The sequence below is a fragment of the Trematomus bernacchii genome, unplaced genomic scaffold (assembly GCF_902827165.1).
Source record: "Trematomus bernacchii unplaced genomic scaffold, fTreBer1.1, whole genome shotgun sequence".
Classification (NCBI taxonomy): domain Eukaryota; kingdom Metazoa; phylum Chordata; class Actinopteri; order Perciformes; family Nototheniidae; genus Trematomus; species Trematomus bernacchii.
In genome coordinates, this window is record NW_022987513.1 from 358,364 (window position 1) to 502,542 (window position 144,179).

Consider the following 144,179-nt stretch of genomic DNA (forward strand, 5'->3'; position numbering starts at 1 on the left):
ATAGTTTTTGCATGCCAGAGATTTCACCAGTACCTATACGGCAGGGACACAATCACTGCAGAAACAGACCACAAACCACTGATCACCATCTTTAAGAAGCCCCTCATGAGTGCGCCTAAACGCCTTAAGGGCATGTTACTGCAGCTCCAGGGGTACAATTTGGATGTTGTTTACAAACCAGGCACGGAGATGTATGTCAGTGACACTCTAAGCAGGGCCACTCCACCATGTCGTGGTTCCGACACCCCCTATGTATGACAGGCGGTGTGTTCCATGGACAACTTTCAGGCGGAGGACTCAGAGCTGGATCAGGCACAGCATCTGGATGTTACTGACTTCAGGTTTCGCCAAATTGCCCAGCACACAGAGATGGACGATGTATTACAAGCTCTGACATCAGTAATCCTCAGGGGATGGCCTGATTTCAAAGAGGACACCCCCCTGTTGGTGCGAGAATACTGGCCCTTCAGGGATGAGCTCAACATGCAAAACAGTGTGCTATACAGAGGGCAGTGCGTTGTTATCCCTAAGGCCTTGAGGGCAGAGTTGTTAAGACGCATACACACCAGCCACATCGGGGGGAGGCATGTTACAGGCGCGCCAGGGATACGCTGTTCTGGCCAAATATGAGAACAGAGATAAAAGACTATGTGGCGAACTGCTCTGCATGCAATGAATATGCACGAGCCCAGCAGAAGGAATCATTGATGTCGCATGATATCCCAACACGTCCATGGCAAACAGTGAGTATGGATATCTTCTCTTACGCTGGCCAAGATTTCATCGTCCTAGTGGACCACTAATCAGACTTCTGGGAGATTGATCTTCTGCCGGATCTATCAGCTGACACTCATCACACGCTGTAAATCTCAATTTGCATGCTACGGACAGCCAGACAAAGTGATCACAGATAATGGCCCACAGTTTGCCTGTGAACAGTTCAGGAAGTTTGCAGCAAAGTGGGGATTTAACCATGTCACATCCTCATCCAGATATCCAAAATCAAACGGCAAAGCTGAGTCAGCTGTCAAGATAGTGAAATCACTCTGCAAGCGGGCAAAGTTGGATGGCACGGATAAATGGCAGGCCATTCTCCATTGGCGCAACACGCCCACAGAGGGGTTGGACAGCAGTCCAGCCCAACGCTTAATGTCACGAAGACTTCGCTGCCGGTTGCAGACAGCTGCCTTTCTGCAACCGTGGTTAGTGACTGGAGTGACGGAGAAGCTGCGGTTGAAACGCCGGCTTGCAAAATCCGCCTACGACATATCGGCAAGGGACTTACCAGAACTGAATGTTGGGGAACACATAAGGATGAGGCCTCTTCCAGGAGATCGCACAGGCCGTTGGCAACTGGGTCAATGCCTCCAGAAAGTCGCTCCTCGCTCATTCGTAGTGGAGGTGGACGGCACGCTCTACAGGAGAAACCGGGTGGATCTGCGGATTGTGGAGCGCTCAGCCCGGATGCGACAGCTGGTAGGGCCGGAGCAGAGCAGCCACAGGGACCGGGGCCATGTCAACGCAGAGAGGGCTGCAGGTGGAGCCAGAACCGACCCGGTCCAGGATGACACAGGTTTGGGGGAGCCTCCTCACTCTCCAGGGGTCCCGGCGCAAGTGCGGGGTTTGACACCAGGGAAGCCAGTGAGTACAGAGAGCCAAGCTGTATACTCGCGGTGTGGTCGCCTGTTACGGCCGCCGCAGAGACTGAACCTGTGATACAACTGGGAACATTGTCACTAATGGCGCAGTTCCACTACAGCGCGGAGCTCGCTTTAAGCGTGCCGTGCCGTGCCGTGCCCTTTTTTGGTTGCGCTTCCACTAGGCCTAGTTCCGGTCCGGCCCGGGGCCACTTTTTCACCTCTTTTCTGGCCCGAGAAAATTGTGGTTCTATCGAGGCCACACTAGCGGGCCAACAACTGGGCGGACTGCTGATTGGTCAGAGAGAATCGTCACAATTCTCGCGCGAGTTGATCATCCCTAGCGTCGCATATAATGCGACGCTTGCAGCATTTTTGAAAACAGAGAAGCTAGAAATGGCAAAAAAAAGCACACCGTGGTCCGTTGACGAGGTTACGACGTTCCTCCATCTGATAGCAGATGACAAAATACAGCGGGAGCTCGACGGCACAACTCGGAACCTCAAAGTTTTCCAGGAGGTCTCTGCACTGTTGTCCGTACGCGGATACGCAAGGACTTTCCAGCAGTGTAGGGACAAACTGAAGAAGCTGAAGAGTGAGTATCGAGCCGTCAAGGACCACAACGGCTGGAGTGGTTCAGATAGGAGAAGCTGGAAGTGGTTCGACCTGATGAACGATATTTATGGCCGCAGTGTTAATTTCGTCAACGAAAACTATGACGAAAAATGTTCGTCAACGACCTTTTTTACATGACTAAGACGAGACGATAACGAGCTAAAAATAGATTCTTGATAACGAAAATTTGACGAAATGTATATTTAGTTTTCGTTGACGAGACGAGACGGGACTAAGGTGTTAATGGTGGACTAGCGGACATTCAAAATGCAGCATATTTTCCCCCAATTGCCCGTCTTGTCTGTCAAAATGCATCTTACATTTCTAACTTGCAATATCATTATTTCCGCTCTCTTCACTCCAGAAGAGCGATCTCTCTCTGTCTCTCTGTGTGCGGGGCCTAACAGACACGCTGCAGCGGCACACAGAGATCTGCCGGGGACGGAGCGTTCGGAAGTATAGAGACACTACAAGGCTCGATGTGGACAAAGCTCGTTTGCCATGTTTTCGCGTTAGCGCGTTGACACGAGTAGAGTAGTCTGTCCAAACAGCCGGCCAAAAGGCGTCATATTCAGTCGGAGAAATGCACAATTTTCGACTTCCTTAACTCGTAGCTCTGTTGCCCCAATTACGAGTAACGTTATCACATCAGGTGTGCAGAGGTGGGAGAAGTACTCAGATCTTGTCGCTAAGTAAAAAAATACCATAGTGTAGGAAGAGTTCCTCAAGTCAAAGTATGATTATCAAAATATATTTAAAGTAGCGACAGTACAAGTAGTGATTGTGCAGATTGTTCCATTTCAGAATAATATATATGATATGTTTTATAATGATTGATCATTAAAGTGTTCTCAAAGCTGGTAAAGGTGCAGCTAGTTTGAATGATATATTATATATCTGTATACTGCAGGGTAGCTTGTGAATTTACTAAAGTCTGAGTTAACACTTGATTATATTTCACATCATTCATCCACATCTGTAAAGTAACTAAAGGTATTAAATACATGTAGTGGAGTAGAAGTACACCATTTAACTATGAACTGTAGTGGAGTAGAAGTACACAGTAGCAACACATTTAAATACTCCAGTAAAGTACAAGTACCTCAACATTTTACTCAAGTACAGTACAATATTTTAACATAATTATATATATTTAATTTATTTCACATTTTAAATAAAGCAATTAATTCGGTTAACAATTTGTTAGTTTTTTCCTTTAAAAAATAACAAAAAGTTAAAGTTAAAGTACCGGATCGATAAGCAGTATTGATAAGACTAGCAGTACCGTAGAAAACCTTAATGATACCCATCCCTAGATATTACACTAGTAAAGTGTTAAGAGAGTGAAATGTTGCTTTACGAATTTCAACACTTGATGCTGTCACCTTGATTACAATTTCAGATACCTGTATTTGCCTAACTGAATTGGTTTAAAGAGAGAAAACATTTTGACTAAAAGTTGACTAAAATGTAATTTTTCATCGACTAAAAGTAGACTAAAACGTTTTGAGTTTTCGTCGACTAAAACTAGACTAACACGTTTTGAGTTTTCGTCAACTAAAACTAGACTAAAACTATGAAGGATAGAAATGACTAAAATGTGACTAAAACTAATTACTAGGGCGTTAATAACGCGTTAACGCAAAAAAAAATTAACGCCACTAATTATTTTAACGCGATTAACGCATGTGTATTTTTTGCCCTCGGCCGCCGTAGTTTCAGAGCGCATCGAGTGTAAAATACCATCTACAAGCTGATGCTGACAGCCCCGCTCCTGTCGCCCGCTTGTGGCAGACCACACTTCCACGCTCACCGGCAGGCCCGGACTGGCCATCGGGAGAACCGGGAGGGAGTGTGTATGTGTGGCGCGACTCGCGCGAGCGAGGCACACCTTACGTGTTGTTGTTGTTGTTAGCATCTGGTGCTAGCTAGCTGCGCTAAAGGATATAAGGAGCTGTTTCAATGACATTTCGCCGACAACTGCGCCGAGCACTTGACTTTATGCAGGTAGCCAGACAGTGGGACATTGTACGAAAAGTCAGCACACTCAGCACGGATAGTGCGCGCAACATGAATGCAGCGTCCAGGCAGCTCCCATTCGAGCATATATGCCTTGAGCTGCACATAGCTCCAATGATCCATCACAGTGTCTCCACACACACACACACACACACACACACACACACACACACACACACACACACACACACACACACACACACACACACACACACACACACACACACACACACACACACACTGTATTGTATTATTGTATGAGAGAGGTTCCAGGTTGAATTGAGGCGAATATTTGTAATGTTCAGAGGTTGTTGTGTTTAATATTCATGAGAATATTTGTCATTGTTCAAATGATAATAAACAAACATATAAAGCATATTTGTCCACTCATATGTTGATAAGAGTATTAAAAACTTGAAAGATATCCCTCTAAGGTACATTTAGAACAGATAAAAAATGTGCAATTAATTTGCGATTAATCGCGATTAACTATGGACAATCATGCGATTAATCGCGATTAAATATTTTAATCGACTGACAGCCCTACTAATTACCATTTTCGTCTAAAGACTAAGACTAAGACTAAATCAAAAACAGCTGCCAAAATTAACACTGGGGCATACCCCCGTACCCCCCTAGAGGATGTGACGTCCATCCCCCATTCTATTGTGTATTCCTTGGATACTCTATTGATCTTTATATTTTCTACTGTACGATTCTCTGGCTGGGGCGCCAGCTAAAATCTCGCCTAGGGCAGCAAATTGTCTAGAGCCGGCCCTGACTATAATTATAGGTTAAAATATCCAACTGCAGCATACAAAGATGTGATAGACAGACTAATGCATCATAATCCAGTCATTTAATATATATGATTCTGAAATGGGCTATAACCCCCTATAAGTACTTTTGCCAATACTTTTTTACTTTTACTTTAGTAATATTTTGAATGCAGGACATTTACTTGTAACAGAGTATTTTTACAATTGGGTATTTCTAACCGTAGAAAGCTGGGTCGCTGTGCTGCGACGTGGGGACGGGCGTGAATGTCCCGGTGGTCCCCAGCAGGGAGGAGCGCTGCCCGGCCGCAGGCGAGGGCGCAGCGGCGGCGGACACGAAGTCCCCGGGAGGAAGGAGCGGTATCCCCGAGAGGCAGGAGCAGTATCCCCGGGAGGAAGGAGCCGTGGACAGGGGAGAGGCCAGATGGGGTCCACAAGTGCGCCACCCAGGCGCCGATGAAAGCGTGGGCGACGTCCGAAGCCGCCGTCGAGGCGAACCGTGAGCCGCGGTTAGAGGAGAGGCCAGACAGGGTCCCGAAGTGCGCCACCCAGGCGCCGATGAAAGCATGGGCGACGTCCGAAACCGCCGTCGAGGTGGTGAAACAGTGAGAGGGTCCACACGAGGCCGGCCTAGACATGGCTGAACCTCCTCTCAGGCACCGGAAAAAGCTCAAAAGGATCGTCCTGTCCACTACCGAAAACAGGTATGTGAAATTGTGAGAGGATCCACACGAGGTCGATCAGACATGATCGAACCTCCTCTCCGGCACCACAAAAAAAAGGGTTAACAGATGGATGTTAACAGATGGATGTCATTAGCCGTTAGCTGCTAGCCGTTAGCTGTTAGTCGTCGTCGTTAGCCGTTAGCTGCTAGCCGTTAGCTGTCAGTCGCCGCCGTTAGCCGCTGTCCGTTGTCGCCGGCCGTTAGCTGTAAGCCGTCAGTCGCTGTCGTCGGCCCCGGAGCCTCTGCTAGGCGGCGTGCCTCTACCAGGGAAGGTGCCGGTTCCATGAACAAGAAGTCGGGTTCTTCCGTACCTAGCAGGTCGTGCATCATCTCCATGTGGTCGGAAGGCTTGCTGTCTCCCAGTGCCGAAACGATGTGGAAATGGCATGCGTCGTCCTCGGCCATTCCGCGGACGGTGAACTGAGCCTCAGTCTGTGCGAATGATGCAGCCGCCTCCCAAAAACTCCGGCAGTTTGAGAAAAACGGCGTTATTTGCCATGTTCGGTTCAGTCTCGGATACTTCTGCGAGACTTATGTCAGGGTCACGAATGTAGTGCCGAGAGACGGGAGTCGGAGGTGGTGTATCGAAGGTACTAAGTTAGCTTTATTGAGCATCAGAAACACACATGTTATCAGCTTGAAGCCCGGGAAGAGAAGAAAGGAGGGCACACAGTAAGTACAGTTAACATATGTGTCCGTGCGGAACAATACCCCCAACCCACAGTTCCGTGGTGAATTATGTCAATCACCACAATACTGTGTTTTTAAGTGGCGATGGAGATTATTTGTTGACCCTGCTTTAAAGGATATTTTGCCTTTACAAATGGTGCGCTTTATCACGGCCTGGGTTTTGGTTGAAGTGCATCCAAATGCTGCTGCGTTTTCGCGTTTGGCTCATTTTCCATCCGAAAAACACGTCGTCTACCTGTCCTGTACCACTTGTTATGACTTATCTCTCTTGCGTATTCCGTTAAGACCCACCCCATCTCACTCCTCGTGCTGAAACGCCGGGTTACGTATTGTAACCCTTGTTATATTAACACAGGCGGAGCCCTCTACTGGACTCTATGGGTACTACCTTATCATGCAAGCATTCACCTACTGAGATTTCTATAGACGTAGCCGGCCCCGGGGCGGGCCTACCTGAATGCGTGCGCATCTCACTTCCTTATAAAAGGAGGCCTCGCCTCCTGACCACCATCCTACACCACTCTTCAGCGAGCGGTATAGGACAGACAGTGCCCCCAAGGTAGAGGGCTCCGCCTGTGTTAATATAACAAGGGTTACAATACGTAACCCGGCGTTATATCTCTCACAGGCTCCGCCCTCTACTGGACTCTATGGGTACAGTGGGCGGAGCCCCGATGTATGCACGCACTGTCGTCCAGCACACCGTTCCACCTCACTGTCCCTGACCGGCTTTAGACCTCACTCACCTCTCCCTCGGTTGTAACCGTGGAGAAGTCCGGGCTGCGGCCGATAGAGCACACCCTGACGCGCTTGCCTCGCAAAAAAGTGTGCTCAAAAATAGTGCTGAGGACTCCCCTACGTCTGCCCATAGGCAGACAGGGAAAGTCTGCAGCCCTGTATGGGTTCACTATGCACTCTCCCTCCTGAGTCCCTAAAGAGCACGGGGAGAACGCAAGTGCCCCCTATGTCCCCCCACTCAGCCACTGACCCTGTGCAGAGTGTGTAGGGACTATAGTATGGAGGGCTCTCCCCCTCCTGCCCCCAGGCAGGCGAGGGGAGCCCTTCAGCCCTGTAAGGGCCCAGAGCGCATTACATCACCCCGCGACCCTCCAGGGGTCCGGAGAAATGTAAGCGCATTTACGCCCGGGGAGGGGGTCAGATGCCCACTGACCCACAGCCCCCCCCCTCCTCACCAGTCCTGTGTTGCCCCAGCAAGCACAGACGTTGAGAAAGAGCCAGACATATCCAAGAGATAAAACTTTATGAAGGGGCCTGGCGTTGACCAAGACGCCGCCGTGCATATATCCTCCACACTCACACCGCTGAATAAGGCTGTTGATGCAGCCACAGCTTGTGTGGAGTGCGCACGGACCCCCATGGGACAGGCTCTCCCTGCCTGCTTGTAGGCGTGTGCAATGGCTTCGCAAAGCCAGCCTGCCAGGCGTTTCTTGGACAGAGCTTTTCCAGTCACCCCGCCCCCGAAGCACACAAACAGCTGTTCAGTGCGTCTCAGGGTAGCTGTGCGCTCTACATAATATGCTAATGCACGCACCGGGCAGAGGAGGTGTAATTTAGCTTCCCTAGCCCCACCATGGGGTGGAAGACTAAAACCCCCCAACTGAATAGCCCTCGACCTGAACTCACTCCTTAGGCTCTTGGGCACAAAGGAGGGGTTCGGTCTGAGTGTCGCCCCACTCTGGTCACCCCGAATCAGTAAACAGCTCGGGTGCACCGACAGAGCGGTTAACTCGGACACTCTTTTGGCTGACGTTAAGGCAAGTAGCAACGCTGTCTTCCATGACAGTGCTTTCAGGGAGGAAAGCTCAAGAGGCTCAAAAGGCTCCGTGACCAGAGCCTCGAGCACCAGCGGCAGGTCCCACTGTGGGGCGGAGGCGTGCACTACCGGGCGCAGCCTCCTGACCCCCTGTAAAAACCGCAACATCAGTGGATGAGAGAAGGCTGACCTGCCGTTGAATCCCTCATGACAGGACGAGATGGCTGCTGCATACACTTTCACTGTGGAATGAGCAAGCCCTCTGTCCACCAGTAACTGTAAGAAGGATAAAATAGAGCCCAACTCACAAGATAGGGGCTCTATTCCCTGCTCCTCACACCAATGCTGGAATCTCAGCCACTTTGGCCTGTAACAGGCTGTGGTGGATTCTGCTCTAGCTGCCTGGATAGACTGAATAACGCTGTCAGACAATCCACCCTGTCTCAGCCTGTCCCTCTCAGGAGCCAAGCCTGAAGAGGACGGCCCAGAGTGGGTAACGCCCCGATTGCACCTGCCTCTTGAGACATCGCCCCCCAGAACTGGGGGATCGCCCAGGGCTGGCCCACCTTCATCTGTGTCATTTATGAGTACCACGGAGCCCCGACGCGATCCGGTGCCACCAGAATGACTGCCAGACGTTCTCGCCTCCCTCTCCCCAGGAGAGGGAGAATGAGACGCAGCGGTGGAAAGGCGTATAGCAGCTTCCTTGGCCATGGCTCTTGTGCAAACGCGTCCACCCCCAAAGGCGGGTCGTCGCTCAGGGCCATGGAAAACCACAGGGCACAGTGGCTGTTGTGCCGGCTGGCGAACAGATCCACTTCCGCTCTCCCGAACTGGGCCCAGATCTGCTTCACCAACTCCGGGTGAAGCGTCCATTCGCAGGAACAGGCACACTACCGCCCGTAGCTCTAGGAGGTTGCTGTGTCGTGTTTCTGTTAGAGACCAGCGCCCACCTATAGCCCTCTTCAGGCAGGTCCCTCCCCATCCTGTTCTGGATGCGTCCGTGAACACTGTGATGTAGGAGGTTACCCACCCCAGTGGAGACCCCCTCCGGAGGCGCCCGGGAGACCCCCAGAACCGGAGGTTGCCCTCCACTGAGGGGGGGATGGTCACCAGCCGCCGTTTGTGCCTCTTGGGATCCAAACGCAGACTGGAAAACCACCTCTGCAGGCGGCGCATATGCAGTAACCCCAACGGGACCACAACGTGAGCAGCCGCCATGAGACCCAGAGTCTGCATGACAGTTAAAGCTGTCACTGTTGCCCCCTGTCGCAGCCTGTGCACCGCCCTGAGAAGGGACGCACGCCTGCTCTCTGACAGGGTGGCACGCAGCGCGTCTGCATCGAGCACCACTCCCAAATACAACGCCTGTTGGTGAGGTATGGGGGTGCTCTTTTCCCAATTGATCGCAAAGCCTAATTTGGTTAGGTGTGTGATCAATTGTGCTGTGCAAAACATTGCCTGTTCCCGGGACCCAGCCATGACTATGAGGTTGTCTATGTAAAAGAAAACTCTCATGCCCTGGGCGCGCAGCGGTTGAAGTGCTGTGGCCACACATTTGCTGAATGTGCGTGGGGATAGGGAGTAGCCGAACGGGAGTCTGTTGTACTCGTAGACTATCCCTTGAAAGGCAAAACGCAGATACTTCCTGTGCTCTGGCACAATCTCCACATGAAAGTATGCGTCTTTCAGGTCGATGGTGGTGAACCAATCGCCCGGCTGCACTAGCCCCATTAACTGTTTGATAGTTAACATGCGAAATTTCCTGCGGCAAATGTGAAGATTCAGGCTGTGCAAATCTAGAATAGGTCTGAATTCCCCTGTCTTCTTGGAAACCAGGAAGTACATGGAATAAAAACCCCTTTCTTTTTGCTGAGGATGCACAACAGACACTGCCTGTTTCTGCACGAAAGCCTGAATCTCTGTTGAGAGGAAACCCATCTCCTCCTGGGATGACAGAATTACCTCTTGCATGCCTCTGAATGGAGGTGGGACGCTGCAAAACTGGAGTGAATAACCCCGTTTCAGCGTCCTGTCCATCCACTCTGACAGTACACAGCTGAGTTTCCATTCCCCATAATATTGAGTTAATGGACAAGCCCTTAGCTGTGGGGCCGCAGCTATAAAGCTGTGATACTCTCTGGTGACCCGTTCCGCCGCAAAATCCCCCGTGAAAGGAAGATTTGCCCATGGAGGGTCGACACAGAAAGGGCCGATTATTTATTGAGGTCCCTGAACGCACCGTCGCACGCTCTTGTGTGAGCGCGCTCCACCATAACGCTGTTCTCATTACCATGGTAACCAGCATTAACCGGAGTTTTTATTGACGTAATGTGTTCACCTGAGGTCCCTGAACACACCACCATGGGCTCCTGAGCGCAGGCTCCGCCATAATGCAGCTCTGGTTGATCTCTCTCAACTGCGCATGCCCACTAGCTATCTCCTTTACAGGAGCAACAACCGGGGTAGCGAGTCGGGAATATGTACAGTCAACAATGTGTGTGAGTGCAGGATTGTGAAAACAAATGACACTCAGACTTGGATACAGATCACCTCTTTCTTTATTAGTTTTCCTAATAACAGGGACCTGGGCATTGAACAGGGAGGAGGTGGGATTCACCCTAGCGTCCTGGGTGGAGAGACCCGTTGAGACGCTTCCTCCCTCCGCCAGTCAGCTGCGTGTTGGTGGAGCTCCCCACCCGGCGGTTCTCTGCTGCTGCTGAGACTGCCGTGGCCGGGCAGCCCGACCCCGTGGTCCCACGGGGTTGGTCGAAGAAGCGGAGGGTGCTACCGACACGGGACACGGGACCTCCAAGGAGATCTGCTCGATCTTTTTTGGGCAGCGCGGTGAGTCCCAGCCACACATGACGAGATGCCACTGTGGCAAAGGACATCACCCGCCCGGCTGCGGTGGCCACTCCATGGATCAGATTATTCATCTGACCTATGCAGCGGTCCGGATAATCATCCCTGTCCTGAGACGGGAGAGCGGGGGCGTCTGCTCGAGGAGTAATCAAGGAGACGCCCAACACACCCAGATTATTGGCCGCAGCCGCCATCTGTGAACCGAGCCTGAACATTTTATCCAAATATTCCAAGGCTTCCCGGTCCCGCGGCAGCGGGGGCAGAGGTTTCTTCCCCTCTGCCCAACCAGCTGATCGTGGCAACAGATGGGCCGCCAGGCTCTCGTCGAGGGGGGGCACGCCAGAACACACCGTGTCTGATCGGCCCTGCACCCTGACAATGCCCGACATAGATGCTATGGCGGCCTTCGTCTTCAATGGACGCCGCCATGTCGCCTCCACACACTGCCAGATGTCTGGCAACGGGGGCGAGACGAAAGCCGGCTGCGCCGGAAGCACCGGGCCGTAAAACCCCTGCCTAAGGCGGCTTATAGGCATCGGTGGCAGCGGTGGGGGGAGCGGTAAGCCTACACGCTCCGCTGCCTGGGTCATCACCGCTGGGAAGTCCAGTCGCGCAGACCTGAGTGCTGGGCCCTCCTGGCTGTCAGAACCGGGGGTGTCGGACAAGGAGATGTCGTCATCCTCCTCCGCGAAGTCGACCACCCGGTCCCTCGGAAGGACGAATTCGAACGGCACATCCTCCAGGTCGTCCATGTCCACCACCTCGAGGTCCACATCCTCTTCCTCTCCGCGCACCTGCGGGCCGAACTTCCTTAAGAAGTGCTCCGCACGAAGCCGGCGGTTCAGCATCGGGATCGAACAGCAGGAAACGCAGGCCGGTGTCTGGCCCGCTCCCTGCTCGGCATGACCCTGCCCCAGGCACTGGAAGCATTGACGATGCGGGTCTGCTCCCGCAATCAGTCCAGGGCACGACGGGCAATTACGATGCTCCAGGAGTGGCTCCATTTTCAACAAAATATTCTCTTTCTACTTCCTTTCTCCCAATAGTACGTCTCGGACTCAGTGCTAGGCTATCACCTCCGCTCGCTGAAGAGTAAAGGATGGTGGTCAGGAGGCGAGGCCTCCTTTTATACGGAAGTGAGATGCGCACGCATTCAGGTAGGCCCGCCCCGGGGCCGGCTACGTCTATAGAAATCTCAGTAGGTGAATGCTTGCATGATAAGGTAGTACCCATAGAGTCCAGTAGAGGGCGGAGCCTGTGAGAGATATAACCTACCAATCAGAGTAGGGGCGGGTCTTCACAGAATACGTTTTGGGAACAAAATCAAGCTTTTTAAAGAGTGGGCCCACGCACAGCACCGGCCCACCGGGAAAACTCCCGGTATTCCCGATGGCCAGTCCGCCCCTGCACACATCTGTGGATAATCATGTATACAAAAATGGTTAAAGCAACCATCACTAAACGCCAGCAACATGTAAGAAATTAAAATCAATGTTTAATGACGTAATTTCGTTTAAACATACTGTAAGCTTAAAACTGTTTTATTCTGAAAATATTTCATTTCCGGTTAGCATTGGCTTGTGGCTAACGTTGTTGCTAAATTAATGTACAGTTTATTTTGAAAAGCTTTATTGAAAGGCGTCTCCGTTGACGTCACTTTCGGTTTCACGCTATCAATGATTACAGCCGTTAAAATGCATTAAATAAAAAGTCATGAATGAGTGTATGAGGAGAAAAGGCGTGTGGAGTTATACAATGAACACACAACGTCTAAATCCTCTGATTTACGCGATATCGGACACAGAAGAACACAAGGAGGGAGGTCCCCCTTTTCGTCAAGAGCCGCCATTGAGAGGAGGAGCCAGGGATCAGATATAGACAAGAGGTGAAGGAGCTTGCTCTCTCCCTCTCCTTCCCTAACAAACATGGCGCTGTGTTCCTGATTTGCTCTGTTTGTTTCAAAACCACGTTACTTCATTAAATTACCCATTTGAACCTTTGCGAGACTACATTGTCTCTTTTTAACTTCCTCCTGGACTCGAGAACAACGATCACGTTTCAACAAACACTGCATCTACTGCAAACAATAGCAATAGGTCAGATGGGGACATCACGTTACCCGCCGTCGTGGACACTAACTTACTCCCGCCTGACTCGCCGCCCCTGGAGCAGCAGTCTTCGTCGCCCGCAGGTGCCAGGAGACCTCGTCAAAACAGAGCCTGCCCAGGTATATCTAAACAAGTACCCAACTCGCCTGTACAGTGGGGTAAGGCGGTCATTTTGCAGCTCGTGGTATAAAAATAGACAATGGCTAGAATATGAATGTAAAAATAATGCCATATTCTGCCCTGCCTGTAGAAATGTTGGGTCAAAAATAATGCATACAATAGCACAGATGCCTTCACCACGAATGGCTAAAAAAATATCTCATATCCCAAGCTTATCAACAAGCTAATGTTGCAGCTGAAATGTTCTCCAGGTCACAAAGTCAACCTCACATGATGATGTGATACCAGTTTTCAAGCACAGTAAATATTCTCTTCCCAGAGTATATGATGGGACCAAGGTGATGATGTAGTACATGGTTTTAATAATACTTTTGCCTTTCAATGTTTGCCATTTCAAACCATGAGCTGGTTCAAATAATATTTGCCTTGATTTACAATATGTTCTCATTTGTTTTATCAGTACAGTTTTGAAGCTTTTGTGCTTTTCTTTGCCATAGTCCACTTTGGACTGGATGCAATATTTCAGGATTACACTTTGAACACACTTGAAATGTTCTCATTTGCTTGGTTTCAAAACATAACAAATGCCATAATCTGTTCATTGGGGACCATAACATCAATGCTATTTTTCATTGCTGTTGCCGGCCACTATTGCTCACGTAAACCTACTACTGCTGCACCCCCTGTTATCTCAGATGCACCCCAAGTCATTTTGTTCTGGAACCGGGCCTGATTTATTGTGCTCCCCTCAGAAAATAATGGTGCATTTCCACCATGGCGCGGAGCGCGGTTTAAGCGTGCCGTGTCGTGCCGGGCCCGTTTTTGGTTGCGCTTCCACTAGGCCTAGTTCCGGCCTGAGGCCACTTTTTCACCTTTTTTCTGGCCCGACAAAATCGTGGTTCTATCGAGGCCAACAAGCGGGCCAACAACCGGGCGGAATATGCTAAACTAGTGATGACTGCTGATTGGTCAGAGAGAATCGTCACAATTCTCGCGCGAGTTAATCCCTAGCGTCGCATATATTGGGACGCTTGCAGCATTTTTGAAAACAGAGAAGCTAAAAGAAGAAATGGCAAAGAAAAGCACACCGTGGTCGATTGACGAAGTTACGACGTTCCTCCATCTGATAGCAGATGATAAAATCCAGCGGGAGCTCGACGGCACAACTCACAACCTAAAAGTTTTTCAGGAGGTCTCTGCACTGTTGTCCGAACGTGGATTCTCAAGGACTTTCCAGCAGTGTAGGGAAAAACTGAAAAAGCTTAAGAGTGAGTATAGAGCCGTCAAGGACCACAACGGCCGGAGTGGTTCAGATAGGAAAAGCTGGAAGTGGTTCGACCTGCTGGACGCTATTTATGGCCATCGACCGGCCAACGTTGGGAGGGAGGGAGGCCTGGACTCTGCAACCGCGTTACTGGAGTCCCTGCATGGTAAGTCTTTGCTAACGCTCTGTTATTTGCTTGAAAGCGTTGTGTCCCTATCTGTTCTAAAGCTCACTTCTAACAAACAAGTCTATTTATCCTTACATTTATGTTCTACAACCCATGCTTTTATGGAGCCCCGAAGAGCTACATAGCTAGCTAAGGCAGATAGCATTAGCTAGAGCTATTGTTTGCTACCACCACATGTGCCATTGTTTACGTTCTGTTTTTCTTTTCTACAGTTGTTGTTGCTATTTAGTATTGTGCTGCAGTAGTTTGTGGAATTAACAAGTCATGTTGCTGTTCTAGATGATGCCATTGTCTCTAGTGAGGAGGAACAGTCCCGAACAACGGGTGATGGCAGTGTTCCGTCCTCAACATCGTCATCGAATCCGGAACGGACCCCAACTCGGCCACAGACACCAGCCGAAGAACCGACACCAACTCAACCACCAACGCCGAGTGCCATCACGACACCGCAGCGTGTGGTTCCAGGTAAGAAATAGGCATGGCAAAACGACTGGAATTGTGACTTTTTTTAAACTTTAGATCATCCATCGTCAGTAAGTAAAATAAGCTATACCACTGTGTGGAAGTGCTCTGTTACAAGTAAGTAACTAGCTAGTAAGCAGCTATTACAATTGTGTGTGACATCCTTTTATATACATATATTTATATTCATTATCAACAGGCTGGACATAATGTAATTCACTTTCATAATCATTGTAAACATCTAGGGCATAACTCGGCCCCCTCCTCTTCATCATCTACATCCTCCCCCTTGGTCAGATTCTACACCACTACAACCTGGACTTTCACTGCTACGCTGATGACACACAGATTTACCTCAGCACCAAATCCCCCCACAACCCCCCCCTCACCCACATCGAATCCTGTCTGACTGCTATAAAATCCTGGATGGCACACAACTTCCTCAAACTCAACAGCAATAAAACTGAACTCCTCCTCATTGGCTCCAAATCCACCCTCAGCAAAACCCCCAACCTGACACTCACCATCGATGGCACCCCTGTTTCCCCCTCCACCCAGGCACGCAACCTTGGCGTGATATTTGACCCCACCCTCTCCCTCGAGCCCCACATCCGCCAAGTTGTAAAAACCTCATTTTTCCACCTCCGCAATATCGCCAAACTCCGTCCCTCTCTCACCCGCCCTGCAGCTGAGCGACTCATTCACGCCTTCATCTCCTCCCGCCTGGACTATTGCAACGCACTCCTCTACGGCATCAGCACTACATCCCTCAATAGACTTCAGCGTGTCCAGAACGCAGCCGCCAGACTCCTCACCCACACCAAATCATGGCATCATATCACCCCGGTCCTCAAAGAACTTCACTGGCTCCCCGTTTCACACCGCATCCAACACAAACTCCTGGTACTCACCTACAAAGCCCTCCACCACCTGGCCCCCCCCCTACCTCACTGACCTCCTCATCCTCTACCAACCACCCCGGTCCCTCAGATCCACCTCAGCCGGTCTGCTTTCCATCCCCAAGGCCAAACTCCGGAGCTTTGGGGACAGAGCATTCTCTGTGGCAGCCCCGAAGCTCTGGAACTCCCTCCCCCAAGACCTCCGTGAGTCCGAGTCCCTCACCCTGTTCCAGTCCCGCCTCAAAACCCATCTCTTCAAATCTGTATACCCATAAGCCCCCCCCCCACCCCCCACTTCCTCCTGACTGCTTTCTGTTTTTTTTTTTTCTCTGTTTTGTTTTTGTTTTGTTGTTGTTTTGTTGCCTGTCCTTGTCTGTCTACCCTTCCCCAAATGTAAAGCGTCTTTGGGTCTTAGAAAAGCGCTATATAAATAGAATTTATTATTATTATTATAACTGTCTTTAGTTCATCCTTACTGTTGTTCTGCTTATACATTTTATTACATTACATGTTACTTGTTAGATGCTTTTATCCAAAGCGACTTACATACTCAATACTGTGGGCAATCCCCACAGGAGCAATTTGGGGTGAAGTGTCTTGCCCAGGGACACAACGACATGCTGACTGCAGTGGGGTTTGAACCTGTGACCCCTTGATCCTAACACCAAGGCTCTATCCACTGCGCCACACGCCTCCATTATTCTTATATCCTTGTGTGACCTGTACCTGTCCTGTGTTTTTCATTGTTATTGCTAATTCTTATTGCTATAATTATCTTATCATCATACAGGCAAGAGGAAACGAGGAGGAGACGAGCACCTAGCACAGCAGGAACGGCACCTGGAACGGAACCTGGCCCAGGTGGATCGGCACTGGCAGCTGACCATGGAGGCTACTACACGGGCAAGGGAGGAGGAAATAGCCTTGAGAAGGGAGGAGAATGCTCAAACTCAGGCATTTAACCTAGCCTTCCTGCGCACTCTTGGCCAGGTTCTAGGGGGCAGCCGACATGGCCCGTCTCTTCAGGAAGACGAACCACCTCTGTAATTTAATATTAATATTATTCAGTTTCATCTCTCTTGTTTTTGTTAATTTGCAAATGCAACATTAGTACTTTCTTGTTTATTTCTTATTTTTCCTTTTTTTTTTTAATAATGCCATGCCTTTTTATGCTGCTGCAACAAATATATATATTTTTTTATTTGTATTGTACAATGCCATGGCTTTTTTATGCTGCAACAAAAACACTTCCCAAATTGGGATTCAATAAAGTACTTCTCATCTTATCTCTTGTTGATAAATGCATCATCTGATTTCCTGCCATAATCTGATTAACAAACTGATTTTCGTGAGCATGTAAACAAAGTCACTGGGTTGCCACTCACACACACAAACAGTTTTGGAATCCAATCATAAACTGAAATGAAATGTACACGTTTAATTAAAGGGCTTTAAATCAGCAGAACAAAAACACTGAGAATTGTGTCGTAGACCAACGTTTAAAAAAAATTCAGATTCACATAATTTTGAGGCAGAAGTTATAGGCCTATATTTTTTCTAAATAATAATAAAAATAGGCTACTAATAACATTTATGTGGATCTTTAAAAAACAAAGGAAGCCTACAATATCATTCTCAAAAACAATTGTAAAAATAGCCCAATTAAGATCTAGAACTGAAGATATAAACATTATACATGCATTTATAAAGCAATAAGAAACACCATCAGTTAGGAAAAAGCCCATAAGATAAAAAGTTAATTTTAAGAAGAGATTTAAAGCAAGAAATTGAGTTTGCTAGCTTGAGGTCCTCTTCTAAAACATTATTTGGTAACTGACACATCATTACTTAAAGTCAAAGATTTCCTTTTATAAATAAACTGGAAGGGGTTATTTAGAAAAAAAACAGAAAGAGAAGGAGGATAAGAGATCATTTGTATTTATGTTTATAGTTTACTTTGATATTTGCTTAATTTATTAGAGAGATTTTCTTTTCATGATCTGATATTTTCTCAAATGTTCTTATTATGGGGCAGTACTTACTGGTGCTTGAAATTCAAATATTTACTAAATAGTCAATTCTGATTTTTTTGTTTAAATCATTTGAAAAACACATGTATGTGAAAGAGAAAAAAAGATTTATTTATGTTCAACACAATGTAGTAATAATAAAAACAATAAAAACAAAACAAAATGTCACTAGCCTTAAAGGTGGGGTAGGTAAGTTTGAGAAACCGGCTCGAGATACACTTTTTGTTATATTCCATGGAATGCTCTTAACATCCCGATAGCAATGAATATCTTAAGTGCTTTGACAAAAAATCCATAAAAAAATGTCATCTGTGGAAGCCGTAATACTGTAAAAAGTACGACCAATCATTTTAGCGGCCCGGCTAAAATAACTGGATGGCCTACCTGCCTGTCAGCCTTCCATCGGGGCACAAACTTATCTTGTGCCCTCATTGGTCATGTGCGCGTTCGTGTGTGTTGGAGGAGGGGCTCTGTAAGGAAGTGGCAGATTTTCTCCGGTTGTGTATTTTCAAATTCTAGCGATCTCGAGCCGGTTTCTCAAACTTACCTACCCCACCTTTAATGGCCCACAATCTTTCAATTTCGTGTTTATAATTACAAACACAAGAAATGTATATCAACTTACTGAACCATGATGTTATGAACCAAAACATTCAAGTTTCCTGTATACAATGAATATTTAGCTATTCAGCTAGCGCATCAACTGGCCCCAGCCTGGCCCCCCCAGTCAAATTGGTCTAGAACCGCCACTGCCTATCAGTAGTCTTTATATGACACGTTCAGGGAACCTCGGTTAACACTATGGACAAGGGACCAATAATATAGTGAAGGAGCCCCGCGCCCCCGAAGATGCATTCGGGAACCGTGAGCTTGGTGTAGCTGCCTATAAAGCATTTGACAGTACTGCCGACTGGTGTCATGGTTCTGCCACAGTGGCTGCCCCCTCCCCTTCTCGGGGACGCGCTTAGGCGCTGCAGACTCGTGACGCGCATCGTCTGATTGCATGGATGGGAGCAGCGAGAGGCACGCGGATGAAAGGTAACAGCTTTGAAACCATGTCCTCTCTCAGAGACGCTAAACTGCGGTATGACGCAGCGTCCAGCATCCGTGAGTCCGGCTTTTCGGCGGCATTTAGTCAAACACAGCCCTGAAGGACATTCGGATACACTAACAGCTCGCCAAGAGTACCGTTAACACCGCTATCCGGTACAGGACGCTAGCTACATGACCCCGTGTAGAGAGGCTGTCCTGGGTATGTAATGGTGTTATAGCAGCCTGTCAGTGTAACAGAGCCTCGGTAGTACGCTAAAGCATGAATGTTATTGAGGTTGCGACTGGAAGTGATATCTAGCGGTCACACAAGGTCCTGCTACTTCCTCTTAACTTTAAGTTACTAACAAAAGACTACGAGCACGTCGCTGTATTAAGTTGAATCCTGTGTAGGACACCTGATATTTGAAGGGTTGCTGACTGGAGACTTACACACAGCCAATGTCAGTAAGGACCAACTTTTATATTTCTTATTCTATTTCCTGAAATATACCAAGTACCAGAGTGTAGGAATACTTTGTTACAAGTAAAAGTCCTGCATTCAAAAACGTTACTCAATTAAAAGTACCAAAGTACAAACATCAAAATAAACTTAAAGTAACAAAAGTAATCATTATGCAGATTGGCCCATTTCAGAATAATATATATATTATATGTTTTGATTATAAGTATTGATGTGTCAATCAAGCTGGTTAATGTTGAACTGATTTTAATTACTTTATTCATTGCTAATTAGCATGTGAATTTACTCCAGGTGTAACTAAAGTCTTATTTTAGTTTTGATCATATAGTTTATTATTAATCTATATCTGCAAAGTAACTAAAGGTACTACATAAATCTAGTGGAGTAAAAATACACTATTTATCTCTGATTTGTAGTTAGGTAGAAGTACAAAATAGCATACAATTAAAAATAGAAAGGACAAGTACCTCAAAATTGTACTTAAAGGTCCCATGTCATGCTTTTCCGGTTATTACCCATCCCCTTGTGTGTTATGTAGCTTGTTATGCATGTAAACGGTCTGCAAAGTCACAAACCCTCAAAGTACACCCTGTAGCGAGTGAAACTCTAACACAGAAAATACCTGTCTATGCTGCCCCAGAACGCCTCGTTGGAGATTTCTCTTTTTCCATTGTTTTCTTCCTGGGTACAGTGACGTGCCCATACCCAAATGGACCCATTGGTCCAAATGGACCAATCCGTGGAGCCATTACGTTATGTCCGCGGAGCCGTTGGGTTAAGTCCGTGGATTGGTCCAAATGGACCAATCCACGGACTTCCTCACACACACACACTCAATCTTTTCTCAGCTGCAGCTCCGCCGTTTTCTCCTCCCTGAGACGGCGGGATGCGGCGAGGCTGTGAGTCGGTGTGTGAGCACACACACAAACTCCCAGCCAGGCTGCGGGTGTGTGTGTGTGTGTGTGTTTGTGTGTGTGTGTGTTCGGGCTGGGTTTTGCTGTGTCTCGCTGTCTCGCAGACGGCCACTGGGCTCATAGGGAGGGGGGTGGCAGGAGCTCCAACAAGCCGTTTAGGACAGAGAGTGAATACACATACTTTACAGAGATGCTGTATGAGAAACCAATGTGATTTTGGAAAATTGCACTATTTTAGTAGACCTCAACAATGGAATTATGATCAGTAGAAATGGCCATGACATGGGACCTTTAAGTACAGTACTTGAGTAAATGTACTTAATTACACGGAAAATACTGAGCCACTATGTGACCTCACACTGGGGGGGTGCTCTTAAGATCAAGGTGTACTGTTTAAATATACAGTAAAGACTCTACCTGCCCATTCATGTTCTGGGGCCTCATTTATAAAGGGATATACGCTCAAAAAATGGCGTACGCCAGTTTCTACGCAATGTTTGCAATTTATAAAATACTAACTTGACGGGAAAATGTGCGGTCCTCCACGCAAACTCTAACCCACTAAGCACACAAACGGGAGGGACGAGAAACTGCGACACCGTTGGCAGAAGGAAGAATGGAGAGAAATATGTGGAAATAATACCATAAATAAAATGTTACCTCTCATTTATCATATATGAAGAATTCATTTTCAAACATTGATTAAAGCCAATCTTAAAATGATTAAACAAACGCCTGTTTGCGACTCCTCAGTGCACACAAAAACACAACTTGGAGAAATAAATACGGATATGTTATTTAAAACCACCTCGAATATGTTGTGTTAATGTTATGAAATGTTTTCTCATAAATGATGCGGTAAGCAGGAGGACAGAATTACGTCTAAACTGACGCCGTTTTGCATTTCTATAGGTTGTAGATACGAGCATCGTTTTATATACTATCACGTTTAATCGTGTTTTATGCCGTTTGCCAAGACTTGATAAGTCGCTCGTAAAACACAGGAGGTATGGAAACTAAGAACACCATATGTGGTAAATTGTACAGCTAATATAACACAACACATTAGTTGTATTTCCTTTAACTGGTGGATTATGGATATATAGTTGCTGATCGACAGCTGGAACACAAACCACCAAATACAACAAAATAATTCAGATCCAGTCGTCATGACTCCACTCCGGAGGGATTCCCCGATCATTTCTTACAGTTTCTCATCAAGGGGGTGTCTCCTGTCCCCGGGACAAACACACTGCCTGAGGAAGGTTATGTGTATTTTTTTTGTCATTAACCTTTTTCAGACCACTTATTTATTTATTTTGGTGACGATCCGACCTCCATGCTGCTACTCTGGTTCAAACTGCATCCACCAAACAATATGATTTATCTCGACCTCCCCAAAATAACCAAAATCTGACACGGTGTGAGATGTCTTTTTTAGCTGTTCTGTCGTCATTTCCTGCGATCTTCTTCATGCAGTCAGTCAAAATGAATGAATGAATGGGCGTTTCTTTGACTATTTATAGGCAAATATGGGCGTTACGAGAAGCCCGCAAAAGCTGCGCCGCATTTCGAGTCGATTGTGATTTATAAAGGGAAACAGGCGTAGGAAGTGCCGGTACGCACTTCCCTCGCCGGTACGCAATGTTTTGTGAATCGGAAAATGTCAGAACATTTCTGTACCTATTTTTTTGCTTTGTACTACGTAAGCAACCTTCCCACGTGAATCCTACGCAAGGCGTTATAAATGAGGCCCCTGGTGTGTCAAATCAATATTTCATTTATTATCTTTTATCCGACTATTTAAAACAAATATATACATGTGCTAACTTAATATCTGTTTTTGTAAAATGAGCAGTCATTATTACTCCTGTAATTTATGATGTTGTTTTCCTTTTAGGTCGGTGTCAGGTTACATTCCTTGACCAGCAGTGTCGGACACACAAAGCCTCCAGCCTGCAACAAGAGCGCTGTCCAAAGACTTTCTCCTCATGGAATATATTTAATCAGTGCCGCTCAGACAATGCTACATCTACTGCAAACAAGTAGCTGATAGCCTCGACTTTTGCCAAGAACAGTCCAACAAGGGCAGCCGATAGCAGCGCAACGATCAGGTGGACTGTAATCTAGATGCCAGAGGACCAAGATTCAAGACAGCACTGAAGAAAAGACTCCTTTTCAAATTATTGTTTTTCCTCATTATCCCTTAAATTGAGCATCTTTGTTCTTCAAGTGCAATCATGGGGGCCACCGGCTACGGTTACTATCGTGCGACCATCTTCCCCTGCATGTTCATCGGCTATGCGCTGTTCTTCTTCAACAGGAAGACCTTCTCCTTTGTCATGCCCTCTGTAATGGAGGAGATACAACTGGACAAAGATGACCTAGGTGAGACTGAAGCAATAATATAATTATTTCTTTGTTTGTTTGGTGCAATCATCAGGTGTGTTATTAGGCGGTAGTTTGACAAAAACATTGTGCATTAGGGCCTAAATATGCTTTATTTAGCTTGCAAAATACACACAGTACATTAGCATGTACTGTACACACAGACAACACTGCTTACAGGCTTATTCATACACAGTTGTATTATTTCGCTGATGTCTTGAATTGTCACCTTTACCCCTCGTGCACCCTATGTGTTCTCCAATAATGGATGAAGGGATTTAATGAAGCTTCCCTTTCAAATCTATCTTGTGTTAACCAAAGATGTGCTCAAAAGTTTACTTTATTGGAAATAAGTAATTCGGCATGAAAAAATATAGCAAATTGACTAAACAAATCTTTCTTATCACCACACTTGACCTCAGTGAATAGCCTTTGCTAATAGCTTAAATGTTCAGGTGGAGAACAATAGAGAGTGTACTGAATATTGTAATATTAAACTGACCATTACTATCAAACACATTGTTGCTCTGCGCTAAATGCTAATATAATGAATGCTGACATGCTCACAGTCAGTTAAATCATAATTTCATTTAATTTCAAACCTTTATTTAACCAGATTGGTCCCATTGAGATCATAGATCTTTTTTTCAAGGGAGACCTGCAGCATATAGGTTGAAACATAAAACAATAAAGGACATCATACATTATATTTACAGGATACATTTACATAGTTATAGACATTTACAAGTACCCATAGTATCAACGAGCATTTCATTTAGCCTGGCTTTAAAAACATGCAGAGGAATGAGATTGCTCAGTTTCAATTCTTGCTGAAGATTGTTCCAAGCAAGTGGAGCTGCGCACATAAAAGCTGTCTTACCTAAGACAGTCCTTGCTCTTGGCACATCTAACAAGACTACATCATGCGATCTCAGACAATAGCTGCTTGCAACGCTTTGTGTTATCAGAGAGCAGATATAATACGGGAGTTTACCCAACAAAGCTTTATAAATAAACGTGTACCAATGACTGAGTAAGTGATGGCAAACCTGCCTTGGCATACAGGGTACAGTGATGTGTAAGTGCTTTACAATTTGTGACAAATCTCAGTGCGCTGTGATAGGCGGCATCTAACTTGTTCAGGCAATGGGCAGGTGCATTCATATACAACAAATCACCATAGTCCAGCACAGGTCAAAAGGTCACAGTGACTAGCCTTTTCCTGGCCTCAAGTGAGAAACAGGACTTGTTTCTGAAAAAGAAACCTAGCCTAACCCTCAGCTAGTGAACTAAATCATGAACTAAAGTTTAAAAGTTTGACCTGATAATAGTGCTTGAAATAGAGTCAGATTGTCTATACAGTATAAGCTATTACAATGAATCAATTGGGAGACATGAATCTCTGAAGTCCATTTCATAGTTATAGTAGAGATATCTCTCTCTACTACAAATGTCAACCTACTGGTGGTGCTATAGTTAAAGTCAGAGGATCAGAGTTGGTGAGATTCATCCTCTGCGAACCATGAGTGTCAAACCCCTCCTGGGAGGGAAGCAAAGGCCCCAGAGCTACAGCCCCTGTCTGTATGTGCTGTTTCTCGGTGCGTTGCTCTAACAGTAACTGTCATGGTTTCCCTGCAGGTCTGATCACCAGCAGCCAGACCATGGCCTACGCCATCAGTAAGTTCATCAGCGGCGTGCTGTCGGACCAGATCAGCGCCCGCTGGCTCTTCTCCATCGGCCTCTTCTTGGTGGGGGGCATCAATGTGGCCTTCTCCTGGTCCTCCACGGTCCCCATGTTCTCTCTGCTCTGGTTCATCAACGGCCTGGGCCAGGGTTGTGGCTGGCCCCCATGTGGGAAAGTGCTGCGCAAGGTAATATCATCCTGTGTGCCACGTAATGCAACACAGAGATATTCAGTATAATGTTCACTGCCAATGGTATTCCCACTCTTAATACTTCGTGATGCCTTAAATTACATTGAGCAGCTAGTGTAAGGGTGTTAAACAGGAGTGGGAACCACCTGCTGCGGCATTGCCCCCATTCCAAACCAACCCCTACACCCTCCCACACCGTGATGGAGTGAACTCCGTACTCGGTTGCACACTAAATGTCAATAATATCCTACTGCACACTTAATGTTAATAAAATTCTACTTTTAAATTGTGTTAGCTGTAACTTGGCACTTCATAGTGTTTATTAGTCAGAAAGTCTCCAGATTTTCCTCTTTCACGGTCAACTTGTATATGTGACCTGCTCCATCGAAATTAGTCGCATTGACCCGAAGACACATTTTGAGTTGTATACACTGTTGGAAAGAAGAGATTCCTAGCTTTCTAATGATATCAGGATTGTTTTTGTACACCAAATATTAAGCACAATATGTCACATTATATAATGACTGTCACCGAGTCATCATGTTGAGAAAAAGGCCTTTAAAGTTTCCTCTTCTCTGGAATCCATCGATCTGATTGATTATTAGCGGAGCAAATGATCAAAGTAGTACGGAGGGTAGATATTTTCGTTTGGATTACTGGTCTGGGGGAAGCTCGCGAGTGTGTGAGTGTATGTGTGTGTGTGTGTTTGTGTAATTTTGCGTTTGTGTGTATTGTTTGTTTCCCGGGGAAAACACTCACGATAAACACCGGCTGTTGTTATGCCTGCTGTGACATCAAGTTACTCCGTTCTCCGCTTGTAATTATGCCGTTACAAGCTCCAAAGTTGTATTTATCATCTGAATTTGCCGAAACAAGTTTAATATTCTGAAAGCCAAGACTTTGTTTAATTGAAATCAGATGAAAACATACTGTAACGGACCATGCCGTGTTATCTATGATTACTATACGCCTTACATTCATAATTTCAGCCGGAGGGAGGGGAAGCAGCGCTGCGGAACAGCAGAGTGGCAAGTGAGAGGTGCCTGTCATCTTCCCTGTACAAGCTTCAAAAATGTATTTATTGTGTGATTTTGGAAATAAAAGTTTCATATTCAGAAAGCCAAGACTTTGTTTATTTAAAATCAAACACCCGAACCCCGAAAAACTATTTTATTACGCAAATCCACGTTTATTTTGAAATGAGCCGTTGCGACTTCCGACTGATTTCGATAGAGCGGGTCACATTTTACTTCCACTAGTTCTGTTTTATTTTCTATCAATAAAGCATATCGTATCTTATCATACTCTCATCGAGGCCCCTCATCCAGACCCGGCGCCAGAACAAATCTACAGAGAGGGCATATGATTTTCATGGGAGGGCACACAAAATCGTCATGTGCCAGTGGCGGCGCCAGAGATTTTCTTTTGGGGGTGCTGTGGGGTAGCTTGACGTTTCATAGAGGGTGCTGCTGAAACATGTAGGGTTTCCCATTAATGTACCGGGCGCTACAGTTACATTTTACACACACACACACACACACACACACACACACACACACACACACACACACACACACACACACACACACACACACACACACACACACACACACACACACACACACACAGTGTACCCGCGACTGTTACAATGAAGGGTCGATAATCAGCTCACGGCATATAGGTGTAAGCAGGGGTTAAGTGCTATTTTGTGGGGGGTGGACCTAACCTCCTCTAGGGGGGTCCGGGGGCATGCTCCCCAGGGAAGATTATTTTTTTAATATTGAAGTTAAAAGCATCAATCTGGTGCACTTTGAGAGCAACATTAAGAGATCTATGGATACCTCTCTCAACACCCATATGAAACAGAACTGTAAACAGATTTTCTTTTTCTTTATGGATATTTTACAAATCACTCCCCTTTTAAACTGTATTCTTGTTTTACTGTCATATACAGGGACGTGCACAGACATTTTGGGGGGCGGGTGCTCAAGTGAGAAAAAGGGCACTTCCCATAATCATTTATAAAAACAATTTTTAAAACAAAAAGTTAAATATAGTTGCACATCTCTGACCAATTAATTTTAATACCCTCACACTCACGCAATTGTTTAATACTCAACAGAATTCTACAAAATAATCAGCTAACACAGAGACAATGGTCTTCTTTAGTATTCACAATGCACAAGAGCAGACAACAAACTAGTACAATTAATAGTTATAAAATGAGCAGCCAACAATCAAAATTATGAAGTTACTGTTTAAGGACATTACAGGCAAAAAGATTGTTTTTTCATGTACTTGTTATTTTGGTCTATTTTGCTTCCATGTTTTCTTTCACTCTAATGGAAATAAAACTTCCAAGAAACACATATAAATGGTGTTCGTTTTACTACCATGTCTGAATTCATCTATTACATTACATTACATTGCATTTCGCTGACGCTTTTATCCAAAGCGACTTACAATAAGTGCATTCGACCAAGAAGATACAAACTTGAAGAAAACAGAATCATATAAGTACATCAGGTTTCACAGAGCCAAAACATTTCAAGTGCTACTCAACTGGCTTTAGATAAGCCAGTCCTTTGTTAGTATATAAGTGCTTTGTTAGTAATTCTTTGTTAGTAATTATATCGCTCGAAGTGGAGTCGAAAGAGATGAGTTTTCAGTCTGTGCCGGAAGATGTGTAAGCTTTCTGCTGTCCTGATTTCAATGGGGAGCTCATTCCACCATTTTGGAGCCAGGATAGCAAACCGACGTGTTTTTGCTGATGGGAACTTGGGTCCCCCTCGCAGTGCTGGTGCAGCGAGCCGTTTGGCTGATGCAGAGCGGAGTGCACGTGCTGGGGTGTACAGTTTAACCATGTCCTGGATGTAGGAAGGGCCAGATCCATTCGCAGCATGGTACGCAAGTACCAGTGTCTTGAAGTGGATTCTAGCAGTTACGGACCGTCCACACAGCAGCGTTAAAAAATCTTGAAACGCTTCTGCCCATTCACTTTGAATGGGGTGACGTCATTTGCCTCACTTTTCGCCGAACTGCATTGTGGGCAGGCGAGCGGAGATTTTCAGGATTTTCAGGATTCAAAGTTGAGCAATGTTCAACTTTTGAAGCTGAGGTGGAAGCGTCAGCCAATCAAATCCCGTGTATGCAAATCTGACAGTTCAAGTGCTAGCCAATCAAACCGCGTGTATGCTGGGAGAGACATACCGCAGGTCATTTCCTTATATTCCAAAAAATGGAGGAGAAATTAGCGGTAGGGAATCACCCGGTGCTTTATGACCAGTCCCTATTTACCTACCGGGATATAAACCGGAGGAGCCAGGCATAGAGGGAGGTGGCAGAGACAGTGGTATGTTTTCGCCTGTTTGGGGAGTTTATATCCAGTTTACTTCAAACTTTTTTGCTTCGTATGTCGGGGGCGGGAGATTCATGTGATTGGTTGTTGGTGCCTTGCTCGCAAAAAATCCCCAAGCTTCAGATACGCCCACCTCCAAGATTTTTTTAACGCTGCTGTGTGGACGGTCCGTTACTGGAAGCCAGTGAAGGGAGCGGAGGAGCGGTGTGGTGTGGGAACATTTCGGAAGGTTGAAGACCAGACGAGCTGCTGCATTCTGGATGAGCTGCAGAGGTCGGATGGCACATGCAGGTAGACCAGCCAGGAGGGAGTTGCAGTAGTCTAGGCGTGAGATGACGAGAGTCTGGACCAGGACAGTTTGTTATCTAGGGTCACACCCAGATTCCTTGCAGTCTGAGTTGGGGAAACAATAGAGGTGCCGATGTTGATTGTTAGGTCAAGAGTGTGGGACAATCTTTTCCCGGAAGGAAAAGCAGTTCATTCTTGTCAAGGATGAGCTTGAGGTGGTGAGCAGACATCCACTGAGAGATGTGTTCTGGAAATCTTAGACCTAGTCAATACTGTGGAGATATACAATTAGAATGATCAATCAATAAAATGGTGGAAACAGAGTTGTCTTTCTGGTTCTTTATTTGAAGCTTCAAATAAGGCACAGGTCTCATGGAGTACAGAGTATTCTGGAAGAGTGCGCACAGGGGCAAGAGTGCGTATAGGTTTTATAGGATCTTGACAGTTCAACAACACTTCGTCACCTGTCACTGTGGCAGGGCTGGATGGATAGATAAGCTACGCCCGCTTTCCAGAGGAACAGAAACCATACATTGGCAATATAGTAAATCAGGAACTTAGCTAAAAACAGGAACTGGTTTAAGACAGATGGAAGTGTTGAAATTAGGAACACATTGTGGGTTAAAGACAGGTGCAAGTGAGGACAGCAGGAAGTCATTGTGAGGTCACGACAGATATAACCAAGAATTTAGGAACTCATTGTAAGACAAGGAACAAACACAGGAACTTGTTTGAGACACTGCTTCACCCTTTGCTCACGACACTGTGTCTCACCCCCAGACATCCTTAAGGCTAGTTATATGTTGAACAGAGGACATGAATTAAAATACATCATCATGGAACTACTGCATTTGGTTTTTACCATATTAGGTAACATATAAAGTTTGAACTACATATAGAGTTTTCCACTACATATAAGGTTTGCCACTACATTTGTCAGCTAGACAAGCAGAGATGCGTGCGACAACCTGGGTCTCTGAGCGGGGAAAGGACAGAATTAATTGGGTGTCGTCAGCGTAGCAGTGGTATGAAAAACCATGCGGGCTAATGACCGATCCGAGCGAGTTTGTGTACAAGGAGAAGAGGAGGGGACCAAGAACAGAGCCCTGAGGGACCCCTGTAGTTAATTGACAAGGGTCAGACTCGGACCCTCTCCAAGTTACCCTGTATGTACGGTCTTTGAGGTATGAGATGAGGAGGGAAAGTGCAGAGCCTGAAACTCCAAATTCTTGGAGAGTGCGAAGGAGGATCTGATGGTTCACCGTGTTGAATGCAGCAGACAGGTCCAAAAGGATGATGACAGAGGAGAGGGAGGCTGCTTTAGCCGTGTGCAGTTCCTCAGAGACAGCGAAGAGGGCAGTTTCTGTTGAGTGACCTGCCTTGAAACCAGACTGGTGCGGATCCAGAAGGTTGTTCTGATGGAGATAACAGGAGAGTTGTTTAAAGACAGCGCGTTCAAGTGTTTTGGACAGGAACGGGAGGAGAGAGACAGGCCTGTAGTTTATGACATCAGACGGGTTGAGAGTGGGTTTCTTTAGGAGAGGGTTTACTCTTGCCTCCTTGAGACTGTTTGGAAAGTGACCAGAAGTTAGAGAAGTGTTGATGAAATGGGAGAGAAACGGTAGAATATCAGGAGCGATAGTCTGAAGGAGGTTTGAGAGGATAGGGTCCAGAGGACAAGTGGTAGGACGGGCCGAGGTAATGAGGGTAAGAACCTCACTTGGAGAGAGAGGGGAAAAAGAGGTTAGTGTGTGGGTGAACGGTGGGTCTGGTGACCCAGTGGTGAGTAAAGGTGAGTCAGAAAAAGAAGAGCGAATATCATCAACCTTTTTTTTCAAAGTAGTTAACAAAGTCGCTTGACAGAAGGGAGGAGGGGGAAGGAGCTTTGGGGGGGTTCTAAGAGGGTGGAAAAGATGGAAAATAGTTTTTCGGGATTGGAATAGGAAGAATGGATCTTATCTTGAAAGAAAGTGCTTTTTGCCTGAAAGATCGAAGCAGAGAAAGAGGAGAGGAGAGCCTGATAGGTTAGGAGGTCGTCATGGTGTTTGGATTTCCACCATTTCCGCTCTGCTGCCCTAAGGATGGTTCTATTAGCACGCAGTGTGTCATTTAGCCAGGGAGCAGGAGGGGACTGACAAGCCTGCCGAGATGTGAGAGGACAGAGAGAGTCCAGAGAGGATGAAAGAGTAGAGAGGAGAGTTTCTGCAGCAGAGTTTGGAGGCAGGAGTTGGAACGAGTCAGACGAAGGGAGGGCTGAGAACACCGATGAGGTAAAGGTAGAGGGGGAGAGGGAACGAAGGTTACGGCGGACAGGTGCAGAATGAGAAGAGATTAGTTTGTTATGTTTGGAAAGGGGTAGAGAGAATTAAATGAAAATGCAAATAGATTTAAAGCTAATCTGCATATTTAAACATAACATTTCCGGGGAAAATACTGACTTGACGTAAGTAACTATCTGGGGAAGTTGTGAGGTGATGTGTTTTTTTGTTTTATCCTTTTCACCTGCAATGCCTTGGTAACTGCATGCAAATTAGCACATTTTAATTAGGCCTAGTTAACGCCTAATTTGCATATCAATGTGGTAGGGATGCCCCGATCGCCAATTTTGGGGCCGATCACCGGAATCAGTATCGGCCGATACCGATCGCCGATCCGATCGAGGGGGCGGGGCCTATGGGGATCTTCCATTTAAAGTGATGTTTAAAACTCAGTTAATGGGGCTCGTTCACTGGCGCTTCCACAAACAACAACCAACATAATTATTACATTCAAATGAAGTACATTATTCAAGTTTACATTAACTTTGGATAATAACACGGGAGAAATTAGCGGAAGCGCTCTCTTTTCCTCTCTCCCCCTCTCTCTCTCTCTCTCCTGACAGCCTGTCAGTATCTCATGCAGCTCACTGATCCAGTAATGAGTGACCCGACAGTGAAGAATAAATATATTTATAACTAGTTTAGCTTGTTCCAGAGGTAGATAAAATAGCTAAGTGTGTTAGGTCTAACTCTTAGTGTGTGTTCTGCTCCGCTCACCGGTCCGTCACAGCAGGCGGAACTGCAGGATTTCTGCTTCACACACGTTGCATACCGCTATTTTATTGTCATTTTCGGACACCTTAAAATACTGCCAGACCCGTGAAGCCATTTTTGCGAGCTTGTTTTGCAGCGCACATAGAAAAGTGTCATGTATTTTACGTCATGCGATCGGCTCTCGCGATCGGCATTTTTAGAGAGCACCGATCGATCGGCAGAGAGTGAGTATCGGCCGATATCGATCGGTGACCGATCGATCGGAGCATCCCTACAATGTGGCGATTGTGATGACGTTATTAGATACATATTTTACTGTATTCACTTTAAGTGTCTCCCCTTAAGTACAGTACATTAGCCTGTATGCCCATGATAAATTGCCTTAGCTAAACCTTGAGCTATCCATTAGCTAGTAGCCTACCTTAGTTAACTATATTTGTTATTGTCTTTTAGCTAATTAGCTGTAAACTCAAGGCACTGGCAGTTTAGTAATTTGTTCATCACCACTCACCTTCAAAATAAGCCAAGAAAAGCCGGCATAACATGGGACAGTAAAGTGGGAGGTGCTGCTACCTGTCTGTCTGAAGGGACTGCCGATGTCCGCACTGTTGTGCAGGAGACGTGGGGGGAGGGAGGGAGAGCTACGGAACTTCACATTCTAATCTCCCGACCTGATATTTTAACGTTGTATTCAATCAATATATTTTTGGAAAGGGAAACTGTGCGCAAAAAGCAGTAGATATATATTCATTTATAAAAGAATTAAAAAAGGGGAAAAAAAGGGCACTTTCTCTGAAGGAAGAAAAAGGGCAGGGGCTCAAGCCCACTTTGATGTCTGTGTGCACGTGCCTGCCTATAGTATTTCATACCTGTTTTTCATGTATTACTCTTATATTACTATCTGACATCACATACATCGTAGCATTAAAGTTCACAGTTATATATAATTTAAAAAATCAAAATAGTTAAAAAAAAAATTATAAAAGACCCGGCCCTCCCACGGCGCCGGGTCTGCCCTCATCGAGAATGTAAATACAGCGGCAAGATTTGGAATGAACTCTCCTCTCTTCGGCAGAAACAGAGTCCTAACTTTTCCTAACTGCCATTTAGAATCAACGTTAAAAATCCTTAGGCTGCCTTTACACGGGAACGTTTGCGTTTATGCACAGTATGCGTTTTCAAAAAAGTCTTCCGTTCACATGCATTCGTTTCATTTAACGTGTCTGTTCAAACGAGACCGCTGGAAACGCTGTAGTACATATGCCGGGACTGTAAGTGGCGCTGTACTTCCACACGAGACCGCTCGAAAGCGCTGGACACGCTGTTGTACATATGCTGGGACTGTAAGTGGCGCTGTACTTCCACACGAGACCGCTCGAAAGCGTTGGACACGCTGTTGTACATATGCTGGGACTGTAAGTGGCGCTGTAACTTCCGCCACAAAATACACCAAAAGCAGCGAAGAAGACCCCGGAGCACGGTTGCCATGGCTGCCCTTCTGTTTATGCCCCGCGGTGGATTTAGCAACATGTAGTAGTTCATGTAATTCTCCATGTCCACTTGTTGCTGATGGTTGTGGTAGAGGAGCTGTAGATTTTGCACTAACATCTGTAGCATGGTCGAGCTGTAGATGTTGTACTAACATCTGTAGCATTAGCAGTAGCACTAGCAGTAGCAGTAGCTACTGACAGTAGCTACTGACCATGCTACAGCAGTGAGCAGCAGAGGTGGGGAGAGGCGGGGCTATGGCTTCATCTATCGGGAAATGATCGTATAGAGGCGATTACACGGAGCCGTTTGACCCCCCAGAGCGTTTCGTTTGCAAATCTATCCACCTTGGAACCCGTTATCGTTTGTGGGGTCCGTTTCTATCGTTTTGTTACGGCCTCGTGTAAATAAAAGGGCTATACGCAAGAGAAACTATGCGGATACAACCCGTTTCGTTCTCGTGTAAAGGGGGTCTAAGTGGCATCCTTTTTTTTGGAAAGCTGTTTGACTTTTGCAACAGTTCCTGTAAATACACAGACCTATACAATCAAATGCAACAGCAACCGTTTTCTAGACACTAGTATATATTATCCTATACTATGTACCTTGAAGTTGTTGACATATCTATGACAATATAACATTCCCTTTTTTATTTTGCGCAGTTTAAGAGACAATGTTCGACAGCATTGTAGTGAGGTAGCGCAGCAGGTTAAGTAACCGGATTCAGACTCCCTGTTTGATGTTTTAATAATCCCTACTCCCCTGTCGTTGGTTTGGAACAGTAGTAAATGTGTGTTCCCATCTCCAATGAGGATTGGAGGTGGGTAGGGGGAGTGTGTAGGGGCTGGATTGGAATGGGGCCATATTGTCTGAGTTTCTTCTGAGAGAGAAGGCATCTGTCTGGTGCCTGTTGGAGGAATCATGTTCCTGCTGTCACACAGAGCTGACCTTTGAGCCGAGGAGATGCCAACCTCTACGGCATGTACAGAACACTGAATGTCCAACAGTGCTGGGTCTGTGAGATTGTTGAGGTTGTCTAACAATCTGCAAAACTCAATCACATATACCTTTTGGATCATAAAGGTCTGGTTAACGGTATGCATTAGAGGCTTTACAAACAAACCTTAAGGCTTTTCTTGCTTTGACGCCTTGAAGCTTGTAAGAAGCTGCCTTAAGAGTATCAGTGCTCAAAAGTGTGGGGAATAAATAGGCTTTGGCATGTGTTCAGCGTGCTCGAGGGGATCAGATTACAGGAGAAAGAGTATATATAGTAGATCCTTCCTTAAAGAAAAAGGGCTTTGAGCAAAAGGTCTCGTGACACTTACCATCTTTTAATAGCCGAACAGTTGCTGCAGCTCTGTAGCTCCTGTTCCACAGCTCAGGATCAACATGTTCTTTAAGAAACTTCTGGGCAGCCTAGTCACTTCTCACGTTCCTTAGTACTACTGTATGTTGTCCTCAATTCAATATAAAAGAAACATGAATGCTTAATCAGGATTTTTCTGACCATGCCCTTTGGCTTGCTTCAGGAAAGTTGAACATGGAAAGTAAAAACATGTACTCAATGCAGTATGACGTTTGTAGACATGCACATGAACGTACATGTCTTTCTTCTGTGTCTCCTCCATCAGTGGTTCGAGCCCTCCCAGTTTGGAACATGGTGGTCTGTGATGTCCTGCAGTATGAACCTGGCAGGAAGTCTGGGTCCCATCCTGGTCACAGTGCTGCTGCAGTACTACGACTGGAGGACCATCCTCACCATGTCGGGCATCGTGTGTGCCAGCTTCTCCTTCGTGTGCGTGCTGTTCGTAAAGAACGAGCCGAAGGATGTGGGCCTGCCCAGCATCCAGGCTGCAGCCAAGAAAGGAGCAAAGGCTGGAGGTGAGTCAAGAGCAGGAGCACTGAGGGGAGAGGGGAAAACGGTTCCTCTACATGTTTCATCCGAGGCATTAAACCTTCCTCTCTGGGGCCTTCAAGGTATTCAGAGAATACCCTGGAACACTCAGATAAAACAAACAAAAATATATATATATATATATATGTGGATACAATGTCCACATAATCTACGGGTAAGTAGGACTGACAGTAGTGTTACATAACAATCAGGAGTACACTCGTACAATCAGCAGTTAAAGAAGACTATACAATGATGCTAAAGACTTATCATTTCTTTAGGGAAAGAACAATTATCAAAATAATTATTGAATGCAAATGTTAGTTCCAACTGTCACCTCTAACCTGTTATCACTATCATGTGGACATAATGATCTACATTCCACCTGCCTGTGGATCAGTCAATACCCATTCTATACCAACTGCTCTCTAATTTCTCAAAAGTATGTCTTTGTGTTTTTTACATAATACTTATGAATTATCTTTTGTCCTTGCCATTTCATGTTTTCATGATTAGAGATTGTTGCAGAAGGCTGCACACTGCAACCACATTTTGGCACATAAAGCTGTGAACCAGACTGCAGTTTAATTTGAGCCTGAAGCAATATTTCAATGCAAGGTGATAATGATCACTGAGTAAACTGAGACTCTTAATTTGCTTAATTTTCAGTCAGACTGAGCCAAGAGTGATACAATGTTGAGACAGCAACACACATGCACATTTTCAAAAGATGTGTGCAGAGATCTGATGTAAGAACCACAGAACTTCATCCGTGAAAGTTGTCATATCAAGCTTCTGGAAGAAATTATGGAATTGGCATTTTCAACTATGAATATAGTGAACAGAAAGTGGCCTGCCCCTCAATGGCCCCAGCCTGGCCCCCCCCCCCCCCCCCCCCCCAGTAAAATTGGTCTAGAACTGCCACTGTATGGCATAGGCATTATCATAGCCAAAATTATCCAAAAATGAATAAAGAGCCAATAAGGTCAACCGTGGAACCCAAGAGATTAGACGACCATCACCAGACTCATTTTCCTGTGTACGAACAATTACATTTTAATTATTAGATCAGAGGTCACCAAGTTCAGGAGCCAAGAGGTCACAGAGGCTGAGAGGTTGCAGACAAATCTGGCACCCCCCCTGATATTATTGGCACCCCTTGAGGGGGGCTCCGGCCCCCAGGATTGGAGCCAATGCTCTAAAGCATTTTACTGCACATACTGTAAAGCTTACATTAGCAGACTTTTTTCACTCTCATAAGTGATGTAAAGTATAAGCAGTCAGATAGCACCTTCACAATGTAACAGGACGACACACTCAAGGTTCAAGGTTCTTTATTTTGTCATACGAACATAGCTACAGAGTAGTTATGCCGATGAAAATCTTAGGTCACAGGCTTCTCCAACAGTGCAACACAATAACACAGATAAACAGAATAATATAGTGCAAGTAAATAGTAAATACAAAAAGAAAAATAGTTTAAAAAAGTGAAATAGTGCAATAAGAGTCTATATGCAAGTTGAATGATATATTAGAGAAATAGATAAATAATTACTAAGTAGCAGATGAATGTTATGGATGTTGTTTCAACAGTTCTCTCTAGGTCGTCCTCAGACGAGCCCTCCATCGTCGCTTCCAGTCATCCCGGTTCTCCATACATCTGGCCAGTTCACCATCCGCTGCGATGTTCCTGCGGACTCCCGCCGCTGGAAGTATAGGATTTGGGATGACTTTGTTCTTCATGGTTGGCTTTACTATGCTGATTAAGGACTGGGGGGCGCAACTCCTCTCAGTCCTGGTTTTAGTTCAGAGTGTCCTTCTCCTAGATGGGTTGCCTTCCATGGCTATGAGCCCCATCTGCCCCTGCTATTTTGCCCATAGCTGGGGAGCAGTTTTAGGGAACGGTGCCTTGCTCAGGGACACCTCTGTAGCACTTGGTTGAACTGGTGACCTTCCAGTTGCCAAGCCAAGTCCCTATGGACTTCGCCACCACCGCCTTAGTTCAGGTGTTTAACAGTCTTATTGCCTGTGGTATGAAACTGTCTCTGAATCTGGTGGTTTTAGTCCGGATGCTGCGGTAACGCCTGCCAGACGGCAGCAGACAGAACAGTTTGTGGCTGGGGTGATGGGGGTCTTTTATAATCCGTAGTGATTTCTTCCTGAGGCACTGGGAGTAAAGGTCCTCCATGGATGGCAGCTCCGTCCTGGTGATGTGCTGTGCAGTTTTCACCACCCTCTGTAAAGCCTTACGATTGAGGTCGGTACAGCTGCCGTACCAGGCCGTGATGCAGCCAGTCAGGATACTCTCTATCGTGCACCTGTAGAAGTTGCAGAGTATCCTGGAGTCCATGTTGAACCTCCTCAGCCTGCGGAGGAAGAAGAGCCGCTGTCGAGCTTTGTTGGTGATGGTGATGGTGTGAAGAGTCCATGTCAGGTCCTAAGTGATGTGGACACCGAGGAACCTGAAGCTGCTGACTCTCTCCACCGTAGTCCCATTGATGGCGATGGGGGTGTGTCCCTCTCTCTGCTGCTTCCTGTAATCTACAATCAGCTCCTTTGTTTTGCTGACGTTGAGATGGAGGTTGTTATCCTGGCACCAAGATGTCAGGTTTTCGACCTCCTCTCTGTACGCCGTCTCGTCGCCGTCTGTGATCTGGCCGATGACGGTCGTTTCGTCAGCAAACTTCACGATGGTGTGACGGCCCCAGAGCCTGTGTGCAGGTGTGTTGCAGGTCCTGCGATGGGGTGGAGCTGAAGAGGCCAATCAGCGTGATCGGGGACACCTGGCCGGAGCCGAGGTGCTATTTAAGCCCAGCTGCCCGGAGTCACAGGGCGGTCCTGACTCTCTCCAAGCCGGCTGCAGAAGGACTCTCGCTCTGATCCTGATTGGTGTTGCTCTGGAATGATAATCAATAAAGTGCCGTGGTTTTTGGAACCTTTGAACATCTCTCTTTGTTTTCCTGTTGTGGCCAACGGGCCGGTCATAACAATGGTGTTGGAGCTGTGTATGGCCACGCAGTCGTGAGTGAACAGGGAGTAGAGGAGAGGGCTGAGCACGCAGCCTTGAGGGGCTCCGGTGTTGAGGATCAGGGTGGAGGATGTGATGTTTCCCACCCGCACTGCCTGGGGTCTGCCGTTCAGGATCCAGTCACAGAGGGCGCTGTTGAGCCCGAGGTCTCTGAGCTTGATGACCAGCTTGGAGGGCACAATGATATTGAAGGCTGAACTGTAATCAATGAACAGCATTCTCACATATGTGTTCCTCTGGTCCAGGTGTGAGAGGGCAGTGTGGATGGTGAGGGCTATGGCGTCGTCTGTGGACCTGTTTGCTCTGTAGGCAAACTGCAGGGGGTCCAGAGAGTCAGGGAGGGAGGAGGTGATGAATGAAATAATCCTCATCCTAATAACATCTGTGCACCAGTTGTTATTAGTCATTACACACACACCGCGTCCCTTACCTTTCCCGAGTTAGCAGTCCTGTCCTGGCGAAAAATAGTGAATCCATCAGGAACAATGGCGGAATCCGGGATAGCGGGGTTGAGCCAAGTCTCAGTGAGAATTAACACGTTACAGTTCTTAATGTCCCGTTGAAAAGCAATCCGACTTCTGAGTTCATCTAGCTTATTTTCAATGGATTGAACATTAGCCAGAAGAATACTCGGAAGAGGGGGTCGGTTTTCTCGTTTTCCTCAGTCTGACCAGCAGCCCGGCACGGGACCCCCGCTTTGTCTTCCTCCTGCGTCTCTCAGGTAGGACGGCAGGAGGCAGCCATGGCGAATCTCCATTGTCTGTCGGTGGGTTATTGTCCACAAAGTTTCTGATGTGAAGAAGTTCCTCTCTGCTATATTGTATAGCAGAGTTGGTGCGGTCGGCTTGCATGTTACGAACCATGTTAAAAGCAAAGTGATGGCTGTGCAGTAAAGAATGAGTAATTATAATAGTTTTATTAAGCACACATACAAGTGCACTTCCTGTATTACACTCATATTTCCCTTTGCATTGAATGTATCTGTCTGTTTGTGTACAGGAAACAGTGAGAGCACCCTGAAGGAGTTCCTCCTCTCCCCCTTCCTGTGGGTGCTGTCTCTGGGCTACCTGGTGGTGTTCGGGGTGAAGACGGCTGCCACTGACTGGGGAATGCTGTTCCTCATTCAGGAGAAGGGCCAGACGGTCCTCATGGGTATGTTGTTTTAATTGTCACAGATTTGTATTTCCTCCTGCTGGTGAATGGGGCTGACCCCCGGTGTTCCCCACAGGCAGCACCTACATGAGTGCCCTGGAGGTGGGGGGCTTTGTGGGCAGCCTGGCAGCGGGCTTCCTCTCCGACAGAGCTGTGTCTCGGGTGAGTGACAGCCATGGGATAGATTGGGCAAAAATGATTATTAACCGGAGTACAGTGTTAACAAAATGATCCTCTCTTTGACTTCAGCGAGGCTTGGGCACCCACGGAAACCCCCGCCACGGCCTGCTCCTCTTCATGATGAGCGGGATGTGTGTGTCCATGTACCTGTTCAGAGTCACCATCACACCTGAAATCCCCCAGGTAACTGCACCTTTAATTAATACTGTGCATGGAATAAACATGTGTGCCGTATTGAAACTTCACCAGAGATTATGGTCTGTCCTCAGGAGGCGCCTCTTTGGGTCCAAGTCATTCATCCTGTCTCTGTCCTCATTGGTGTATCAGAAAAAGAGGTATGTTAAAAAAAACTGGTGGAATTGAACTAAATGCATTTACTTTAGTACAAGTTTGACTTTATTTGAGTATTCTCACTTTATGTTACTTTATACTTTTATTCCATTAACTTTGGAGGCATATGTTGTTCTTTTTATTCCACTATATTTATTTTACAGCATTAGCTCATTACCTGTTTTTTATTATTCTTACAAAGTATAAATCAATGCAAATGATATGATTTATTATTACAGATCAAGCTACCCAACAGTATACAAAGTACTTTAATTAAACTCACTTTTACCGGAGGCAACATTAAAATGATTAACATTGGTTATTGCATCAATAAGTATAATCCAATTATTTATACATGATTTTAAAATTCCCTCTGGAGGGAACACAGGGAATTAAGCCTTTGCAGACCATTGACATGCACAGAAAGAAGAGGGAAAACCCCCAAAAACACAAGAGGGTATTAAGTGTATTTTTAATGCGAATACTTTTGTTCTTTAAAATATTTTTTATGCAGTACTTTTACATGTAACAGAGTATTTTTATACTGTAGTATTGCTACCTTTTCTAAAGTAAGAGATCTGAGTAATTCTTCCACCACCGCTCAAAATCACTGAGTGTTATGGGCCTTACAATTTGATGTACTGAATGTTATTAGGGAGGCTTTGGCACAGTGGACTAGTGCGTTGGTGTTGGGATCAGGGGAGCACAGGTTCAAACCCCACTGCAGTCAGCATGTCGTTGTGTCCCTGGGCAAGACACTTCACCCCAAATTGCTCCTGTGGGGATTGTCCACAGTATTGAGTATGTAAGTCGCTTTAGATAAAAGCGTCTAACAAGTGACATGTGATGTAATGTTATTAACACATTCAAGAACACTGATCCACGTTTTCTCTCTGTCACACACAGATCTGGATCCTGTTCCTCGGTGCTATGTTTGGATTTTCTTCCTACGGACCAATCGCCTTGTTTGGGGTGATAGCCAGTGAATGTGCTCCTCCGAATTTCTGTGGAACCTCTCACGCTGTTGTGGCTCTGATGGCTAATGGTAGGCTCCAGATTCACATGTGCATCATCACTGTAGTCTAATTCATCAGTCTAAACACACTTTGTTCTGTTGCAGTGGGGGCGTTCATGGCGGGGCTTCCCTTCAGCAGTATTGCCAAACAGCACAGCTGGGACATGGCCTTCTGGGTAGCCGAGGTGATAATGGCCTCTGCCACCATTGGCTTCTTCCTCGTACGCAACATGCGCACCAAAATGGGACGCATCGCAGAGAAAATGGACTAACGTGTTTTCCTGAAATGAGATGAAGGTTGATAACATGTTATGTGACAAACGGCCTGTGTTCTATCACTAAAGACAGCTCTTTTTACAGAATACTGCACATTAATACGTCAATTTGAACAAAAATACTGATCGCCATATTTTTTCTGATGAATTGGGTTGATGTAGATGCTCCGGTGGGGTGTAAGTCATTAAACTACTTTAGATAGAATGACATTACTTAAACTCAATGCCAGGCAGAAATATGTATTTCTTTACAGCCTGCAACATTAATTTTGGTGGGTTTTTTGCCTACTGAACTAAACTTATTCTCTGACACAAAAGGTCTGCCTTATGACTCCTAATGAACTTTAAAGGGTTTAAGTGTTTGTATTTTGGATGCACACTTAATATGAAAGGTTTAACTTCCATTATAAAAATAAAAACTCAACGTTTTTGATCACCATAATGATCAAAAAATGAAAGAGCCAAGAGGATCCCTGTCTCATATGTACAGATTTTCTTCTCCTGTTCAACCTCACAAAGAAAGTAGATGTCTTCCATTTAGTCATAGAGGCAGTACTCACATAGAGACCTTTCAGTTTAATGGCAGCTGTACACTCAAAAGAACCTGGACATAAAGTGTTGAGGCCTGTTGACATCAGGTGGATGCATGCTGCTCATTGCGTACTTGCCTTCAGTGCAGGTCACTTCTCTTGAACTTATTGAATGTTTTCTGATGGGCCTGTATGTTCTAGACTATTATCTGTCTAGGTATTTGCACACATGTGTCTAGGTCATTTTATCAATACTAAGTGTACTGATGATCATCATTTCACTGAAATGAAGTCATTGGAGAACATGTTATTTTTATACGCAGTGTAATGCTAGTTAATGCAGAATAACACTCGCCAGTTTTTGTGATGCTTTCAAGGATCACTCGAGGAGTTGTCTCACTGCCACTGTAGCTGTGTACAGATATAATATAATATTAACTTCCTCATCCAAAAAATCTGAGTTTTGTCAACTCAACAATTAATGTGATTGTACAATAAATGTTGTACAGTAAATGTCTAATTTGTTCGGTTTTTCTTCTGTAAACTGGCAAAACACATGAATAAACCTTCAATAAGCTGCTATTCCAACCCTATGACAATTGTTTTAATACTTTATATATTGAGACAGTTTAAAGTGGCTGTAAGTGTTCCTTTGTGTTCCTCTGGCTGTGAAAGCATCCGTCTTAATGCAGATTCTTCGTGATAGATTTGTAATCCAGTGAAACTTCTGCAGAGGGAGTTGCAGAAATCATGTGGGCATCTTCCAGTTTCATTGTTTTGAAGGTTTGTCTTTCTCTCCCGCTTGCTGCAGCTCAGCAGGGAAACACTGCGCTGCCTTCACTCTTTCACTTTGACTGAGAACACTGGGACCATTTCTTTGTCTCACTCAAACTCTATACTTGGGTTTTGTGGCAGTTGCTCCATTTTATACTTCAGTTAAATAAAAGTTAAATAAATATAAATACATATTTGTATAAACACAATAAGTTAATGTTAGCATGTAGGAAGATGAAAATAAATTAAAACAAAGATATTTTTTATAAACATAAGAAATTAAAGTTAGCATGTTACATGCTAACTTTAATTTCTTATGTTTATAAAAAATATCTTTGTTTTAATGTATTATGTTTAAAACATTAAAACAAGGATCTTTTTTATAAACATAAGAAACATAAAATGTCCCATAAAAGATCAAATGTAAATACTTTGATTAAATAAGAAGATACAAATTCAAAAATATATTGTAAATTGGCCAACAATAGATACAAAAAAGATGACAACATGTATATCAACACAAGATATTAAAGTAAGGGACTGTGATTTGTGTCTCCCTAAACTTTCATTTCTAACTTGCAAACAGAGAAGGGTCTTCTTATGGCTTCATCATTAGCTGGAGATAAAGTCAGTTGGAATGTAGCCATGTCACTAAGTAGTTTAATATGATGTGCTGGAGGTCTGTGAGAATACGCACAGCATGTGAACGCTTCGTCAGGAAGAACACAAAAGTGCAGTGAACTTCTTTTATTGCATCAGAGATACAAAAGATGCACAAGAATGTTTATTTCTCTAAATGTAATGAAGTCATGATCAGAGTTTGAGTAAAGCAGCGGCCCCAAGGGAAGCTGTCCATGGTGCTGAAAATAATCTGTCATTTGCCTTTTTTTTTGAAAGTTTGTAAAACTATTATTTAAAAAATGAAAGGGATATTTTTGTAATTGATTTTATAGCAGCTTTTTCAAAATCATACTTTGACTGTTATGCTTTTGTATAGCTTGTCTTAGCCTTCTAATCAAGTGAACCTGATCTTTGAACATGTCCTATCCAATTGAAAGTTTTTTAATTAAGATTTGACTCTTTATTTGCCAATAAATTAGATGTTATATGACCTCCAGTAAGGTCCCTTTCCCAAACGTACATACTAAAACTGTGATTATTTAGTGACTTTCCACTTATATATCACATTATTTGTGCTGAATCCTACGGCGAATGACATGGATTCTAGTATTTTTGAACAAAGCCTTATAGGCATGTTTTACTTCCATTTCAATGCTTTTTGAACAATGAGAAACCTTCAGTGTTTTATCAGCAACGTTAATAAATAAGCAACTTTTCAGAAGGAAACAGCGTAACAACTACCAACCAAGTTTTATTGGTTTGTTGATAACAATCAATACACAGGTACATCTATAAACAAATCAAAAGAAACAGCACACTATCTAAAACCCACATGAATATTGCTACTGCTGGTATGCATTTGACATCTCAAATAAATGTACAGTTTTTCTGTCGGCCTTAAGGAAGCCAGTCTCCAGTTTGCTCTGTATGGTTACACACCGCATAAACGTGGCTATGAAAACAAATTCCATTTTTACCATCCTTACAATGTATCGTTACACACTGCGTATAGAAAGATTGAAAACCCTTTTCACAGCAGCTATACAAATTTATTGCGATGCTATCACAGAACAGACACAACCAACACACGCGATGCACGTCTGATAAGGAGAGCTCCAGTACTAGGGATTTTAGCTTTATTGATCAAATTTATTAAGAAAACGGCATGAGTACAAGAGTTAACATATAGGAACAAAGCTTACAAACATTCTAAAACACTGTTCTTCATTAGAAACAATAAAACAATGAGTTTCCCTGTGACTTTGTCCACCCCCCCCAGCACAGATTACATACAGTCCCTTATAAAGCATATGGAATGTAATCTCTTCCCGTTGTTTCCCCAGCTCCTTAACGTCGTGCTCGCGTTTTGACGAACTTGACACCCGACCTGCACCCTCCCCTCCTTCACATTTAAAACTGAAATGAGATCCACTGACAGTAACAACAATGACCGCAATTTGTATGGCGATGCAAAATTGTGGGATGTGACGAAATTCCCGTCTCCAAATTGACTTTTTTCTTTCATTAAAAAAAAGTGTTCTCTACAATCAAACTACTAAAAAACCTGTATTTAGAAAATAGTTGATAAAAATATCCCCTGAATTGTACAAGAAAAGAGGTACAGGGAGCACTGGTAAAAGATGTGTTTGGAGAGATGCTATTCTGCTGCCTCATCTTTTTGTTCAGCTGCGTCTGTAGCCGGTGCCTGCAAGACAAAGTTGAGGGTCAAAGTTTAGTCACCAAGAATATGGGCTTTATTTTGCATGTTTATATATTCACATAAACATTACCTCCTCCTCGGCTTTCGCTTCTCCGTTCTCAGCGGGGGCCTCTGGTGCTTTCTCCTCAGGCTTGGCCTTCTCCACCTCCTTGGCTTTCTTAGGCTTAGCCAGTGCCTTCTGCAAACAGAAATATTAACATCATTAGTCTAACAGTCAACAATTGAGAGTCTAATAAGAAGTAATGAAAAAAGTTCTCACCTTTGGCTTAGGTTTGGCCTCTGCCTTTGCCGGTTCAGGTGTCTGCTAGGACCCAAAAAAATGATGGTCAGTTCTGAGAACAGACTTTAACAGCATGCATACTATGTGTGAGAGTCAGTACTTACATCTTTCAACCTGAGAGATCTCCTCTTGGGCTGCAGAAACAGTGAACAGAATAAACATGTCAGCTTATACCCACCACTGATGGGTTGTTACTGACCCCTGGTGGGAGCACAGACAACGACTAAAACACAAATACAGTATGATATAAAATGTTCTTACCGCTGAGTCTCCTCCTGTCTGTAAGAAAAAATAAAGAAAATGTGGTTAACGTTTGCATCTGAATGTGGCTATGGTGAGTACAAATGTTGCCGGGGAGTGGGCTTTAAGTATTAGTTATGTAACACGGGTGGGCGTTTCCAGACAAAAGATTGGCCTATGAATGCTCATCAAGCCTCATAAATTATTAAATTGAGTTATAACCGAGCACTGTGATTGGCTGCGATATGCCCTAAAATCTAGAACACAACATCACTTCCTAATCCGCACATTAACAGCCATAAGCATGATTACTAAGCAACATGCATCTGTCTGCACAATAATAAATAAATACAGCGTATAGCATTGTAACAATAACACAGCGTCATGTGCGCGAGCTCCCCCAGCTCCCGTCTACTGTAAAAGTCCAATGGGGGATGGGGGACTCCGCCTCCTCATCCATTCATAGGTAATAAATGGGATTTCCAGAATACCGTGTTAGAGAGCGTTCCCGCCATGGATTTGAACAGAGTCGCTGTGCAGAATCTACTGGAAGCCCAGCAACAGGAGCAGCGCTGTGCTGACGGAGGCTCGCCATTGCATAACCGACCATACACCGTGAAAACACGACGAACGTCTTTCAATATATGCAACATTAACTAACATTACGCTATTTTTATTGAAGGAAAACATTCTATAATCGTCAAATTGTATTAAAGTTGTGTTTTGTTCCGTAAACAAGTATTAGTGCCCACACAAACACAGTAAGCTACCATTAAAGCCCAGCGAAGAACATTCAATCCGCTTTCATAGAAACTTGAGTATCCAGCGTGACGACCCCCATAGGAAACAATCAATATGCCGCCAACTTTCTCTACAGAAAGCCGTCTATCGACAGAGAAACCTACACTGCAACAAGCTCAATGTATTTATAAAATGTTGCAACTGTGCAGAGACCATTGTGCGGGAAACCCCGACTCACGGAAAAGCTCTTGCACAAAGATAATCACTGCACGAGCGATAACAGACACAACCCGACTTGTAACATCAAAACAGAACAAGTCCAGCTGCAAGCTGCAACATTGTTTACGCTCACCCGGAAAACAACACGGACATTTGTAGCTACATTTTAACAACTGTGTCTGCAAGCTATCGAGCCCATTTGACAAACTGCAGCCGGGGGTAATAAATGCAGTATTACTGAATGCATGAAAGATGTCGGTCTACTCACTCTGCTCCTTTTAGGCATGGTTGGTTTGCGTGTGGTGATTTTAAGAAAGAAAAACGGCTAAATGTAAGTCAATACAGCTGAAAATACAGTTGCAGGCTATATTGTGGATAAAGCTGTACCAGTACAGTCTAATACAGCGCAGCGAGACGTTAATGTTCCATTGGAAGAAGAACTAGCTCAAACCGGATTGGATTCTCCCCCTCCCTCCCTATTCAAACCGTTATAGTTCCTGCATGATTGACGGTGATATACCCCGCCTCCGCTGCCCGGTGATTGGACAAGACAATGGTCAGCAACAAGATTTCAAATTTGTGCTCCTACCTGCTTGGGTGCGTGACACGTCAGTCAACAAACATGGAGAGCTACCATCTGCCGTAACGAGGCGAACTGTCATTGAATGTGTCTTCCTCTCGCGCACAGATACGTGTTTTCCAAAACATGCTTCTTTTTAAATGTTCAAGGATTGGCTCTCATAGCATCACATTAACGCCTTTAATGCGAGTCATATAAGAAAATGTGTTCTGTTTATTGGCAGGACATTGAGATATAACTGTGTATCCCCCCTGGCAGGTCTTTTGTATTTTGGCGTAGGAAAATGGCGACAAGATACGTGAGGATAGGCTACAGCTCCTGGCTTGTGTTGGCTCCTGTGTGTCACCGTCCAGTGTGCTATCCAGATTCCAGACATGGCTACCGCTTCTAGCATACTCACAGTGCTTCTTCCCACTTCCCTCCATCCCTGACCACTGTCTTATTATTGTTGTCCTGCCCAGAAAACAGACAATACTTGAAATACACATATGCTACACTTAATGATATAAATGACTGCCATTCCATACCCTTTATCCTGTGTACAAGATAATGACGTATTGAGGCGCATACTTTTATCAATAATTTATGTAAAGCTTTTATTTTTCATTTGGCTGGTCCTGAGGAAAAATATGTTTTTGTATAAGAGGCTTCCTTTCATTTTATCCCCAGAATTAACTCGAGCAAAGAGCTGTATTTTCAAGTAGGAAAAAAAGAGTCAACAATATACAATTTCCATAAGTGCCAATATTAAAATGTTTGGCATGTTAGTATGATTCAATTAATGATGCTTTGTAGTATAAAAGGCACAAAATGTGTGCCTTATATACTTATATATATACTCATTATTTAATAATAATTCCAACCAACAAAAATAACACAGGTTAATAGTCAAGTACAAATCATAAAACAATTATTTTCTTTGCTCCTTTAGAGAGTCGACTTTTTAATGATCCCTCCCTGCATTTAGGAGATTCCTACTTCCTGTTTAAGCAGGAAATTCATCACTATAAGATTAACTTTGACACAATCATCTATTTGCATTACAAATCAGGCCTAACCCAAACAACATTGAAACATGGACAGATGTACTGCTGCATGTTGATGTTGTTTCACTAGAAAATGCTATAAGTTACATTATATTTTCACAAGGGCATTCTTCTTTTTCGTCTTTTAGAAAGGTATTCCTAGACATTTCTACTCAGTTGTGATCAAATTTGTTTTTCTAACAAGCAAAATATTAAAACATATTTAGTAACAGCCACTGCCACTAATTGGTGGAGAAAGTAAGGTGATGGCCATTTATTTACAGGGACTTTCATTCAGTGATATTCCACTCAGGCTTAAATTCTTCTTTTATTGAATTATCCCCAGAGGGATTAATAACCCTTTTGAGGTGCTTTGCTTCCACTGGGACATTCAAACTCTTCCACCTGGTGTGAACATCGAACAGACCCGGCTCACAGTGGAACGCCACTTCCTGCAGGTATTGCATTCAGCAGCAGTTTGCAAACACACCAAATATAATTTGGTTTGGAGAATCCTTCCAACCCTTATCACACATGTATGTGACATTTCACTCACATGCTGATGCCTGCCAATATTCTTAAGGTAATGACACCAGGAGTTTACTTCATCTCACTGGGATTGTTGATGGTAAAAGACCAGGGTGGGGAACAACCAGCTTTACTAACATTTAACAGTTTGCTCATGATCATCGTTAAAGTACAAGACCCCATTTACACGGGAACGCAAACGCATACGAAACGCAAACGAACCGAATACGATATCAAAAAAGTCTTCCGTTCACACGAGACCGCTCGAAAGCGCTGGAGACGCTGTAGTACATATGCCGGGCCTGTAAGTGGCGCTGTACTTCCGCACGAGACCGCTCGAAAGCGCTGGAGATGCTGTAGTACATATGCCGGGCCTGTAAGTGGCGCTGTACTTCCGCACGAGACCGCTCAAAAGCGATGTAGTACATATGCCGGGCCTGTAAGTGGCGCTGTACTTCCGCCACAAAATACACCAAAAGCAGCGAAGAATACGCCCGAGCATGGTTGCCATGGTTGCCATGGTTGCCTTGTTGCCCTTCTGTTTATTCTCCGCGGTGGATTTAGCAACATGTAGTTCTCCATGTCCACTTGTTGCTGATGGTTGTGGTAGAGGAGCTGTAGATTTTGCACTAACATCTGTAGCATGGTCAGTAGCAGTAGCAGTAGCTACTGACAGTAGCTACTGACAGTAGCTACTGACCATGCTACAGCAACACACTCTCACTCCCTAAGCGTCCAGGAGCGACGCTTGGTCAGGGTCCCGTGGGGTCCAGTTGTGACGCGCCGAGGCTCCTTCAGCTTCATAAACGGACGCAAAGAGCTTTCTACTGATTGCAATGTATTCCCATCGGCGGCGGTATTTGACGCTTAGGGAAGCACGGCATTTGTTTGTGTCGGAGGCTGTTAAAGGTAATGTGAGCGTCCATTCCCATTGGATAACTGAGAATTGTACACCCGGAAGTAAGTATTCCCCTTACTGTCGATTGATTTGAAAGTGATATCTCCAGTGTTCGAATTACCCATTTGCTTTCGGGGGAGCCCTATTTTTCAGTGCTACTAAATATGTCACACGCACGCTCTGTTGACAGATTCGATCAATTGCTATAAAATCACTCTGCTACTACTACAGAAGGTGTCACTACGCCGGCGGCTGTGGCCGTTGTTGAAGCCTCTTCAGGCTCCGCATCGGCAGGCCTCTCCCTCGGTGTGGAGCTGTCAAACTCGACCCTAACGCCGCTTACAGCCGGCCAACTAAAAGTTGTTCCGTTCACGTTGTCATTTTTAGACTCCTTCGCTTCTTTGCTTGTGAATCCAAAAGCTGCAACGCTTGGCTGTTTTCGTTTTGCCATATTTTTTATTACAAAGCCAGAGTTAAAAAAATATCAATATGAACATTTCAAATACCGCGCCGGCATCGCCACCGTAACCATAGCAACGTAAAGAATGCAGCGCCGCCACGTACAGATGGCAATACCCAGAAATATTCACAAATATAAAACAAATATTCAGAAACTGTAATGAACAATAACTATTATTTATTTCAAGAACTGTTATTTACAGAAACTCAACATTTCTAATCTGTGTGACACAAATATGCACGATTGTTTTGGGCTCCCCCTATTTATCTCAAAGTCGGCCTTCAGGGGAGCTCCCTCCCTCTTTGGGGTCCCCCTGGCCCCCCCCCCCTATTTCGAACAGTGGATATCTCCACTACTCATCAACTCAAAAACACCAGATTATCCTTGTTAATTAAACGACATTGATAGGTTTTAGTGTGTGTACAATGCTTTGGTCACGTTTTCCCCTTCAATTCTGAGAAACAAGTCGTTTTCTATGAGTTTTGGATGGCCGAAGACATGACATTACCCACAATCCTCTGTAGCAACCATAGACTGTATACAAAAATTAAATAATACATTATTCCGAGTGTGCTTGCTTTTCTCTTTGAAAGTCATCACATAACGGCATTGTAATACACGTTGCGGCTGCATTAAATATGACATATCTGCCGTAGTTAACTCTATTTATAGAGCCCTGATGACAAGACTTCTAGACAAACAGGAACTGCCGCCAAAACTGAAAACTTGACGTGGATCTTAAATATATAAGCAATTAAACAACATCTTACATTTCTTTTCACACAATACGTCTCCTTGCAGTATTAACACTAATTCGGCTGACTTTTATATTTGATCCAATTGGTAGATAGGCTGTATTTACGCCATAACGGTGCACAGCTGATAGAAAGGGACACCTACTGGTTAAAGCACGTTATTGCATTTTATAATTTTATTATTAGATATTAATAGGATCCCTATAAAGTATATTCTTTACTCGTCGTTATTCTCTACTAATAGTTAATTAAAGACTGTATATAATGACTATTTTGCACATCCCATTCAAGATTTCAAGATTTTCTAAGGTTTATTGACATTAAAGACTGTATATAATGACTATTTTGCACATCCCTTTCAAGATTTCAAGATTTTCTAAGGTTTATTGACATATCATATTATACACAACTACGGTGTAGTTATGCAATGAATGAAAAACTTGGGTCGCAGGTTCCTCAACAGTGCATTTATGTGTGTACCTCCACCATTAAAGTGTCATATTCTGCACATTTCTTATACTATCTACATACATCTTATAAGAGTATAATACATATGTATAATATCAGTTAAAATAAGTGCTTAAACATAGTTAACATTGCAGGAAAGCAATATATTAGACGTTAAGTACTTTGTCAGGCTTAATATTTATCTGTCGATACAAATGTCACTGTGTGTGCTGTGTGCTCTGCATGTGTGACCATCAAAGAGGGTTTCATCCCTCCATATTCATCTTCTATACCCCCAAAGCTTTTTTCTTATTCAAAAGAAGACCTTAACCTAAAGTATTATTTAATGTTTAAATAAAGCCTTATTAGTTTGTCTGTTTTGCACATCCTCCTATTAATATCTAATAATAAAATGATAAAATGCAATAACGTGCTTTAACCAGGAGGTGTCCCTTTCTATCAGCTGTGCACCGTTATGGCGTAAATACAGCCTATCTACCAATTGGATCAAATATAAAAGTCAGCCGAATTAGTGTTGATACTGCAAGGAGACGTATTGTGTGAAAAGAAATGTAAGATGTTGTTTAATTGCTTATATATTTAAGATCCACGTCAAGTTTTCAGTTTTGGCGGCAGTTCCTGTTTGTCTAGAAGTCTTCTCATCAGGGCTCTATAAATAGAGTTAACTACGGCAGATATGTCATATTTAATGCAGCCGAAACGTGTATTACAATGCCGTTATGTGATGACTTTCAAAGAGAAAAGCAAGCACACTCGGAATAATGTATTATTTAATTGTTTTATACAGTCTATGGTTGCTACAGAGGATTGTGGGTAATGTAATGTCTTCAGCCATCCAAAACTCATAGAAAACGACTTGTTTCTCAGAATTGAAGGGGAAAACGTGACAAAAGCATTGTACACACACTAAAACCTATCAATGTCGTTTAATTAACAAGGATAATCTGGTGTTTTTGAGTTGATGAGTAGTGGAGATATCACTGTCAAATCAATCGACAGTAAGGGGAATACTTACTTCCGGGTGTACAATTCTCCGTTATCCAATGGGAATGGACGCTCACATTACCTTTAACAGCCTCCGACACAAACGAATGCCGTGCTTCCCTAAGCGTCAAATACCGCCACCGATGGGAATACATTGCAATCAGTTGAAAGCTCTTTGCATCCGTTTATGAAGCTGAAGGAGCCTCGGCGCGTCACAACTGGACGCCACGGGACCCTGACCAAGCGTCGCTCCTGGATGCTTAGGGAGTGAGAGTGTGTTGGCTACAGCAGTGAGCAGCAGAGGTGGGGAGAGGCGGGGCTATGGCTTCATCGTTATCAGAAAAATGATCGTATAGGACGTACACACGGAGCCGTTTGGCCCCCCAGAGCGTTCCGTCCACAGATCTACCTTGGGACCCGTTATAGTTTTAGGGGTCCGTTTCCGCGTTTCCGTTACGGCCTCGTGTGAACGAACGGGCTATACCAAAGAGAAAAGTAGCGGATACAACCGTTTTCGTTCCTGTGTAAACGGCACATAAACCTGTTCTGCTGGTTGTTACTAGTCTTTGACTCATTAACTTGGAAAAGGTGTCCCTCCCATCTTCCTTAGAATTTCGAGCGAAACAAAGCTGGAGTCCTCCACATTAGAATGCAATCTGAGCTGAGATATGACATGACATGATATTTATGGCACAGATTTAGTTTGTTTTACAAATGTGTGCTATGATACAGAAATGTTAGGAACGTTACACAGACACTTGGACTCAAAAGAAAGTTTGCTGTTCTAAAGGTCTTTACTTAAGACGAGGACTATATATACAAGAGGTAATGGGACACAGGTGGCAACAATCAAGGGAGGGGCTGACAATCACACAGGGAGGAAGACACACAAGGGCAGGAGAGCTCTGAAACGAGAGAGAAAGGTAAGTACCAAAATAAAACAGGAAGTGCAATGACAGGACTAGACAGGGGAACAAAGAGACTTGTTTAAACATAAATCTAACCTGGGCTTTGAATTAAACATGAAACAAATAACATGAACCTAATTAACTAACTTAACATGACATGAATAAATTACCAGACATGATGGAATGTTACAAGAAACACCCAGGCCCAGGTATACTACAACATAATTTATAATAAATATGAAGGGCCTTATAGTTGTAAGGAGCCCTTCCATCACAGATGAGATGACAAACAGTGGTGTTAAGTAACTAAGTAGAGTTACTCAAGTACTGTACTTAAGTACACATTTGTAGGACTACAGTTCAGATTTCAATTGTGTATCCACTACATTTATTTAATACCTTTAGTTACTTCACAGATGTGGATGAATGATGTGAAATATAATCAAGTGTTAAATCAGACTTTAGTTCCACCTGGAGTAAATTCACAAGCTACCCTGCAGTATACAAAGTCATTCAAACTAGCTGCACCTTTACCAGCTTTGAGAACACTTTAATGATCAATCATTATAAAACATATCATATATATTATTCTGAAATGGACCAATCTGCACAATGACTACTTTTACTTTTGGTACTTTAAGTACATTGATGCTAATACTTTTCTACTTTTACTTGAATAACATTTTTATTGCAGGACTTTTTCTTGTAGCAGAGTATTGCTACACTTTGTTACTGCAACTTTTACTTCAGTACAATATCTGAGTACTTCTTCCACCTCTGATGACAAAACAGACAACATGTACACAGAGAGCGGTTATAACGCAAAGTGACCTCAGTTGGAATTGTCTCAGGAAACTGGAACAGAGACATTGGCATAATCCCCAGGGAAAGGTGACAGGCTGAAGGTAAAGGTGACCTCATCCAAAGCCTCTTTAACAGAAGGCAACGTTTTCATGTATCTTCTTCACAAACACACTTTACAATTTATAAATAGAAGCTGCTTAAGTCTTATAGACCAGGAACAGAGAAGTTGTGTGTCTTTACTACGCCCTGTGAAGCAACCATGGGTCAAGGTGGTGTAATATGTATCTTTTGCTGCAGGCAGATAGATCCTTCTCTCTTACTAAGTGGATTTCTCCCATGCAGTGAATGCAACCTTCCCATATGGAGCAGCAGGTAAAGCCAGATTACACCGGTTTGTGTAAGGGGGGGCTACAGAACCAGAGAATAGTCCACAGCATAAACCACACCAATTTATACAGAAACTATGCTAGCATTTTTTTTAATGAACGGAGTACATGTAATTTAAAGATGATACTTGTATTCCACTACAAATTCCAATTTAAAACTATTATTATCATTTGCACAACAGCTACAGCGTAGTTTTGGCTATTCAATCTTAAGCCAGAGGCTCCTCCAACAATGCAACATACAGTATACTTGAGAAATTAAAAGAAATAAAGATAGTACAAGAATAAATATTTAAAAAATTGCATTTTAGTTGCATTCTCTTGCAACTAAAATGCAGGAAATACAAATGTAAAATAGAAGGAGATAAAAGACCAAAATAACATTAAATATTGAGTTTTGCAATAAAGTATACAAAATATGTAGACTATTAATGATAATAGCCTGCTACCTCCCTCTTTATTTTTGGGGGGTTGTGTACAAGAGTCAAACACAAGTGTCACATGCAGTTATTAAAAATAAAATAAGGAATGTGTTGTAGTCTAAGAAGGAGAGAAAATGTCATGTAATGTAGGAGAAGGAGGAGGTGAGCCTAATAAGCTCAGTAACGATAAACCTCCGTCGGCTTTGACCATTGATTAACAAGCAGCTCTCAAAACGAAAACAAATCCCACAAAGACAATTAACTATGCTCCGAAGACTTGCCTTGTTTTGTGTGAAATATGTAGCATTGTGGGGCCATATCTTACTCTCTGAGAAAATGGGGGTAAGTCAATGGAACTAATCTGAGATTGCAAACAATAAAATGAAATAAAAGGATGCCCCAGAAGCCATGGAGGCGAACAAAGACGAGCATCCATGATGAGTTATGGCCCATGATCTCTGACACGCAGCTCTGGGAGCAGACGGGGCCCTCTGAATGACTCCCATTACGGGCCCTATGCAGGGGACCAGAGGGACGACTGCTGCTGACCCTCCCCCACCATCTACTTCCTGTTTTTCATGGTTGTCTGTTCGCTTCTGCCTATACAATACCAGCTGTGTCTGGAGACATTCCAGCTCCTACTGCTGCCCTCCTGAGGAACAGAGCACGACAGATACATGCAGCCATCTTCTCTGAGCGCCATGTGAGATCTGCTTTAGAAACACTTCAGCTGTCTGTTCTCCAGCTTCAGTGTGCGCTCATTGTTACTCTTATTCACGCATTGCACTTAAAACATATTAAATGCAAACTAATCAAGTAAGAAACCTCAAACCATACAAATCATGTGATATAAATTGTGTATGAGTCACGGTGCAATTATGAACACATAACACAGAGCATGTTGGTTGCTACATACTTTAAATGTACAACAATCATCAGAAGAATATATTTATCCATGGGAAACTGGGTTTCATGACTTCATTTTAGAACAAAAATAAATACAACATAAATCAAAAATAATAGAATTAAAATATTTAGATAAAGACAAGACATTAAAATAAGTTTGCAATAAAAATAGAAATAAAATAAATAATATTTATATAAACATCAGAATTTAAAGTAAAATGTCCAAAAATAATTGAATAAAATAAAATACAAATATTTATACAAACATAACAAATTAAATAAAAAAAAGTTTACTTTGTACTACGATTTAAAGCATTATTATTCAAATACATAAAGTGGTGTATTAGTATTAATAAGATATTATGGATGTTTTTGTATTGAAACATGCAATTAATGCCATGTTGAAATCATTCGTAATGTATTAAGTAGTTGCTTTGCATTTGAATCAATTTCTGTCCAATAAAAACACATTTGGCACCTTATGGTAAACATGACAAAAATATAAAGTGATTTTAAAATGCCCGCAAATACAAAGCACAGCATGATCCTACAGTGACCTCTAGTGGTTGAGATGAAAAACATCACCCAGTCAGAACCAGCTGCCATTGAGAATGTAATCTTCAGTTTATTATTATTTAACACCTTTGACCATTTCTTCACTAAAATGGTGTTGGGAACTTTTGTTTTCTAAATATTCAGGATTTCTAATTAATGACACTGTAAAACATGACTAACCCTTAATCACTTGTTTATCATTTTAGAATAATAGCACACAACAGAATGAGCTGGAAAATGTGGAAGAATAAAGTGAACATTGCATCAGACTTAAGACTAAATGCACCATGGAATAAAGCTGTGTTGAGTGCATCCTGCCAGCAGGTGAAAGCCTCAGCCTCACTCACACACACACACACACACACACACACACACCACACACACACACACACACACACACACACACACACACACACACACACACACACACACACACACACACACAGCACTGAACTACAGGTGTGGTGAGGTGATAAGGGCTGGACCTTACTCCCTGTGTGAGAGCTTTACAGTTGGGTGGAGTCCTGCTGCTCACCTGCTGTTTCAGGAAATGACGCTTTGATGCAAACACTCACCGGGAGCTCGTCGTCGGTAAGTTGTTTTAACTGAAAATGCTTTTACTTCTGAGGAATATTTAGTTATGAAGGCAGGTAATTCATCTACTGAGACGATTGCTTTAATACCAACACTAGCAAAGTATGGAAGGCTATAAAGGAGTGACGACAATGTTATCTGTCAGGTTTTGTATTGAGTAAGTTACAACAACATAGGAAATAAAACTGGCTAATTCTTTATTTAGGGATTATCATTTTTGCCTGAAAGAGGATACTTGTAGATTTCATTCAAGCACAGTTTTTCAAATAATGTTGAACTTTGAAAGTCATTTTCTCCAAGCTGGTCATTGAGTATATTATTGTAATTTTCTTGGTGCCTCTGCTCTGATTTAGAGAAATGATGGCTGAGTTTAGGCCATTTATTTTAGGTTATCTTCCCAATATATATGTATTTTGCCATCTATTAATGTAGTTGTAAAATCATCATGTCCTTCTGTCACTTTCTCTGGCATTCGCCGCTGAAGTTTTAATTGAATTGCCTTCCAGTTTTCAGTTTAGTTCATTCCAACCAAGATATGTGAATTATTATTTATAGCTTTTTCTCAATTGTATAGGACTCTGGACCTCAGGAACAACAACAACATGAGCGCTTCCTGGAGATCACAGCCCAACCTCCTCCTCGTCTGTTTATTACTGTCTGCAACCGGAGGTCAGAACTCATTTTTTAAGTCTATACAAATCTCCTGAGCTGGACAGAATTGATCAATATTCTACCGAAATAAAGCTTATTTTCCACATGGGATTTATGAAAATTCAGTCATTTAATAGCACAATTTACTGGCATTTGAATAGACATGAAAGGTAAACGGTCTTACAGAAGGGCTATATTAAACTGCATTGATCCCTGTGGGGAAATTCAATTGCTTGAATCTCTTGTATCGACTCCTGATGAGAATGAATTAAATGAAATTTCAGAAAATTGAACTGAACCGTTGATTTGAATGAAATGTATTATGTCAACATATTTCACCTCACTATATTAGGTTAGTTGAAATCAATACAAATGAGTGGAACCTAATCTTTTTTATTTATAACTTAATATAATTGCTTTCAACTAACCTGGTACAGTTTTGTAAAATCTGTTGCCATAATACATTTCATTCAAGTTAATGTTTCATTTTTTTCAGTGTACTGGTTTTGAATTACATTGCAAACAAGTCTTAAAAGCTCTTTATCACCAGAGTCGCACTCTCTGAACACCACAGCACGTCTAACATGTTTGCTGAGGGTTTCTAATAGTGATTAATCATTACCCTTAATACTGCCTTGAACAAAGAAAGCTAAAGCAAACCAGACTGTTTGAAATCTAATCAGACATTCTCATCAAAATGTCAACACAGAGAAAATGGCATTCTGCTTACTCACAAACGATTCAAGAAAACATCCAGACACATTCTTAAACTCTATGTCAGCATGTGTAATCTGAGCCCACATTAAAGATGTGTTTGAGTATCAGTCCACTTACAGAACTTTTCCTTTGTGATATTTATTTACTCTGAGCAAACTTAAGCACAGTTTTGAACAAAGAGTGTTATGTGCCATACTATGCAGCCTTCCTTTGTCCTGAAGGACGAGCTCAAACAGAGTTGCTGAACAGATTTAAATCAGTGACACTATTACGACATATTTCTCTCTTTTGCTTCTCACATTGCATGCATAACCAATGAATGTGAGCACCTGCAATGTGCTGCACACAAAACCTGTAGTAGCATACAGAAATTCAACTCGGGCAACTTTTTTTACTTTTTATGGGGAGGGCTCAATCAAATTATTATATATTTATGGATAGGGATATGTAGTGTTCAAAATATCAGAACACATTTTTTTTGAGAGCCTATTGAAACTGCATATCTTTGGTATAAACCAAAAAAACAATAAGGCAATAATCCTGTTGTTTAAAGGTCCCCTATTATACTGTTTTTCATCAAAGTCTCAGATATATAAATATATATATACAAAACATGCCATGCCTCATACCCCTCTATTTCAGCCTTGTTACAAAAATGCTGATTCTGGGACTTTAGATACAAATGCTGTAGGAGGAGATTCAGGTGATAAGGTGGGGGGTGTTTCCTTGGTTGGTGATTGGCTAATGGTTATACAAGCCAAAAGAACTTTATGACATCATAAAGTGGCCAAAATCTGATCAGCTCATTTTCAGACAGGTTTTTATATAAATGGATCAGGACAAAAAGTGAGAGAATATTTGTTCCTGAAACTTTCAGAATCTCTTTACACAGAGGGGACACATATTTATGTTTATTACATGGCTTAGTTGAATACTCGATTCTGATTGGTCAATTCAGAACACGTGACACGTTGTTAATCCAGTACAGACAGACCGCTGTCAAGGACTTATTGACCGTTGTTAAGGACGCTCACATCTGCACAAAGAAGTCCGGTCGATTTAATTGTATACAGAACTGGGACAAGAAAACAGCGGAGAAGTAACGGGGCAGAAACCCTCCTTTTTACGCAACGGTCCAGACATAGACATCAAACGGCAAAACATATTCAGTTGCCAGTTACTTTGGCATGAGGGCAGGGATATCTAGATACCTAGGTAGATAGGTTTGACATAATGAATTGTGCTACTTTTAAAGAAAGCAACAATGTTTTCAAATCTGTAATCAAAAAGGTCCGCAAAAACGCTATCGAAGCAGTTCCTGCCTTTGCTACGTAGTTCAAACAGTAACAACGGACTATTTTTCTTAGCGGATGCATGTCATTTTAAATCAACAATTTTTTAAATCAATAAAAACATTTTCTAAATCTATAAAAGCATTTCAATTAATAATGGGAGTCATATCGTTACTTTGTTGAGAATGTGGCCTTGTAATAAGCGGGATAATGTGCAGCGACTTGGTCATTCTGGGGAAAAGAACACTCCTGTTCAGGAGCCCGACGCGAAGCGGAGGGATCTTGATCAGCATGCTTGATCAGCTTGAAGGGTGTTCTTTTCCCCATAATGACCGCCTCGCTGCACATTATCCCTTACATAAAAGACATGAAAAAGTGGATTTTGCAGAATAGGTGACCTTTAAATAAACCTTGCAATCTAAACTTGAATTTTTATTCTGTCAATTCAATCAAATAAAAGGCGGCATAAATAATTGAGTTAAACTAACATGAATGTATTTATTGTACATAGGAATTCTATCAATGAAAATCAATGCAATGGTAGACAGACTTCAGTCATCACAACACACATGACGATGTTCAGTTGAACAAATATGTCCAGTCTTTATACAATTCCAGCTTGACCCCTGTGCCATAGACTAAAGATACAGTATTTGGTCTCTCATAGATTTGACTCAAAGCAATCCTCTCTTTTTTCAGCTGTGTCAGGACAGTTCCAGCTGGAGCCGCTGAATGCCACAGTGCTCCACGGTTCTGCTGTGCGATTCAACGCCACCGTGCAAGGAGCATGGAAGGGCATGACCTGGACTGTGGGAGGCCATCTGGTAACCACTGTCATCGGTGACATCATCTCCTCCTCAGAGCAGTTCTCTGCCAGATTCTGCTCCAGCGGTGACCCCAGCTGTGTGGAGTTCACCATCGAGAACGTGACCCGCAGGGAGGGGGGGGCCGTCACCTGCTCTGTGCAGGGGAACTACGGCTCAAAGACGGCACAGCTCTACGTACAAGGTAGGGCCATTAAGATGTCCGGCTGCAGTTATATAAGTTCATTACAGGGTTCCATTGAATACTCTATTCTGATTTGGACATTCAGCGGTCTGCTCTTTTTCGTTAGCAGACCGCTGCTGAGGATGCTCTGGTGAAGGGATTTCCTCACTGAAGATGTGCAGTCATATCAGTCTGCAGAAAGAAGTCTATATATAACATCAGCTGTGGCTAAATAAAACACATTTGTATACCCTTTCTCCATCAGAAAAAAACTTTGGAATGCTTTTTGAATATTCATGCATGATAATTATTTATCATTCACCATATAAACGTCCCCATTCGCTACCATTGTGGTGTAAGTCGGTTAGAAAAGACCCATATCAACCTGTTACAGTAGCATAAGCTGTTTATTAGCTTTTTTTGATGGAGTATCAGGTGTAATAAATACACAAACAAGTTGTCATATAAGACAATCAGGAGCTAAATCATCGTGAAAAATACACTATTTATCAATAAACTGGTAAGACAATATATTACCACTATGGATGCATCCAGGCACAAGCATTTGCCTCTGATTTATAGTGGAATACCATTAGACACTTCTCAAACTTAGCAACACTTTGAAAAAGAGTATAAAGTTGTTGGAGAAGTCGTGCTTGTGATTCAATCTGTTTTAGTAAGTATAAGAGCAAATTGTTCACAGCTCCGAGGCAGTCTGCCATTTTAACTATTGTGTGTAATATTTACGCTGGCTTGCTTGAAATGTAGCAACAAGACATCACAATGTTGCTCTTTTGGGGCTCTGATTGGTGGAAAAGCAAACTGGAACGAGGTGTTTCGCAAATTGAACCAACTGCGAACCAACACCAACCCCAGCATGAAACAAGAAAGGAGCTTATTTGAGTGAAAAAGGGGTAATCCCATAGACTGTACAGGGGTAATACACAGCAGTACTGTAATATTTGATTCACTATTGTGGTGACTCCAGCTAAATGCGGCTGAACTTGTTCATACTGGAACTAAATTGTACTTGCTCTTAGATCTTTGCCTTGGCTCCAAGTTAAAACAAGGATTGATCTTAAAATTCTACCACTTGTATACGAGGCTCAAAATCTCCTTGCACCTCTAGTTCATAAAAACATCCTAATAAGATAGAGACCAGCAAGAACTCTCAGGTCCAAAGTCAGAGGTCCTTTAACCATCGATCTTGCTCCAGCTGCAATTTGTCCATTGGTCTTTGAAGGATAAGTAAATGCTAAATGCAGGGTGGCTTAGCGCTAGACTTCTTTTAGCCAGCCATCTTTCTCAGTAGAAGGGACACATATTTTTCATACCAACAGAAACGATTACACAATTTAAAAACGTTTAATGCATAACTGGCTGAAACAAAACCAAACATACATACATACATCATACCAATGCAAACATGTCACGTGTGTGAGAAAACTTGTGTGTGTAAGTAAGTGTTGTATATTCTACACGTTTTTATTATAATATTTAATTTCCATGTAAATGTATTAATTACATGTATCTCTCAGAGAGTGGTACCGTGAACATCATGGGAGGAAATGTGACGGTGACGCAGGACGAGCAGGTGGAGTTCCAGTGTGTATCGTCCAAATGGTTCCCCATACCTACTGTCAGCTGGACCTGGAACTCTGAGGCTGTGAACAGCAGCCTGTACAACACCACCAGCATGGCTGACGGGGATTTCTTCAACTGCACCAGTGTCCTGAAGTTCCAGGCAGTCAGAGACACCCAGATAGAGTGCTGGGCGACTGTGGAGACACTAGCCAGCCCACAATCCAGCTCCGTCTACTTGGTGGTTGGTAAGATCCGCCACACTCTCTTGCAAAAAAGCCTCCTCTCAGCTGTTCTGAAGTTGGACAAGTCCAATAGTTTTGTTGCTTAGTTAGTTTTCCTCAAAACAAGAGTATGGAGTTAAAAGGTAGTTTTTTGGTTGCCTAGTGGTATTATCAATAAAACCAAGTCTAATTTTACACTATAGAGTGGAGCTTTGGAACTTTTTAGGCCTACCCGGAGGTTACCATCGCAAGGGCTCCCTCAACCAAAAAAACAATCAGATTTTTTCATTGCATTTTGGAACATTACAGACAATATGCTCTGTGGCAAGCACACATTAAAGATACTTACTTGCTTCAGCAGGATAATCTCCACATATTAACACAACATTTAGTAAACGTAAGTAAAAAGCTAATGTTTGGCGTCACCACCACTAAGCTAAAGGTGGCTAATGTTTGTGTGATGGCACTTAGTAGTCTCATTTAGTCACTTGTTAGCAGCCACTGTTTTAAGACACCTAAAATCTTCAGTGGGTTATTGACTGACATAATGTTATGCCTTAGAACAAACCGTGGTAATCTCTTAAACTTGTGTTAACCATAGACCTTATTTCAGGCATCTAACCAAAAACATGTTCAAAAACAGGTGACTCCAAGATGAGGGAACAGGAAGTGGTATAATGCTAACTCATTCCAGCATTATGCACTCATTCCTGGACCACTCTATGAGGCTTTACAGAGGCACAGTTGTGCTTTGAAATAAATGCTAACATGCTCACAGTGACAATGTCAGTGTAGTATGCTAATAATTGCTAACTATGGGCCGCCTTATAGCTCACCTGGTAGAGCTGGCGGTCCATGTAAAGGGACTCAGTTCCCATGCGGAGGACCCAGGTTCAAATCCGGCCTGGGACCATGTACGCATGTCATCCCCTCTGTCTCCTCCTTTCAACACTGTCATCTCCAATAAAGGCTAATCTGGCCCAAAAAAAAAAAAAAAATGGCTAACTCCAACAGAGTACAGCTGAGGCTGACGGGAATATCATTAGTTTTGATGGTATTCCAAAAACGAATGATATATTTTACCTAAAGATGATGGTAGATATAAGGATGAGTTGATGTCTTTATTACCTCTCAGTTGCAATAATGTACACTTCTTAATCCATGATTTAGGAATGTTTGAGAACCTGCAAAAAGACCATCTCTACTCCTGAACATATAACCTATGTAACTGAAGAATAATCTGATAAAACCAGATCTTAATTGAATAAAAAACAATACCTGATAGAATTACACTAAAAGCAATATCCATTAGTGTACAGCTTCCAACATGGATAACATGCTGTCTACGATGGAGGAGCAGCACAAGTCATAGGGTATGCATCCATTTCCATTAAGCCCATTTGGAAGAGATTTTTACAGTGTGGTAGATTAAGGAGACGCCTCAGTGTCTGACTGCAAGGTGCAAACCTGCATACTGCCCATTTGAGATATGTTAGACTTAATTATCACATCAGCCTCCTCCATTCAGGCTCTAAATACTGTATGATGTAATAATCCTTCACCACAATTCTCCCATCCAAACAAAAGGTATTGGAGAAAATGGAAATGTATGTGCACAATTAGTCTGTGCTTTCAGTGTGTGTGTCCTCATAAAGGGAATGTTTTGCCTCTCATTTTGGATGTGTTCAGTATTATCAATTTGACACATTAATTTGACAATTAAATGTCTTAAGTCTTTGAGTGTCTTCTCTAACAGTTCCAAAGCCTACGGACTGGACCGTGCTGATAGCTGTGGTCGTGTCCATTGGATCTTTTGCTCTGCTGGTTTTGCTCATCATTGGAATCATCTTCTGCTACAAAAGGAGGAAAGAAAAAAGTAAGGCATCATTATATTGGTAAAAAATGATATTGGTATAAAGCTCCACAATACAGTATGTCCGAAATCACTAAAGAAGTCAAACCTATAGTCTTCAGCAAACATTATCACATTAACTTTAAGTAATTTGTTGTTGACAATCCTCTGCAGAAACCAAATACGAAGATGAAATGAGGTAAGATGGATATTTTGTCACTACTCTTAACAACAGCATGTTATTGTTGTATCACAGCATCTACATGTGTCTGAATCCTCTGTTATCAATCATGTATGTGCAGCAGAAGAGTGAGGACTCAGAGCCAGATCAGTACTGTCCATGGAGCGGGACAGAATCAGGGCCAGGAGAACACAGGATATGTGTCGGAGGGTCAAACAAGTAAGACCCAAACTTGCATGCACACAAACACACACAAGCTTGATACCTATTTGATACCTGCCCCACCAAGCTACAGTATAATCTACCCGTGAGAAATGAAGTCTGTCCTGTCTCTCTTCTCCGTTCACAGGTGTCGCTCCCACTGAACTCACTGACAGCGGCTTTTTCCCGGCAAATGGCTCCACTTTTTCTGAAGTAAGGTTTTTGAGATATTGTTCAGAGGTACACAGTGTTAAGCATTAGGAGCAGCTTAATGTTGGCATGTGGTGGTTAGGTCATGCGGACGGAATAATAAGACACCCCTTATAAACTTTTCTCACTGAACTGAGTTCCGTTTTGACTTCCGTGCTTGGGCTAGTGTTGGTTAGTAGTTGGTTTAACTTGCAACCTTTGTGAGAATCAGTTTTCTTTTCCACCGACAAGAGCTCAATACACTGAAACAACTGAAATGTTGATTTTAATTAAATATAATGTCAACAGACACAACTGTATTAGTTGAAAGCAAGTTTAAATAATAAAAAATAAATGTTCAACTTAATAATGTTGCTTTCAACTAACCTAATACAGTTATGGGAAATGTGTTGACTTAATACATTTAATTAAAGTCAACGGTTCAGTTTTTTCAGTGTAGGTGCAGTTCAAGATGTCATAGTTAACGTTGCTGCCATTCCCAGCAACCCAAGCCCACATTTTGTCTTGCGATAGAAACTGCGTCAGATCCTATACTAACAAAGCCGGCAAGAACGTATTTTTGAATTCCTGTGCAGATTGTCGTGGCTAATGGACGATAGCTGGGGGGGTTTGGGCTTGTGTTTCACCATGCACCATACAGTATACTGTGTCCTAGTGGCAGCTGCTGCTTAAAGTATGCTATTGCATATTACCCCATAAATTATGTTTTTCTCAGTTTTAATTGACAATGTTTGGTAAAATATCACCAAAGGATTGAACAATAATATATTTCTGTTTGTTGTATTACATGGATGATGTTAGCCAGTCTGACGAATCAGTAAAATACATTTAGAGTTATTTTTGGCTAAGTTTAGAAGAAGAATGCGGTCACACATTGTTTAAAACAGTAGATACTTGTTGCCATCATTGTGTGATAGCCGTTTATATATATATATATACAGTATATATATACATTTTTGGGGCCGGCAAGCGCTGCTGGCTATCAGATGACTGCTTTAAAACCTGGGCCCGGATCTGCCTCGGAGGAATATGCCTATCATACAGATATTATGTTTAAGAGAAAGAGAGTTATAGCTGGAAATCTTTGCTATCTTTAAGAAGCAAATTACTTTAATAACTAATCTTGCTTTTGGTTTTTAGATGCCTGATGTTGTGAACAGTACCCACACAGGAAATGCTTACATCACTGTGGAGAAACCCGCCTTCAGGAAGCACAGACATGTCACCATTGTGTGAGGACAAGAAGACGACGAGGAGGGCAGCAAATGTTAAAGGTCTCCTATCATGCAAAATGCACTGTCAGAAATAAAACCCTCTCTCTTTTCCTCCGTGCGCAAATCTCTAAAAACGGGGGTTCAAAGGAGCTGATCCAGATTTGCTGCCGATATGACGTAATATCGGAAATGTGGACTGGCTTTACGCCCACGGCCCTATCAGAAACGCCCCATCAGAAACAATGCACAACGTTTTGGAAGTAATAAGGTCTTTGTTTACATTAGCAAGCATCGCTAACACTCAGAGCTAACCTGTACTGGAGAGAGTATGTGTAAAGAAGCCGGATATAAAAAGGAACTCGCCTTGTGGTAAACCCGCAAGAGAAAAAGCATTTGAGCTCCATACTGTTTCAGAAATAATCCTTGATGTGGTTTGGAACATGATATGGCGTTTAATCACGGCCGCATTTAGCTGACTGTCTGCGGTAGAATTCTCTCGCATGAGCAGGCATAAGCTCCCTCCTCTCTCTTTTTTCTTTTTTTAACCTTTATACGCAGAATCAGCACTTTAGTAACAGGGCTGAAATAGAGGGATATGAGGCATGGCTAGAATGGGTGATCTATTTGGTATTTTTGAGCAAAACACTTCATAGACATGTTTTTGTATATATTTGTATATATCTGAGACCTATAATATATGCCTAAAAATAGCATGATAGGTGACCTTTATGCAGTTCTGGAACACACTGTTGCAGAAAGGAGTGAGGAAGGACCGGCTCCTTCTGGGTGTGTGCTGGAGTAAAGACCATCACATCAACACCTGGAGCAGGTGTAAACTATGTTTATTCTAGTTTATACTGAGCAATATATTTTACTGATGTGTTACATAATTCAAACTGAATGAGCCGTACATGTCTTAAAATGCAATCCTCCTTATAGGTTATACTCTTCTGATCAGTGGTCTGTTTTAAAGATTGGTGAACTAATTAAACAAGCAATAAACCCTTTTACATACAGAATAAACATCCTGATTAAAGGCAGTTGAGGAGTGTGAGAGAATTGATAATACATACATCTAAAGGTAGTCTTCCTGTCTGAACTGATGAACATTATTTTATGTAATATTATATATATTTTTAATTCATAGTTCAATTTTCTTCAGCCACATTTGGGTTTCGATACCCAGCTAAATTTGCGAGAAATTCATGTGATTTATAAATACTGTATATTCAAAATGCTTATTATTATTATTATTATGTTGCTGGAATAAAGACTATTTTTCTATTCATAAAGGCTGATTTGTATCCCTTATTACTGTTTTTGCAGTTTCCCAATGTGGGGATTCATTTGAAGAATCAGTTATGTCCTTAAAGAAGAGCTAGTCTTTCCTGAAACCTGTGAAATGCTGGGTCTTTAAGCAGCAAGACGTAGAAGCGCCATCTGGAGGGCATTTTATGCAGTTGAAATTGAAAGGATTGATATATCTGTAATATCTATTTCAGGAGAATGAATTATGTAGTTCTGAGGAATATGTTTATAATAACATTATTTCTATTTGATTTAATTTTGCAGCCTGTCCTAAATGTATTCCATTTGCCACCCCTTGTGGAGGTGCATCCTGTTCTGTGAGCATGTGAGTTAGACTGGGGAGAATGAACATCTCATATTTACCTGACCGAGATGCAAGGGCTTGGTTGAACATAAGAGTCTGTGTTGTTAGGAGCATGGGCTTTAGGAGCAGGAAAGATAGAGGGTGTGTGTGTAATACAATTGCAACACTTGCACTAACATCTATTTAAAGAGACGTGACCAACCCTGTGACTAATTCAGTTAGTAAGTAGAATGAGAAACAGCTGTGATGGCCGAGTGGTTAAGGCGTTGGACTCGAAATCCAATGGGATATTCCCGCGCAGGTTCAAATCCTGCTCACAGCGGTTGAAGTTTAATAATTAACACATTGCTGGAATTTGCTTTGATAAAACTGCATATGTTTATGAGAGGAAGGGTGCAAGGTCGCCATCTGTCCTTGAGCGAGGCTTCTCTCTTTACGCTGTATAGCTGCCCACTGATGTTAATACTAGAGAAGTCTAGAGTCTAGATATCTCGGTGTTTGTAATCAGTGACAATTGATTCTATGGATGGCTGTGGCTCATGGTGGTAAAGTGCTGGTCTGCAAATCAGGGGAAAAACGTTCATACCATCTCCTGCAGTCATCACACCAAGCCATCTAGATAACCCCACATCTCTCCCCTAGGCATGTCTACACTTTTTAGGCTTATGTAAGTCAGTTAGGATATAAACGTCAGCTAAATAACATGTAATTTGATCTATTGCAAAAATCAATGATTGTGATAAGAATGAAATATTACAATATTAAACTGGTCAAATCGACTCATCCCCCCACCTTTCGAGGTGCTCAACCTTGTGGATCTTGCACTACTACCAAGACTCCTCTATACACTGACGTAACTGCAAACAAGTCAATGAAAACCTAAATAAAGCAAAATAGGAGATTTTCTGTCAATAAAGCCTGGATATTTACGAGCCAGTAAACAAGGCAAGTCGACAAGCTCCACAATGAAAACACCTGGACAAGGATGAAATTGTACAACACAAAGCCTTTCAGTTTCTTGTTGTGTACGTTTTTGGACGTGGTCAAACCTTTTTTTGAGTCTGCATTGATGTCCATTCATCTAAAAAGCCTTCATTAGCCAAGGTAGCCAAGTGGACCACTGCTAGCCGGAGGTGGCGTATCTACATATCTACAACTGCACTGGAACACTGTATGTGCTCTGGCTGTGTTTAAAGAATGGCAAAGAAAATGTGAACAGTAACAGGACAGAAACCCTCGATCAGTGCTGCTGTCATTTCAAATTAAATTGCTATTGCCACAGGTCAAGCTGTTTCTAGAACGGACAATCTTTCTTGATGGAAAATCAATCATTTAGAAATCACCCTGTTTTGTCAAATGACAAGTTATAAGCAGGCTTCAGCATCGGGGACATGATCACCCTGTCAGGGTTCATTTCACTGCACAATAAGAAACATATAGCATAAAAAATTATATTATGTAGACTGTATTTTCCGGACTATAAGTCGAAATGTTTTTACCTATCTGGCTGGTCCTGCGACTCATACTCCGAAGCGACTTATATATTGAATTCTGTCTGACTGCGTTCAAACTCCGGCCAATAGATGGCACTGTACACAATCCTGACAACTGAAAACTGCTGTACCACCGAAGAAGAAAGAAGTCACGGCAACTGGGTTATGGCTAGAAAGGATCCGTTTTGTGTAAAACTCTCGCGAGAGTTTGCAAGTCACATGGCTGAATGTTTACGTTTGGCAGGCAGCCTTTCAGTTACGATCGTTAACATCAGTGGGCCACAGCAAATGATGGTGAGAAGCTAAACTATCTATTAATTATGTCAATTACAGGGAGTGTGATTGTTGAAATAGTGTGTTAGCGGTCTTGCTGTTCAAAGAAGAATGACAACACTGTAGATCACCAACACTATGGTTTATTTTTTATTCACAGGCAAGTCAACGTTGTCGCAGTAAAAGTCCCAAGATAGCTCCTGGTGCAATAACATGTTCCCTTTCAGTGTTTTACTATTATGTCTGATGTTTCTCTATTAATATTATTAATGTGTATGTTGCATGTTACTGCTGTAGATGTGTTTCCGAGCCGCTCCGATTACAACGAGAGTTACAACGAGAACGTGACGTCATATTTACACAAGACGGATCCTTTCTAGCCATAACCTGGCAACTGGGAGGATGCGTCACGTAACTTTCCAGGATGTTGTGGGATGGATGGACACAGCATGGGCTTCAGTGACGACCGACACCATCCTGTGGGGATTCAGAAAGGTCTAATCGGAGCTGATTCTGATGGAGAGTCTGAGGACAGCCCGGAGCAGGACACGCTGCTTCATCGACACCTCTGTGTCGCTGTCAAACACTTCCACCGGAGTTGGCGGAACTGTTTAACAGCGACACAGAGGATGAAGACTTCAGTGGATAAATGCGACTTATACACCGAAGCGACTTATATATGTTTTTTTTCTCTTAACGACACGTTTTTTGATAAGAGCGACTTATACTCAGGTGCGCCTTATAGTCAATATATATATGGTAATTTTAGGGGTGTTTTTTTTTTGGGTCAACCTCTGCATCAGGAACATGCATTAATCAGCTGAATATCAGCTGAATATCCATCAGCGCATCTACCACTGCAAGTGTGTTGCTTTTAACATATTCACTTTATCATTTACTATTTAAAATATTTAGTTATGTTTATTATTTCTTAACATATCATATTTTAAATCAAATTGTGTAATTGTAAATAAAGCAAGTTATCTGTCCTAAGTTTCCCTATCTCTAACAAATATTTAGTTTACACTAAAATCCTCGAGCCCTACCTAGTGGTCAATTTCTTCTGATAAATGTCTTGTTTTCAATTTGGGATTGTTTCATTATTTTACTTGCATTTTCATGATCCCTCATACCCTGACAACATAAACTGAAGACAAGCCAAACAAGTAGCAGGTGGTTGAAAATATGGAGGCTGGTGCCGGTGGGCCTCATTGTAGAGCTGGAGAAAAGGATATAAGGGTGTGAGTAGAGGAGAGCGAGCGGCCCACTCTATAAAAGCAGGAGCAGAGAGAGAGGACTGCAGCTCAGTCTCACTTCACTGAGAGCCAGACACACAGCGCAGCCATGAGCGAGGTAGGTGCTCTTCTTCTTCATCATGGTATTCCTCTGTCTCAGACCTGTCCAACTGAATCTGAAGACATGTGTGACACTGCTGGATGAATTAGCTTTTAAATGTTGTGCTTTGTCATAACAATCTGAACTTTCTGCATGAAAGGCATGCTGGTTTAATAAGTGTAATATCGCATGACCAGTGATTGGAGTAATAGTTTCTTTGATATTTTTTGTGCAAATGGACAGTGAATTCAAATCTGACTGTGAGTCATTACAACTTGTATGTGGATCTCAGAGAGGGCGGTTAGATTCTCATCATGTCAGAGAGAGAAATTACAAAGGATCGCAGCACGAATCTTTTCACTGGAAACACATCATGTCAGTGAATTATTCAAAGCTTGCTGCTAGACTTACTCACAGTGTGTACGGAGAGCGCTGCCTCCAATCAAAACTGTAACCATCACACTCAAATATCCTTTGAATCAACTACTGTAAGAAAGAAAATGTTTACTTATTTCTTCTCCAAATAGATTTCGATATGTCATAGGAGAGAGACAGTTCCTTCGTATATATTGCGTAAAAAAAAGTGACCCATGGTAGACATTGTATCTATCTAAGAACTGCATCGTCTGCAATTGTTGATGTGTAAAATGGACTGCATTTATATTGTGCCTTTCTAGTCTTTGAGCTTTCAAAGCACTTTTAAACGACATGTCTATTCATCCAATCACACACATGCTGTATCGCACATTCACTAACCCTAACCCTAATCCATACAAAGTGCTCATCTTCTAATCAATGATTATTATGTGTTTCCACTGCACTATTTCTTAACGCTCTTAATGTCTTTTATTTTTGTAAAGCACTTTGAATTGCCTTGTGTTGAAAGGTGCAATATAAATAAACGTGCCTTGCCTTGCCTAATGCACACTCAGCGATGTCATTTCGGCATCAATTCTTGATACTTTTTCCAAAAGTCAGAAACATAAAACAAAGACATTATATCATTTCGGACACATTGATAAAGTGTAATGTTTGAATAAATCATTGTGTACCGGAAAAAGTAATGCTCCAGGGTCTGCAGGGACCCAGTTAGTAGGATAATCTGCAACAGCCCTCAGTTACATATGATTCACAAGTGAAATATATTTGTAAGTAAGTTCTTTCTCTGTGTGTACTGTAAACTGCTATGGACACCAGCTGCTATTTAAAACCCTATGAATCCTTTAATGCAGACTTGTCATGTCTCTGTCACACATGATACAGTCATGATGTTGACTACCCTCCAGCATTCTACCGTCAGAGAAGTATGCGAGAGAAGGGTCATGAATAAGAAATTACATGTAGACAAAATGAAGGAACTTCAGTCACACTCCTGTCTGCCACAGAACCGTGTAAAGGGCCAAGGCCGAGGAGAGTATGTTGTTCTGGATGAATAATTCAATGGAAATCAATGACAACCTCCCTCTACTTTTAAATTCCACTGCTCAGACTGACACAATGGTACCTCAGTGCTCATCAGCACGAGGAGTCTGCATTTCTATTCAATCAATCTGTTGAGTTTGGAGTGTTTTCTAGATAAAAGAGTCATCTTTCCTTATTACCACAACCTGCCTTCAAAGCCTGAGCAATGATTTAGTGTCTGTGTCATATGATATAACATGTAATATCATTTAGCAGCTTTTACTCTGTACAGACACTTTAACATCAATCGTCTCTGGCCAGTGCTGTCTGTATATTATTTAAAATCCCTTCAACAAAAGCCCACAGTTGCACTGTAACTGTATTAAACAACCCACTCAATCCAAACGCATCCAGCCAGACATCACATATTAAAATGCACATTTACAGTTGCTATTGTACAAATCAATATTAATGCCAAATAAGTGGTCAAATTGTGCTAGATGTGAGGAAACGAGGCCAAAACTGAGTCCATAAACATCAAGCAGTTCCTGTGGTGAAAGTAACTTGACTGGGTAGTCTGTCGCCATAGTGATGAACATTTAATCATTTCCAGCTTCTCTCTCTAGCAAATGATGACCACATGGAGACTGAAATCCTCTTTTTGAAGTTGTGTGCTCATATGATTTACAGAAACATATTATGTTATCATTCATAATCATGTACTCTTACCAAAAGTAATCCATAAAGCCTGGATTTTAGATAATTGACCTCGAGCAGGAAGAAATATAAAAACAAATCCCCTCTTATTCTTGTTTGTTTCCATGATTCCTTCTCATTCTTTTGGTACCTGTTCTGATTCCTTCTGACATGCACAGATTGTTGTGCATTGAAATGCTCTGCAAAGGCTAACTTCACTGTGTTGCCTCCAGAGGGAGGTTCTCCACACTCCCCCTTTCTGCCTGAAACGCCTCCATTGGACTCCTTTGTTTACTTATGTAACATGATGACATCACTATGTCATGGTCGCACTTTACATTGTACGTGATTGACTAAGTGGCCGGACATCTCTAAATGGTTTACCAATCCCAACAGAGCCGGCCAGCTAACCAATCACAGCAGACTGGGCTCTGGTTTCAGACAGAGGGTGAAAAGAGGTGCTGCAGCACAGGCAGTATGAGAAACATAAAGAGCTTTTTGAACATAAAGCATGGAGACATGTCACAGGAGAGACACTACATACTAATATGAACCTGGAAATGAACATTATAGGGCCTCTTACAGACTTGATCACCTGCAAACCATTATTCAACAACAAAGAATTTAGTTAGTAACATTTTAATCATCTTTTTTGGCCAGCAGTCAGGACCCGGCTGTGAGGACGTCTCTGTCGGTCTGTGTGAACAGCACTGCAGCACATTCTGATTTTAAAGTAATAACGTTCAGTTTTGAGAAGTTGTGGCACTTATTCACAGTAAAATTAATTCCACACTACACTGCTACACACAGCTACAATGTTCAAGCTAACTGCATGCTCAAAATGTACGCATGTGCCAGTTATTAAAAGAATTACTACGTTTACAGCACATTTTAATAATACAACAAAAACAAAACAAAGTCCTGGCCCAGCCGAATGCTGGACCCTGGCTTGCGTTATGTTAATGATAATTCAAATTTTAAATTGTAACACATTTCCAATATTAAATATGACATCCCCTTTTTTCATTTTAGAATGACTTCACATTGAAACAATAGCTATTGAAACCATCAGAAAAACAATGTTCATGTGTACCTGGGTTTAGAGTCCCATTTAGGGTTACATTTCCTTCACCCTCTTAGTCTTCTGAATAAAATCACTTTATAAAAGTGCATATTGAGGATACCCGTCCTTCAATCAGAGTGGGTTCTTGCTGTGTTCACCTGAAGCACTTTAATTACTGTGAGAGTGGGGGCTCTGTTTGGCAAACACACTTGTTTCATCACCCAAAGTGGAGTAGAGGCTTTTTTATTAAATTAACGAGATAGAAGTTGCTGATCGATGTAAAAAGGACAAATGCTGAGCGGGGGGAAAGTGGTCAGGGATGGATTTCCTTAAAACCCTCTTTTGCTGACTGCGACTCGACCAATGTGATGAATAGATAGAAAACGTCTCTTAATTTGAACATTGGTCCTTTAGAGAGAAAGAAGATGCTTTCGTGGTGCCAATACTCGCTGTAACTGCTAATCCTGGCTGCTGTAGGTTGCAAATGTGTAACCATGGAAAGTACCCAAATCTTTTACTTATGTGAAAGTAATAATGCCACTGGGTAGGAATACTCTATTACAGGTAAAAGTCTGGCATTCAAAATGTAACCTAAATAAAAGTATAAGCTTTATCATATTTTCAATGTACCAAAAATAAAGTTATCATTATGCAGAATACCGTTTTCAGAATAATATTATATCACTGTTTCTAATGAATGATCCTTTATTGTCAAACCAATGACAATGTTGCAGCTGATGGAGGTGGAGATATGTTTTAATTACTATTGGTACTTTAAGGTAACTTTGTACTTACATAATTTATTTTCCAAAGTGCAATATTGTCCTCCAAATTGTAGTGGAGTAGGTCTAGGAAGTAGCATTAAGTAGAAATACTGAAGTAAAGTACCTCAAAAATGTCCTTTAGGATCTTATAAACCATAAGAGCAGGGTTGGTGGTGGTCAGTGTTAGGGAGATTGTTCAGCGTCTGTTATATTATTGACTGAATTCAAATCACTGGTAAACACTTACACAGTGTATATACAGTATGTAGGGTTTTAACTGTGAAAGGTTACAAGAAAGGAATCAATAAGGTTAAAAGGAATAATAAAGTTTGCCGTGTTTCGTTCGGCCTACGGACCTTTATTGTTGTATGCAATCCTTGTCCACACTACTGTATGGTATCAATGTGTCCGTACGGCATAACATGATTGTTTGGTGCTTTGTTTTTCTTTTTCTGGGATAGTTTCAATGTGGACAGACCATTTATACAATATACTAATGTAAAACAGGTCAAATGGTTGTAGCAACAAGTGCTTAAGGCAATCTTTATATTTAAAACGCCCGGAACTAGTGTAATAGGTTATTTGTTGACAAATTGCCTACAATCCAATGCCAGTGATGAGGAGATGCCCTTCACAGTCCCGCTATAAAGCATTTCAAGTTGGAATTATTGGCGTCTTAAGCCACAAGAACCTCCTCCCTGAACTAAAAAGTTGACTTTAATTAAATGTATTATGTCAAGAGATTTCACATAATTGTACAAGGTCATTTGAAAGCAATAATATTAAGTTGAAGCTAATCTTTTGTATTTCAACTTAATATTATTGCTTTTAACTAACCTAATACAGTTATGTGAAATCTCTTGACATAATACATTTAAATAAAGTCAACTTTTACGTTTTTTCAGTGTGTGAAAACAAGCTATATAATCGTTTCCTCTGTGGAATGCCTTTTGATTCCTGTTCACGCCAAGCCTCGTTGAGTATTTCTATTTGTGTTCATGCTGCACACCTTATAGTGTATGATGTATTTTGTTCCATGTTTACTCATAGTTCTGACGGTGTGACTAAGGCATAGAAGAAGCAAATAAGACGTGTCCAAACAGTAAACGCCCTGTTTAAAGAACAGACCAAACAGAGAAAGGAGCTACACTTGACAAAGTCATCTTGCATGTTGGCCAACTGCTCTCATGGCTGATGTCACTTTGCATTGCATCAAAAGTTGAGCCTGGTTAAAAAAAAATGTGCTGACAGACTAGCTCTATTCAAATGTATGAGGGCTGCCTTTTTCAGTCCGGAATTTGCCTTTATGTTTGACCTAGGGTTTTGTTTAAACAAATGTTTAAGATCAGCTACAACGCAACATCAGTTTCTGTTCAACTCCAAAACTGTTAAGGTTCGGCAAAAGGTAGGATCCAAATGCAGATTAAAAGGGAAGCGGGTTTCAAAACAAAAGTGAGCTTTAATAAAAAAGCTGATGAACGTAAATAACATGGCATGAAACACATAGGTAACACGAGGAAGATACAATACCAAAAACGATCGTGACCAACATGGAGGGAGACGGGAAAAACAAACAATGAACCGACAAGGCACACAGGGGAAGACAAGACTAAATACAGAGAGGGGTAATCACAAGACAAGACACAGCTGGGGTAAGGGAGGCAGAAACACAAGGGCAACAGGTGAACACAATCAGACAATCAGACACACCAGGGAAACTAACGACAGGAAGGCAAACACAGGAAGAAGGAACAGAGAAGACACAAGGAGGAAAACATTTCAAAACAAAAGGTGGAAAATGAAAACATAAATACAAAACCGTAACAGAACCCCCCCTCAAGGGACGGATTCCAGACGTCCCAAGAAAACCCCAAAAACTCTAGAAGGGTGGGCGGAGGGGGCCCGGAGGAGGGACGCACAACCAGGACCAAAAGGGTGGGTGGAGGGGGTCCGGAGGACGGGCCCGGAAGGGGACCCGGGCGGACAGCCCGGGGGCAAGGCAGAGTCCAAAAAGGGGCGAAGGCCACAGCGGGCGAACTCAGGGGCCCGGGCATGAGAGCGAAGGCAGCGGCCGGAAGAGTCAGGAGGCCGGGCCCGAGGGCGAAGACCACGGCTGGGGAACCCAAGGGGCCGGGCTCGAGGGCGAAGGCAGCGGCCGGAAGAGTCAGGAGGCCGGGCAGGAAGGCGCCGACGGGACAGCTCCGGAGGCCGGGCAGGAAGGTGCTGATGGGACAACTCCGGAGGACGGGCAGGAAGGCCATGACGGGACAGCTCCGGAGGACGGGCAGGAAGGCGCCGACGGGACAGCTCCGGAGGCCGGGCAGGAAGGCGCTGACGGGACAGCTCCGGAGGCCGGGCAGGAAGGCGCTGACGGGACAACTCCGGAGGACGGGCAGGACCCAGTATCGGCCGGACAGGAACCGGAGCCGACGGGACAGGCGTAGACGGGATCCTGAACATGACATGGGCTGGTGTCAATGGGACCCCAGATGGAGCAAGGGCTGGTGTCGACTGGACCCCCAACGGAACAGGACACAGAGTTGGCAGGACCCCCGGTGGAACAGGTGTCGGCGGGACCTCCAACAGGACAGGACACAGAGTTGGCAGGACCCCCGGCGGGACAGGTGTCGGCGGGACCCCCAACAGGACGGGATATGGTGTAGGCAGGAAATCTGGCGGAGCAGGTGTCGGCGGGACCCCCAACAGGACAGGATCTGGTGTTGGCAGGAAACCCGGCGGAGCAGTAGTCGGCGGGACCCCCAACGGGACAGGACATGGGGTTGGCAGGACCCACAGCGGAACAGGTGTCGGTAGGACCCCCAACGATACTGGACGTGGAGTTGGCAGGACCCTCAGCGGGACCTCCAACGGCACAGGACATAGGGTTGGCAGGACCCCCGGCAGAAGAGTAGTCGGCGGGACCCCCAATGGGACAGGACATGGAGTTGGCAAGACCCCCGGCAGGAGAGTAGTCGGCGGGACCTCCAACAGCACAGGACATAGGGTTGGCAGGACCCCCGGCAGAAGAGTAGTCGGCGGGACCTCCAACGGCACAGGACATAGGGTTGGCAGGACCCCCGGCAGAAGAGTAGTCGGCGGGACCCCCAATGGGACAGGACATGGAGTTGGCAAGACCCCTGGCAGGAGAGTAGTCGGCGGGACCTCCAACGGCACAGGACATAGGGTTGGCAGGACCCCCGGCAGAAGAGTAGTCTGCGGGACCTCCAACGGGACAGGACATAGGGTTGGCAGGACCCCCGGCAGAAGAGTAGTCGGCGGGACCTCCAACGGTACAGGACATGGGGTAGGCGTCGGCCGTAGAGCCAACAGGACACGGGGGGCTGGCGTCGGCCGGAGAGCCAACAGGAGACGAGGTGCTGGAGTCGGCCGGACCACCGACAGGACACGAGGGGCTGGAGTGGGCCGAACCACTGACAAAACACGGGGGGCTGGCGTCGGCCGGGGAGCCAGTACTGGAGCCGAAACTGAAGCCGGAACCATGGCTGCTGGGGCCGGAACTGGGGCTGGAACCATAGCTGCTGGGGACAGAACTGGGGCCGGAACCATGGCTGCTGGGGACAGAACTGGGGCCGGAACCATGGCTGCTGGGGACAGAACTGGGGCCGGAACCATGGCTGCTGGGGCCAGAACTGGGGCTGGAACCATGGCTGTGTGGGCCGGTTCTGGAGCCGGAACCATGGCTGCTGGGCACGGAACCGGAACACGGAACCATGGTTGTGTGGGATGGTACTGGAGCACGGTACCATGACTGTGTGGGCCGGCACTGGAACACGGAAACATGACTGTCAGGTCCGGTTCTGGAGCAGTGACCATGGCTGCTGGGCACGGAACAGAAGCCTGGACCCTGGCTGTGTGAGCCAGGTAATGGAGCACGGAAGCATGGCTGTGTGGGCCGGTACTGGTGCACGGATCCATGGCTGTGTGGGCCGGTACTGGATTACGAGCTGGCTTCCTGACCTTGCGTTTCTTTGAGGTCTTTTGGAGGCTCCGTGGACCTCCAAACGCCAGGCGGGATCCCAAAAAAGGGTCAGAGAATGGAGACTGGCACTCGGGGCTACGCGAAAAAACTCTGAGCCATTCAGGCAACGAGCTCCTCAGCCATGGCATGTTAGACACCTCCATTTGTGCCTTCTTGAGGATAGCCTCTTTGTCCCTTCTTGACGAGGTTCCACTCCACTCGGCATAATAACATTGAAGGGAAAAGTCTAGATCGAACAGATCTAACTCAAAATCTTCAATATCCACTGGGTCCATATTTGGTCGGTTCATTCTGTTAAGGTTCGGCAAAAGGTAGGACTCAAATACAGATTAAAAGGGAAGCGGGTTTCAAAACAAAAGTGAGTTTTAATAAAAAAGCTGATGAACGCAAATAACATGGCATGAAACACATAGGTAACACGAGGAAGATACAATACCAAAAACGATCGTGACCAACATGGAGGGAGACAGGAAAAACAAACAATGAACCGACAAGGCACACAGGGGAAGACAAGACTAAATACAGAGAGGGGTAATCACAAGACAAGACACAGCTGGGGTAAGGGAGGCAGAAACACAAGGGCAACAGGTGAACACAATCAGACAATCAGACACACCAGGGAAACTAACGACAGGAAGGCAAACACAGGAAGAAGGAACAGAGAAGACACAAGGAGGAAAACATTTCAAAACAAAAGATGGAAAATGAAAACATAAATACAAAACCGTAACAAAAACAGGCTTTGGGGAGTAACGGACAGAGATGGGGTCGTTACTAAAAAAAAGTAATATATTACATATTACATATTACTTTAAAAAAAAGTAATATATTACACTACTTCGTTACTCTCTACATAAAGTAACTCGTTACTTTACTCGTTACTTTACTCGCAGGGCCGGCCCGCCCCTCCCTACAGGCAGATCACGCAGACTGCTAAAGTTTCAAATGTTCTCTTTAGTTCAGTTTCCATTGTCGCATAAGACTGATCCAGATAGCTCTGACCATGGCTGTCCTCTGTCTCCTGCTATCTGTATTTTGCGCAGTATATCTCTGAACGATGCGATGGTGATTCCACTGTGCAAATGGGCAACATTTCCTCTACTATGAAGGATGCTACAAGCCTGTCCATCTCTGCTTTGGTTACCGGTCCTCCAAATTCTAATTTGTGCTGCTTCGGAGTCGGCGGCGGCGCACTCACAACATCCTCACTCTGGGTTTGGGGGTCCTTAGCTATTAGCTTCACCTTAGCATGTGTTCTTTGCAGGTGTTTGTTGAGGTTTGACGTGGTGTTTACAGCAGTGGATAACAGCTTCTGGTCTGGACACAGTTTGCACCTCACCGTCACATTCCTGTCTATTCTTCGGACGAACTCAAAATAATGGGCATACCTCCACCCCTCGAAAGTTATCGCTGACTCAGCCATGTTTATGCAGCACTGCACGTGGAGATGTGGACGCGAAAGTCGCGCAGATTACGTACATATAAACCTGCAGCGGAAACCCCTCTTGTCTGTCAGTGTGATTATGACTGATTTTATAAAAGTAACGAAGTAACGCGTGTCGGGGCAATGCTAGTAACTGTAGTGTGATTACTGAATTATAAAAGTAACGCGTTACACTACTCCGTTACCGACAAAAGTAATATATTACACCCAACTCTGGTAACGGATAACATGTAACATGATTACATAATCAGGAGGATAGAAACAAAAGTAACTGTATTCCCTTACAGTTACATTAAGATAGACGTATTCAGATTAATGTTACACTTAAAAAAAATTGGGATCACTTGCAGGATTACGATGTATCAATAAATATCAATAGGCGCGTTCACACCGGAGTACTTTTCCCACAATAGTTCATCAGAACTACGATATATTTGCGTTCACACCAAAAAGCCCCAGGAACTAAAGTAGTTCAAATTAGTTCATCTGACCCGCTTTTCAGTCCCTGCTAGAGAGCAGGGACTGTTGTGGGAGAAAATAGTTCATACGTCTGATTGGCCCGTTTGACTCTGAATTTTTTTTTGTAAGCAGCCATTGTATTTGCTCGCTTCGGGCAGCGCACCCGAAGAGATTACTTTTGTGAAAGCAGTTATTATAGCAACACTAAATAAATCATCGGAGCAGTGGACTGATGAGGATGTGTCGGCGCTTCTGCAATTTACTCGGAGGACGCGAAGCGCCGCATTCAGAAGCTTCTACTGAATGCAGTTTCCATGGCTCAGCAAAGTTAGCAGACCTGGCAAAGTCATGTCGGGACGACTACGAAGGTAAAATAAAATACATGCACTGCACTGTTTTAATCTGCACAATACTGGTCTTAGATGCACTTTTATTTGCTCAGTAGATCGAGCTAGCCATGCTAGAACTTGCTATCATAGGTCCAAGCTGGCTAACAACATCTAGCTAGCTAGCTATTCTCAGCCGTGCCCGCTATGAACACGTTTTGACTTGTGAATAAGTGTGCAATGTTCTGTAATTTGCTTCACTAACTCATGGCACTAATCGTGTGTTTCAGGCGAGGTGTTTCTCTCTGGATTAGAAACTAGTTTTCCCCTCCGGGATAAAACGATAATATAACGTTAGCAATTAGCATGCTAGCTGGACATAATGCTACCTCTAACAATACATTGTAGTTGCTATAATTTCAAGTAATTTGCAACATTCATTCTACATGTTAATGGTAAAAGCTTAAACAGTTGATTACCTGCATGCCACAAAGACTGATGTTCTAATATTTTTGCACATTTAAGTAGAAATGTAATTGAAATTCTATTTATTTTTCCTTTTTTTTATTGATTGTTATAATTGTACTCAGCCATGTTATGTTAGATGTCAATCCACTTACACTGTAACTACTCTGGCCTTGAAAGAAGGTTACACATCTAACTGATGTCCACTAATCCCTATAAAACAAAGTTCAAGCATACATTAAGCACAAAACAATAAATAAGGGCACTTTGATATTTATTTTTTATTTGATATTATTTGATCCTATCTTATCTTCTACTTTACACCTGCATTTTGTACACTGTCCCTGCCTGCACCATGTCCAATGTTGGACAATGTTGTCTCGTTGTTGCGATTAAACTGATCTTGTATCTTGCTTATTTCACCTTAGGAAAGCGGGCACGGGATGACAGCTTCCTTAACACCATCATGGCGATGGACTGCCGTGCCATGGTCAGCAAGGAGAATGAGGACCTGCGTGCCAAGGAGATGCACGACGAACGGCTGCTGCATTCACACAAGGCCCAGGAATCGGACGACCAGCTGCTCATGGTGATGCAGCGCCATGCTGACTCGGCGGCGCGCCAGGTGGAGGTGTCGGCGCGCCAGGTGGAGCAACAAAATACCTTTCAGGCTGGGCTTCTGGCAGTGCAAAGCGAGCTGATTAAATCCAACAGGCCTTCAATAAAAAAATAAAGAAAAACTTGTCGTTGTTGATAAACTGTACAATGACTTGTTGGGAGGCGTGTGGTGCAGTGGTCTGGTGCGTTGGTGTTCGGATCAGGGGAGCACAGGTTCAAACCCCACTGCAGTCAGCATGTCGTTGTGTCCCTGGGCAAGACACTTCACCCCAAATTGCCTACACCTGGGACAGTTCATTTTGTATTATTGTGATTATATATATGCCACTGTTATTAATACTGACACTTCACTTTGCACTAAGGTGTGTCTGCTGCTGAGCCTATCTATTGTTATTATATATATATATATATATGTTTTGATACTACTGACACTTTATTTGATATTGAAAATGTTAACTTCTATTTACATGCATACGACACACCTGGGACAGCGTGATGCTGTTATTGATATTGTCTTGAGTGTGCAATAAAAGAGAACCTACATGGCGATTAAACGGAGCCTGTATCTTACATTTTTCATTACATTTCATGTAACTAAGCTTGCTTATTTCTCCTCTGACACTTTATCTTTACAGTGACCTGTGTAGCATCCTATACATCACATGTAAGTGATTATTCTGATACCATCATGTTTCATCGGTTATAAACTGGCGAAGCTTTATTTATTGTGGCTTTCAAAAAGATAATTTCATTGTATTTCAAAATGGCGTCCAACAAAAGCACTATTTATTTATAGAAAGAGAAATGGTTAAGTTTGTTATTACCAGTGTTGTGAGTTCAATATTTTTAATTAATTATAGTAAGGGAACATCTTAGGAGTTAGTGTAGTGAGTTTCAGAGCAGTGTAATAATTATTTGACCTAAAACTAAATGTTTTTATGAACATGACATGGGGATTTGCTAACTTTTGATTTCCCCCATTTTACATGACACAAATGGAGGCCACTATGGGCCACAACTAACACGTAGGTTTCTGTAGGGTTCATGGCAGACGGATGCAGTTGCTCTCAGGAGGATATATAATAAAGGTGTGTTAGCTGCTGAGCCTATTTAGTGTGCATACGACACACCTGGCACAGTTTATTCATTTCACACATAGCGTAGCGCGTGCATGTCGTCGTCCAATCCTTTTGTCAATCCTTCTTAACCGCCTTCGCTTCCGAATCAGCATTGCTATTGCATTTGACTGGTCGACGATCTGTATTTGTGTTTGCTTAAATAACTCAGACGAAGCTCATGTCTGAGGTCGGAAGGTAAACAGACGCCTCATACAGCAGGTGGGCGCGGCAGTATGCGCGGGAGGTTTTTCTTCTTCTTTTTCTCTCAGTTTTTTGGCGGATTGCAACTTTAAGGTGCATACCGCCACCTACTGTACTCGCCGTGAAGTTGGCCTGCCAGTAAACCCAAAGCAGAAGAAGAAGAAGTGACGTCAGCGGTTCATTTGCCTAATCCACCCCCAGGAACTCATTTTGGTGTGAACGCGATCTGCTTTAGTTCATCAGAACTAAAAGAGCTCTCATGAACTTAAGTTCTCATGAACTATTGTGGGAAAAGTACATGGTGTGAACGCGCCTAATATATGGGCGTACTGCTTGAATTTTCTTTTTGGTTTTCATTTAGACTACTTTCATTCTTCTTTATTTAAATATATGTTTTTAATGCAGTAGGTGGACACCTGATTTATTAAAACAAAAATACTGTTTGCTTTTAATTCATATATTAAACTAAAACACTTATTGTAACCTCTAATATTCTGTAGGTCTAGCCTAAATTTGGATCCTAAATATGTTGGTTTCTTCTTTCCTAAGTTTACATTGTCTGTCATCTTATTGATATTTATTTTCTCTTTTATTTCTTTGCATTATTTGGGTGTTCAGGTAATCCAAAAGGCTTAGGGTTAGTACATTACTTTTATATTGTGATATTTAGATGTGATTTTCTTTTACAGGTAACTAGTAATTGTAACAGATTACATTGTTTTAGTAACCCTCCCAACCCTGCTCCAAGAGCTGTTGAAGGACTGTTTCTAGTTTAACTTGTGTTTTAACAGAAAAGTCAGTTTAGGCCCAGTATAGTCCTCCATCGTGTCTTCATGTTGTTCATCTTATCTTTGCTCAGCTCACTCTTCCTCCTCCATGTTGTCTTCATGTTTCCAGTCTGCTGTGGGAAGCTGGCAGGAGATGCTGAGGGTTATTGTCTGTGACCTAGTTTTTCTGTCTCCTCACTAAATTGTTAATAGATCCTGAGTGCCGCATGGAGGCTCTCTGTGGAGCCCGAGCTGCCATAAGAACCAAAAATAGCCCCCCCCACACACGGGGAAGGTCATTTATTTATTTCAACAATTCCCTCCATGTCCACACAAACCCTGTTTCAAAAACATACATGGGCACCAATACAACTTGAGTCTGACAGCTGCTGAATGATTTGTATGAATGCATTCTGCACCAAAAGCAATCGCAGTATCACTGTTTCTCTTCTTATATACATTCTTAAATAAGTAAACAGCATTTTTATTTTGTATTTAATTAATTTAACCCAAAAAGCATTTCCTCTAATTGTATTTATTTTAATTTAAAAAATCACTGAGATGTGGAATGTATTCTGTCAGGTTTTAGTGTGTTATTAAGTATGTTATAGTGACAAATATAGTCTTTAGGACAGATACTGATATTTTGGACAAAACATGCTACAATCAACCTCACAGGCAAGTCTGCGTGCTCAGAAGGTAGTCTCCTAGATAAACAATAAAACAGCAGAACATTGGCCCAATGTTCAGTTTAAAGTTGGGTCACAAAAGGCCGTTACAGATCCATCCTGACTCCGGTTTCAGTTGTTGAAGTGGATCTGTTCTTGCTGACCGTCAATTAGAAAGAGTTTTTTCTATTGTTGAAATGACATGTTTGAGCAAAATCCTAAAACATTTAAATATAAAGTGAGTCTACTGTATATCCAACAACTCACGTTTTAAATGTTTATTAGCAGCCCCATATTTGAGTTTGTTGTCTAGGCTACGGCCTCATCACTCCCCCGAATATTTTGACATAGAACATTGAGGTGTGATGTTTAACTAACTCTCCCCCGGAGCCTACAGGTGGATGCTGGGAGGGGCAGAAACAGCAGCAGCGTGGCAGACGAGGGAGAGGTGGTAAATCGTGCAGCTTAAATAGAGCGCCAGATTTAGCAGAAAGTGTCTGGTTGGTTGTATAAGGGGGTGAGACATGTCACGTGTAGATCACTGGTGCTTGAGTGTCTGAACTAGCTGGCAGGCTTCGCTCCATTAAATGAAGTAATTTTTTGTTAAAACTGAACAAGTAGTAGTAGTAGTATTCGTTTATTTGTCCCCGAGGGGAAAATGGGTTGCAGCACATCACAAAGGCATTTAAAAAGATAAGACAATACGTCACTGACAACAACATATATGACACAGATTAAAACGAACAGACATAAGAAAAACAGATATCAGCAGACATGACAAGGGGCCTAGGCCCTCATTTGCGAAAGGGGGGAGGGTTACAGGGCCAGACCAGCTGGGTAAACAGTGCGTCCTAGCCATCATTGATTCAGGAGTTTGATGGCTTGTGGGACGAAAGACAGCCTAGATCTGTTCTTTTTGAACAGAGGGGCACGATATCTCCGCCCGGATGGCAACGTACTTTCAAAGTAAGAGGCAAGTGGGTGCCTCAGGTCACTCACAATATTGTGTGCCAATTTAAAACTCTGTCCTTGTATAAGCATTCTATATTAGCAAATGAGATTCCTGTCAATTTACTGGACAATATTATGGCCCTCCTGACTGACTTTTTCTGTGCCTCAGTGGCGTTGCCGAACCAGCAGATATTACGAAGGAGAGCACACTTTCAATAAAAGCATGATAAAACATCTTAACCATTCTGTTGCCGACATTAAAAGACAATCATTTACGTAAAAAAAACATTCTTTGTTGAGACTTGGCATTTACTTTCTCAGACCAAACATCCCATCTGAGCTTGTGGTCAAGCACGACACCAAGATATTTGTACTCAGTAACACATTGAATGGGCTCGCTATTTAAAAGAGTAGGGTTGGGCGATTGTACTATTCTCAAATCAATTTCCATCTCCTTTGTTTTTGAGGTGTTTCGAAGCAGGTTTGACTTCTCACACCAGTTAAAGGGCCCATGACATGGCCATTTCTACTGATCATAATTCCATTGTTGAGGTCTACTAGAATAGATTTACATTGTGCAATTTTCCAAACTCACATTGGTTTTCTCATACAGCAGCTCTGTATAGTATGTGTATTCACTGAATTTCACTCTCTGTCTTAAATGCCTTGTTGGAGCTCCTGCCCCCCCCCTCCCTGTGCAACACACTCTCACTCCATAAACGTCCAGGAGCGACGCTTGGTCAGGGTCCCGAGGCGTGCAGTTGGGACGCTCCTAGGCTCCTTCAGCTTCATAAAGGGACGCAAATAGCTTTCAACTGATTGCAATGTATTCCCATCTGCGGCGGTATTTGACGCTCATGGAAGCACGGCATTCGTTTGTGTCGGCGGCATTTAAAGGCAATGTGAGCGTCCATTCCCATTGGATAACGGAGAATTGTACACCCGGAAGTAAGTATTCCCCTTACTGTCGATTGATTTGACAGTGATATCTGCACTACTCATCAACTCAAAAACACCAGATTATCCTTGTTAATTACACAACATTGATTGGTTTAAATTGTGTGCAATGCTTTTGTATTTTTCCCCTTCGATTCGGAGAAACAAATATTTTTTTGGAGTTTAGGATGGCAGAAGACACTACACTACCCAGAATCCCCAGCTATCGTTTAGGACTACACCATGTGCTCTGTTTGTGAAACCCCGTGATTAGTTCTCAAGCTCTGTGATTGGTTGACCTCCAACTGCATTCCATATGAAAAAAAACGTTTCGTAAAAGATCAAATCATACTTTATTCAGCAGTGCTTGCTTTACTCTTTGAAAGTCATCACATGAATGCATTGTAATAAATGGTTCGGCTGCATTACATATTACACATCTGTCGTAGTTCTTTATTTATCTACAGAGATCGGGCCTCAGAATAGACCGGAAACTATTCTTTTACCGTTCTGTTTTAGTTTCACAATAAAGTTAGTAGTAATAATTTGTTTTGATATTATTGTTTTTTATTAACTACTAGTAAATGTTAAGACCATCTTTTCTGTGTTGCTGTGGGTTTTTTCCATCGCTTTTGTGTTACAAATATCAAAACAATAACAGAATATATCCGTCGTAAACTAAACCGGAAACAGCAGTATATTTTATTTTGTTAACACTGTAAACACCTCCTTCTGGTTAAAGCACGTTATTACACGTTTAGAGTAATTGCAATGCAGGTAGATTGTGTTGCTTTTTAATGACTGTTTAAAAAGGCCTTTTTCTTAATGTCTTTCATTTTTGTAAAGCACTTTTGAATGTGTTATATTTTATGAAAACATTTAAATATTAAGAGTATATACAAAATAGGAGGAAAGTAGAAGGGCAATGATAGAAATATAGAATAGAAAATATCAAGAAGATACTGTAAATGGTATCTAGAATAAAACAGTTTAGTGCCGGATGTACAAAGATATTAATAGGAGGATGTGCAAAACAGACAAACTAATTAGGCTTTATTTAAACATTAAATAATACTTTAGGTTAAGGTCTTCTTTTAAATACATGTAAGCAAAAAGCTTTGGGGGTATCTATATTAAGCCTGACAAAGTACTTAACGTTTAATATATTGCATGGTTTGTTTTGGGACTTGACAATCAACTTTCCTGCAATGTTAACTATGTTGAAGCACTTATTTTAACCAATATTATAAATATTTATTATACTCTTATAAGATGTATGCAGATAGAATAAGAAATGTGCAGAATATGACAGTTTAATGGTGGAGGTACACACATATTGATAGATCTCTTGTTGAGGAACCTATGACCCAAGTTTGTCATCATTGCATAACTACACCGTAGTGGTGTATATGATATTTCAATAAACCTTTGAAAATCTTGAAATCTTGAAAGGGATGTGCAAAATAGCCATTATATACAGTTTTTGATGAACAATTAGAGAATAACGAGTAATGAATATGCTTTATAGGGATCTGCAGATACATTTTTTGTCTTCTCAAGCACCCACTATCAAATATCTCGCCTGATTGTTTGCACTTGACAATCACCTTCACTGAATTTTACTCAGGTGTAACTAAAGTCTGATTTAAGGGTTGTTTATATTTCACATCTTTAATCCAAATCTGTAAAGTAACTAAAATAAATGTAGTAAAAATACCAGGTTAACCTTAAAGAAAGCCCTCAGGATTATAAAAGACCCCCATCACCCCAGCCACAAACTGTTCTGTCTGCTGCCGTCTGGCAGGCGGTACTGCAGCATCCGGACTAAAACCACCAGACTCAGGGACAGCTTCATCCCACAGGCCAGAAGACTATTAAACACCTGAACTTTGAAACAACATCCATAACATTCATCTGGCTGCTACTTAGAAATTATTTGTATAAATATATCATATTCAAATCACTTGTATATAGACTCTTATTGCACTATTTCACTTTTTACTATTTTACTATTTTTCTTTTTGTATTTACTTGCACTATTTTTTCTGTGTATCTGTCTTATTGTGTTGCACTGTTGGAGGAGCCTGTGACCTAAGGGGGGGGGGGTAGGACACGTTCGAGTCTTGATTTGGATAGTGTGCCGTCGATGGGTTTCATTCCATATCAAAGTGCTGTTTGATGGGGTGTAAACTTCGCGCACTGCCACTCCAACATCCAATCACAGAGCTTGAGAACTAATCACGGAGTTTGTCAAACAGAGCACATGGTGTAGTCCTAAACGATAGCTGGGGATTCTGGGTAGTGTAGTGTCTTCTGCCATCCTAAACTCCGAAAAAATATTTGTTTCTCCGAATCGAAGGGGAAAAATACAAAAGCATTGCACACAATTTAAACCAATCAATGTTGTGTAATTAACAAGGATAATCTGGTGTTTTTGAGTTGATGAGTAGTGCAGATATCACTGTCAAATCAATCGACAGTAAGGAGAATAGTTACTTCCGGGTGTACAATTCTCCGTTATCCAATGGGAATGGACGCTCACATTGCCTTTAAATGCCGCCGACACAAACGAATGCCGTGCTTCCATGAGCGTCAAATCCCGCCGCAGATGGGAATACATTGCAATCAGTTGAAAGCTATTTGCGTCCCTTTATGAAGCTGAAGGAGCCTAGGAGCGTCCCAACTGCACGCCTCGGGACCCTGACCAAGCGTCGCTCCTGGACGCTTATGGAGTGAGAGTGTGTTGCCCTGTGAGCCCAGTGTGCTCTGATTGGTCAGCTCGCAGCTGCGAGGAGCTGACAGTGTGAGCTGGCTTACTGGTGTGGTTTCCTGCTTGCTGCGAGACAGTGAGACATCGCGAATGGACGCGGGAAGGGGACGGGGACGGGGGGTGCTGAGAGGGCAGCAGCCCCATCTCCACTAGCACCCGCATCCCCCCCCCGCACCCCCAAACGCGGCAAACCTACAGTGTAAGCACGCCACAGTTTTGCCGCACTGCGAGGCTCCACTATCACCCCCCCCCCCCCCCCCCCCCCCCCAGCGCGTCACATTTTCGCCGCTAAAAGAGTGTGTGTGTGTGAGGAGCTCCACGGATTGGTCCATTTGGACCAATGGGTCCATTTGGGTCGTCGTTACGTCACTTAGTACCAGGAAGAAAAAGAGAAATCTCCAACGAGGCGTTCTGGGGCAGCATAGACAGGTATTTTCTGTGTTAGAGTTTTACTCGCTACAGGGTGTACTTTGAGGGTTTGTGACTTTGCAGACCGTTTACATGCATACAAACCGGTAATAACCGGAAAAGCATGACATGGGACCTTTAATAAAGAAGTCAAGGACAGACCCATGCTCCTCTTCCTCATCAAATAGGAGGCTGACCAGGGCCGTATCATCTGTATACTTAAAGGGCCCATGTCATGGCCATTTCCAGTGATCATAATTCCATTGTTGAGGTATACTAGAATAGATTTATATTGTGAAATTTTCCAAACTCACGTTGGTTTCTCATACAGCATCTCTGTAAACTACGTGTATTCACTGAATTTCACTCTCTGCCTTTAACGGCTCGTTGTAGCTCCCAAAGCTCCAGCCCCCACCCTCCCTGTGAGCACAGTGTGCTCTGATTGGTCGGGACGTTGTGAATCGCGCTGAGCTCCGTGGAGGTGTTGTTTCCTTGTTAGCGAAACACAGCGAAACACAGCCAAACTCATCCTGAGCACACACAAACTCACAGCCGAAGTAAAAACATTAAGTGTGGCTTGATATTGAGTAAGAAAAAGGTTGATAAACGCTGTGAGAATGGATCTGCAGAGAGAATTTCGCCGCGATCCCACCTGTCTGTTATCAGCCTGCAGCCAGGGAGGAGAAATCAGCTGAGCTGCCTGCTCCCTGCACACAGATGTGTGTGTGAGGAAGTCCGTGGATTGGTCAATTTGGACCAATCAGCGGGGGGCTTAACGTAACGGCTCCACGGATTGGTCCATTTCGTTCCGGGTACGGCATGACATCATGCCGTACCCGGAACGAAATGGAAGAATCAAATGGACAATGACGTATCTCCAACGAGGCATTTTGGGGAGGTATTTTCTGTGTTAGAGTTTTACTCGCAACAGAGTGTACTTTGAGGGTTTTGACTCTGCACACCGTTTACATGCATAAAAACCTTCATAACACACAAGGGGACGGGTAATAACCGGAAAAGCATGACATGGGCCCTTTAATAAAGTGCCTGTTGGGAAAAGTGCTAATGCAGGAGTTGGTGTATAAAATAAATAAAAGAGAGGATAAGACACATCCCTGGGGTGTGCCTATCCAGGTAGTTATTGTGTCAGAAAGTGCCATGCCTATTTTGACCTGCTGAGTTCTACAGCTGAGGAAGTCAACGATCCAGGAGATCAGACCAGGTTCAAGTGAGAATTCTTCAGTTAAAATATTTGCTAAAATACTTGGCTTGATGGTGTTAAAAGCCGATGAGAAGTCAGCAAATAGGATCTTTACATGGGCTTTTGGCGTCTCGAGGTGAGTGTGCAGAAGATGCAGGAGGGTTGCGATAGCATCTTCCACCCCTCTAGAGGCCTGATATGCAAATTGCATGGGATCTAAGAGGTGATGCGTTTTTTAGATGAAATACCTCTTAACTAAACGCTTAAAGCATTTCATAACCAGTGAAGTAAGTGCTATAGCCTATAGGCCGAAAGTCATTGGGCTAACTGGGCCTGGGGATTTTATGCACTGGAATAATTGAGGATGTTTTCCAAAGAGAAGGGACTGTTTGCAGATTAAGGGAGGACCTAAAAAATGTCTGTGAACACAGGTGCAAGTTGTTCTGCACAGTGTTTTAAAACAGCTCCTTCAATATTATCGGGGCCAGGGCTTTTTCGTGTATTACACTTCCTGAAGAGATGGATGACTTCTGACTCCTCAACCCAACCTCCTCAATAGTCATACTAGAGGGGAGGGGGGGAGGATGGAGGGGAATGACAGTGTCAGCCTCTATACTGTTGCTACTCTCAAACCGGCAGAAGAAGGTGTTCAAATGATTTGACGTCTCCCTTCCCTCACCACTGATCAAGACAGGAGACGGTGTTCCCCTGCCCTTATGTGGAGCATTCGTCATGTTTTTAATTCCCTGCCATGCTTCTCTGGGATTACCAGAGGCCAGAGCTACCTCCAACTTCTCCTTATAGCTATACTTGTCTAACTCTCCTAGCAGACTCATCCTGGTTTTTAAAAGCTTTTTTCTTCAGAATAATCAGCTTCTTTAAACTGTGAGACACCCAGGGCTTGTCATTAGAATATATTTTGAAAGACTTATCACAGAATCTACACAAAAATTAAATATAACTAGACACTGTCCCAACCCGTTCATTAATATCGGGGGTATCGAATGTTTCCCACTGTGTGCAGTCAAAGCATCCCTGCAGAGCCATACAAGTGGTGTGCTTCATGTTTATCTTAAGCTTGTGTGCTGAAATGATCTAAAACGGACCCTCATCAGACAGGAATGATTCTGCAGACACTGAAAACATTTTGAAAAAAATGTGCTAATGTGTGGATCCCACTATGCAACAGTAGTTACATAAGCTCTGACTGTATCCAGGCAGAAAAAGAAAAGGAAAAGTCTGAGAGAGAGGGAGGTGATGATGAAGAGGATTTAAGTACCGTAGAGCACAGAAAGGAAAAAAGGAAATCCCAACACAGCATACCACGGACATAAAGCACACATTCAATCAAAGTGCAATGAGGAAGATGTTGACATCCTCAACTGTACACGCTGATATGGAACTTGATTTAGAATAGAGAAGGCTAATCGAAGCTAAAAACAGTAGAGACAATCAAAGGAAAATGGAGTCAAAAGACAGAAAGGAGCATCATTAAGTTGATGAAATATGTCTACATTTCTATATATTTAACTCTCTCTTTCAACTGATCCAAAACTATCTCAGAAACGTTATTGCTGCCCTGCTCATGAACGTCTACATGCTTGCTTGTGTCCTGGTGGGCGGAGGTGTGAATTCAAGGAACCAACTAGATGGGACATTGACTCACTTTGAGTTCTGTGTGTAAAAAGGAATTCTGATAACCATGCAGCCAGACTACTTGTTCTTCCTCCGGCTCTCACGTTGGCACATTCGGGGTTTCTTATGACTTAGTCTTAGTTTGCTTCGTTCCCTCTTTAGGTTAAAGGATTGGCACATGGTATACGCTGTGAATATGAATTAGTGAAATGCAAAGTGCTCTAAATTAAATCACACCCTCAACCCTTATCTGTATGAATTTTACTTGTGCGTTGATAACATTAATTCAAAAGAAAAAACAGCATGTTCTGTGAATAATTGGAATGTTAAGAACTGAATGATGTAATCCCTGTGAGTGCTTCTTGTCAGCAGAAAGATGAATTATCGATGTTCAGACAGAGCCAGCTCATATTCAGTATGACTTCTTCAGATAATCTCTTGTCGAGAACATGAGAAGTGTATTTAATTGTTTTGTGTTATCATCAAAGATCTATAATTTTTATATTTTACTTACTGCAAATGAGCATTTTCTGCTTTAAAGATTTAAAGATAAATGCGATGCTCATATTTTTTTTAATTTTTTCCTTGCAGAGGCAGGCATCTGGACCAAAGTCTGGGAACAGCAAAGCATCTGCTAGCCAAGGTATGCTATCATGTTAAGACTCATTTACATATACCAGTATAGCTCATTAAACTAGTTTTTCCCTTTTGAGCGAATAGAAAGTGTGATTTTCAATTATCATCAGGCTACAAACAAATCCTAAACCCCCAAGTTTTAATTGTAAAATACTATGAACTTTCTCATTGTATTAGTAGAGTATAGTAAAGTATTAGAGTATACTGTATGTAAAATAAAGAATAATGTATAGAGTTTGCATTTTATTGTTGAAAATAATCAATAATCAAATGTTGTACTTGTCATTCACATTCCATTTAGACAGAATCAATTCAAGAAGAAAAAAAATCCAACACAACACTCCTGCAAATATTTTCGATTAGAAGCGTTTCGTTAGCAAATAAATGGACTCCGTCCAGCAAAAAATTCTATGGGGCTTTTATTTTGAAATAGAAACAAGAAGTGTTGTTTTTTTGAGTCAGTGACGTCCTATGCCGCTCGCTGAAGAGGGTGTAGGATGACAGTCAGGAGGCGTGGCCGCCTTATATACGGTGGGCTTGCGTGCACATTCAGGTAGGCCCGCCCGGAGGGGCCGGCTACGTTTATAAATATCTCAGTAGGTGAATGCTCGCATAGTATGGTTAAGAGGTAGTACCCATAGAGTCCAGTAGAGGGCTCCGCCTGTGCTTATATAACTAGGGTTACAATACGTAACCCCCCGTTATCATGAACAAACATTTATCATGGGGTGTCGTGTTACTGAGATTTCTACTTTAAACTATGCAAGCTGTAAATGTATTTTTTGTGAAAGTGAGTTTTCATTGGCATGTAATACAATTCACTGAGGAGCCATTGAATGTAATCTGCTCTACTTCTTGAATTCTTCTCCTAACACAATCAGTGCAGCAGGTTAATAGCAGCTCATTCAGGCTAAAAAGCTCCATCGGCCCTTAGCACATAAAACAACCCTATGTGCACTGCTATACAAAATAAAAGTGTGGTCGCCCATAATCAGCTTATTAGAAGCAGCTGGAAAAGTGAGAGAGAATGAATAAATGTAAAGAGGGAACTAACGCTTAGCTTCATTTCACATTAATTTCTTAACTTCACTTTTTGTGGTGAGGTTGCTTTATATTCTCCAGACTGGGACATCATCAGTCTGTGTCCATATACTATGAACCACCCTATCATCCTTCAAACAAGCCCTCAAAACCCACCTCTTCAAAATGGCTTTTCCCTTGGAACCCCCACCCTCCATGTCATAAATCCGCCAATCTGAATGTTAAATTGTCTGTTTGTCTTTTACGACTGTGTTTGTTAATTGTGACTTTTGTAAAGCTTTAAAAGCGCTACATAAATTAAATGTATTATTATTATTAATAGTATTACGTTGCTATCTCACAGGAAACAATTTGAACATGATCTTTCACAAACTCCATTATTGACTGCGCCAAATTAATTCTAGCAGAAGCTGTGATATGCCAGGCTTATAAAGTATTCCTCTCTCTGTGGTGGTTAAGGGCATCCATCCAGTGCAGAGTGAGAGCTTCTGCAATCATGAATATGAATTTGTTTTGTGTCATTGAAGGGCTCCAAGTTGAACAAAAGGTTCCCTCTAAAGGTAAAGTGTGTTTCTGCTGCAGCAGCAGGACACCTCTGTCCTGCATGTCCACTGTGTTGCTCCAATAAACACCCCCCCGACACGTTGAGCAGTCAGCACCAGTCCTCACTGTTCACTCACTCTGTGGGCACTTCAGCACAGAGAATGTGTTTTTTTTTGTTTTGTGATTTTGACATTTTTAATCTCATTTTATTTTACCCGAGTCTACCCTCTATTTTAAATACACTTTAGACTTAATATCTTAAAATGGTATTCTAATATGGTAAAAGTATAGTTGTATTGTAATATAGTTGTTTTGACCCCGACAAGGACAACAAATAAATGATGAAATATAAAACAACATTTCAGCAAAAGGTATATATATATAGGTATATAGGTTCTGATATCTAATGATATCAGAAGCTCTACGTGGCACAAAGTCCCGTAGAAATGCTCTTAGGAGCATATTGCTGTTCTTCAGCGTTGGTGGGGATGTCCGTGTGCAAAACCAACAAATTCGTTTTTTCATCTTTGAAGTCTTACCTATTGTTAACCTGCAAAAAAGTAAGTTATATTCTGGAATATAGACAGCAGTGTTTTCAGCTAAAGGCTAAGAAATGCTAACCTGCTAAAGTTGTTCATTTTCACCTTCTTTGTTTAGTGTGTTAGCATGCTAACATTTCAACCCAGTCTCAAGGCATTTCGTGTTATAGTCACGACATTTAATCTATTGATTCGTGTTCACCAACACGATTTTCCCCTTTTTTTCGTGTCACACAGAACGATTTTAAAAGCAATGTATATCTATTGGTAGTGTGTTTCGTGCCTGCAACACGTCTTTTTGTCTGGTCGGGTCTTGGAAGACCGGAAGCTGTGTGGTTCATAAAAACATGTTCTTACTCAATATCAAGCCACGATTATTGCTTTTATTTTAAATCGTATAATGTCGGACTTTTTTTGCCGTCCGCGAGGAAAATAAATGGGGCTCAGAGCCTCAGAATACTGAAATCTGTATTTTTTAAATATTTTTTTCCTTCTAATTTGTTATTCTTTTCTAAATAACACACTGTTATTTACTCAATAACACACAATTATCCTTGTTTTTATTTATTTGTTTAATTCTATAATCTCTGGCTTTTTGGCCGTCCGTCAGGAACTGAATTTCAAAATAAAGTCACCGGAACCAGACGTAGGCCTATATGGGACATTTCGAGCATCATTGCGATACACACCCACTGAACTGATTACCCAAGATCCTCAGCTATGGTTGAAGCTCGGTGATTGGATGTTTTAGCCGCAATGCACGTTGGGATATGGTGTTAATGCGATATGAAATCCCAAAAACATTTCGGAGTTTAGGATGGCCGAAGACACTACACTACCCATAATCCTCAGCTATCGTTTGGGACTACAGTCCCGTTGCTTGACAAACCCCATGATTAATCTTCAAGCTCTGTGATTGGATGTTGGAGTGGCAGTGTGCCAAGGTTACGCCGAGTGTCAGACAGCTCTTTGAAATGGAATGAAACCCACGGCAGACTTTCCAAAACTGGACTCGAACGGGTCCAGCCCCCCCCCAGAACTACACATGCTGGCTATTGTGTTTCGCAACATGTTCTATGGCACGTCTCTACTGGGAATTGTAGTTTTAAAAGACGTTTTTCCCACAATTAGAAGTTGCCAGTATTAAACTGTGTACATCCCTGGAGGTTTAGGGGATAGGAAACACATTGGTGTTATCAAATGTAAAACATATAATTAACCTCTTAAGCACGGCGGTCCCCCCATTGGACCCCTCCCACCGTTTTTTTTTCGAGATAATGTCTCAGGGCTTCTTAACATTTATGAAACTATTAATGTGTAGCACCAGATTAACGGGAAGAATCTCAGCTAACTGAAGATATTAACCATTTTTACCAAAACAAAACACAAGCGTCTAAATGACCCCTGAGCGAAAAAATTCTAACGCACTGCGGCACACAATTCAAGATAAAAATACCCTTATTACTTATCTTAGCTGCACATACAATATAGCCGATTAAAGCTGAGACTCCACTGATTATTTAGGTATAGTATCATCACTGAGCGATCCGTACTTGCGACAGGGGAAGCAAACACAGACATCACAACATGTACCTTTACGGAGCTTTTACGGCAGATCGTCTCACCGTAGCTGTCAATTAGGTCAAAAGACGTGTTCAATGGCATTAAAACGAAAAAAAAAATGCTACAACTGTTGATCCATAGGTTGATAATGTACCTGTGCCTTTGAAGAAATTATTTATAATCCATAATTCCATTTTTTATGTAAAAATCGGAGCGGAAAAGTTAGCTGCTAATGGTAGCCACCAGAGTGTATGCAGCTTCCGGTTTTGGTAACGCGTCACTCTCACTCCTTATTTGTTAACGTTTTGGTGTGTATATAACTTTCCCTCGATTCCATTGGCTCTAGCGGTTATAAAGAGATTTCATTCATCAAAATCGAGCAAGGGGGGCCAGAGATAGGTCAAATCCACCCAAATGACCCCAGAAGTGGGGGTTTTTGGCTAAATCTCTCTAAAAAGGTCAAATTTCACTTGTTTTGCATCAATCTTGATACAGGGTACTTATTATCTGTTGTACTTTGGATTCCTAAAGCTTTTAGTCAACTAACCCATCATCCAAGGGTAGTTTTCACTATAAGTAAAAAAGAATATTTGGACGGACACTATAATTTACAGTTTTTTACTATGTAAAATCTGAATTTTCTTTAAAATAAAAAACATCTATATTGATTCTGACTTTTCTACATCCAACTCACAGGTTTATCATTACTTTGAGAATAAAGATTATTAATTTAACCCTTTTAGAAGGGAAGATATGGTCATTTGTTCTGGGAATGTCATTTTCGAGCCTGAGACCTGAAAAACAGGCTCAGGGCTTAAGAGGTTAATAAATGGGTGAAAATCGCCTGTGTCCATAATGGGCAGCATTAATATATACCCACCTGACAGCTCATTGTTACTTTGTTCTACTCCACTACAATTCAGTGGTTAACCTGGTATTTTTACTCCACTACATTTATTTTAGTTACTTTGCAGATTCTGATTAATGATGTGAAATATAAACAACCCTTAAATCAGACTTTAGTTACACCTGAGTAAAATTCAGGGAAGGTGATTGTCAAATGCCAACAATCAGGCGAGATGTTTGATAGTTGGTGCTTGAGAAGACTAAACATTTATCTGCAGATCCCTATAAAGTATATTCATTACTCGTTAATTAAAAACTGTATATAATGGCTATTTTGCACATCCCTTTAAGTACTTTGTCAGGCTTAATATTTATCTGTAGATACACCCAAAGCTTTTTTCTTATTTAAAAGAAGACCTTAACCTAAAGCATTCTTTAATGTTTAAATAAAGGTTAATTAGTTTTTCTGTTTTGCACATTCTCCTATTAATATCTTTGTACATCCGGCACTAAGCTGTTTTATTGTAGAGATCACTTACAGTATCTTCTTGATTTTTTATATTCTATATTTCTATCATTGACCTTCTACTTTCACCCTATTTTGTAGGTAAATATAACATATTCAACAAAAAAATGCAATAACGTGCTTTAGACACTAGGCGGTGCGGGTTAAAAAACTGTCAAGTTTACAGTGTTAACACAATAAATTATACTTTCCAGTATAAGTTTACAGCTTAGTTCATGACGGATGTATTTTGTTATCCACACATATACTTTTTTGATATTTGAACCTACACCTGCAACAGTCAAAGACAGGCAACTGTTGAGGAGGTGGAAAGGTCTGAAGATGTTACAAATAAGGTACACAATGCCATAATAACTTTGTATTATTAGTGTAGGACACTTGTGTATGTATAACATTTGAAGATGTGTAGTTTTATTCATGTTTTCACATAATTTTACAGGATATTGCTATATTATTTCACATGTTTTACTTCTACACATTAATATCTGATTTGTAAAACATCACAGACAGAAAGGTATATCCGTCATTTAATGGTAAGCTATTGAAATTGTGATTCCATAGATGTGTCTCCCATCACCCAAAACCCCTGACTATTCTCTCAACTCAGTATTTACATTCTTTAATTCAAAGAAAATCAGTAATATCTTTAAAAACTACAAGTCCTTTTCTATCAGCTGTGCACCGTTATGGTGTAAATATAACCTATCTACCAATTGGATCAAATATAAAAGTCAGCCGAATTAATGTTGATACTGCAAGGAGACGTATTGTGTGAAAAGAAATCTAAGATGTTGTTTAATTGCTGATATATTTATGATCCACATCACGTATTCAGTTTCGGTGGCAGTTCTTCCAGTTTGTCCAGAAGTCTTCTAATCAGGGCTCTGTAAATAAAGAACTACGGCAGATGTGTAATATTTAATGCAGCCGAACCGTGTATTACAATGCCGTTATGTGATGACTTTCAAAGAGAAAAGCAAGCACACTCGGATTAAAGTATTCTTTTGTTTTTTGTAAATGTTTTTCAGATTTCATATCGCATAAACACCATATCCCAACGTGCATTGCGGCTAAAACATCCAATCACCGAGCTTCAACCATAGCTGAGGATCTTGGGTATTCAGTTCAGTGGGTGTGTATCAAGCCCCCAGGAAGAGCGCCGGACTCAAATACACAAATATTCGTTGTGTCCAAACGGCGGTACTACAATTTCTGTATCACTCCGTGACGTCACTGGACCCAGAAAGACTTTTCCCCATTGACTAACATTGGGAAAGAGACTTTCCCAGTATGAACTATTTTATATCCCTTATTAGAATCATTCGGTCCTTAAAGTTGTAAAATGCACTAAAAGCCGAATCTAGATTTATTTTCTCTCTCCATTCATTCTACTGAGCTGAGAGTGGGAGCTCGGGGGGCGGGGCTTAAGGGGTGCATGCTCTGTGAGTGCACATACGGGCCGTTTCTCAATGTCGAGTATACCTGCTGCAGAGCCACTATTTCAAGTACTACGTCATAGAATGGCGCAGAATGCTGGGCATTTAACATGCATTTAAACAGTCCTTCGGCGCCACTCAATGACGTAGTATACTTGAAATAGTGGCTCTGCAGCAGGTTTACTCGACATTCTGCTCTGACAGCTAGGCATGATGGGTAATCTGTGACGTTTCGCTCTCTCAAAAGTTGGGCCATTTTGTCCTCATGCGCCAATGAGCAGCTCTCATAGGAAAGAACGAGACCCCGCCTCCGACGCTGTATCCAGTTCTTATTATACATCCATGGTGTGTATCGCAATGATGCTCGAAATGTCCCTTATAGGCCTACGTCTGTTTCCGGTGACTTTATTTTGAAATTCAGTTCCTGAGGAACGGCAAAAAAGCCAGAGATTATAGAATTAAACAAATAAATAAAAACAAAGATAATAATAAGGATAAGGATAATTGAGTAAATAACAGTGTGTTATTTAGAAAATAATAGAAAATTAGAAGGAAAAAAAGATTTTAAAAAATACAGATTTCAGTATTCTGAGGCTCAGAGCCCCATTTATTTTCCTCGCGGACGGCAAAAAAAGTCAGACATTATACGATTTAAAATAAAAACAATAATCGTGGCTTGATATTGAGTAAGAACATGTTTTTATGAACCACACAACTTCCGGTCTTCCAAGACCCAACCGGAAAAAAGGGGAAAATCGTGTTGGTGAACATGAATCAATAGATTAAATGTCGTGACTATAACACGAAATGCCGTGAGACTGGGTTGAACATTTGCTATAGTAAGCCCTTAACAAAGTGTCCTTCAAACAAGCAGTTTGACCATATGTCTGCTAGTGATACTGTAAAGAGATGATTACTTTCTACCTGTCTCTATCAGACTGTGGAGAGCTGTTAGCCTGTTTTCGTCTGAGATGAATGATCTATTTTCTTGGCATGTATTTAAAACTTTTTGACAAGTTAAGTCTATCTAAAAATAATTTCCGTTTTAGGCTTCCCTTTCCAGAGTTTACCCTCCATTTCAAATACCTCAAGTTTCATTATGGGATATTGACAAGATTCGGAAGAGAACAAAACAAATGCTGTAATATAGAAAGCCGTTCCTTGAGCTACGTGCTAAGAAAAATGCTTACCTGCTAAAGTTGATAATTTTAATGTGTTAGCATGCTAACAGTGGCACAACACATGAAGTAGCCTTTAACAGGATATGAAAAGCCTTGAGTAGGCTCAAATATGCTCTCTTCTAAGAATGTTAATAGTTTGAGGTTTAGAAATCTCCCTTCTGGAGATCAGAATGCTAATGCCACATATCATCCTGCAATCTTCTCACCCCCACCTCTCCTCCGCACAGATGAGAAGAACAAGAAGAACCTCCCCCAGGACTTTGACATCGACATGGATAACCCGGAGACGGAGAAGGCCGCTGTAGCCATCCAGTCTCAGTTCAGGAAGTTCCAGAAAAAGAAGCAGGATGTGAAGTGAGGACGCTGTCAGCTGCGTCTCCCTGCATGTCACGAACTGCACCGTCATTAAGTGAAGAGGAAGGGGGGGTGGGATTCTTGAAGTTGGAGGTCTGGGATTGGGGTGGTCTGAGGATAGTGTATTTGTGAATGTCTCTGTGTAAATATTAACTTATCATGACTATTATATGCAAAAACAAACAAACGCTGGATGTGCATTTCAGTATTTCCCCACACAGGTAAACCGTACAAGCGCACACACTTGCATGCAAGCTTGCGCACATACAGAAATTGTAAAAACTGTAGAGATGTGCAAGTTGATTCACTTACTACCAACTTGTTATGGTTAGCAGATGTGACTGCGATTGTCCATTATACTGTACACAGTTTGTAAAGCATGTGCAGTACATCACATTAAAATGGATTTGTAACCATATTGCAATATTTTATTGTATTTTGGATTATTTCTGAACTGCTAAACTACATTTGTAATTATCATACACATGTGTTTTACACATGTGTATGATAATTACAAATGTTGTGCAATATTCCGAAATCTAATGGAATAATCCCATTGTTTTTTTTGTCGATGGAGCCCTTGTGATGTGACTTCTGGGTCGGCTAACAAAAGTACATCATCCCTGCTCAACTCAATAAATTGGGCCAAGTGCTTCTATGTCATGTCAAAAAAGCTGGTTGGATATTTAATTCTAATTGAACCTTTTCACTCTTTGGTGTAAACAGACTTCTACCACACTGATTTTTGGAAGCCAATATTGTCATTTTTACTCCTTACTCCTTTTAAACTACATTTAGCTGACAGCTTCATTCAGATTGTTAGCTAATACAATTATAAATCACCCAATAGATACACTTTGATTGAATTATTATAATATACTATTCCCCAGACTACATTAGTCCATCAATAATCATAATACGGTATGTTATTATATGTACAATTTCGAAATAGGTTATTACACCTTACTAGTACTTTTACTTTTGGTAATTTAGGTATATGATGATATCCTTGGCTTCTTTTACTTAATTAAGATGAATTTACTGAAGCAAAAGCAGCAATACTACATTGTAAATAAACTCAGTCCTGCATTACAAATCTTACTGTAGTAAAAGTACAAAAGTATTAGAATAAAAAAATACTTTATGTATCAAAAGTACAAGTTATTGTGCATTATGGCACTTTTCAAAATTACAATTAAATTACTGGATTATTGATGCATTAATGTGTTCCTCACAGCTGGTAAAGGTGGAGCTAGTTTTTATTATTTGATATACTGCTGATGGAAATCTTAACCTATAATTACATGTTAATGGTTATTTATTCATTTTTGTTATGTTTATTTTGCATAAACAAAAAATAAGAATATGTAAAGTAACTCAAGCTGTCAGCTAAATGTATGAGTAAAAATTACAAAATCAGCTTCCAAAATTTACCAAAAACTAAAATACTTATGTGAACTACAAGCACCGCAAAATACAACACTTGAGTAAATATACTAAATTATATTCTACCTCTTACATTTTAACAATTAGGTTTTGTTACTTTTACTTTTTACTTGATATTTAGTACTTCTTACACCTCTGGCTGTAACCTGTACAGAGAGGCCGTTTCTAAATTGCTCTTTTCAAACAGCAGTCTGATCAAAGTTAATGTAAGAGGATGGATAAGTAGGAAAGGAAACTGCTGCCTGCAGGCTCGGAGGCTGCAGATTCACAGAAGATGAGCAACATTACAACATTTCATTGCTGACTTCCTTTTGGTGCTGAAACAAGGCGAGGGTCGGGGGTGTTCGCTCGGTCTCCCCACCGCTACAGTCACTCATGTCAAACCCGTGGAGGACACTTTGGGGAACAGCCATTTTATTAACCAAATTTGAACTTTGTGTTAGTTTCTCTTTATTTCAGTGCCACCATGGTGAACACTCATGTTAAAAATAAAAAGTGACATTTTCTTTCCGTTAAAATGTATAATCATAATGAAGACAGTTAATCATAGAAACTCATCATAGAAACTGACATAATGACCTCACAGCATTTTGGATCAAACTCCCTTCAGACTAACTCAAAGAAACAGAGAGAACAGAAACGGGCCAGGGTAGACAGGAACAAAAACAGATTCTTACGTATATCCACTTTTTTTCTTCTTTTTTTTCAGATATTTCCCATAGACATTATAGGTTTGGTTTGAAGGGGGATTCTGCTGGATTGTCTCACGTTTTTTTTTTTCCCTGTAGAGGAGCATCACTGCAATGCAGCGACAGTAAATCTACTGAGGAGAGTGAGAGCCATGAAGACTCTACCTAGTGCACTGAGAGTAAGGGGATCTATCTGGACACACTTGAGTCGGGGTGTTGTGAAGTGCAAACCATTAGTTCTCTAAACCCTCCCTATTCTAGCTAACATCATTTACCACCAAACAAGCAGTGGTAAACTACACCTGAATACATAGCTGGAGTGTGTCCGGCCCTGTAAGTATACTCACAACATAGTTATTTTCATCATTACAGTACAGTATAGATCAATAGTTTTCATATACTTTTCATATCTTTTTTCATATTGCACCATCAGAGAATGGGACACAGAGAAAGATCAACAGAGACTCCATTTCCTAATTAAAACGAGATATGTGCAAACATGACTAAGGACTTTATTAACCAAATCAATTATTCCCTGTAATATCCACAAATAAAAGTGATTTCTCTTTTATATATATATTTATAGTAATAAGAATAATAAATCTTCACATTGGATCATTTCATAGTGTGACAAAATGCTGACTGGGCCGTCCAGCCACGATCGTAATCCTCATTGTCTTTTAGTTGGTCAGTCCCCATGCATCCATAGGAAATAGATTTTTTTTTTTATTCAAAAAAAGTAACAATTTGAGAGCAGCTGAAAAGTTTGGACTGGTGTCAATTGCTTTCATTCAAAGATTTCTCCCGAGTTTGGTTCAGTGTTTCAGAAGGATATTCCATAGGAAAAAAATGACTCCAAATCGTCATCTTCCACTCCAGGAAAAAAAAAGATGTCCGGGTTTTTATGAAACTGTGTGTTAATGTTAAGAATAGATCATTTGGTTATCGATAATTAATGATCATTAATAGCTGACAACTAACAATTAATAATCACTGATTAATTATAAAGAATTAACAATACTCAAGAATAAATAATGCTCCCTCAATTAGTTTGGCAAAACTCCGGCTGGAGTCGTTTCCGATGAGTGCATTTTTTCTCAAGTGAAACAAAAAAAAGAAATACAAAGAAGAAATAAAAGAAAGCTCTAAAATAAATAAAAGGAGATTAGTAAAAGTGACCCCCCCCCTTCTTGGAGGAGGGTGGACGTATATACAGAACTGCGTGGTGAAGGTCAGTTTACTGCACTTGAGTGTTAAATCCAGTGTTCGAGTCGTAGTCCTGCCCTCGGGTCCCTGCTGTTATACCAGCGTGTAGGACTTTGCGTAGGGGTTGCTGCTCTGTTTGAGATGTCCCCGCGAGTCCAGCAGGGACTCCTGGGAGGTGCTGAGCTTGGCGGCCTGGGCCAGCTCCGAGCCCTCTCTGTGGGGGAGCGTGGCTGCGGAGCCAGGCTGCCACTGGGCCGCCTGGTCCCTGCTGGCCTGAGGGGCCTCTGTAGGGGTCGGGGGCGCCATGCGAGAGGGCCGCTTCAGAGAGCGGCTCTTCTGGGGCTCCAGACAGGCCTGACCCATGGCCGCCCGCTCCCCGCTCGCTGTCCCCCTGGAGGAGCCCGAGCAGGACATGCCTCGGTTTAACAGGAAGTCCATGCGCAGGTATGGAGGAAGGTGAACCAGCTCGCCCCCTGCAGGACCAAACAGAGATCAGTCAGGTAAAGAGAACAATTATGCACACATTTCTGGCCAACATCAGCTAAACTTATCTGTGTTTTATGTATTAACTGAAATGTAAGAACTAGTGCTGTCAGCGTTAACGCGGTAACGCTCGCGATTCATCTGGAAACCCTAATGCTTTAAAAAATCTGACTCAAATTAATCACATTACCAGATTATACCGAAACGTATTGAATGTGAGTGAATAGAAAATAGTTGTGTCATGTTATAATAAAGTTAAAAATCCCTAAGATTTCTCTTAGCAGTTTGTCATGCATCTTTTTTTACAACACCACGCTTGTTTTCATTTTTTCTCTTCTTCTATTTGTAGAAGTCTTTTTACTTACCATTATGGGTAAAAGAAATACAGCTTTGTCAGCTTATAAAATCTTACAGAAATATAAAATGATTCAAACCAATACTTCTATCTGCAGAAGGATTTGGATCTGCCTCACTGACAGCGGAGGCTGTATCTAAAAGTATTTTCTTATTAAGAGCTCGGAGCATCCATAGGAAGTGCGGCTCATTAAGTTAAAACCCTCATCGTGCATTTTGGTAAGGAAATAAAATGCAATTTATCCTTTAGTTTTAAAACAATATCCATAGTTTCTGCTTTGGCTTAGCAAGAGTTGTCATGTATTTTTATAGTTTGAAAAATAACGTTTGAATATTTTTGGAATGTCCTACTTTGTTTACCCAGATTCATTTTCAATTGAATTCTTCCCACTTTCTTAAATTCTTGGACCCAACTGAGACTATCATCAGTTTGAATACATTGTGGAACACTTTTTCTGATTCACTGTTGGCGTTAGAGTCCCAGTTAATGATTGGGTATTAATGTTAGACAGGAAGTTAAGATTTAGTGTATCAGCAGTGTAATGAGGCCAGTTGTAATGGCGGTTAGCATGCGGTCGGGGTTCAGGCCGACAGATCTGGGGCCTCACCCGGTCTGTGGGCCTTGGGCGCGGCCATGTTCATGACCCGGCTGACGTCCTGAGGCTTGGGCGGGGAGGCAGTGAAGCGGCAGATGCCTGATTCGGATGGTGTGCTGGAGGTCAGGCTGTCGGTGTAGTCGTTGGTACCTGCCGTCATCTGCTCTGAGGAAGTGTCAGAGATGAAGCATTCGGTGATGGTGAACTTGGCGTGGCGCAGCTGCTCCTCCATCTTGGCGTGCTCGTAGGCTCTGGCCAGCTCCTCGTAGGTGGAGGACGCGCTCTCTGTGGACACCATGCTGCTCCGCGCGCGGTCTGGACACGGGCCGGGTTAGGGGGGGGATTAGTGTCAGGGTTAGTGTTAGAGTTAATGTGAAATTTGACAGACAGCTGGTACTGATTTGTTGTTAGAGATGATGAGTAATGTTCAGATGTTGGAGAAGTACTCAGATATTGTACTTAAGTCAAAGTTGAAATACCAGAGAGTGGTAATTCTCTGTTACAAAAAAGTAAAAGTCCACTGAAAAAACTGGAACGTTGATGTAAATACAAATATTATGTCAACAGATGTCACATAACTGTATCAGGTTAGTTGAAAGCAATAATATTAAGTTTAATAAAAACAAAATATTAGGTTCAACTTAATATTATTGCTTTCAACTAACCTAATACAGTTATGTGAAATGTGATAACTGAATACATTTAAAGTGGACCTATCATGCTATATTTGAATAATATATTGTAGGGCCATACCTATATAAAACATGTCTGTGAAGATTTTTTTTCAAAATACCAAACAGATCATGCATTTTAGCCATGCCTCATTTCGCTCTATTTGCTCTTTTCCAGCCCTGTTTTTGCAAGGGCTGATTCTGTGAGAAGTCTTCTTCGCTGCTTTTGTGGCAGACTACAGCGCCACTTACAGGCCTGGCATATATACTACAGCGTCTCCAGTGCTTTCGAGCGGCAATGGCCGTGGCCCAACCCCCCATTCCCCTGATAGGTGGAGAGTTGCCCATATAGGCGGAGCTCCCCGTTTCTGACGTCAGAACAATTTCAAATCAGATCCGTTGCAGCCCCGTTTTTAGAGATTTGGGTATGGAGGAAAATAGAGAGGGTTGTGTTTTCTGACACTTGGTGAGTTCCCTGGAACACCGGGGACACATATTCATGTATAAAAGACGTACAAAAGTGCATTTTGCATGATAGGTCCTCTTTGATTAAAGTCAACATTACAGTTTCTTTCATTGCACAAAAGTATCAGCATCAACATATAGTTAAAGTACCAAAAGTAAAAGGAATCATAATAATAAATAAATGTTTATCATAGCTGGTAAAGGTGGAGCCCGTCTCTTTATTATTTGATTTACTGCTGAGTAGTTTGTGAGTTTAGCCCAGGTGTAACTAAAGTCTTATTTAAGTGTTGATGATGTTTTGTATCATTAATCCATATCTGCAAAGTAATTAAAGGTATCAAATATATGTAGTGGAGTAAAAGGACATGATTAATCTCTGAATTGTAGTGGGGTAGAATACAGAATGCAGAAAATGGAGATGCTAATGTACCTAAACATTCTACTTAAGTACAGTACTTGAGTAAATGTACTTAGTTACTTTCCACCTCTGGTAGTGTCACACGGATATTTGGCTCACCTGTGTCCTGAGATGGGCTGACGCTGTAGCTGTCACTCTCCTTGTCCACAGAGCCTGCCACTCTGGGGGTGGGCAGCCTCCAGTCAGTGCTGAGAGTGTGGGAGGAGACCGGGGGGTGGGGGCGGTTCAGGGTCCACTGGCTGGCGTAGCGGTTGCGAGCGGCCGGGCCGGCTTTGGCTGTGCGGCGGGCCGTAGGGTCTGAGAGGGAGGAGTGAACGCAGCGTGTTGGTAAGGCTCATGGGAAGGATATGACTTAACTTAAGGAAAGATAAATGAGTGATGCAGGGAAGAGTCCTAAACATGGAAATGAGTTAGCATTTTAGCTCTTTCATTCCCTTGTCTTGAAGAAAATGTATTTTGAATGAGTTTGCACTGCTGCATCACTATATAGAAAACACATTCATCTAACACCACATTTTCCAAAAACATCAACTATAATATCTGGACACACAAGGCACTAGTTGCACATATTTTAACATGCAATTTATGGCCCAGTGGCCTAACGGACAAGGCATCAGCCTCCGAAGCTGGGGATTGTGGGTTCAAGTCCCACCTGGGTCTTTAACTGCAGACAACTGTCATAATAGGAAAAGTATAGTTTGGATCAAATACCATGAAATGTGATCTCTAATATGATAAATGCATGGGTGAAAAAATTAATAATAACAATAATTTCCTCCAGATGAAAGCTCCAGAATGTTAACCATCACAACCACACGTTCCTTTGTTTATGACACTTTTTACATCCACTGTAATGGGTTGAAGTTAAAGGCTTTAGGTGGAATGAGGTTGAATCACTTATCGTGTGAATGTAGAGTTTTTGCACACAGGCCCTGAGCTCATCACTCTCTACAAAGAAACATGAACTGTACTATTGTAAAGCCACTCATCATTGCATGCTTTACTCCAGGGCTGACCGGCCATTTACGACCTGTTCAGTTATCACTACTAGTTCATTTATAAAGTCATTCTGGCCTTCATCCCTCCCTTACTCCCTTCATTCCTTCAACCTTACATCCCTCCCTAACTTCATTCCTCCATTACTAGATCTCTCCTTCCCTACTTATCTCCCAATAAGTGTCCCTCTGTCTTCAGTACGTCTACCAGACCAGATTGAACGATGACATACCTAATTTTTCTCCATCACTTTCCTTTGCATTTTTATGTGCTTGACATCCAATGGCTCCTGTGATTATCCTTAACCCACATATTGTTATGATGTGGTCACTGATATATTTGATGTGTTATGGAGTTAAAAAATATTTCGTACTGGACTTACTGGTTCCTGGTCTGGCGTCAGACACGTCCACCAGGGGGCCGGTGGCCTGGGACAGGGACTGATAGTGGACCGTGTGAGTGACTGTGGAGGACTTTTGTTTCTGGGTCTCCCCGAAGTCGTTATCGGTCAGTAACACAGTGGACCTGTCGTCTGCGGGACACACAAACAAGCTTAGCACAACAATAACCAGGACACAGTGCAGTCTGTCCTGTGTCAGCAGAACGTACCAACAGTCTCCATGGTGTCTCTCTCCTCGATCAGCAGCTGGGCTCTGGGGATGTCGATGTGCATGCGGAGCGTCTGTTGCTGTTTGTTGACTGGCTCTGCTGGACGTGTGTTTTTACTGCAGAGCACAAAACAAAAATACACTTAATTATCAGAATCAATTGTCGTAATGAATTCTTCTCAGTTGACAGTGATGTGTCCAGATGAGTTTAGTGTCTTGAAAACTCTTACCTCATTAACATCTCAGCCAAACTTTTAGCATCTGAAAAGCAAAGAGAGAAGACAGTCATTTTACGTTTTACATAAAAGAGTAGAGGCTTAAATGTGTCATGCTGGATGACCTCTCCTCTCACCTCTGAGCCTCTTCAGCCTCTGCTCCCTCCTCCTCCTCCTCAGCACCAGCAGCCCGATGAAGATTACAACGATGCCCACCAACACACAGGAAATAGTCACCATCATCTTTAAGCCCTCGCCGCCTCCAGAGAGGTCCTCACTTACGTTGGGGGCCTTCACCAAAGGTGCGATCGTACCTGTGCAGAAGTCACAAGATGTGTGTGATGATAATGCTCTATCCATGTGCTGTAAGACATCATTTTCACTTCCTGAATCCTAACCATTCATGTCATTGTCAAATTATGTAAAAAAGTTTAGAATTGTTTTCCAAAGCAATCTCATACAGTGTTCCACCAAAGCTGCTGAACTCTGTTAATATCATCATGACCTTTTTCAGGATTGTTTTACTTTGCCAACCTGCACTTACAGTAAATGCAAAATAAATAATGCTGTAGAGCTATATGCTCAGGTTGATGTTGTCTCCATCTCCAGGATGTGAGTGAAGGAGTAAGTGAATGGGTTGGAAAACTCTAGGGCGGATTTAGAAAATCGTTTTTGCTTAGGAAACATGAAAGGACCCAAGTCAATTCTCTAGACAATAGGAAAGGATCCTCAATGCGTTCCATGACATCTCCCTTAGCATAGGATGTACTGGACCAGCCTTTATGAAACAAAAGGAGATAATGCTATCCTACAAGCCTCATGGCCGCAATATTTAAAGTGACACACCCTTCGGCCGTTCACGGAAACAACTGATCGTGACCCACAAATGCAGATCATGTAAGTTAGCATTTTACAACGTATTCGTATCCTGTCAAAGTGCTTATATGTTTTGATCTTTTAATAAAATGTTAAACTAAAAGTAAAAACTATGAACTATGTGACGCTAATAGTATAACATTATCAGATAGTCAACATTTGATGTTCTTCACTTAATACGTTTTTTTCTTTTTGCGCTTTTCTTTATAGGCACAGTGCTAGAAATGATTTGTTGTACTATTCAACTGCAGCCTAGCTGTGCTTTTGGCACTTCTCTTTGCCTCAAACTACTATTGAGAGAGACTCAGTGTGCTGCAGTTACCAGAAAGATTCTCTTTAGTTCCACTGTCAGAGTGTCAGTGTTCTGTGGATCATGCAGCTGCAGTTCCCTGCTCTACAGACAGGATATTTCAATGCTTCGTATTATCCCCCGCTATTCTGTTCACTTACTGCCATCGTAGCTGAGAGTTGAAAACTTGACTCTCTTCTCAGCGTATCCGGCGCTGTTGTAGACCTTCATCTGCAGCTCGTACCAGCTGGCCTCCTGCAGGTCATACAGGATGTAGCTCTTGGTGAGGGAGGTGCGCTGCGCCGTGGTCCAGGAGGGCGCGTCCACCGGCCGGTACTCCAGGGTGAAGGAGGTGATGGGGCAGCCGCCGTTGTTCCAGCCGTTCAGGTTGAGCTTCACCCGAGTGGCGTTGATGCTGGTGAACAGCTCCTGCTCTTTAGAGTACTGAGGCTCTGTGGAGAGGAGAACAGGGCGTCAATCATCTGCCTTTTGTCTCCTAAATTCATACTTGGGTCTAAAACAAAAGGCCACAAAGGTGTCTCAGTTAAGCTGATCTGTCTTTAAATGCCTTTTTGTCTAACAAACAACTCAAAGAGTGATTGACTATTGTAGAAGAAAAAAATATCAAACTTTTTGGAACTTAAATTGAAGCTAAAGCTGCTAAAGAAATTGGATCATCAAAATAGTTCTGTTCATTTGATGTTGATTAATACCTAGATTAATTTTTGCTGTCCATCACAATTGTCTGACAATTTCCATTTATTTGTAACATTTAATTTGACTAAGTAACATTGAATTTTACATTATTAGGAAGGGGAAAAAGTCAAGTGTGATTAAAGAAATGAATTTATTACATAATTGGTGATTTATATAACAGGCCTTTTTCTTCTTTTTAAAAGGACAAGTATTTATCACTTGACTATAAGTTACTACTGAGAAGTAAATCTGAGACAATCTATGGCAAAAAATAAAGACTCTGGAAAGTTTTTTCATTAAAAAATACTGCAATTCCATATTTTCAAAGTTTGCTCCCATTAGAGCCATACATCCGCTATTTATAAAGTTATATAAAAGACCTCAGTTAAAAAATCCCACCTCTAAATGATCAAACATAACATTATGAGTTATTTCTTCATACCTTTCCCATGGGTCTTTGCTTCAATGATCTCACTGATGCGCCCTGGCCCCACTGCATTCTGGGCAGTGAGTGTGAACTTGTACCAGGTTCCACACTTGAGGTTCTCCAGTCTGTAGGAGCGCTCACTGGGGCTGATGGGAAAGTTCCCCCACTGCTCGCTGTTATCCTCCGAGTACTGCAGGATGTAGCCTGGAGGGGAGGCGTGTGGGCAAATGAGTGTTAATGCACAGGAAGCAATCCACAGAAAGGTAAACACTAAAACTCCTGCAGGTCGTGTCTGTCTGACCTCTGATGGAGCTGCCTCCGTTGTCCCCAGGGATCCAGGAGAGGGTTATTGACGTGGTGGTCGTCTTCGTTACTGTGAGGCGAGGCTGGTCCGGTGGAACTGAAGGAGAGACCCAAACATGAGTGATTATAATAGTGCTGCAGATAACTGAATATATATAAGTGGATACAAGCACTAAAATGGGCACAAATACTCCATGGAGGTTACTCTGTTAGCCACTCAGAAATCCAAGATGGCTATAAGGATTTGTCTCAACTGAAAGCTATGTGTAGAACTGAATTGTCCACCACAAGTTCAATTCAGAAAGGTCTTTATTTTTCTCATACTGCCTCTTTTCACCCTCTGTCTGAAACCAGAGCCCAGTCTGCTCTGATTGGTTAGCTGGCAAACCACTTAGAGTTGTCCAGCCGCTTAGCCTATCATTATCACCTATCAGCCTAATGTGTAGGAACGTTAGCCAATAGAAGCGAGAGTGTGACGTAGTGATGTCCTTATGTTCATGATTGCTCTAAGCTATAGAACACAGTACAGGGAAAGGAAACTCCAAACAGCATGATAGGGCCTCTTTGACCGACTACACGACAGTGGAAGAACAATCCACTTGGCACTATTATTATGACCCCTTAGTCACATTTAGACTTTAAGATGCAATATATATTTTTTGTGTATTATGTGTGAAATGTATGTTTTGCTGTGTTGTTTTATTTGCCGGTACCAAAGACACATTTTCCACTTGACGTCAATTTAATGGACAATAAAGTTTTCTGAATCTGAATTCTGAGCGTCTCACCTTGGACCTGCAGGTTGAGGACGATCTTTTCTGAACCGAAGCTGTTACTGGCCACGCAAGTGTAGTTCCCAGAATCCTCTGCTTTCACCGTGCGAATAACGAGGCTGCCGTTACCATGGACGCTGCGCCGGCTGTCAATCACAACAGGTGCTGGGGTTCCGTTGCTAAAACATATATGTGTTTAGAATTCATATCTTTGAAGAGACACATTTGTGAGGATGTTTTTATCCTTTTCATCACTGTACTCACATCTCCTTCAGCCACTTGATGGTTGGAGATGGATCTCCCACCGCTTTACACGGCAGCACGATGTCCCTCATCCAGGGGGTGGTGACTGTCCTGTTGAAGGTCAGGATCCGAGCCGGAGCTGCACAAATACACACACACTTCAGCATCAGAGGACATGCAGAAACAAATGTGTTTCAAAAGATTTCACAAAGCACTATCCTTTCATTTAATCTCTTTTACTCCCTTAGCTCACAGAGTCACTGTTCAGTCATTCCTTTCTACAAGTGTATACATAAATGAATCTATTCAAACTTTAGACTTTATATATAGGTATGTCCAGGGTTTTGAGGAGTCATCAAAATGCCTCATCTTTATTGCTTGCCCTGTTTAGGATAGATATGGCTTGGAGAATGTTTCAGAACAGATGGAGGCATACAATGTGACTGCACACTTCATCCTCAGTTTTCCTTGAACAAGGCTTTCAATAAACCTTGTCTTTGTGTGTTCTAGTATTATTGCTCAATCTGCAGTCAGGGTTACAGTCTCCATCTGAGGAGGGGAGCAGGGGAGGCGGGACATCCATCACCTAGCCCTGCGACAGGCTGCCGATAGGAGGCCATGGTGTCTATCAGCATATTCAATCAGCTTATCAGCTCTCACCAAGCATGTCAGTGTTAACAGGGTCAGACTCAGGGTCATCACATCCAACGGATGCTCCCCCACCTGTCCAGATACTAGGAAAAAGCTACTGTCACACACCCACATGGGGGAAATGAGGTGTGGTGAGAGAAGCTGGAGCAAATATTATAAACAGTTAAGAATTGGGACTACTGCAATAACATGATACACTTCACATGTTAGATCCCAAATGCTTTCATTAACTTACTCCTTGAGCTTCATCCTGATATATTATCTCCGGAATTTATTTTTACTTCCTTATTTCTTTGTGTCTTAGGAATGTTGTATGTTGCGCTGTGGCTATTGTGCATATGACAATAACACCTTTGGAATTTGAAAGATTCCCAAAAAGATGCATCCCAAGGACGCAATGTGCATCTTTTTCTTGCTGACATAAACCTCTATGCACTTACTTTTTATTTGCCCATAAATCAATTTGCATGCAAATGTGGTACACAGTAGAGTACTTTATTCAGCCTAGTACTGCACCACAGAGGAGCGGCACCTACCCTCAGCCATGGGTTTGACAGTGATGATGTCACTGGCGTTCCCCCGGCCGGCGGCGGTGACGGCCACCACCCAGATGCTGTACTGACGGTTCCTGCTCAGGTTGGGGATGCGGTAGAAGAACACATCTGGAGCCGCCTCAAACTCACTGCTCACCTGTGGGAACACATTCATCATATGTTCCATTAACTTTAAATACTGCAAAATGACAATTAAACTAACTAATGAATGCTAAAGAATAAGTCTGGTGATATTATATACTGTAAACAGATACCATAAAAACGATGAAATCCTCACTGATACCTGTGTGTATTATTAGAATGATAGTGTATATCAGGTTATCTGTGTGACAGAGCTTTACTGTTACTAATACAAACACACCAATTGGCAATTTAATTCTGTTTTTAGTGAATGTATTTAGCTAACTTTGTGGTTGAACTCAGCTCTGAACTCACCCAGCATTACTGGAATACTGACACTGGACTAATAGCATTTATATCTTATGTACTTAATACTAATACAACACTGTAAATACTGTATTTGATTATGTGATGTACTGTATTGTAGTACAATGTGCATATTTGTACTTTAACAATCTTATATGTAAACAAATGTTTGAAATGTATTTGATTATAGGCCATTTTACGTTAATATAATATAATACATGTATTTATTATGTTATGTTTTGATTGCACATTCCTACTTTTTAAATATATTTTCTATTCTAAAGTTGAGCCACTGTCACAAAAGAAAAATTCTCCCTGGAAACATAAATGATTGTGAGTACTGGCTCTTTAGCTATGCTTCACAATGTTCCCTGGCTGCTCACTAGCATGGTCCCCCTGCTGCTTGGTGCTGAATGCTAGTTTAAAGTGGGCTAAAAAAACAAGACAAGGAGCTGAAAGACACTAACGCTGCAGAACACTGAGTGACCAATACATGATCAGTCCTTTTTCAATTCAACTCGTCGAAAATGCTAAATGTGTTCATAGATTTAATTCAAGGAATTGTAATACTTGCATGTATTGAATATCTCAGTCCATGTTTTTGAAAACGTTGACATACCGTGGGGTGTGGGTTGGAGCAGAACACGGTGTATTTCCTGATGATGCCGTTCACTTTGAGAGGAGGAAGCCAGGACACAAACACCACGGAGTTAGAAGCAGCTGCTGCCTTCACCCCTGCCGGAGGCCCGGGAACTGAGGGGAGATAAACATCGAGTTGATATATTTCCCACACTCGGCTAACATCATTTATACACTGATTATCATTTAGCAAGATAACAGATGGCAAATTTCATTTTTTACAGGACTGCATATAAGTTACATTAAGAGCGCTCCGCCTAATCGGTTTATTAAAGACCCTGCAGCTTTCTCTTCTTGTTTTTACCAAAGGGGATCATTAACTGCAGGAAATATTATCAATGTGGCCAAACGGACATTTCTCATACTAAGAAGATACTTGTAGAAATGTATGGAGGCCATTTAGCAGCGCGTCACAGTTCAGCAGTGTTCTGGAGGGGAAATCATCTTCTTACCGTCCTCCTTGGTGCGGGTGTAGATCTGCTCACTGCGGACTCCGTCTCCCGCTCTGGTGAAGGTCAGCACCTGTATGCTGTAGTTGGTGTACTTCTCCAGTCCGTCCAGCTCCAGAGAGGGCTTAGAGGTGGTCACGTTCCTGATCTCTCCCAGCTCTGATGGACGGGAAAAAGGACGGAGAGAGTTAAGTAAGAATTAGACAGAACACCTCAGGTCAAAGGTATTTTCAAATTCAGGTTTATTATTAAATGAATAATAATAAGAAACCCGAATGTGCTGCTACACCTGTATGTGTAGCAGCACATTCAAATACAGCTTTCAGCAAACGTCTGAAATGATTCAGTGTAACCTTAATATAACAAAAGTGTAACTGTCTGAAAAAGAGCCATTAGCACTGTGACACTGATGCCCTGTTCCACTCTGCATCACTGTGTGTTACACTCTGCCTGCACCCCCCTCTGCTGGTCAGGGACATTACATCGGGTCATACTGATATACGGCTACATTCTGAGATTATAGATATAATAGTAAACAGTCTGATTTGAAGAGATGCATGTTAAGATGATACATGTGAAGTGTTGACTATATAAATAAAATAAACTTTCCTATATTGTGCAAAATATACTTTTTTTTTTACAGTTGAACTTTGTTGGCTGCAACACTGTGACAACACTTTTCTAAATACCACTGTGCAATGTCTGTTTTTAAGATATAATAATCTTAGTACTTGTTGCTAGTTCACTGTTTTTTATATCCTTTTTCAATTGACCAATTTACCAATTTTACTTTAATAATGAAGTACTTTTGATTCTGATATGTTCACTAACTCTTATAATGCTGCTACTTATTTTGACACCTTGCATGTACTTGTTCTATTTTCATTTTAATATATGTCTTATTTAATGTTAATCTACTCATTTATTTTAATTTTCTTCACTGTTCTATTTCTGTAACGATGTAAAATTCCACGCTGTGGGACAAATAAAGGATTTTTAATTCTGATTTGAATTACCATGTCATAGTTTGTATTATCTTTACATAGAATATAAGCCAAGCCATTTATAAACAACATCAAAATGTGACTCCAAGCTGCACACTGTTTCCATGCAGACTCTCGCTGGCTGTCTGCAGCGCTCACGTTGTGCCGACATGATGTGACAGAGCGGGGGTCAAAGGTAATCGTGCTGTCACAACCGATCACTCGGACACACGGCCGGCCTGTGACATCATGCGCTCTGACTTCAACAGGACCATACAGACTTGGCCTGTATCGGAGGTTACTCAGAAATACCCAGAATACACCTGGATAACTAAACAATATAACTACTCTTAAGCATAGTAGATAATCGTAAAAGTAGTGGTTTAGCATGACTCAGCAAAATGCATAGTATATCTTTGAAGTGTGAGAGGTAGGTCAGGGGGATTTCTCTCTCAGAGAATATGTTTTTGTATATTAAATCCAGCATTGTTCACATTCCTTCTTCCCTGTCTTTGCTGCTGTGTTGCAGCAGAGCTTGTAATATATATAGACAATATAGATATGTAATATGGATTTTGTTGCTTTAAAATGTCTTAGGACACTCTATTGCTTCTCAATTATAAGATATCCACCAGACAGTACAGTTTGTTTATTTATATAAATATATATTAAACAGTATGTTTACAATGTTTAGTTATTTAATTGTTTCACTCCAAGATTCCTGCAGAAAGAAGTACTTTTATATTACATGTCTGTTTATGAGGTAAATGTTATTTCCTTTGCTCAGGTTGCTTGTTGGATGTTGCAGAGAAAATGACAAATGTACTCTCGATTAATCTTAGATTGAATAATAACGAAGACCAACCAAAAACCTGCTGCTTCTTATAGCTGTGTAATAAGGAACAGTGGGATGCTCTTTTCAAAAAGGGTAAAGCTTATAACATCTCCATAGCAATACTTCAAAGCTAAAAAGCCACATGGAACCATACAGACCACAACCAGCTGAGGATGTGTTTGTGTCTTCTGGTTTATAACGGATATGTGTGTTGTCTTTTTGATCAATTTAGAGATATGGCTGCTTTTTTTTAAATACACTTGATTAAAATGCGATCAAGCTGCTTTAGCTTAGGAAAGGCAGACCAGGACAAAGTTGATGATGATTTGTGTATGATGAAGTGTTCATATGTTGTTGTGTACCTCCATCAGGAAGGTTGGCCCAGTAGATGACCCTGAAGCCCAGCAGGTTTCCGTTCAGAGCGTCTTTGGGGGGCGTCAGCCAGGACAGAGAGATGACCTCCGGGGACGAGGCTAGGGCCTGGACGTTCTCTGGAGGGCGACTGGGCACTGAGGAGGAAACAGCTGACTCTTAGCAGATTGACAACATGTGGCAGCACCCTCTGATCTCCACTAGGCTGTGATATAACCCCATAAATCTGTCTCTGTGCTCACCATCTTCCAGCGTGGTCGCAGCCACCTCTGTGGAGGAGGGGCCCGTCCCTGCGCTGTTGCTGGCCTGCACCACCACTCCATACTGGGTGAACTTCTTCAGGTTGTCCAGCACCAGGCTCTCTGCGTTGTCTCCTGTGGTCTCCACGCTGATCACACTGAACTGGTAGTTCCCCCCCGAGCTGTACTCCCTGTAGCCCACCTGGTAGCCTTTGATGGCCCCGTTCTGCAGGTGCCTCTTCGGGGCCTGACAATAAAATGACACGGTTATTCCAGATAATGGGTTTGAATGTCCCTGCACTTTTTTATTTGAGTGCAGAAGTACCACATTCTCCAAGACACATCTAAACATAATAGTTAGACACTAATATATCAAATAGCATCCTCAGATCAAGCACTATTCTGATGACCTAAGAAAACTGTCTGGACAGTGTCCCCCACATTTATACATATATTTCATCATGTTTAGGTGCCAGGAAAAAACATGGTATGGTGTAGCTTGGCAACCTCCATCACACCTACATAGACAAAGTCCCAAGTGTGTTACAAGAGCAAGTCCCTCTTCTTACCAGTAAATTCAAAGTAGAACCAGTAAATACACATTGAAATGACCCCTTTGAGTTCTTAAAAATCTAATTTATTAAGCAATCTACAAAGAAGGGAATGCTTTAAATGACATCTATAACTCTTATAACATATGTATGTAGTGTGTGCCTTCATGGTGCCATCACCATCCTCTGTTAGCTGGCTGAGGGGACCTTGACTGTTAAACAGCAGTCAAGGTTTCCCATGTTCAAACACTATGACAGGGGGATGTATAATGTGATTACATCATCATTTTAAAACATTCAGATGCATTCTTGTGCAACCTTTGAAATTGAGAATAACACACACAATTGAAATAAAACAAATGTATGATGTGAAAATGATAACCTAAAAAACACTAGTCACCCCACCTACTGCATCAGACATTAGAATAAAGATTTATAATGACAACAAATACAGCATGCTACACACAGTGTTCTTTTAACACCTTCCTTTAGTCGGGAACAGTCCTTGAGCGTCACATCTGGGAGATAATCAGTGCAGCACTTTAATATTCACGGCTACAAACAACACACACTTTCAGCCCACAGAGTCGGATCAACTTACCCTCCAAGCGACTCGGATGCTCTGAGAGGAGAAGGCTTCCAGCTGCACGTCCTGAGGCGGTCCGTCAGGAGCTGAGATCACAACATGTACACATTATAAAACTGTACACAACCAGCGCTGATCTGCACAAAACCTACTAAACAAACGTCCAGAGGAGATCTGGATCCCGCTATCTAGACAGATGGGATGCTTTTATTTATAGTTGAGGGTGAGAAGTGCTCAGTGGGGGGGGGTTGAAGAATAGGGTGAGCTGATTTGCAGATGGGGTCCAGCCTCAGTCTATTGACCGTAGTGTGGCATTTACTACTGAGGCCACTAATTGAAATTGTGTGCGTTTTGTGCGAGGTCAGCACGTGTTCAATAATGCAACAGAGCCAATGTGGCTGATGAATTGACTCTGTTGGCCCTTTACCTCCTATTGCCTCGACACACACACTCACATGTTTTATCATTTTAGCTGTATATGATATACTTGAATGTGTCTGAAACATTTATACACACTGAAAACATGTAACTGTTGACTTTATATTAAGTTGAACCTTATATTTTGTTTAAACTATTTAAACTTAATATTATTGCTTTCAACTAACCTAATACAGTCATGTGAAATCCATTGACATAATACATTTAATTAAAGCCAGCAGTTCAGTGTTTTCAGTGCAGAATGCAACACAGACTCTTACCGGCTTTCGTCCGTGTGATGGTGAGCTCGTTGCTGGCCTCGCTCTTGCCGATCAGGTTCTTGGCGAACATGCGGATGTTGTAGGTGGAGGAGGGGTGCAGGTCGATGATGGTGGCCTGGTTGAGCTGAGGTGAGACATCTTTGGTCTTCTGAGCCGTATCCCAGGAGGCTGGGGAGGTTTATTGGGGTTACTGGGGAGAACTCAAAGCTAAGTGCACTCGGACAGGCTATATTCAATCATAGTGCTTAAAGAAAATGAATAGGGGGAGGGATAATCAAGCAAGATGGCGGCTGTGGCTCAGGGGATAAAATGGACGTCTCCAAATTGGAGGCTCAATCCCAAAATTGCTCCTGAGACATGTAGTGTGCATTGAAATGTACAGTATTTAAGTGGCTTTGGATAAAAGGATAAACTAAAGGACACAAAACAACAGATTCTCTACAAGCTTACAATTTCGAAAGGGGAGATAATATGTACACTAATATATATTTACATAATATATATTCTCAGGTTCATATCTGTATTTTGTGTACTACTGTGACATGTCCCCAGGCTTTAATGTTCAAAAAGCTCTTTATTGTTCTCATACTGCCTGTGGCTGCAGAACCTCTTTCACCCTCTGTCTGAAACCAGAGCCAAGTGTTCTCTGATTGGTTAGCTGGATGGCTATAATGTAAAATGTGTGGGAGTACTAGCCAATAGAAGCGTGAGTGGAGGGAACACAGGGATTTTAGCCTTAGTAGACCATTTACAAAAACCTATACAACACACGGAAAACCCCAAAAAGCATAATAGGGCCTCTTTAACCAGTGCTATTTCAAACCATTTTAGCTCATTGTGAAATCGTACCATATCGATTTAAATGTCTTTTCTTGTACCTGATTTGTTCTTGCTCTCAATATCGAAGCCTGTGATTGGGCTGTGCCATCGAAAACCCATAGTCCAGCGCAGTGCAATGGTCCTGTCCGTCACCTCTCTGATCTCCACCTCTGGGGGGTCCGGGGGCTCTATGAGGCATAACATTGGGACAAACGTTGTTATTTCAGTCTTACTGAATTTAAGAGGGCAGGCATTGTAGGTAAAGTATCAATCTGCATATCTGAATAAAAAAGTGTGTTTTTCTGTCGTTGAGCAGTTGAGCTGGGAGAAGTCATACCTTGCACTGTGACTGAATGATTCCTCTGTCTTCTCCAAACGGAGTTGATGGCATGACAAGAGAAGAAGCCAGAGTCCTCCCTCACTGTGGGCATGATCTGAGGGATTCACAGGAACAAGATGAGGTCAAATGAAAAACACTATGCAGCTGGATGTCCACTGACTGTGGTATTGATTCCAACACAATATCTGTTTCTTAATTTGAATGGAGTGTTTTTCTGTCCAATAATGTATCCCACAACCTTTGACTTGTGACCCCTCACCACACGCCTTGGTGGTGACAAGAGTGGTGAGGAGTTCAACCAACTATGTCATTAGAATGAAGTCAGAATTGTCTCCCCAATTCAACACTGTAGTCTCTACAAAAAGGTAATCTTGCCCGAAAATATTCAGAACTCTAAAGGAAGTATCCAGTATTTAATAAGAGAACAAACGTTGATTATGCTGTTGCATCATATATAAAATAAACATCAAGAATCCAATATTATATGGCGATAAGTTGAATTGTACTCATCCAAGTGGCGCAGCGTCTTACCTGCAGGGTGGAGATGACTTCATCGCCCACCTCCTTGACAGAAACCACGTAGCGGCTGGTCTCTGGGTTGATGATGCGTTCCTCCTTCTCCCAGCGCACCATGATGGGTTTCTCTCCGTGGGCCGTGCAGCTCATCTTCTTCTCTTCACCCTGAGTGGCCAGCGTGGTGTTGGGGTACGATGTGATCATGGCAGGGACTGGTGAGGAAGAGAGGTGGAGAAAAAGAGATGAAGAATCGGTTAGATTAGTTTTCTATAATAATCAAATTGGTACTTTGGTATCAGATTTCTAACTGATAGATGTTTGTTGATAGGAGACACATCTCTCTTGTTTAAATAACCTTTGGATTGACAGATTAAACTAAAGGAATTCTACAGGGAAAGACAAACAATTTTGTACAAAACATTAACTCTGTCTCTTATGGTTTGCTAACTTGAGCAGTGCTAGTTAGCCTGCAGTTGCTAAAGTTGCAGAGAAAGGCTTAAAGATGGTGATTGGCTCAAAGGACACTGGGAAGAAATAGGTGTCATGAGTGGCGCCTTGATGAGTGCTGCACCTGGTCAATTGTCTTTTGAATTAGGTTTTTGGTGGGATTTCTGAAATAGGGTCTCTGTTAAATGTTAAACATGTCTTTAAAAATGCTAAGTGGCTAATGCAAAAAAGCTCAACAACTGTCAAAATTGAAAGCACACAGTCTGACACGTTCTGTAGCAACTGTGATGAAAAGAACCCTAGCATTCCCAGCCGTTTTAATGTTGTGTAACTGAACGTACAGCCTCCCTGTAACATGGAGAGCTGCCTCTGTGCGTCTCTTCTATCTGAGGGTCCTAAATGGCTCAGCGATGCTCTAACAACACTCTGAAGACACCACACTAAACGCACACTAACGACATACATGCCTCATTACACCCACAGCAGAGTGTATAACAACCCTCTGCTCCCAGATGCTCACACACACTCACACCCACGTCCACACACAAGCTCATGCAAGCGCACAAATGTGTGCGAGCTCTTGCATACACACACAAACACAAGTACACAAAGCGTGACTCCAGTGATGTGATGTGATGTGAAGTGTCAGGCAAGAGGTTGCAAACATTTAAGCTTCATCTCTTATTCATTCTGTAGCCATTTGGCGCACGGCTAAGGAAAAGAACGCTGATTTATTTTGCATGACAAGTATGAATTTTTTGTGAGACATATTTGGAAAAGTGAGGGGAGGAGAAAAAGCTCAGGCTATATTTAAACGATAACGTTTTAGTGCTAGCTTCTCTCATTTTGCAGTGAAAGTGGACCAGAGGTGGAAACTGTGTAATGGCATTACAATGTGTGTTCTGTAAGGAAGTGGAGGCAATTTGTCAAATATACAATATATTTCTGGTTATGGCACATATTTGTTAATGACATACTGATGCAATTGGTTGATTGAACGATGTAACATTTGAAAAAGAATCCTGCACTGATTCAGAAATTACAACAATATGATGTAAAAGAAAAGGGTTAGGGTTATTTCTTTTCCAACATATATTTGAAATGTTTAGCATGATCAGTTGTTGACATAAAACTAACTACACGTGACAAACCTTTAGATATCCAATAAATGGATAAAAGGGAGCGATATACTTGTTTTTTTAATGTTTTATAAAGGCCAGATTGATCCATTAATCAGATAAATAAGAATGATCACTATTGAAGTCGCTTTTGTTTGACTGGTGAGCCAGTCAGCATCTCATTAGTTAATTTGTTGTAATTATCAACTAAATCTATTTTGCAACATGGCATCCTGACATGAACATGTGTAAGGAGGTGGAGATACAAAGCTAACAAATCCTCAACAATGGAAGAGTCTATGCAACATGAAGAGGGCTCAGAGATGAAGCACATGCAAAGTGTGCGTCTGTGTGTAAGTGTGTTTAAACATGCAGCAGAACGTGTGTGTGTATATGCATGTGTGTGCAGACGTGTGTGGGTGTGCAGGCAGTGCAGCTGAGCCAGCCCTGAGGCACACTTTGTGGCCCTGTAATTGTTGTGTTGATGTATTTCTTTAATATCCAGTGGCATTATGGGAACAGGACAACGGGGAGGAGTGACGAGAGAAAAAGAAAGAAGGGAAGAGAGGAGGAGGAGAAGGAGGAGAAGGAGGAGAAGGAGGGAGTCCCCCGTCTCATTAGGCATCAACTCCCCTGATATCTAATTCAGCCTTGAACACAACACATGGGGCAAAGCACACAGCTAACACACATGTGTGCAGACAAGGGGGAACTCATCATAAATCTTATTTGATATCAGCCATACTTAAAATCAGCTTACCCAATGTGTCTTATGATCATGTCTGGAAAGACTCAATCTAGGTTGATAAGACGTTTTGATGTGCTTAAATGAAGTCTTGAGCACAATAACAGACGCTCAAAAAAGTATATACTTCTTAAGAAACCAACAGTCTTTTGTTGGAAGTGTAACTTAAAAAATGTATTCCGTTACAATTAATAATTAACTGTTAAAAAATATATAACTGGTATCCTTATCTCAGTATCACAATATTAAGGTAATGTAACCTGATTACTTTTGGACTACCTCAACACCAAAAGCAATGCAAATTAATAAAAAGGAAAATAAATATGAATAGGATGTTTCCCTATGTTTACATAAGTGTATTATGTAAGACAACAGAACAATGTAACATTAGAAAAGAGACAGAATATGCAATTGTTTTAGCATACTACATTATATGTAATTATAGCAGTATTTTTTTTAACAGATTACAAGGATAGGTTAAATTATATGACAGGCTCTCAGATTATTAAAGCTTTTTGTTTTATTCATAAATAAATGAAAAGCATTCAGAGCATTTTTACTTAACAAACAAGTACTGCATTGTAACGTGTCAGCATGTGCTTCATAATGTATGGATGTATATTTTCAAATGTATTGTAACGTCATAAAAAAATTAATGTAAAAGGTACTTCTAAAGTTAGTATTTTTTATGTAACTGTAAGGAAATACAGTTACACTTTTTGTATCCAAATAAGGTCATCATATAACATGTACGTTGTTACTCCAAAAGCATTGTGTTGCAGACCTAACCATGTCTGTTTCTCAGACTATAATTATTCCTGAAAATCAGCTGCTGTATTTTTTACATTAGTAAAAAGTAAGCATTGCAGCCTTGTGAAGCAAATAATAATAAGTGTAGTGTGTGTTTACTGCACAGCATGCACAACATGTCTTTGATGTGGAGGTGAGGAGAGCCCTGTTCCTCCACACAAACCCAGAGGGCAGTGATGATACACTTAAGCCTGCAGGGGATTGTGGGGGATAGGCTGGCTGCTGATAGGCTACTCCCGTGAGACAAAAGCCCTTGCCTTCCTCCCTCCCTTCTCCCAGGCTGCCTTTCACCTGGACAGGTTACCATGCCAACCAGCATCGGACAGTCTCTCCTGCCTCCTCCCTCTCCTCCCCCCTCTCTCTCTCCAGGCTCTACTCTTAGAAAAGGGCCATTTCTAGTAGCCAGGAATAGAACATGGACCTGCCATTGATTTTTTCACAGGAGTATGATGATGATTACACAATCACGCCCTGAATGTCGCAATGCAGGGCCGAAAAAGAGATACCAAAATAAACTGCTACTGGTGGTGTGGAATGGAGTCAGGAGAGTAATAATAACACATCATTACAGCAGAAAGGCTACAGTACTTCAGTGTGCGGCTATTCATCTGTGATCAAAGAAAGAAAGCAGTGAGACCAGAGGTTCAATGAGATGTGAGGGGATGGGGGGGAGATGATCTTCTTTTCTTTAGGAATCATCTCGAGCAGCTTAATTGTTATTAACAACAAAAAGGAAAGGAATTAAACATTAAGCTCCATTTTCAGAGTCAAACAAAACCTTTCCAAAAATAAAATGATTGATGAGCATGATCGTGCATTCAAAAAATAGGGTTTGTAATGCACTATTAGCTGATGGGATGTCATTATTCAAGGTTTGCATCTGAAATAGGACTGTCAAAGTTGTGTCCAATACAGTGGTGCAGCAATGACTTATTTTTGTAGGTCGACCTGGATGTTCAACCCAGTCTCACGGCATTTCGTGTTATAGTCACGACATTTAATCTATTGATTCGTGTTCACCAACATGATTTTCCCCTTTTTTTCGTGTCACACAGAACGATTTTAAAAGCAATGTATTTCTATTGGTAGTGTGTTTCGTGCCTGCAACACGTCTTTTTGTCCGGTCAGGTCTTGGAAGACCGGAAGCTGTGTGGTTCATAAAAACATGTTCTTACTCAATATCAAGCCACGATTATTGTTTTTATTTTAAATTCTATAATGTTGGACTTTTTTTGCCGTCCGTGAGGAAAAGAAATGGGGCTCAGAGCCTCAGAATACTGAAATCTGTATTTTTTAAATCTTTTTTTCCTTTTAATTTGTTATTCTTTTCTAAATAACACACTGTTATCCTTTTTTTAATTTATTTGTTTAATTCTATAATCTCTTTTTTTTTTGCCGTCTGTCAGGAACTGAATTTCAAAATAAACTATCAACAAAATTGCGTTGCCAGGCAACAGCTTCGGGTGAAAACAGTATTTCCGGTCTCGAAGTTTTCATAATAAAACCATAGACTGTATATAGAGTAAAACCGAAAGTATTCCCCTCACTGTTAACTAAAAACATCAGTTTATCCTTTACACAACATTGATTGGTTTAAATTGTGTACAATGCTTTTGTGTTTTCCCCTTCGATTCGGAGAAACAAATAGTTTTTTCGGAGTTTAGGATGGCCGAAGACACTACACTACCCATAATCCTCAGCTATCGTTTGGGACTACAGTCCCTTTGCTTGACAAACCCCATGATTAGTCTTCAAGCTCTGTGATTGGATGTTGGAGTGGCAGTGCGCCAAGGTTACGCCGAGCGTCAAACAGGACTTTGAAATGGAATGAAACCACAGCAGACTATCCAAAATAGCCTGCGTCTCTACTGGGAATTGTAGTTTTAAAAGACGTTTCGTATTTCCCATAATTATAAGTTGCCAGTATTAAACTGTGTACAGCCCTGGAGGTTTAGGAAACACATTGGTGTTATCAAATTTAAAACATATAATTAATAAATGGGTGAAAATTGCTTGTGTCCATAATGGGCAGTATTCATATATACCCACATGACAGCTCAGGTCAGAAGAGCTTTAGCTGGTCTTATGTCTGTGACCCCTCCTGTTGTTAATTGATAAGCCTTGAAACATGCACTTGTCAAGGTTCAGAGGCACATTTTGCAAATATGGCAGTAGTCATCGATCATTTTAAAGGTCCCATGTCATGCTTTTCCGGTTATTTTTGCCTTGGATCTCTGAATATTGCAGAAGATAAGATATGTGGCAAACACACGTTCATATTACTTACACCTTTTATGATTTTTGACGCATAAATTCAAATGCAAGAAGCAACAAGCTAACGTTAGGCTATAAACGTAATACATGATGGTCAGGTTTAGGGTTAGGTCACCAAGGCTAAGCTAAAGGCGGCTAATGTTAAGCGTGATGTTTAATATTCTCATTTACTTAGCAACAGCTGTTTTTAAAACACATTGAAGCTTTGGACATTCACCAGTGGGCTATTATTAACTGACATATTTGATCAAAACGTAAAAATCTCTTAGGCTTGTGTTAACAACAGACCTTAATTCATGCGTTCAACAGAATACAAAAAATAACTTCAAGACAGTGGAACCGAAAGTGCTAAAAAAAGACTAATTACCTGCACCTCTCTCTAAATAACTTTCATAAAATCCATAATAATATGATATAGATAATAGAAACAAAAGAGTGCTGAAAAATATTTAATAAAAATCCCCTCGGTGCTTTTCTCTCCAGATGATAGCACTGGGCGCTGTTAGCCACAGGGCTAACCCTGGTTTAAGGGGGCCACAAAGGCCAGACAAGAGAAGACGAGCAGAGATATGTGTAGCTCCCTGCCCTGGAGGCACACTGTAAGTGGGCTGGGGAAGAGACTGTGTGGATGAGGGGGGTTGGGTGGGGGGGTGACTGGTTCACTGGCTGCCTGCAATCTACTGAAATAATTCCCTTAGCTGCACAATTTGCTTGGAAAGGGAGCAATGCACGATGCAGAATGGGCAGTGTTTCTGTGCACAGGTGGGGGGGGGGGCTGGATGCAGATGAGTAAACTAGATGAAAGAAATGGAGATGAGAGGTATGGGGGCCTTATGGCTGTCTGAAGGACGCAGACTGCTCAGTGACCACAGGAACATTTACCTCTTCTCTTCAGTGAAGCCTCATTAAGCGCTCTGCCCTCATCACTGTCTGCCAACATTATGATGTCTAATAGGCTTGATTGGTCTTAATTGGCCCTGATAAACATTGAGTGGCTGTTGACTGAATCTGATAGCATCCGCTGTGGATTGGTAATGAATTGACTGAATTGCATCTTTTTTAGAGGCAAGGATGCCTGAATGGAAATCTTAAAAAAAAAATGTGTCTCTCCGGGAACTGTGCAGTTTGTCTGTTTATAAAGCACATAGCTTAAATCACCACCCAAATACGGGTGACACGTTGTTAGCTAACTTAATTCTAATTCTGACACGATTTAATAAAAGCATTTTGTCAATGATTTGATTTTTTTTTTACAGGAAACAGCACATATGCTATACATTTTAATAAAACACCCATCATTCAATTAAAGTAGTGATCATTACTTGCAAAGAGCGTAATATAGAACCATTCCTCTTATTCCGACATATAAACATTTACAAACAGGTCAAATCTGACCCAAGGACAACAGGAAGGTTAAGCCTGCACCTGCACCCAGTGTTATAACACAAGAGAAGTTATTTCTCTATATAAAACATGTGCATCTGTGTACACACATGAACAAGAACGACTCCCGGTGCAGACACTGCCATTTCTACTGGCTGTTAGAGCGGTGGCAGTGTTCCTACAGAATGATGCATGGTGTATTATGACGAGACATTAGCCCATGCACACACTGAATGAAAGTGCCAAGCGAGGACATCACAATAGCCGCAATTCATTTCCCAGGGAGTCCAGCACAATGGGCTAGCAGAGGGGGATCTATCTAAAGCGCTGCATTAGCCACATGGCCCATTACTCCTTTGTAATGGCTGCATGTATCTGTGCCCTTACATTACGCCTTTGTATTAGCATGAGCAGTGCTTTGTGTGCACGTGTTTGCTCACCTGCGTCACATGCATGACCTTATAGCATCTTCCCGGTGCACATGTGCACACTCTTCACCACAGAATTTCAGATTTAATGTATTGATTTACTGCTGTTTGTTTACTGATACATCAAGCCACACTGGGACATCCAATAATACAGAGCGAGGATCATACTATCCATCACGTGAGTGCTTCAGCGTGCGTCAGCTTGTGTGCCTCCCTAATTGGCTGCTAAGCCTCTTAAGTAGCTGCCACTACTCAAGTGGTGTAGGCTGGCCTGGGAAAACAACATAAAAACAGCACAGAGTCCGACATTACAGGCACACACACACAATCATACACACACTCTGAAACCCGTCAGACATAAAAAGATAGAGATCAATAATCTGTGTTTCTGTATTTCTTTTCTAGGATCAAATGTAAATCAGGGATCTGGTTAAAATACATGCTTTTACAATTTTGTGAATTAAAAATAATATTTAAGGCCCGAGCGAATGACATCGAAATCCTTCAAGTTATTATTATTATAACGTACATGAAATGTCAAAGGGTTTTTGAAGGGCCTAAACGTGCTTAAAAGCTGGATATTTGTGGCACTCTTTCAGGATTGGTTAGGGGTCTAGTTCTTGAGTGTGGGCAAAAAGTCTCTATAACACCCCCTAGAAAGTTGCTAAAAGGCAGTGGTTTCACCTACAAGTCTGAAACTGGGTAGATATACACTGACAAAACTGAACGTCGACTTTGATTAGATGTATTGTGTCCAGAGATTTCACATAACTGTATCAGTTTAGCTGAAAACAATAATAAAAAAATATTAGGTTCAATTGAATATTATTGCTTACAACTAAACTAATACAGTTATATGAAATTTGTTGACATGATACATTTAATAAAAGTCAACGTTTCAGTTTTTTCAGTGTATGTAGCATGGTGAGATGCACTAAAAAGGTTCTTGGCTAGGGCGCTAAAGTCTGTGCACTGTAAATCACACTGACTTGAGGGCCGACTGTATCGTGAGTTGCTGCCTCTGTGTTTCTGCACACGTCTGTTGTCAGGTCTGTAGTGTGAGGAGCATGCTAGGCTGCAGTCAGACAGGAGGGGTCATGAAGGAGTGGCTGTGGCTGGCAGACAGTGAGACGCTCAGCGGGGGGGGGGCGCTGCTCTGGCTTGATAAGAGCCACAGTGGCATAAGCCTCATCTAGCAGCGCCTGATCAAAATGAGCCCCCAGCCGGGAGGCACACTCACACAGGCAAATCCTCCATCACGTGCACACGCTCATACTCACATATACATTATTTGTGTCACTGCAGAAGTATGTAGACTGTCAAACCTATGCTTTTAGGATCTCTCTCTTTGGGATGCTATGGACAGTTAAATCATGTATTAGATGCTCATGGTTTATTAAGTGCTCTTTCAAACTGGAGAGGGATGTGTTCTTCTTGGAAAATAGACATTTGGAAGAAAGCAAACATGAAAATGAACAAGCAACTCTGCAAAGAAAGTTGATTTATACATCATGTATATCCCAATAAAATGACATTAAGTCCTTTTTTTGCTTGTTTTTATCTGTAGGTGGTTCACATGGATGTAATAAATGTATGTGTGAGCTAAAATCATTTAGAAATATCAGTGGTTATCAAAACATGGCAAATATACATTTGTTAGGAACAAATGGAAGTACATAGACCTACATATTGTAAGCTGAGTAACACAATAAAAAAGAGAAGTCATCAGATATACTGTATGGAGGGGAACAGACATGGATAAGCCATTCTTCCTTCCACCCACTTCTCCTCCACCCCTCCGCCCTCTTTTCCACATGGCAGCTACTGTCTGCATGCAGAATTCAGGGCTTAATGGAGGGGAGCTAAGTCCTTGGCCACACAGCGGATAAACGCTGTACTTTCTCTAAGAGATGCAGTGGCTGTGTTTGTTGCTTTCGTGGGATTCATTCAGGCAGAAAGCACAGAGCAAACACCGTGACGTAATCTAGCTGGTGGCCTGCCTGTCACAGCCGCCTCAGCTCGCCTCCCCTGACCTCTCTGCTCCAGTGTAACTCTTTACTTTAAACTAGAGCCTCCACAAGGACAGTCGACTTGATGAAAGCAGGCATGACTAATAAACATTTTTGGAAAGCCGACTATAAGAATACACTACACACATAACCAGGGTTGGGAGGTTACTTTAAAAATACATTCTCTTTCCATTACTAATTACCTGTTAAAAAAACGTCACCTAATTTAAGTATCACAACATAAAAAGTTTTTGTTTTTGTCTAAATTATAAAGTGTCTACATTCTGCTTAAAAAAAGAATGAAAGTAGCATAAATGAAAATCAAAAATGGCATCGTTTATGAAGCATTTATCGTTTAATGCTTCTTCAAATTAGAAGATTAGTTAAACCCTTGAATAATGACACTATATTAATAGTTTGAAGGCACTGCTTGCACTGCACTGTATTTGTTCCTATTCCTCCTTTAAACACAAACTGATGGCAACATTTCAACCAGGTGAAACATTATTTGCACTAGAGAGATGATGAACTGGAAGATTAGATATGGTTTCACTTGAGACTCGTTTCACTCGAAACTTGTGAAGTGTTGTAATGTATGCGTATTTACCACGTAAGATATTGTCCACTTTTTTAAAATGTATTGTAACATTGTAATCCTGATAGTAATCTAATTTGAAATTGTACCAGTTATCTGATTATGTGTTTTTTGGTGTTCTGATGATGTAATCCGTTACTCTTCGAGCCTGTACATAACTCCAAATAAAAAGCGTAATGCAGACGTCACTTTAGAAGCAAGTTTTAAATTGGCATTCTAGGTTCTAGGTTTTAAGATGTGTTTTCCCATGAGACTTACTTTTGACATTGAGATACATGGACTTGCTGACATCAGCTCCAACGTCGTTGCTGACTCTACACAGGTAGAAGCCGCTGTCTTCTTCCAGAACATGCTTAATGAACAGAGAGCCGTTGACCAGCACTTCAATGCGAAAGCCTGAGTTCAGGGCAATGGATCTGAACTGAGGGACCCCGGCGCCTGTGGAGAGCGGACAGAGGGATCAGGATTAGAACAAAAACAGGAAAAACATGCAAGGCCGATACAAGTTGTTATTCTTCTTCCTTGTCACAATCACTTAAATGTAAACCCTTCTACAATATGTTTGCACTAGAAGGGGGATGCATCAGTGTCTTTGACCTTTTCAGATATGCCAACACACATAAAATAGATGAAATAAGCATGGGGAAAATACTTTGTGAGGGTTTATTGAAGAACAACAATGATATCATGCATCTGCTGAAGAAGTTACAATGTTAAATGTTCTTCCCTGAACTGCTGAGTTTATTTTTCTTATTCCACAGTGCTTGTTTGGACTAGGTTTTATTATGCATTCAAGCTCAAGGCTGTGGGCATTATATTTGTCATGTTAGCATTAAAAAAATAATCTTAACATACAATTCAGCTTGGTTGTCAAAAGGTAAATCCAGGTAAACTTAAAAAAACGGTTAAACACGTTCACCAAACCCTGAGTGAAAAGTTGTGTGTTACTGCAGTATTTAATGTGTGGTGTGTATGCTATGGGTTTACCTTTCGAGTATTCCCATTGGATGGTAGGAACAGGATATCCTTCAGCAGAGCAGTTTAGGATCACTGCTTTTCCATAGATGCCATCCTGGTCCTTAGGTTGCACCACAAATTTGGGAGGAACTGCAAGACAAGAAGCCATTATATTACTACCATTCATCTGGACGCCAAATATCTGTGTCTATGTCTACTGATCAAAAACAGCTGAGTTTGAAAGCAATTTCTTAGGGTCTTTCGATCTTCATTTGGAAGGGTGAACATTTCGGCTCATAGTTTCAAAAGTTGAAACATAGTTACATCTTTCAATGTATTCAGGGAGAAATATCAAAGACCAATATCACCACAAGGGGTTGGTAGACAACTCATATTTATTTTAACATCTCTAACCTTAACCCTAACCCTAAAATCTTGGCAATGATTTCTGCTTGTATGTAGAGTTGACTTCAGTTAAACCATGCCTTTCCATTTCTTCGTATCACAACTTTCTGTTGACTGCCCCCTCCTTACCTCGGACAATGAGCTGGCTCTGGTGCTCTACGGCGGCGGCCTGGTTGCGTGCAATGCAGGTGTAGTTCCCATTGTGCATCAGTGTAAGGTTGGAGACTCGCAGGGAGCTGGTGAAGTCTATGTTGTCGATGGTGACACCCAGGCTGGCCGGGATTGGACGACCATCCTTCTGCCAGGTGATGAAGACGGGCTGGTCGCCGGACATGACCACGCAGGGGATGAAGACTCGCTGGCCGATAGAAAACCGAGGGAACTCAAATGGGTGGATGGTAGGTGGAACTGGGGAGGAGACATTCAAAGTTATTTTCACCTCAGACCTGTGGGTAATACATGCCTTTGATTAAGGTCAAACAAAAGCAAATGTTTTTGGGGTAGCAGCTTGAGAATCAAAGGTTGCCTGTTCAAGTCCCAGAAAGGACTAAGTACCGAGTGTGGACTGGCACTTGGAAAGGTATCAGTTCGCCTCGTGGGCACTGCAGCGGTGTACTTAAGCAAGGCACTGGCCCCCCATACTGCTAACCGGGAGCTGTGTACTGTAGTAGCCAAACACTGCTCCTAATACTAAAGGAGTGTGTGCGGTGCTGTGTAACTGTGTGACGATTAAAAGAGGAATGTATTCAAATCCTCCATTTCCATTTGTATACATGCATGATTCCCTCTTTATCACCTCTCTCCCATTAAACATCACACTCTGATTTGATTTGATTACCTATTGCCACGTATAGCGGCTGAATTCTCACTCAAACAACATTCATATCACACTCTCTCACTGTCTTTTGCTCTCTGGGGACACTGTAGCGATCATGAGAACCAGATGCTTTGGAAAATTAAAATGATTTAAAATAACATTGGAATAAGCTGCACTTCAGCGCTTATTTAATTCACAACAAAATAGGCATAATAGGCTCCTGGGGATTCCCTCTCGGCAGCGATGGAATGCTAAGCAGCCGAGAGGCAAATTAGCCGAGGCGGAATGGCGGCATGGCTTTGCCTACGCTGTGTGATTTCCCCCTCGCACACTTGTTAGCACATCAAGACCTGCCGGTGAGAAAAACGGAAGGGGGGTTGCCCATCCGACATTTCAAATTATGCAGCGTCATTGAAGAAAGAAAGCCATCTGAGGTTATCATCATACGGCTCAGCTCAGCGCCACTGCATATTCAGATGAGCCCCAGATAAGCTGGCTGGGAGGATGGAGACGCTGCTTTGCTGTCAGAGATGTCTCTGCCTATCTGTGTTTTCTGTGACAGGGAAAGATAGACGCCAAGGTGATGCTTTAATGTGATACATTTAAGCATGCACGCCCGCTGGTCAGTGTGGAGACTGATGAAGTGTTTGCATCCACCAACCAACAGATCAATGATGAAGTACCCAGGAATGAACTCTAGGAATCCCTTGGTATGATACAGTGTGTATGTACATCTCAAATAAATGGCCTAAGATGTTTACTTGACAGACAGCTCATAATCATGATGGAGTACCAATGATTACAAACAACTACAGTTAGTTACCTTAATCTTATGCTTGTATCCTATATATACACTGACAAAACTGAAATGTTGACTTTAATTAAATGTATTATGTCAAAAGATTTCACATAACTGTATTAGGTAAGCTGAAAGCAATAATATTACGTTAAAAAAATATAGAAATAGGTTCAACTTTATATTATTGCTTTCAACTAACCTAATACAGTGATGTGAAATGTGTGGACTTAATATATTTGATTAAAGGCAGTGTTTCAGTTTCTTCAGTGCTGGCTTACTATCCCATGTTGAGTCATGAAGTGTGAGTGGAGACAGATCAGATGGTGTTCATACCTTTCACAGTAACATAGACGCTCTGGTGTGTGGAGAGCTGCGGCTGCACCAGCACGTTGCAGGTGTATTCTCCTTCATCCACATCCTTCTGCACATCAAACAGCTTCAGGGTGCCGTTGTTCTCAAAGGCCCGCTGCCGGTGGTTGTAGGGCAGCAGATTGGAGTCCTTGTACCACTTGATGGAGTAGTACGGGTAGCCAATGACACGGCAGTGGATGTACATGTCCCGCCCAGCGATGGCAGTGAGGTTTTTCATTGATCTGATGCTGGCAGGCCCTTGAAGGACACATTGGAGAGACAACTCTCTTAAAACGATTTTTAGGCGGGGGGGTGGTATAAAAGATAGCTGTGCTGTATTGTGTATGCTTTTAAGACACCACAAAAAAATTCTTAATCATGCCTTGCTTCATTCTGATTGACCAATTATTGCAAGAATTTATTTGCAATAACACGAAGGAACGTAAATCGTACATTAATCATAACCAGCGTACCCTTTCTGCTCTGTTTTTCTCCATGTTCTTTTTTATGCAGAACCAGGGACTCGTGTACCCTTCTATTCTATCCTGTAGTGATTATTACCTTGCGCTCCAACCTCTTTGGTTCTGGCTGTAATTGCCTATGACAAGCATTAGAGTGGAATGTTCCCTTTCTCCACTCATGAAGCTATTATCAAAACCATTACTCATGTTGCCAGCTTTTGCACACACTTCTGAAAAACCAACAGAATACCCAATAGGCTTCCATAGCTCAGTGTCTATCAGGAAGATGGACGATTAGGCTTCTCTTTAAAGCACTATAGAAGACAGTTTAACTAGGCTCCGTAGTGTACTTCTTATGCACAAGCATATCCTGGGTTGCTACTCTCTTTAGCACGATTAAGGAGCCAACGATGTGAGAAGCAGTCATTACACTTTCCCTGCAATGGCACCTGTGGAGATTTATCTTCATTGCTTCACTGCATTCGGCATCCGTGGACCCTCGCTTAAGGCCTACAGGATCGCCCTATTAGCCTTACAACATGCAAGAATGAACACAATCAAATTAAACCTATACATGTACAGAATGTAGCCTTCCCCCTCTGCAACAGAGAAATACAAGTAGTCTTGCAAGCAGCACAGAACGCTGCCCAGTATTTCCACTACATGACGACAGCCAAACAGTTAGGCTAACAGTAAATCACCCTAAAGTCCTCCCAATATGAAGCTATCAGCAGTAGTCGGACTTTATAAACATTAATGCTCATACCATTGACTGATGGTTGATCGTATTCCTAGCCATGATGCTACAATAACAGGTTTCTAAAGGAATAACTTACTCAGACGTTCTTTTAACCTCTACAATTCCAGGCACTCTAAAGGTAGCCGATCAAAAAGGTACAAAAACAGAATAAATCAGGACATGTTGATGTGTATGTGATGGTGTGTTGGAAGAGTTGATCTGACAAGCACCTCTTACGTTTATTCGCGCCTGGTAGGAAACGGTCCCGGCCGAGTTGTTGCAGATGCAGCGATACACCCCTCCGTCTGGCACCTGGGTCTGGCTGATGTTCAGGTGGCTGACCGCATGGCCCTCGGTGTTGCTGTAGTGGGAGATGCGGTGGCGGCTGTCCCGTATCACAGGTTCGTCATCCAGAGTCCACGAGACCCGGGGCTCCGGCGTGCCCTTCACCGTGCACGACAGCGACACAAACTCATTGATGTTGTAGACCTTCTCGCTGAATGAAGCCAGGATCTTGGGGGTACCATCTGGGAGGGGGAGGAAGATACAAAATGTTTATGTCATTACTCTTCAATAATTATTGTCATTGATCATCTATTCAGAATCCAGACTGATTTGCTTTTAAATTGCAATAGATTCATGTCTTCTGTATTAAAAGCAGTATCAGTGTAAAGTAGATGAATACAGCTCCTTTCTCTAGCTCCACAACATCATTGATTATCAATATTCTCCTTACATTGGGGTGTTCATGGGAGGCAGAAATTGCAGCAGCCTAGCTTGTGCAACAGTTTGTGAGCCCTTATCAGAAAATGTACTGCATCACCAAATAGCACATACATAGGTTTGATTGGAGCATGAACACACAGACAGTTTGTATTTACTTTTGCATACACAATACTGGTACTCACAACAGAAAGAGATTATACACACAAAGTACTGTATAATATCTCCTGCAACCAACACCTCTCCAGTAAGATCACTGTGAATTCTCACCTTCCAGGATGACTTGAACAAAGTCCTGGGCGGACATCTTGGCGTGTCTGGCGAAACACTGATAGGCTCCTCCATCGCTCTTGGCCATACCAGCCATGACCAGATTCTCCCTGTTTTGGCCCGTCATGCGAACGCTGTTGCTGGGGTAGATGAGCTCTCCGTTGCGGTACCAGGATAAATGGTACTCCTCTGAGCCGGTTACGCTGCAGGACAGTGACACCTGGCTCCCAACGCTGCCCTTCACCTTTCGCGGGCTCACCACAACCTTCAGCTGTTCTGTAGATCAGAGAGAACCGTTGATGTTTTTAACAGATGATTTGAATATTTGGACCTATGTGTGTTTCTGTAGTTTTATCAAGGCATCATGATTGTTTTGCCAGTGAAGGTTTAAAAGGCTACTGCTGTGTCTCAATTCGGACACTTCCCTTAGAACACTACATGTCGTACACTGTGAACACTTGCCCACACTGCCGCTGTGCACTCACAGGAAGGGACGATAGCCACTGTTAGCTAGCAAAGTAGTAGTTTGAAAAACAGTGATTTCTTTTCAGCAACAGTGTTGTGGTTTATTAGATATTGAAGAAAAACATTTGTATAACCTTTATTTGTACAGACTAAACGCAGCGGGTTGCTCTAAGATAGCAATCGTGTGAGAAGTGTCCAGCGTTCCCTAATCAACGTATTGACTGTTATGTGCACCATTTGGGTACTTACTGTTCAATGCATTTTGCCATACTTGGCATTGGGATGCAATTATGAACTCAAAAACAGCCCATGTAATTAAAGAAATACGCAATTTGAGACACAACATTTGTTGAAAATCAACCCAATCAATGAATTACCACCAGCCCATGGGGCACTGACCTATAACCAGCAGCATGCCAGCCACCTCAGCGTTTCCATATCCATTCCACACTTCACACACATACGTCCCTGTGTCGCCGGGCTGGGCTCTCTCTATCAGCAGGCCTGTCACACTCTGTCTGAAGCGAGGGTCGGGCTCCAGCGGCCGGTTGTCCTTTAGCCAGCGGTATTTGGGTGCGGGGTGACCGGAGGCCTTGCAGGGCAACTCCACTCGATGAGAGCCCATGACCTCACGACGCTCGAAGCTGTCCAGGATGTGGGGCGCTGAGTTGGTGGGGTCTGCATGAGCGAATTAGGGTACAGTAAGAGATTTTAGTTATTTTTGTCTTAACACTCAATACAAATAAACCACATTCTGATACATATCGAATAACAGGGAGATCTATGTTTTATCTGGATTAACTCCATCATGCAACTTCATATATTTCCTGTTGAGACCCAATGTGCCCTTCGGACTGTTTTAAAACCCAGTCCAAGAGGACCTCATGTTTTCACTGGTTTAGTAGAACCCCTCGTAACAAGTCAACTCTTCATGTGTAAAGTATTTCCCTTTGTATGGGTTTGAGGTAAGGGAGCAGATTTTCTGTCCTGAAGCCATCCCTACAAACTCTGATGACCTTTATCACATGTCATCTCCTCTTTAATTCATGTGTTTTTGCTGTCACTCTCCATTCAATCACATATTCCAGATTTTCTTTACATGCAAAGATGTATTTACAATTGGTCTGCTGTCACTGTGTCCTTCCAACCAGAATCAACATTTAAATTAAAAGCTAAATGAAACCAGATCATCTAATACTGAGCACATTATTGGCTTTTTACAGTAAAACAGATTAGATCCAAAAAGAACAATTTGAAAGAGCTACAGAATGTGATGCTAATGCACAATTTTAACAATGCATATAATTGTGTTTGAGTTACCTGAGACAATGAGGCGGGCACTATTGCTCTGTCGAGTCTCTCCTGTGTACCGATGGCGTGTCATACACCTGTAGTTGTATAGGCCGTCTTCCATTTGCACATCCAGGATATACAGGGCTCCCGTGGATGTGATGAGAAACCGTGACACTGGAAAATAAAACATCATTCAACATTACTGATGAACAATGCAATTTAAAACAGCTACCCATGAACATGGCTACTACCTGTGGGCCAACCAGAGTCCAGATATGTCACCTTTATTTGACCTCCAAGCTATGTATGGTCAATCAGAATAGTGTTGAACAGTGTTGAGCTTCTAGAGTCTGTACAACACAGTCCATCTGAGAGCGAACACAGCCTGCAGACTGAACGCTCGACTGCAGGATCTGTCACCTGTCCTCATGTAATGACTCCCCACTCAGCTTACTGTACATTGTATTCTTAAGTAAGAGCAGTAAGTGCCTCAAGGATGTTGTTTATGGTTCTATTTTTACAAATGGCGCTTTCGAAAAAACAAATAGTTTCAGTAAATAGATTACAGAAAACAATAAATAAATTGGTTCTTAATGTAGAAAATACGAAGTGTATGGCATCTGATTCCAAAAGCTGCACAAATGTTACACTTGACGATAAAAATATTTAGATATTCACGTAAAACAGATGCAAGGCTATTTGTGACTGTTGATAGGAAAATGTCTTAGATCAAATGGTGGTAGAAATGGGCTGCTATAAAACACTGTACATCATGTCTGCAAAGGTTTTTTTCATCAATAAAAGCATTGAATCGTACAGATGTATCAGGAATAATTATGTGGCTTCGTTAAGCGTAAACAAACAATACATATTATTCTCTAGTATGCCCCATTACAAATATCACTAAACCTCAAAGAACTGTTGTGCAGACAGACATCAATATTCTATTCAACAGTCATCAGAAAAGTGTATTATGGTGGCATGGAATTCATTCCCAAGTGTGTTTGATTCCTAAATATGGTAATTGATAATAAAAGGAAGTGTAGAAAATTTTAAAAATATTGTTATATCTTGTGATATAAATGAAAAGAGCTATCCATGATCTAGTAGATACTTTGCTATGTGATTTATTTATTTTTAAATGTCACATTGTGAGCAGGAGTGTTATGGATGTGTAATGTTACATTTTATATTCTTGACATATTGTTAAAAATACAAATGATGAGAGAGAATGTGGATCTATATATACACATTAGCAGTACTGATACAGGAACAAGATACTGGATCATATATCATTTTTTAACACTGAACGTTGGGACCTCACAACAAATCAATACAATCCTGAAAATGCCCACTTGGATCAAATCTACTTTGTATCCATGTTTTACCAAAAGCAATGTCTGAAAAACTGCAAGTGAGACATGAAACAAACAAAAAAGAATAAGTTGCCTCCAGATTTCATCACAGGAGACAACCAACATCCTATAACCAATAACATTCTACAGTCCTTCTGTGTGTATTCAGTCTTATGCACTCGAATATCTTAAATACAGATACAGAAAATCCAATTTTGAAGTCTCTTAGCAAATATTTGCAAGTCAAGTGAGTAACGCAGCTCTGTGGTTGTAGTCACCAAACATCTGCTGCAGCCCATTTAGCGCAGCGCAGCTCTGAGGCTCTGTGACAAGGCTGTGTGTTGTGCAGCAGTGTAACACAGCTCGTTATCATGTAGCTCATCGCTCTGCTCTCTCTCCCTCTCGCTCTCTGAGGGATCACAGAGCGCTTTGATAAGCCATGGCTGCGCAGGTCGGCTGTGCTCATATAATGCTAATGTTATGCTAATGTGTGTGAACGCATAGAAGTGGAGGGAGGCAGTCAGTTTTTATGAGGAGTGATGTGTGTGCTGTAGCCGGTGGCTGCCGGGGTATTTCCTGTCAGCGATGATGGAGAAGCCAATCTGGGACGGGGATCAAGTGGGGCCGCCATATGCTCGGGGATTAAGGCAATATTGGTAGAGATATCATAATGCAGACTTTATGGGGTGTTGAATTACTCTCATTTTGTCTTGTCATGACAGTTTAACGCAGATTAAGGCTGCTGGTACCAGCCTGTGCACAGTGCATGCTAGAAAAATGGAAGGAGGTGCAATCTATGATCATTGTATTAAATGCACAATCCATTACTGCAAACATCATCAACATTTCTTTTGGTTTCTCAAGAAAATCTCAAGAAATCTGATTGGCCACTTCGAGATTCTTACATTCGCAGACAATGGATGGAGTGGCGACTTCCAACATGTTTACTGACGACAGTAATGGTGCAGTGAGAAAGGATAAATGAGAGGACTGAGAGGAGTGGGAGGAGATACTGAGAAGTAGAGGAAGAACACAGGGAAGAACAAGAGGGAGTACACACTCTTATTTGGACTAGTGCAATATCCAAATTGCAGTAAAGGCAATATGTAAAAATATAATTTTGACTTAAAGGTGGGGTAGGTAATTCTGGAGAAACCAGCTCGAGATCGCTAGAATTTAAAAATACACAGCCGGAAGAAATCTGCTACTTCCTGACAGAGCCCCTCCTCCAACACACACGAACGCGCACATGACCAATGAGGGCACGAGATAAGTTTGTGCACAGATGGAAGGCTGACAGGCAGGTAGGCCATCCAATTATTTTAGCCAGGCCGGCTAAAATGATTGGTCGTGCTTTTTACAGTACTACAGCTTCCACAGATGACATTGTTTTATGGATTTGTTGTCAAAGCACTTAAGATATTCATTGCTATCGGGATGTTAAGAGCATTCCATGGAATATAACAAAAAGTGTATCTCGAGCCGGTTTCTCAAACTTACCTACCCCACCTTTAAGTATTGTGGGGCTGCAGAGATGTTCTGGCTGCTTACAATATAACTTCTTATATTTAAGTGTACATTTCTGACCATGCCTTCACTTCATCTACTGTCAGTTGTATCCTCTTCCCTTCGTCGGCCCGCCCAGCTGCTTTGGCATCGATGAAGTCACAAACACAAGACCCTTTCATTGGATCCCTACTCAATAGCTTCAATTATTCCCCATATAAGCCACACTAAACCTCCAAGAAGACTCTTTGTTCATTCAAATTTCACTTTACTCTTCCCTCAAACATAACTTGTTTGTGAGACTTAATTATAACAGTAAGTAAAGACTGAATCATATCCATACAATGACATAGTTAATCTTTGCAGTTTGCTTCTGGTGTAGGGGTAATGTTACTGGAATCACTGGCTAATGTGGCAAGGACTAAAAGGAAAGAATTCCCGATCAGGTTATATTAGTATAATGTGTAGGAGAGAGAGAGACAGAGAGAGGGAGAATAAAGGATCAAGAGGGAAGAGCGCCTCTGGGATACATCCACTCTCTGTCATCTAAAATGACTTACAAATTAGCTTACAGCTATGCGCTCCCAGTGAAGAAAAAAAGACTTTCATATGCAAAGTCAGATCAGAGCTAAGCAGAGCAATCAAAAAAAAATCTGTCAGTATAACAGATCTGAACCCAGTCCTTCTGTCTTTGCTCCTAACACTCTATGCTGTCAGTACTGCATATGAGATGCGGTGAAGATATTGTAAGAAGCTACTGACTAAAAACTAACTTGAGTAAATCTGTTTACATATTAGCAGATCTGCATGCAGTGCAATCCTCTAAGTGTTTCATTGTTTACAGTACAGTACACCTACAACTCCTTGTGTCACCTGAGCTCAGACTGCTATTTTCTCTTTGTCTCAGTCATGGTATTATTAGATGTCAGTGCTGCATTTGTCATAGTTGATGACAACATATGTATAGACTGACTGGAAACTCAGAGGGGCTTTCTGCCACATTAGTATGTCAGTTGGAATCCTAATAAAAGGATAGGAAAATCTTTCTTTCTATGGGTGATTACACATTTGAGCGGTAAACTATGACATGCGGAGTTCCTCAAGGCTACATCCTGGGGCCCTTTTATCTTTAACATCTACATGCTTCCGCTGGCTCAGATGATGGAAAACAACAACACTAGGGGACTACTGTATGTTTCAATAGAAGCACTGAGTAAGTCAAATGAATGACTTCAACATACTACTGTTGGTTTATAAAGCACTGAATGTTTTAGGGCTAAAATACTTTTCTGATCTTCTGCTCCATTATGAACTATCCAGAACTTTCAGGAAGTCTGCGACAGGTCTGCTTTCTGTCTCAACAGTCACAACTAAACATGGAGAAGCATTATTGACTGATTTTACAGAAAATCTGGTAAATGTAAACTTAATGCATTTCATATTTTTTGTAAAGCACTTTGAATTACCTTCTGCTGAAATGTGCTTTATAAATAAAGTTGCCTTGCCTTGCCTTTGAACTTTCAATGCTCTGACCTATCAACACCAACAGTCTGGACGCCCCTTGCAGGAAACCCGTGGAGTCAGCTAAACAATGCAGATAAATTGCTTCCTCATCACTCTGCTGGCAGTGCACCCCCTCCCCCTGTGTAACTGTCTTGGAGTGTATTAGTGAGGGGAGTGTGGTCCCTGGAGACAGTACAGTGTCCCCGTAACCTTGGCTACTCAAAGTCATACAGCATGAAAAAAAATAGGGTTGCTGCTCATACAGTCGCAGCATCAATCTCTAACTACGATTCACTAAAACAATTATCTTGAGGTGGTAAATGAATAGAAAAACATAGGGTGCGGTAATACTTCAAACATGTTCTTTTTGAAAATGTGTCTTGACAATATATTTTAAGATGAACCCACCAATTAGCAATGTAAGATCAATTTGTGCTTGGAATTTATTATTATAATTTTTTTTGGGAGGATGTTGGTGTTGCATACTCAATAATCTGCATCAAAAGTAATGCAATTCTCTAATTTATTTACGTTTGCATCTGTTACATTCAAAGCAACAATATTTAACGATATGTGTCTCTTATTAGGATAGACACACAACATGGAACTCCCTGATGATGAGTGTTTGGAAATTGTATTGATGTAACAGTTACACATTCATCAAATAGATTCTTGGAAAGCACTGTCAAATTGAATTCACATTTAGTCAAATGGAAACTGCCGCCATAACACTGCCATATGCGGCGCCACATTGTTTCCCACTATGAAAATGTCACACAGTGACTGGCGCCAGAATGCAGAGTGGTGTGTGAGTAATAATGAGTGTATGATGAGCCCAGGAGGGCCTGTGTTGTAATTAGGCCCGCTCACAGTTATTGGCACACTGACTCCAGTTTGATCAGGCTGGGATAAGCATGTCTATGGAGCGGGGGATCCCACCAATTTAGAGACCCTCTAATAAAAACCATTTGTCATTCTTACAGGAGGCAACCTGACAGCTGCTGTGGTTGGCATGGCAACACACAGACCTCTGTTGCTTACCAAGCAAGATTCCCAGAGTGTACTGTAAATGGTGGAGGGGAGGAAACACACAGGTATACTGTCCAGTCAAATGTTGCAACGCTTACACACATGCAAAATAAATATATCAAAATAAAGTGAGAAAATAAAGCAATTTTTCTTTCACTTTGATTTAAATTATCATTCACATAATAAATTGTGCTGAAAGGTGTACAATAGGATTTTACCTATTGTTCTATAGACTCTTCATAGATGTTTATATTATACATACTTTTTTATGACCCATCGCTCATGGTTGTCCAGACACATTAACAAACAAATACCCAAACATTCCGGTATGATAAACCATTATCATCCATACAAAATAAATCATTGAAATGTTTCATTTTTGATTTATAGATTGCTATTTCGGTCAGTAAACATGACATTTATTGCATGTCTATCAGACCTGGAAGAGGGGTTCCTCCTTCTTACCATGTGAGCATATTTACTTTAAGCAACTGTAACAAAAACCTATTTCCTCTAGTATAACTTAAGTATTCTGATTCAGATTTCTCTCTGACCAATGTTTCTTTCTGTTTTCCTTGTCAAAGGTTTTTATTCTGGAATCATTCCTTG

General features: G+C 42.2%; 4 protein-coding genes and 2 non-coding genes across 11 annotated transcripts in view; 4 read left to right on the plus strand and 2 right to left on the minus strand.

The window, feature by feature from the left end:
- Positions 1 to 19,116: 19,116 nt before the first annotated feature.
- Positions 19,117 to 41,946, plus strand: slc37a4b (solute carrier family 37 member 4b). 4 transcript variants are annotated; one of them, XM_034152717.1, is made up of 10 exons: positions 19,117 to 19,208; positions 22,498 to 22,985; positions 24,624 to 24,856; positions 34,657 to 34,906; positions 38,947 to 39,099; positions 39,176 to 39,261; positions 39,349 to 39,462; positions 39,549 to 39,614; positions 40,516 to 40,654; positions 40,730 to 41,946. In XM_034152717.1, the coding sequence occupies exons 2-10, from the start codon at positions 22,838 to 22,840 to the stop codon at positions 40,894 to 40,896; spliced, it is 1,356 nt and encodes a 451-aa protein (XP_034008608.1). In that variant the 5' UTR covers positions 19,117 to 19,208; positions 22,498 to 22,837; the 3' UTR covers positions 40,897 to 41,946. The 4 variants fall into 4 exon arrangements, with proteins under 4 accessions (XP_034008608.1, XP_034008615.1, XP_034008618.1 ...); XM_034152724.1 differs by lacking the exon at positions 19,117 to 19,208 and adding an exon at positions 19,231 to 19,422; XM_034152727.1 differs by lacking the exon at positions 19,117 to 19,208 and adding an exon at positions 19,477 to 19,667.
- A 1,609-nt stretch (positions 41,947 to 43,555) lies between these two features.
- Positions 43,556 to 46,518, minus strand: si:ch73-1a9.3 (non-histone chromosomal protein HMG-14). 2 transcript variants are annotated; one of them, XM_034152762.1, is made up of 6 exons: positions 46,293 to 46,518; positions 45,086 to 45,103; positions 44,929 to 44,958; positions 44,804 to 44,845; positions 44,615 to 44,722; positions 43,556 to 44,529 (listed from the first exon to the last, which is right to left on the minus strand). In XM_034152762.1, the coding sequence occupies exons 1-6, from the start codon at positions 46,308 to 46,310 to the stop codon at positions 44,482 to 44,484; spliced, it is 264 nt and encodes an 87-aa protein (XP_034008653.1). In that variant the 5' UTR covers positions 46,311 to 46,518; the 3' UTR covers positions 43,556 to 44,481. The 2 variants fall into 2 exon arrangements, with proteins under 2 accessions (XP_034008653.1, XP_034008644.1); XM_034152753.1 differs by having other exon boundaries at positions 44,804 to 44,848.
- Positions 46,519 to 56,207: 9,689 nt separating this feature from the next.
- On the plus strand, positions 56,208 to 65,613 carry igsf5a (immunoglobulin superfamily, member 5a). The gene is made up of 9 exons (XM_034152730.1): positions 56,208 to 56,294; positions 56,872 to 56,966; positions 59,657 to 59,965; positions 61,483 to 61,773; positions 63,506 to 63,625; positions 63,776 to 63,800; positions 63,904 to 64,001; positions 64,132 to 64,196; positions 65,334 to 65,613. The coding sequence occupies exons 2-9, from the start codon at positions 56,900 to 56,902 to the stop codon at positions 65,427 to 65,429; spliced, it is 1,071 nt and encodes a 356-aa protein (XP_034008621.1). The 5' UTR covers positions 56,208 to 56,294; positions 56,872 to 56,899; the 3' UTR covers positions 65,430 to 65,613.
- A 1,646-nt stretch (positions 65,614 to 67,259) lies between these two features.
- On the plus strand, positions 67,260 to 67,341 carry trnas-cga. Its single transcript has one exon. It is a non-coding gene; the product is annotated as a tRNA-Ser (tRNA).
- Positions 67,342 to 102,555: 35,214 nt separating this feature from the next.
- Positions 102,556 to 144,179, minus strand: part of dscama (Down syndrome cell adhesion molecule a) — a 97,016-nt gene continuing 55,392 nt past the window's right edge. Inside the window, exons 4-33 of one of the 2 annotated variants that reach the window (XM_034114775.1) lie at positions 138,205 to 138,351; positions 137,284 to 137,562; positions 136,420 to 136,695; positions 135,657 to 135,953; positions 134,209 to 134,484; positions 132,389 to 132,667; positions 131,885 to 132,004; positions 131,156 to 131,335; positions 121,104 to 121,300; positions 120,570 to 120,666; positions 120,292 to 120,420; positions 119,414 to 119,581; positions 118,731 to 118,801; positions 117,582 to 117,825; positions 117,330 to 117,476; positions 115,153 to 115,308; positions 114,681 to 114,814; positions 113,618 to 113,771; positions 112,452 to 112,569; positions 112,203 to 112,366; positions 111,413 to 111,511; positions 111,127 to 111,315; positions 110,150 to 110,440; positions 108,961 to 109,137; positions 108,839 to 108,869; positions 108,610 to 108,725; positions 108,374 to 108,532; positions 107,104 to 107,301; positions 105,463 to 105,765; positions 102,556 to 104,490 (exon numbers count right to left, since the gene is read on the minus strand). In XM_034114775.1, the coding sequence (XP_033970666.1) occupies positions 104,111 to 104,490; positions 105,463 to 105,765; positions 107,104 to 107,301; positions 108,374 to 108,532; positions 108,610 to 108,725; positions 108,839 to 108,869; positions 108,961 to 109,137; positions 110,150 to 110,440; positions 111,127 to 111,315; positions 111,413 to 111,511; positions 112,203 to 112,366; positions 112,452 to 112,569; positions 113,618 to 113,771; positions 114,681 to 114,814; positions 115,153 to 115,308; positions 117,330 to 117,476; positions 117,582 to 117,825; positions 118,731 to 118,801; positions 119,414 to 119,581; positions 120,292 to 120,420; positions 120,570 to 120,666; positions 121,104 to 121,300; positions 131,156 to 131,335; positions 131,885 to 132,004; positions 132,389 to 132,667; positions 134,209 to 134,484; positions 135,657 to 135,953; positions 136,420 to 136,695; positions 137,284 to 137,562; positions 138,205 to 138,351 (5,576 nt within the window). In that variant the 3' untranslated portion in view covers positions 102,556 to 104,110. Of the gene's footprint in view, positions 104,491 to 105,462; positions 105,766 to 107,103; positions 107,302 to 108,373; positions 108,533 to 108,609; positions 108,726 to 108,838; positions 108,870 to 108,960; positions 109,138 to 110,149; positions 110,441 to 111,126; positions 111,316 to 111,412; positions 111,512 to 112,202; positions 112,367 to 112,451; positions 112,570 to 113,617; positions 113,772 to 114,680; positions 114,815 to 115,152; positions 115,309 to 117,329; positions 117,477 to 117,581; positions 117,826 to 118,730; positions 118,802 to 119,413; positions 119,582 to 120,291; positions 120,421 to 120,569; positions 120,667 to 121,103; positions 121,301 to 131,155; positions 131,336 to 131,884; positions 132,005 to 132,388; positions 132,668 to 134,208; positions 134,485 to 135,656; positions 135,954 to 136,419; positions 136,696 to 137,283; positions 137,563 to 138,204; positions 138,352 to 144,179 lie in introns of those variants that run through there. The other variant, XR_004554653.1, reaches the window with a different exon arrangement.
- On the plus strand, positions 107,592 to 107,664 carry trnar-ccg. The gene has a single exon. It is a non-coding gene; the product is annotated as a tRNA-Arg (tRNA).

What these genes read in the sequence shown, in the direction of transcription:
- slc37a4b (XM_034152717.1), top strand. Translation starts at nt 22,838, where the DNA reads ATGGGGGCCACCGGCTACGGTTACTATCGTGCGACCATCTTCCCCTGC. An exon ending in GTGGGAAAGTGCTGCGCAAG is followed by an intron (nt 24,857 to 34,656) that starts GTAATATCATCC and finishes CTCCTCCATCAG; the next exon opens with TGGTTCGAGCCCTCCCAGTT. An exon ending in TCACACCTGAAATCCCCCAG is followed by an intron (nt 39,463 to 39,548) that starts GTAACTGCACCT and finishes GTCTGTCCTCAG; the next exon opens with GAGGCGCCTCTTTGGGTCCA.
- si:ch73-1a9.3 (XM_034152753.1), bottom strand. An exon ending in AGGCCAAACCTAAGCCAAAG is followed by an intron (nt 44,723 to 44,803) that starts GTGAGAACTTTT and finishes TTCTGTTTGCAG; the next exon opens with AAGGCACTGGCTAAGCCTAA. An exon ending in AAGCGAAAGCCGAGGAGGAG is followed by an intron (nt 44,530 to 44,614) that starts GTAATGTTTATG and finishes TTTGTCTTGCAG; the next exon opens with GCACCGGCTACAGACGCAGC.
- igsf5a (XM_034152730.1), top strand. Translation starts at nt 56,900, where the DNA reads ATGAGCGCTTCCTGGAGATCACAGCCCAACCTCCTCCTCGTCTGTTTA. An exon ending in CAAAAGGAGGAAAGAAAAAA is followed by an intron (nt 63,626 to 63,775) that starts GTAAGGCATCAT and finishes AATCCTCTGCAG; the next exon opens with AAACCAAATACGAAGATGAA. An exon ending in TGTGTCGGAGGGTCAAACAA is followed by an intron (nt 64,002 to 64,131) that starts GTAAGACCCAAA and finishes CTCCGTTCACAG; the next exon opens with GTGTCGCTCCCACTGAACTC.